Source organism: Zalophus californianus, chromosome 4 (assembly GCF_009762305.2).
Source record: "Zalophus californianus isolate mZalCal1 chromosome 4, mZalCal1.pri.v2, whole genome shotgun sequence".
Lineage (NCBI taxonomy): Eukaryota > Metazoa > Chordata > Mammalia > Carnivora > Otariidae > Zalophus > Zalophus californianus.
In genome coordinates this window covers 161540831-161685009 of record NC_045598.1, presented here as the reverse complement: position 1 = coordinate 161685009, position 144179 = coordinate 161540831, and the positions used below count along the sequence as shown (strand labels likewise).

Here is a 144179-nt window from a genome sequence, read left to right as displayed (position 1 = left end):
CAGGGGTTAGAAAGGCAACATTTTTTTTTTTTTTTGGTGGCATGGAGGAGGGCACAATTCAATGGACAACAGCTACCCTAGTAGAAAGATTATCTCAAGAAGGAGGAGGGTGCCATCTATAAGGTACCCATCATCCCTGAGGTATGTGCTGAAGCATTTTCAAGGAATCCTAAAATTCTATAGAGAGAAGTTTAAAAAGAGAGAAGCATTAGAGTAATTACCACTATATCAATATCAAGAATACTCCAGGCAGGGCGCCTGGGTGGTTCAGTTGGTTAAGCGACTGCCTTCGGCTCAGGTCATGATCCTGGAGTCCCGGGATCGAGTCCCACATCGGGCTTCCTGCTCAGCAGGGAGTCTGCTTCTCCCTCTGACCCTCTTCCCTCTCGTGCTTTCTATCTCTCATTCTCTCTCTCTCTCAAATAAATAAATAAAATCTTAAAAAAAAAAGAATACTCCAGGCAACCTCCAGGGTAGCTGCGGCTATAAAGAATAATATTATGACTAGAAAATGATCATAAACTCAAAAGTTAATGAGAGAATTTACTAGTTTTAGAATGAGATGTAAGAACTTCTATTTCTAATAAGCTCCTAGGTGATGCTAATACTACCAGATCTTACTTAGGTCAGACTTCTAGTAACAATATTTAGGGGAAGATTACTATCAAGTATGATGAAAATTGATTGATGAGAAAGAGGCTGGCACATACCCTGATATTATCTAAGCTACAAAGCTTGTTGGAGTCATGGAAATACACACACACACACACACACACACTTGATCACCCAATTTCTGAACTGAAAAGGTTAATGTGTGGAGTTGCTGGACTGCTCTCCCATCACTTCACCTTCCTTTACTAGAAGGGTGGGAAAATGTTAAAAGTTTATTTTTGGTTATTGGTGGGTTTTTGGTGTTTTTATTTTTGTTTTGTTCGATATTTTACATGAAAGGTGCTTGGGAGGGGCATCTGGGTGGCTCAGTCGTTGGGCGTCTGCATCCAGCTCAGGTCATGATCCCAGGGTTCTGGGATTGAGCCCTGCATTGGGCTTCCTGCTCCACAGAGAGTCTGCTTCTCCCTCACCCACTCCCCTTGCTTGTGTTCCCACTCTCGCTGTGTCTCTCTCTGTCAAATAAATAAATAAAATCTTTAAAAAAAGAAAAAGAAAAAAGGTGCTTGGGAAAGAAGGATAGGAAAAAAACAGTGCTAACACTGGGGAAAAAATCCAGTGAATTGGATAAAAATATCAATGTTAATTAGCAAATCTTTTGCCTAAGGAACCCAGAATTCAGAAATGGCCCAGACCTAGAGGCTACATGACCACACGCAGGGGAATTTGACACCTTGCTGCATTCCCTACAGTGCCAACTTAGTCAACCTGAAGGAGGCCCTCAGAGCAATGAAGGAGAAAGTCAGATAAGACATGGTGAAAAGGAAGTCATGCTCCCCAGATACCAGGATAAAATGGCTGCCCAGGGAAAGAGAGGAGGAGGCAGCAGCTTCACTGAATTCTAAGAATGCCTTGCCCCAGGACAAATTGAAACTGAGCCCAAATGCCTCAGATGTTACACTAGTAGTCCTTGATGACCCTGACAGTAAATCAGGCCTCAAATAGGCTTTCTCTTGTTTACATGCAAGCACAAATGAGTCACACGAAGTAGCAACTTCTAGTATTATTTGATCCCTAGAAAACTATAATCTGAAGCAGTTAAATTCCTGGGAATCCCTTGAGCAGTTCATTAAGAATGAATTACTGGCTCAGGATCCATTCAGTCCAAGTAAAAAGTCTCAGAATCTGGTCATCTGTATGATGTATTTCCCATATTTGGTGATTTTATTTGTAGCTCTCATCAAATTACCCAGAAAAAAAGTGATTATGTTTTGTCTATGTGGTAATTATTCACAACACAAAATGACGGTGAAGACATGGAATTTTTTTAAGCCATGCAATAATTTGGATATATGCCCCAAGTTTTTCAAGAATTACATAACATTAAATTTTCTGTGTCTCATTTTTATAGGAATAAAAAAATCTGAAGCTAGGCCAAAAATGACAGAAGTTACTTATTTGTGAACTACCTAAACATAATGTTTACAAATACAAAATTATATGAGATACAAGTTATATATAAGTATAAAGGTATATAAATATAAAATAATATAAAAGTATCACTAAAATGTGTTATGACTTAAATACACTGATTTTCTTGTTTTTATGTATTCTTTTTCCTGTGAACCCCAGATACTGTTGTGAATATATGGACCTATAAAAATTTTTCCACTTAAATATTTTGGATGAAGTTTTTATAGTCTCTGGCATTTATTATTTTTACTCTCATTAAATTACCTGATACATTTATTTGACTTTTAAATCATAGACAAGTATCTGTATTTATCTGACTATTTAGAGAATGAATGTTCAACAATGAGTTTCCTACATTATAGATAAGAGACTGGTGCCAATAAATTAAAGAGATAATAGAAATTTTTGGCAAAAGCATGTGTATTTTTGTCTTTAAACTACTACTTAATTATTTAAAAAATAATTCATTAAAAAAAGACTTCTTAAAAATATATAATTCCATGTTTAGAGCAGAAAATATCACAATAAGCCTGGAACACTTTGTTGTCAAAATCCACAATGCATTCAGATATCTGGTTGTAACGTACAAAATGATTAAAAGTTCAACCTGCAGAGAGAACTATGAGTAAACAAACAGTGACAAGTTGAACATTAACAAAAGTTCCATCACTACAATCAGACCACTCATTCATGCATGCATTCTTTCATTCAACAAATACTGAGTATGTACCGTGTGCCAAGCACTGTCTTAAGCTGGAGACAAAAACACAAACAAAACAGACAAAATCTATGGTGGGTAGAGCTTATTTCTAGTTGCAGGAGACAGAAAATAAACGAAGAAACAAATGAATATATAACACATTAGGTTCTGATAAGTACTATGAAAAAGAATAGAAAAGATAAAAGGACAATGAGTAACAGTGAGGGATGCTATTTTATGCAGAGGTGTCAGGGAAGGCCTCTCTGATGAGGTGGCACTGGAGCCACTTAAAGCATAAAGGAGTGAGCCATAAGTGGCTGGGAAGAAAGTGTCCCATGCAGAGGAGCCTGAAGGCAAATCCCCAAGGTTGGAGCACCTTGGGCAAGTTTGAGGAACATCAGCCTCTGTGGCTGAGAGACAGGAGATGAACTTAAGGAGATAGAGGGCGTCAGAACATACAATGCCTGATATGCCATGGAAAGGATTTTAGAATTTGATGGGAAAAAGTTAGAGGGTTTGGCGGAAGGATTGTCAAGTTCTGGCTTATGTTTTAGAAGGATAACTCTGACAACTGTGTTGAGAATAGACCATAAAAGGGCAAGGGTGAAAGCAGGGAAACCAGTCAGGAGACTATCATGACAGTTTGAGGCTAAGGTGGAAGTGGTAAGATTGATGAGGAGTGATTGGATTTAGGGTATATTTTGCAGGTAGAGTTGACAAGATTTGCTGATAGACTGCTATGAGAGAAAAGAGTAGTTCCTTAGATGTTCACATGGAAAAAATATACATATATATTATAGATAATTTTCTAGGTTGAATCATTGGATCATATAAAATTACCATGTTTGTATATCAAATAAAGTGGTCAAGTGTCAGAAATTTCATATGATTCAGCCAAATAACAATAATTTAGGAGAAATTACCATATGGATGCTATTTATAGAACAATCACATTATGTAGGAAGTAGAGTAAATAGAGAAGAATTACAAGAAATGGGCCCTGGGACTCTCTAACACTTACAGATCAGAAAACTGAGGAGGAAATAGCAAAAGGAGATTTAGAGGAGTAGCTGGGAACATAGGAGGAAAGTGAGGAGAAAATGGTCTTGGAAGACAGTGTTCCAAGAAGGAAGGATTATTCAACTTTGTCAAATGCTTCTGGTAGGTTGAGAGACATGAAGACCCAGAAATTACCATACCAGTGAAACCCATTATGGCTGTCTACAAAAGGTTATTCGCCCATAATGTTACAAAAAAGACAAATATCTAAAATGTGCTTTAAAAAATAAAGTCATTACTAATATTATTAATGTCATTAAATTAATTGGTCTATAATTTCTTATAATTTAATTTCATTTTTTTCAAAGCCAATATAGTACATTTCCCCACTACCTTAACAGGTTTAAACAAATATTCTTATAGGTTAGGTCAACTGCATCCACACTGAAAAATACAAAAATTTTAAGTCAGTAGGTTGACTAAACTTCAAGCAGCCTATAAAGTATTTTCTAGTGGAAAATATCCACACCCAGAAAAATTAATCTTAAATTTGCCCAGTCTCACAATAAATGCTCAAAATAATATACTGGAGTTTTTGTACTACTCACCAGCACTTGTTATGAAGAGATATGTTGCCAGAATTATGCACAAGTGGGAGGGTCATATAGCATATTTTAAGAAAACAAAATAAAATGCTGAAGTTGTTATGCCTAGTAAAATTATGATTCCATGAACTGATATTATGATGTATGGTTTCCTACTTTGTGTAAAGAGATCTGTTAAGTTTCTATATCTTTTGCCAAAACAAAAATGTCTCTTAACTTCACACATGTGCAAAGAAGAATATTATGTACTGGGAAAAAAAATAGACTTCAAGATATAATGACCACAAATACATATGCACCTAGCAATATAGCTTCAAAATACATAATAATAATAACAATAACAATAATAATAAAGGAACTATGTAGAAATTTGTAGTTGGGGACTTTAATCCAGTCCTTCCAGAAACTATAGTTTTAAGCAACCAAGAATAAACAAAGATATAAAACATTTAAAGAACATAGTTACATTGAACATTAAATATATAAGGACATTCACACCCAAGAAAAAGAGAAGATACATTTTTAGTAAACATGGGGCATTTACAAAAAAATAACTAGTAGTAGAGCAACTATGGCATAGAATAATCCTCAACAAATACTAAGTAATCATTAGCAGACTATCTTCTATAGCCCTAATACAATAAAATTTAAAATCAATTACAATAAAAGAGCCTTAAAATCATATATATAATACAGATATGATGAAAACATTCAACTAAATAATCTTGGGATATAAAGGAAATAATGTGGAAATTACAGTATACTTCAAAATGAATGACAATGAAAGTACTAAATGTCAAAATTTCAGAGGTTCAGTTGCATGCAGAAGAATGTTTAGAGCTTTAAAGAAATCTATTTAAAAATAGGAAAGACATAAAATAACTAATGTATGTATCCAACCATAAATTATAAAAATGGCAATATAATAAATCAAATAGGGTAAAATGAAGGGAAAAAAGATAACATCAGAAATCAATTTTACATAAAGCTTATTTATAATAAAGATGGCTATCAAAACTAAATAATTCTTTGAACAGATTGATAAAACAAAAAACTCTGGAAATACTGCTTTATAAAATTTAGAAAAAAATAACTAGCAATAAGCTATTGGTGTAACAAAGATTTTTTAAAACAATAGAATACTCTTAGCAATGATATGCCAGACATTTGCAAACCTAGCTTAAATGGATACATTTCTGGAAAAATATAAGATGCCAAGATAAACCCAAGAAGAAATATAATACTTGAATAGATGAATCACCGTTAATGAACTGGAAATGGGAATCAAGAACTTCCCCTCCAAAAATGGCCAAACCTTGGTTCCATATGGTTTTGTAGTTGAATGCTACCAAACTTTGAAGAACAGATAATCCTTTTCTCATACAACTTGTTCCAGACAAATAGAAGAAAGGGAAACTCTGCCCAACTAATTTTATGAAGCTAGTGTAACTGTGAATTCAAAACTGGATGAACAATGAGGGGAAAAGGATAGTTAGCTTATAAACATTTTAAACACACAGAAATCCCTAAGTAATTAGACAACCAAATCTATCAATTTATTTAAAAATTAATATATCCTAATCCAATGTAGTAGATTCAACCAATCCAAAATAGTTTAATGTCAGACTTAATAATGCAATTCACACCATTAATAAACTAAAAGAAAAAAATCACATGATCATCGTAATAAGTGAAGAAAAACTACATTTGATAAAGGTCAAGAGAGTTTTAAGACTAAACTCTCAGAAAGCTAGAGTGAAAGGAATTTCCTTGACTTGATAAAGGTTATCTAGTAAAACCCCAAAGTTAAGAATATTCCCTTTAAGAATGGAACAATATAAAAAGTTCCATTTTCTCTATTATTGTTCAGTTCAGTAATACAAAACATCCTAACTAATGCAGTAAGAAAAGATAAAAATGATAAGGGTTGTGATAAATGCAAGGGAAGGTGTAAGACATTATTTCCTGATGGTTTGATCATTTTAATAAAAGAAAAACAAAACAAAACAAAAACTATTGGAACTAATAAGAGAATTCACCAAGTTTATAAATATGCTATCACATTATAGAAATTTAAAAATCTATAAAGTGAGAGTAATCTCATGAAGAATGAACAAGGCATTTGTGAAGAAAATGTATCAAGTACTTTTAACTTCATAAAAGAAGACCTGAATAAAAATACTATGTTTAAATTCAATATAACATCAATAAAAGGTCTGCAGAATGTTTTAGGGGAACACGCCAAACATTTAGATGTTTATATGAAAGAATAAAATCTCCAAATAACCATGATTCATTCCACCAGGTACTGAAACATATTAGAAAGTCATAGCAATAAAAGGAATGGAACTGCTCTAAAACAGACAAAATGAAAAACTATAAAGAACTTATCAAACTCAACACCCAAAGAACAAATAATCCAATCAAGAAAGGGGCAGAAGACATGAACAGATATTTCTGCAAAGAAGATATCCAAATGGCCAACAGACACATGAAAAAGTGCTCAACATCGCTCGGCATCAGGGAAATCCAAATCAAAACCTCAATGAAATACCACCTCATACAAGTCAGAACAGCTAAAATGAACAAGTCAGGAAACCACAGATGTTGGCGGGGATATGGAGAAAAGGGAACCCTCCTACACTGTTGGTGGGAATGCAAGCTGGTGCAGCCACTCTTGAAAACAGTATGGAGGTTCCTCAAAAAGTTAAAAATAGAGCTACCCTACAACCCAGCAATTACCCCAAAGATACAAATGTAGTGACCCAAAGGGGCACCTGCACCCCAATGTTTACAGCAGCAATGTCCACAATAGCCAAACTATGGAAAGAGCCCAGATGTCCATCAACAGATGAATGGATAAAGAAGATGTGGTGTGTGTATATATATATATAATGGAATGTTACGCAGCCATAAAAAATGAAATCTTGTCATTTGCGATGACATGGATGGAACTAGAGGGTATTAGGCTAAGTGAAATAAGTCAATCAGAGAAAGACAATTATATGATCTCACTGATATGTAGAATTTAAGAAACAAGGCAGAGGATTATAAGGGAAGAGAGGAAAAAAATGAAACAAGATGAAACAAGAGAGGGAGATAAACCATAAGATTCTTTTAAAAAAAAAGATTTTATTTATTTATCTGACAGAGAGACAGCGAGAGAGGGAACACAAGCAGGGGGAGTGGGAGAGGGAGAAGCAGGCTTCCTGCGGAGCAGGGAGCCCGATGTAGGGCTCGATCCTAGGACCCTGGGATCATGACCTGAGCTGAAGGCAGACACTCAACGATTGAGCCACCCAGGTGCCCCATAAGTCTCTTAATCATAGGAAACAAACTGAGGGTTGTTGGAGGGAAGGGGGTGGGGTAACTGGGTGACAGACATTGGGGAGGGTATGTGTTGTAATGAGCACTGCGTATTATATAAGACTGATGAATCACAGACCTGTACCCCTGAAACAAATAATACATTATATGTTAATTTTAAAAAATGTTTTTTATATCTTAAAAAAAAAAAGAAACTAATAGGGCGGAATAAATGGTCCATAAAAATCCCTACAGAGCATCTTTAGATGGAAACTACAAATACCAATTTTTCCATCTTTAGATGGAAACTACAAATACCAATTTTTGCTCACGATATAGAGTGCTAGATTTCTCCAAAATGTCTATCAAAAAAATTTGGCCTTTTTCTACAGATCTTTATTGTTGTACAGTTATTGGAACGCCCAGGAGGGATTTATTGGAATAATAAAAAAATTTCATGTTTATATCCAATTCAATACACTGGTTACACTTGTTACAGTGAAGACGAGACATGCCTTATATCTAGTAGTTTGAAGAGTAAACATAGCAGTGAAGCCAACAACTCTCAAAGCTACAAACCAAGATGCCTCAGGAAAAGAGCAGTATAGTATTTGCCAGAGAATTCAAATAGGGGAATGAGTAAAAAAGAAAGTGATTGATTTGATGCTCTCAATATTTGTGAAGAGATCTTCCAAAACATTTTCTCTTAAAATTTTGTTGAGGCAGAATAGTTAAATCAATGTTAATCGGAAGCACTGAATTTCATTCTGGAGGCTTGCTTTTAAAATTAAGGAGTATGGGACTTTTGATGAGAAGTTTTCCATGTCTTATTATAAGAGAGTCGCTAAAAAGCCTTTAGAGGGACTTCTGCTACAAGGAGGATAGAGTAGACATAATTTTTCCTGTTTTTTTTTTTTTTTTTCTGCTAAGTACAAATAAAGACCTTAGACATTAAATATAAAGCAAACATAAGAAGACTCTGAAAGATGGAGAGAAGATAGAAGATCAGCAAGAGACTCAAAAGTCAATATGGTATGGAATACCTGGGTTTTCTTTTTGCCACATATATCCCAGACTTTGAGTCAAATAAGCTGGTAACCTGGAAACGCTAATGTGCACACACACCACACCACACCACACCACACCACACCACACCACACCACACAAAACAAAAAACAAAACAAAACAAAACAAAAAAAGCCTGCTCTCTTTAACCAAAGGATAAGAACAGGGCAGTTTAGCAAGACAGAAACTCTTAGAAAATAACTGTTCTGGGGTGCCTGGGTGGCTCAGTCGGTTAAGCAATGGACTCCTGGTTTTGTCTCAGGCCATATCTCATGTGTTGTAAGACTGAGGGCCCCCCCCACCTCGTTGGGCTCTGAGCTCAGCAGGGAGTCTGCTTAAAGATTCTTTCCTTTGCCCCTCCCCCCACTCTCTCTCTCTCAAATAAATAAATCTTAAAAAAGAAAAGAAAAGAATTGTTCTGTTCCAGCCAAACACAACAGAAAAAATACTGTGACTCCCACACCACTCACAATAACAATGACTGAGTGGGGAGTCTGGACTTCTACCCTTGACAGAATGTAATAAAGTGCCTCAACCAGCGACCAGGATGGTGTCAGAGAAGGCTAAGTAGAGGGCTGAGATTTTCATCCCCCTTGGTGGTAATAAGGCTCACAATGTTAGTGGAGACCACACAGGGAACCTGGATTTCTACCTCCACCCTGGGATAACAATGTACACCTCTCTCCCCAGTGGAATGACATCACAGGAGGCCTGGCAGTGAGTCAAGATTTTCACCACTGCCCAGTAATAATGAGGTAAACCCCTACCATGGTGTCAGTGGTGAGTTAAACCTTGTGGTCAGTTAAAACTCACTCAGCAATAACAAGGAGCATTCCCCTCAGGTGACAACAGAGGCTCCCTCCAGACAGCACTCCTCCTTCCTCTGTCACAGGAAGATAGCCAAATGAAAAGGTGTAAATAAGATCCAGATTCTCAAGATAGCCCAAATGTCCACATTTTGATAAAAAAAAAAAAATCACTTGCATACCAAAAACCAGGAAAATTTCAAGTTGAATGAAGAAAACTATCAGTTAGTGCCAACACTGATATGAAAGAGATGGCAGACTTATCTGACAAAGACTATAATCATCACAAAAAATTATTTAACAAGCAATTACAAATATACTTGAAACAATTTTTATAGAAATAGTCTAAGCAAAGAAATAGAGGTTTAATGGACGATCAAATATAAATTTTATCTTACTTTTTTCCAAATGTAAATTTTAGAACTGAAAAATATAATAACTGAAATTTTAAAAACTCGGTAGTTGGTTTAATAGCAGCATAGAAGTGGCAGAGGTAAGAATCAGTGAACTGGATAATAGAACAATAAAAATTACTCAACATGAACAAAAAGAAAATAGATTTTAAAAAGCCTTAGAGACCTGTGGGAGTATAACAAAAATATCTAACATTCATGTCATTGAAGTCCCAGAAGGAGAGGAAAAAGAAGACAGGGATGAAAAAGTACTCAAGGAAATAATGGCTGAAAACTTCCCAAATTTGGCAGAAGACATAAACCTATAGATTCATGAAGCTGAATAAATCCCAAACAAGATAAATCTAAAGAAATCTACACCAAACAGTCACAGCCAAACTTCTGTAAACTAAAGACAAAGGAAATACCTTACCTACAGGCAAAAAGCAATTCAAAGAATAGATTTCTTATCAGAAACCACAGAGGTCAGAAGGAAGTGGAACAGTGCTTTTCCAGTGCTGAAAGAACTGTCAATCCAGAATCCTATACCTAGTGAAAATATCCTTCAGGAATGAAGAGGAAATTAGACATTCTCAGATGAAAGAAATCTAAGAAAATTTGTCTCCAGAAGGCTTACCTTAAAAGAATGGCTAAAAGTAGTACCCTGAGCAGAAAGGTAGTGATTAAAAAAATAAATTAAAAAAATAAAGGAATCATGGAATCTCAAGAGGGAAGAAAGACTAGTGTGAGCAAAAATATGGGTAAATATAATAGGCTTTCCTTCCCCTCTTGAGTTTTCTAAATTATGTTTGAGAGTTGAAGTAAAAATTATAAAACTGTCTGGGGTGCCTGGGTGGCTCAGTTGGTTAAGCAACTGACTCCTGGTTTCAGCTAGGGTAATCTCAGGATCTTAGGATTAAGTCAGGCTCCATGCTCAGCGCAGGGCCTGCTTGGGATTTTCTCCCTTTCTCTCTCCCTCCCCCTGTGCCCTCCTTCCAGCATGCTCTCTCTCTCTCTCTAAAATAAATAAATAAAATCTTTAAAAAAATATAAAACTGTCTGATGTAGTTGCAAATGTATGTAAATATTTAAGACAATTATATTATAAACAGAGGAGAGTAAATGGACACAATGGGAAGGAAGGTTTTTATACTTTACTCTCATTGGTTAAATGATGATACCAGTAGGCCATGTTAAGTTAGGTAAATATAATGTAATACCTAGAGCAACCATTAAAAAGGTTATACAAAGACATTTTCAAAAACACTAAAGATATGGATATCTTTAAAAAAATACTAAAGATATGGATATCCTAAAAAAAAAAAAAAAGCACAACCCACAAAAGACAGGAAAAGAGAAAGACAGAAATAAAACCAGAAAGAACAAAGAGAAAACAAAATAACATTTTTTTTTTTTTTTCTACACCCCTGAGAGTAATAGATGGGAGCATACAACCCCTTCCACAGATTCTGGATTTCATTTCTGAGATCAGTTTCAGGTCATGTGACATTGCACTCCCAGTGGCTGTGCATTCTTATTATCTGGCTGCTACACAAACACACTGAACACAACTCTCAAGGCCAATTTCATTCATTCCAAGCTGCCTTCCCCACAGTTGATGCAGGAAAGATACAGTTGTGCTGGACCAGGCTTCCTCTGCCCTTGTACAATTCAATGGCCCCTGGACACACCCTGGGAGGTGCTCTGTCCTGGACTAACTCCATAGTCTAAGAAGTGCCTGGGAAGTATCTTTTCTTTTTAATTGAATAGAGGTAAAGGAGTGGACATACATCACTTACTATGTAACTAAGTAAATCCAGAACAGTGTTTTTAGAATCCAAATTCTCAAAATGGTTAATTACAGTGTTCTTCTTTAAGAAGAAGAAGAAAAAGCTTAAATGACAAATGCTGTTAACATTGATATTGTCATTTGGTTGACAGAAAACATTAGTGAAATAACCCCTAGTGATTTTCCTGTGGTTCCCTGGCATTTGCAGCAATGACAGGCATAAACGCTTGGCTTTGTTGAGGAAGTTGGTACATGGGATCTGGCAGATTTACATATTTACATTTAAGTAAGAAAGCACTTACTAAATATGTAGTAACAAGATAATAGTAGAGGGCCCCTCTAAATAATAAGACCATACTCAGAATCACAATCTCAGCTTGGGTGGTCTAGTATGATTAATCACACCACTATTCCTTCACTCTTCAAAACTGATGGCTACTTAGTCTCTTGGTCACCTATTATTTGTAGTATCTTGATAACTGGTTATTTATACCACTTTTAAGCTATTAACATCACTATGATAGAAGTCAAATTCTGTTCTTCAAAGATGTGACACTAACTTTAAGCAGATACTTGCAAGGGCAGATTGAAATTCACATTCTTCCCCTTCACAGTTCCAAGATGCTGATAGGAGATTTTAAATTGGGTAATTAAAGAGCATTTGAAATGAACTTCTTATAATCAGGCATATCAATTGCACTTTGATTTTTTTAAAAGTCATAGTCTTTTCCATTTTCTCCTACAGTTCTATTGAAACCCATTAAAACTAAGCAATACGGAAATCCTTCACAACACACACAAAATAAGGTGAGTAGAGTTTGGAAACAAACATTTCCTTCCATCTATTTGAATGCCCAGCCTTTTACTTCCCAGTATGATTTTCAGGTACAACATAGAGATAGAAGGTAGAACTAAGACCTCAAAATTGGCTGTGGCATAGGGCTAAATATCACTAGTGTTTATAGGAAGCCAACTTAAAAGAAATTTAAAAAAGTATCCTGTTTCCAAATGGTAAGACAAAAATATTTGGGTTTCTTTTAAGGAATTTTAGGTGTGTTTCCAGGCCCTTACTTTTACTCTCTCTTCTTTGCCAATTTTTATCTAGGAAGGAGGGTGGCAGAAACATTAACTCTTTGGTAGGCTGAGGAGAAAAAGCATTGACATATATACGCCCATATAACTAACATATATAGATCCACAGTTCCCACCTCCTGCACACCTGCTTTGTACACTTAGTTCCTTCTTTCTCTACTCCTTCAATACCATCCAAGGAAAAAAGGTCTCTAAATAGATTGTTAAGAACAGCAGTTATCATGGAAGAAATGTTCCATTCATCACAAGACTCAATGTGGGAGAGAAGACATAATGTGTTAGGAGCAAATGTGAATGACTTCACATTACTCAATACAGAATGACACAGATAGCAGCTGTTTGTGACAGATGAGGGCAAAGCTCTCAGGAATTTGGAAATAACAGATACTAAAGAAGATAAGAGATTTTAATATAATCATTGCAGTTTATATTCTTGGACTCCCACAAATTTTTGTGAGAGATACAAGGAAATATTGAATTTCCTGTCCGTGCCCTGCTTATTTAAACCCCAACTTTGCCCTTGGGGTGGAGGGAAAGGTTACATAGATGACACTGAATGAAAGTCAATGAAGGTAAATGTTAAAGACATGAAGAAATGACAAAGATCCAGAGTTTAGTTGTATCAGAGAGACATTTTTAATAGAAAGTTAATATAATGCAAACAAAAGTAAATTTTTAGATCTTTTTATTCACTTTATCCATTTCTATGCTGGCATTTGAATCTACAAGTATCCATTTTATTCCAACTGATTACAAGGTAAAGATGAACTTACGGATTTCTAGATCTACATCCTTATTTCCAGACTCTATATCATTAAGAGAGTACTTTGTTGCTTTTTCCAGAACTCATATTCAGGAAGCATCCTAATATTTAGTTAATATACCCCAAGACTTCTACAGATGTATGGGTCAAGATTCTGTATCAAAAATTCCCTTTGTCAGCAGTCCTTTTTATCTGTCCCCAGTAGTATACAGTGTTTCTACATGGCAAGTTCTATTCCGATGTAGAGCATGTACAGTCTATCACTTCTTTCTTTATATTCTTCCTGTAATGTAATAGCTATAATTCTTTATAAAGCAAATTTGTTTCTTCTGTCAGGTACTAAACACAGGAAATGGGAAAACAAATAACAAGTGAACATCCTGATGTAAATAAGATAGTCTAAGAAATGCAGAGGTTTTAGATTCATATTAGGAGAGTTAGTCACCACACCCCTGATACCAGTGACCAGAAACAATAGATTATGTTATAAATTTTTTAAAAAGGAAATAATTCATTTGGAGATCATTTTTAAGGGTGTATGGTTTAAAGTAGGACCTAATTTTATTTTTCTGCTTAGAATGAGCCAATGTAGGTCTGAGATAGCTGTCTAGAATAGTGGCTAAGAGCATGGACACTGAATCTAAACTGCCTAGGTTGAAATCCCTGCTTGGGAATTGCAAATTTACCTAATCTCTTTGTGCCTGTGCCTCAGTTTTGTTGTTTGTAAAATGATGTTAAAGTTTTACTTATTTCATTTGGTTGGTATGAGCTTGAATCCATACGCATTTCAACATTTGGAGCAGTGCTGGAACATAGTAAGTGTCCAATAAATATTGTTGGTTGTTTTTGCTATTATTATATGTCAACATTATTTTAAAATAATCCATTATTTCATAACTGATTTAAGTAGCTAATCTGTTGCTATCAATTTCCCATTTGTACATAGGCATGGTTTTAGAATATCTATTCCATTATGATAGTCTATTTGTTCCTATGCTAGTGCTAGAATAATTTAACAATTATATATTTGTAATAAACCTTTATATCTTAAGGGTATTATCTCATCTTTGCTTTTCTCTTCCAGATGGTTTTAAATATTCACTATCTAAATCTTACACCTTGGAATTTTATTTGACTTGTGTAAATTGATAGGTTGGATTGGGAAGAAACATTACCTTTGCAATGCTGTCTTCCCATTCAGAAACAAGGTACATTTCTCCATTCATTCAGATATTCTTTTGTGTTCCCTAGAAGCACGTTTAACTATTTCTCTGTAGAAGTCTTACTCATTTTTGTTAGGCTTATTACCATTATGTATGATTTTTTATTTTCTGTTTAATAATTACTGGTAAAAAGGAAAGCTATTGATTTTTTAGGGTGTAATGTGCCACTATTTCAAATGAATTTGTGGGGTTTTATTATAAACATTCTTATTATTGGTTGTTGAATTTATCAAATACTTTCTCTACATCTATTAAGATGATCATATGATTGGTCTCCTTTATTCTGTTAACACGTGAATTAGATTAATTTTCTAATGTTAAATCCATTTTTAGAATTAGCTGATTTTGTATCCATCCATCTTGCTAAATTTTTATTAGTTCTAATAATTTTCTGCTGATTCTTATATTTTACATAAATAATTACATCAATTCCTTTTCTAACCTTCATACTTATTCATTTTGATTTTTCTATTGCAATGTAAGAACTCCAGTATTATACTGAATATTAAAGAAAACTTAAAAATACCATTAAAAATGTAAAAGAATACCACAAAGATACAGTATCAGGGAAGGATCTTAAGGAAGATATAAAAGCAAAAACCATGAAGGAGAAGTTTGATAGATTTGATTATATCTGGTGACAGATCCAGAGAAAATATTTGCATTCAGCAAAAAATGTATAGACTATATAAGGATCTCCAGCAAATCAGCAAGAAAAAAATGAAAAACCCAATAGTAAAATTGGTGGCGAATATAAATACGCAATCTATACATAGAAAACCTAAGTGCTGATATACAAATAAAGAAGTAGTCATCCTTGACAGAGAAATATTAAACTGAAACAACAATGAAATAGTACTTTTTACCCACAGTTTTGACAAAAATAAAATGCTGGGCAGTATCAAAGTAAGAAGTAAGATGTAGGGAAACCAAAATCTTCATGCAGACATATGTACTGGTATAGCCATATTGAAGAGAAAATTGGGAATAATTGCAAAAATGACTGTGTGTTTACTCTGAACCTAGTGATTATAATCTTATAACAAATGTCCCCCAACCCCAATAAAAACTTCTACTGATAAAGACATATATGAAAGATGTTCATTGCAGCATTGTGCTAGTTAGAAACAAAGTAAATAAATATCCATTAATAGGGCAAAGAGATAAAACACACAGAATCAAAAAGAATGAACTTGTTTCACATACGTTGGCATAGATTTCAAAAACATAATGTTGAGTGAAAAAAGTAACAATGTATCAAATAAGACCATTTGTGTAAATTAAAAGCATATACCTAAAACAATACTACATATTGTTTATGGCTATACATATTTGCAAATAAATACACAAAAAAGGTAGTTTGTAATGATTCACATTAAAACACAAGAATAGGTGTCTATGGTAGGGAAAACAGATTTGGAAATGGGCAATACAGAGAACAATTAAATTATATGAAGAAATTATATATAAAAGGGAAGTTGGGCATGGATCAATGATGACACTTGGCTATACACTAAGAATCGTCATCAGTCCAATTCTATAAATGTAGATCAAAAAACCTGAGAGGCAACAAGGAAGGAGGGAAGGGAAAAAGTAAATGAAAAAGGAAAATTAATAGCTATATTGAAGGCTCAGAATAATGCCAGAAAGGAAGGAAGGAAGCAAGGAAGGAGGGAAGGAAGGAAGCAAGGAAGGAAGGAAGGAAGGAAGGAAGGAAGGAAGGAAGGGAGGGAGGGAGGGAGGGAGGAAGGAGAGGAGAGGAGAGGAGAGGAGAGGGAAGGGAATGGAAGGGAAGGGAAGAAGAAAGAAAATACTAGCTTTAGCTCTCAACCAGGGAGTGGGTTCTATAAGTAAACTTAAAGAATCTAATGGAACTATCACAGAAATTTAAAGAAGAACTGGTAGGAAAGTCAAGCACACACCCTTACAGTGAGAAATATCTGATACTCTCTACCCCCAACTATACCTATTTTGCCAATTCTGAAAATATGGAGGTCTTTTCTGCCTAAGTAAACCTTTTGAGACTCTTTTAACTGGCTTTTTAAATGGATAAGTATACAAGTAGTGCTATATTTTAGGCAATGGTTTAAGCTTGTGAATCATGGGGATTTTCTAATTTCAGTCATCAGTAGCATTGTTTAGTGTAATCTGCACTAGTGTGACATGTTTTCCCAGGAGGATGTTGTCCCACCCTATGGAAGCTCCCCTGGATCCTTTCTACTCCCAAGTAGAAAATCTGGTTGACTAAATTTTATTTCCCTACACAACTGTGTAGAGGAAAAAGAATTTAAAAAGAGAAGTAGATGAAAGTAGCCTTGACTAGAGGGATAGGAAGAAGTTGAACTGTCTTTGTTAGGAGTCATGAAGAAACTACATGCAGAGAGTCACAATGGCTTAACAATTTCATGCAGTCCTGAGAAATTAGAAGTTTTCAAGCCAGTAAGAGTTGTAATTTCCCAAATAAGGAGCATTCATGTGATCATTTTTGGCCTTTGTGAGAGCTGTAATGATTATCTCTAAATGACTTAGACTGAAGGAAAGCCAGAAAACATTCTTGTCCATCCTAACCTGTATCATGCCCATACTGTGGGCACCCATGAGGATGATGAAACTCTATAGTCTCTTTGGAAGTGGCACTAGGCAAAGTGAATCTTTCCTTCACTGTTATTTACTTCAAGGTCCAGTTCCAAAGCCAGGGCCTTGATTTAGAGACTCTGAACTCTCCTCCCCTAAACTCCACATGCATATTTATGTGCACACAAACACCTAAATGGAAAAAAATCAAGGTTATATTAGGCCCACCCAGGTCCAGGGTGTGCTCTGAATCTCAAATGCCAGGTGCTTTAAAAGAAAGAGGTAAGGACTGAGAAAGAAAGGACCTAAAATCTGAGAAAGCCTTCCAACTTTGCCATTTCCTCAGCTCTGCATTGCCTCAGTTAATCCTCACCAACCACAACAACCCTGAATAGTATGTGTTATCATTATTATCCTTTCATTACAGATGAGGAACCAAAGCTCAGATGAAATGTCATGCTCATAATCAGAAAGCAAGTTACTGTCCACCCTCTTTTGGACTTCACATGCTGTGCTCTTTCTCTTCTGTGAAATGCTCAGAATATTCAATGGAGCAGAACCCAAAATTAAAATCACTTCTCCAGCAGTGATTACAGACTTCAAGTCAACCATCTCTGGCTCCCTTTTTGATGAACAACTAGATAGTAATCTTTAACTGATATTTTATTCACCAATAAAAAAAGAGAAAGTTGGGGCACCTGGGTGGCTCCGTCATTAAGCGTCTGCCTTTGGCTCAGGTCATGATCCCAGGGTCCTGGGATCAAGCCCCGCATCGGGCTCTTTGCTCCGCAGGAAGCCTGCTTCTCCCACTCCCCCCAGCTTGTCTTCCCTCTCTCGCTGTGTCTCTCTCTATCAAATAAATAAAATCTTTAAAAAAAAAAGAGAGAAAGTTGCCCAGAAAATGTTTAAAGTTTTTCTAGGTCTAACCTATTTTGTGGTGTTTCCTTCCCAATTCTCAATGAAGACTTCTCATGCATTGTGGCTGCTCAGTAATAGCCTTGATAGGGTGGCTTATTCAACAACACAGATTTTGCTTTGTTATAGGACAAAATAAAACAGCTGCCCACTGCCTCTGATCCCCAGGAAATCTTCCCCAAATTTCCTGGTTTAATTTACTTCATGATTTCTGAAATGTCTCCAACTATTGATATTTTAGAGAGGTAGGAAGTATACTTGGAATATTTGAGAAGAATATCCCACAAAATTCAGACCTTGATCCCTGTCAAGGCAAACCCAACTACAATTTCACTTTCATATTCAAAGCAAGCTGAGCAGTTTGCCTTCCACTTGCAGAGACCAAGAAACAATGAGGATTTTTATAGAAGAGAAGGTCCAGAACAGCTGTTCACATGTCTGTAACAGGAGCTCAGGAAATATTCCCACTCTGGGTCCTCTTTAGAATCCAAACCTTCATGAGTTTGCTAAAGTGTAAAAGCTCTGTCATTAGTCCTCCTTTGCTTGTGTCTTCCTCCTATTTTTTTCGGTCATCCACACAGGAGCAGTGTTTATTTGCAGCATCTGGAAATGAGGGAATTAGTAGGGAGGAGATAATTTGTGGGATGTGTAACAGGAACAACCCACTGTTCATGCTTCTATGATACATTTGTGTTTGGGCACTATAGTTTGTGCAGGCCAAATCCTTTTCCAGGAAATCTGGGCTTCATGCATAAGAAAAAAAACCTCAGGACACCCTATCTTCATTGCTTAAATATCTCCTTTGGGGTAAACTTTCCTTTCTTCACCAGGGTGGTCTTCTTGGCCTCATTTGCCTCTTTCTTACCCCTTCCTGAAGAAGCAGTTCTCATCATCCACTTATTACATTCACTAAATTGTTGCTTGCTATGAAATGAAAACTCTTCCAACGTGCACTGAGTTCCAGTGAGTTAAACAATAGTTTATAATTCTCATAAGAAAACACAGAGGGGGGAGGTAGATAATTGGGAAATTATGGAAAACAGAGCCCAGAGAACCTCTCATGGCCCTCCAGTTGACATCGAAAACCTTTTTAGTAAACATAAATTAAGCCCTCTATGTTTCAGAGTTAATGAAGTAAAGTAACATTTCTGCTACTCATTCTAAGATGAAAATAACACTCTAGTAACAGCTGGAGATACACAAACCCAGACTTCAGGGGAGTCTTGAGCCATACTTATGGAAGCATGGCAAAACTTGATGGAAAAAAAATACTGCATCCTTTATAGTCAAAGCATCTCACCTCTAAGTTCACAGGAAATGCCAGCTCTGGTTCAAAAAAATGATTAACAAAGCAGCTGCAGAATCACAGGCTTCAAGTCACACACTTGAATCACTCAAGTACATTGAAAAAACAAATAAATACTAACTGAGATTCTACAATATATTCAGCACTGTACAGACAGGGAGAAAAAGAATCAGTGATATGCTGTATGCCCTCACCTACATGGAGTAAAAAAAACTATGAAACTACTACAAAGGATATTTACCACACTTGGTGTAGAAGATCAACACCATGGCAAATTTTCCAAGAATGAGATAAGAACTGAGCTGAACCTTGAAGGATAAACAGAGGGGTGTGCATTCTTGGTGATGTGGAAAAATGGGTGGGTACAGGCAAAACTAAACTGAATTCAATTACTCAGAAAGTATGTATTGAGCATCATTATCATCAAGCAGTATAGTAGTCATAAAGCTTCAACCTACTTTTCTTTGCCCTGGAAGTTTGTCAGAAGAAACCAATGCTCAGTCTTTTCATGATGACTTTCAGTGAGTCATGGAACTCTTATTTAAACTTCTCTTTTTGCCCCACTATTTTAGTGTACATAAAAATATAGCTGAAACACTGACTTCCATATTCAATGGCACAAATAAAGTTAATTCAAAAGATTCAAATTCAATTAAAAAATATTTTATTTTAACTCCTCCACCTGAAGGTACAATAGTTTCAGTAGAGTGAGGCAAATATTCTGATTCTGGAGTAGGCAGAATGGATTGGTATTAAATTTTGTATAGGAATCTATATACTAAAGGGAAAAAGATTCAACATAACTCAAGTTTACAAACTGAGTGCTTTTCTTTCTTTTTTTTTTCCGAACTGAGTTCTTAAGAAACTTGAGAATTCACAGGCATATATTAATTTCTGTAAATGTTTAAATGGAACATATTTTTATAAATATAATTTGAACAATTTTTTAAATTATAGTAAAAATCCATTTATTATACACCAGATTTTGAAACATGTAAGACCTGCAATCCTAAACTTGCTGGACTGAATTATATATATCCAAGGTAGAATTCTTTCATAGGACATTTTTTGTGGAAAGAGCTTTCACTGAATTACTTTAGTTGTCCAATAGATTCTCTATGTCACTGCAATAGTTAACATTTATGGGGGTCTTTACCAAATGCTTTTGCTAATACTTATTCTAAGCATTTTATATGAGATGATTCAATGCTCACAAGAATCCGATGAAATATACACTATTAATCCCATTTTGTGATGGGATAAATGAAGCTTAGGAGATAACAAACAGCCTAAAGCCACAAAGTTAGTAAACAGTGAAGCCAGGAATAGCATCTAGAGAGTCTGACAGCAGAGCCCAAACTCTTGGTCACTAACCCAGTATTGCCCCTAGAGATATTTATATGGCAAAATCTGGCAAATTTGGCACCAACTAAATGAATATCATAAATTCTTACAGTCAATGGTAATAGAATGATGTCTTCCCCCTCCTCCTCACTTATCTATCTATAAATAATATATATAGAGATTGGCTACAAGCAGTTTTGGTATTTTTCACATAACAAATTGCTTTTCATACTCAGAGATGCTCAGAGCATTTTGACTCTCATGTATACCTCTTATCATATTCAAGAATTATGAAGAAAGAAGAGGAATTCTTTTAAGCGGTACCTTATTTATAATTCTTCATTCTTTAGCTAAACATTATTTATTTTCATGTTATTGATAATCAAGTTTTTTTTCCTCATTGTTGAAAAGATGAGCCATTTTGAGGATGTACTCAACTGTAAAATCTCCAATAAGGAAAATTCTTGATAAAATAACAATGTGGAAATTACAGCTTTAAAGCAAAATAAAAGAGCCTCATGTCAATTGCTTTTAGGTCACTTCGACTAATGAAAATGCCTTGATTTTAGTCCAGCCAGGATATATCACTGGCAGCTTCAAAATTAATTGACCTTTTTCCACAAAGCTTTAACTTATCACCTTCCAAAATCTACTGTCTGGAGAATCAAGAATGCAAACTGTATTCCATATCCCTTACACCTCAAGTTTATCTCTTCCGTTTAGATGATGTGACATTCTGCCAAAATTGCAGGACTTACTAAATGCATTTTCAGCAGCCCAGGTTCAAGTAGCTAACTTTCTCTAAGAGGTTTTCTGTTTTTCCTGACATCAGACATCAGCAAGACATTCTTATATAAACATAAACTGTTAAGGAGAGTTTTCAGATTTCAATGACATCATTTTTATGTATTACTTGGAAGGTTTTGTTTATTATTGAAAATCATTTTATTTTTATTCTGATAACCAGACACATGGTTAAGTATCCAATTCATAGTAAAAAATGGATGATACTTATTATGTTTTACTTTCACAAAACTAGATGTTTAAAGGATTGATCTGTCCCTAAATGGAATTCCTTTGTGTTCTCACCTTGGAAAGGTGTTAAGGGTATGGCCATAAGTCCTGGCTTTAATTTACATTGAGTTCCACAGACCTCCCAGGAATATCAAAATGTGATCTTTAAATTATTAACCCACTGTGGGCAGAAATGTGGTTTTGAACAGACATAAGGCCTATAAAGGGAAGCCATTGTAGGACTTAGAATTTATAAACTCAAAAGATCCAATAGAACTCAAAAATATATGAACTTATTTTTGCTCAGGGCTAGTGGTATATTTCCACTTCAACATGAGGTCAGTGTGGCAGGGGCAGTACCTGTTAGATTCACTAGCCATTTATCTCTTGTACCCTCCTTTTTGCACCTCTTATTTTGTGATCTCTCATCTTACAGTTAATTTCAGATTTCTTATCCTACAAGGAATTCTCTCAGTACATGATGGCTACCCAGAACAACTGGACCTACCATTTACTTCCTGTGCTTGGTAACAGATAAGAGTATAGGCTTTGATTCAAATGAGAAAAGTGCAAGCTTTTAGCAAAATGACTTCCCCTTTCAAACTCATTCCAAAAAAAATTTTTTTAGTTTGTCATGATAGGGAATGTATTTTAGGGCTCAGGGGGTAAGGAAAGTCAAAACCAGAGTGGGGCAAAATCCCATTGCTCTTTTCTCTATCTCTCTGCCCACCAATGGACCTCAGAAGCAGATGCAGTAATGAAAAGTGGGCGGCAAAGCTAAATAAAGTTCCAGCTTTCTAGCCAGAAAACCAGCAATGGAAACATCAGGAAACTAAAAAGTTCTGGGGTCAGGAAGGAGCCTGAGAAAGTAACGTCACAAAACTATTTATGAACCCCTGGACTCACCCCCAAATTGCACATGAATGGAGCAGATCTTAAACAGCATAACAGAGGCTATGAGAACTGAATTAAGAGATAAATCCTGGACTACCCATTGAATGAATGGTGTGTACATGGGACATAGAGTAGTATGGCAAAGGCTTTGAAAATAAAACTGATGTTGAAACCACAATCCACAGAAGATTGGCCAGAACTTGTGACCTACACTACTTGGATCATTTGCCTGTGAAAACAAAAATATCAACATTCTCCATAGGATTTAAACAAGACCAAGAGTCTCATAATGTTACATCCAAAATATCCAGAATGCAACCTAAAATTATTTGGCATATAAAGAACTAGTAATACTTCAACTTGCATGGCAAAGGACAATCAACAGATGTCAACATTGAAACAACACAGGTATTGGAATTATTGGACAAAGGCCTTATATCAGCTATTATAAAAATGTTCCTAGAAAAAAAGAAAAAAAAATGAAAAATGAGAAATCTCAGCAAGAACAGTAGAAGTTATACAAAAGAACTATATAGAAATTTTAGAACTGTAAAAACCAATAACCAAAATTTAAAATTTACTGTGAAGGCTCAACAGCAGATTGGAGATGATAAAGAAAAGAGTAAGTAAACTTGGAAGAGAGATCTATAGATATTTTCCTAACTGAAAAAGAAAAAAAATAGGAAGAAAAAGTAACAGACCCTCAAGGATTTATACTAATTATCAAAAGATCTAATATTTAATTATTGGAGTCCCAGAAGAACAAGAAAAATAATCCAATGCTTAAAAAACTTTGAAGATATAATGACTCAAAACTTCCAAAATATGGTGAAATACATAAACCTACAGATTCAAGAATCCCAGTGAATCCCAAACAGGAGAAACTCAAAGAAATCCAAGAAGCAACATAAACTGCTGAAAATTATTATTATACACATTATTCATGGCGAATAATTCAAATTCATCAGAAAACATGGAGGCCAGGAGCATGCCTGGATGGCTCAGTCAGTTGAGTGTCCAACTCTTGGCTTTAGCTCAGGTCATGATTTCAGGGTCATCGGATCAAGCCCCACAATGGGCTCTGTCCTCGGCATGGAGTCTGCTTGTCCTTCTCTCTCTGCTCCTCCCCTGCTCCCTGTGTCTGTCTCTCTCTCTCTCTAAAATAAATAAATAAAATTATGTAGTTCATATATACAATGGAATAGTACTCAGCCATCAGAAAGGATGAATACCCAACATTTTATCAACATGGATGGAACTGGAGGGGATTATGCCAAGCAAAATCAGTCAAGCAGAGAAAGACAATTATCATATGGTTTCACTCATATGTGGAACATAAGGAATAGTGCGGAAGACCACAGGGGAAGGGAGGGAAAACTGAATGGGAAGAAATCAGAGAGGGAGACAAACCATGAGAGACTCTGGACTCCGGGAACAAAACTGAGGGTTAAGCGGGGGCGGGGGGGGTTGGGGGATGGGGTAACCGGGTGACGGGTATTAAGGAGGGCACATGTGGTGATGAGCACTGGGTTTTATATGCAACTAATGAATCGTTGAACACTACATCAAAAAACTAAAGATGTACTATATCTTGGCTAATTGAACATAATAGAAAAAAAGGAAAAAGAAAAAAGAAAAAAGAAAACATGGAGGCCAGAAGCAAGTTAAACAACATTTTCAAAGAGCTGAAAGAACTGTCAGCCCAGCACAGTGTATACAATGAAAATATCCTTTAGGAATGAAGGTGAAATAAAGACTTTATTAGAAAAAGGAAAACTAAGAGAATACATTTTCAGGAGATCTGCACTGAAATAAAAAAGGATTTTTTTTTTGGACAAAAAGAAAATGATAGCAGAAGGAAACTGGAATGTTAGAAATAAAGGAAAAACAGTAGAAATGGTAAATATCTGTGTAAATATAATATTCTTCCCTGTAAATTCTTCTTGTGGTCTTTAAATTATTGTTTTAGGCAGCCTTTTTAAATGACTCCAAGGGTTATCCCTCCTCTATGATATTCATGCCTTTCTGTAATTCCCTCTCCTTGAATGTGGGCTAGACTTAGTAACTTGATTCTAACAAATACGGAAGTGATGGAATGTCACTTCTGTGATTAGAGTATCAAAGACTGTGACCCACAGCTTTTTTCCCTCAGCTGTATCATTTTTGCATTCCCACCAGCAATGCATTAGAGTTCCAGTTTCTCCACATCCTCACCAGTACTTGAAATTGTCAGCATTTAAAATTTTAGCCATTCTAATAGGTGTCTATTTCATTTTAGTTTTAAAACCAAGATACAAAATGGTATAGTTGCCTGGTAAACAGTTTGGCAGTGTCTTATAAAGTTAAATACGATATGGCCCAGTAATCCTATTCCTGGTTATCAGTATAAAGAAAGGAAACTTATAAGAAACCTATACATGAATGTTTATAACAGCTCTAGTCATAACTGCCAAAATTGGAATTGTCTATGAACAGATAAATGGATAAATGCATTGTGGTACATTTATATAATGGAATATTACTCAGAAATAAAAAGCAATGAATGAATTATTGATATATGCAACAATATGGATGAATTTCAAAGGCACCCACTCTCAGGTAAAAGAAGCCAGCCTCAAAAAGTTAGGCACTCTGGGACTCCATTTATATGGCTTTCTCAAAAAGATAAAATTGTAGGGACAGAGAATAGATTAGTGGTTGCCAAAGGTTAGGTGAGGAAAGGGTGCAAATAGCATGAAGATTCCTAGGGTGATGAAATGGTTCTGTATCCCAATTAGAGTGGTAGTTACAGAATCTATACATGTGTTTAAATTCGTAGAACTGCATGGCAAAACGAAGTCAGTATTGTTATATATTCATTTAAATAATTTTTTAATTAAAAAAATTGTAGTGGAGACAGGAAGATAGCAGGGGAGTAGGAGGATCCTAGGTGCACTTTGTATCATGAATACAACTAGATAACTATAAAATAATCTTAAATACCCCAGAAATCAACCTGAAGACCAACAGAACAAACTCCACAACTAAAGGGAGAGAGGAGGCCACATCAAAGAAGATAGGAAGTACAGAGACGTGATTCAGGGGAGAAATGGATCCTGGCTGCTCTGCTGTGGAAGGCAGGGAGCCATGCACAAACAAGGGAGAGATAGACAGAGACAGAGAAGAGACAGAGACAGAGATAGAGATAGAGATAGAGATAGAGATAGAGATAGAGATAGAGATAGAGGAGCACACAGAAGACCACACAAGGAGAATGTCTCCCCTTAGCCACTGGCTTGGAAAACGAGAGAGGCTGAATTTCATGAGTTCTTGCAACCAGCAGGGCTTACTGCCAGGAGTTTTAAAGGTCAGCAGGCTTGGCTGGGATAGAGTCCCCAGGTTATCGTGCTCCTCTTGGAGAGAAAGCAGGGAAACAACCCAGGGGCATACAGCATGGGAACAGTGATCTGAAGAGTACCTGGGACACACAGTGGGGAAATTATTTGCTCTCCTTGGAGCTTGTCCCTGAGAGGCAGCTTTCACAGAGACACCTCTCTTAGAACAAAGTAGGGGGCCAATGTCATTTCCATCCCCACCCCCTGCATAAACACGGAGCCAGCTGTGGGAAGCAGCCTAATTGGCTTACACTAAGCCCCAGCCCAGTTCCAATGGAACTGCCTTTCTCAGCTCCACTTGCCTCAGTCCCAGTGCAGTGGGCTACTCCCCAAGAAGACCAGCACAAACCCCTGCCCACACTACATCTCGTGACCAGAGAGTTTTGCAGGACCTCAGTTCCCGTGGAGGTGGTGACAGGTCTCATTTCACAAGCAGACAAAATCACACCTAGTTAAAACAGTACATTCAGGCCAGGGACCAAACACTGCCCGTGGCAGGTAAGGAGAGCCTCTGCAGATGACTGGCCTGGAAGACAGAATAGCCAGAATACAACAACAGAGCACGCTCAACTCACACTGGAGGTACTCCCTGAAGCATCAGGCCCTTGGCATTACAGGACCCCTTCTTTCAGGAGCAGGAGACATAACTGGCTTCTCTAACACAGAGAAGAATACAGAGACTTAGACAAAATGTAAAGACTTGGCTTTAATTTAGTTCTCTTTTTTCTTTTCTTCTTTTTTTCTCTTTGGTTCAGGGGCAAGAAAAAATTTGCCCTAAGAAATGGTAATGTTTTACTTTTCCTAAATAGGAAGGAAGAAGAAAAAAGAAAGCCCAACTGGTTTAAAACCTCACCAAACCCTTTTTTTTTTTTTTTAAGATTTTAGTTATTTGAGAGAGAGAGCATGCATGTCTGTGCAAATGTCAGTAGGAAGAGGGGCAGAGGGGGAGGGAGGGAGAGAATTTCAAGTAGACTCCATGCTGAGCATAGAGCCCAGTGTGGGGCTCAATCTTATTACCCTGATCATGAACTGAGCCAAAACCAAAAGTTGGACACTTAACCCACTGAGCCATCCAGCCGCCCCTAACCAAACTCTTCAAGAGGTTTTATTTTTCCTCCACACTATTCTGATTTCTCACCTACTGCTCACTCCTCAACCTCAACAATTCAGTTTCTACCTTCATCACTTTACCAAAAGAGATCTTATTAAGGTCATTAATTTATTCCACGTCACAAATTTATGGGCATTTTTCAGTCCTCATCTATAACATATGTGTTAATCACCTCTTCTTTTGAAATACTTTCTTACCACAGCTATTTGGTTTTACTCTCCTATCTCTAGTCACTCCTGTATTTACTTTGCAAGCTCATCCCCGTTCACCCAGTTACCAAACATTAAACTTCCAAAAGCCTGGGTAGTAGACAAAGTTTCTGTCTTACCCATTATGCTTTTCTGAGAAAATCACATCCAGGTCCACAGCTTTAATCACCATATACACTATGATCACCCTCCATATTCATATCTCTAGTCCAGGACTATTCTCTGAGTTTTAGATCTTTATTTTCAACCTCCCATCCTAAATCTTCATTTGGAAGTCTAAAACTCAACATATCTAAATTTGGTACATTCAAATTCAACATATATAAAAACCAAGGTATTGATTTTTCCCCTAAAATTTTATTCTACTTCTGTTTCCCCTATCTCAATGAACCTGACAGAACTAAGAGTTCTATCTAAACTTTCCTCACCTCACCACTTATATCCAGTACATCACAAAGTCCTACTGATTTCACTTCCAACTCAAATCCACTGACTTTTCACCCTCTTGATTATTACTAGTTTACTCTAAGATCACCGTCTTTTACCTAAACTACTGCAATAGCCTCCTAACTGATCTCCCGGCATTCATCTAGCCTTCTCTAATCTAATCTATGCACTGCAGCCAGCGTGATCTTTTCAAAATGCAAACGTAGTTATTTCCCAGCCACTATTCCCAGCCACCCACCTCCCATCTAACTGAGCCCAAGATTGTCAGCAGACACAAACTGGTCCAGGAACTGTGACTGCATGTATTTGTGGGTGGGAGTAAAAGAGAAATATCTACATAAGCAAGTCTGAAAATATGTCTGATTGTGTATGCCTAATCACATTTAAAAGCCTCCCAAAAAGTCTGTAGGCTTGTTCATCATTTGAAATCATTTATGCCTTCCCATAGTAAATGTCAAGTTTTTGGCATGGTAAAAGTCTTTATCAATTTCCATTTCTATTTTTCTCTCTTCATGACATATCAAAATCATATAATGCGAATTTCAGAGGGCTTTGCCATTTGAAAGGCAGAATGGTAGAGCAGAAAAAGCTTGGATTAGAGAGTCAAACAGATATGAATTTAAATCACAGCTCTGAAACTTATTATTAGAGCTCAATTCCTTATTTTGAAATGAGACTCATAGGTTTGTTTGCTTGTTTTGTTTTTTGTCTTTTTTTAGAATTTGATGAGCTCATCTATGCAAAAATTCAAACACATCATCTGACATGCAGTAGGTGGCCACTGAACATTTGTTCCTTCCACCAGAATAAGTGGTGCCAAAATATTTTAGTCAAAAGAAAATCCCCAGATCATTTGTAAATTTTCCCATAGTCTGTTTGCTTCATAGACAGTTGGAAGAGAGTGTTGAGTTGAAATTTTATTTTTTTATTCATTTTAACTAACATGTATTGAGCACTTCCTACATGCTTGGCTTCAACCTATGCAATTTACATTCATTTTAATCACCATAAATGCCCTGTGATATAACATACTCTTCCATTTTATAACTAAAAAGTGCCAGAGCTCAAATTTGAACTCAGTTCAAATTGTGATTTTTTATCTATAGGATTCTGATCCCTCTCATTGAAAGACCCACTACAGAAAATTTAAAGAAGAATGGCTGCCTTCGATCATCTACTTTCATTAGGAACCTACAGAACACTTCATTTTGTCAAAATCCAGAGCCAGAGACCCAACCATATGAACCTCTTTACATGAAGCAATTTGACTTCATTATATTACATGGCAATTCTAAGAGTAGAGACCTAAAATGCACTTTATTTTTCCATGTTTGATATTATCCAAATAATCTTTCTGTAATTATAGCATTTAATACCTTTTTCTGGCAGTATTAAATACCAATACCCTAAAGGATTATTTATGTGGTGTTAAAGATAGGAATTTGGCAGGAAGAGAGAAATTTAATTATGATCTTTATAGAATCAAGAATAGTTTAGAGACCTGACTTTGACAGCATTGTGTATGAAAGTATGTAAGCCTCTATCTTTAACAGTGATAGGTTTTCAAACAAAGTATCTCTGAAAGGAAAATTTGAACCCCAGAGAATAATGTATCGGGACTTTGCACCCGGAATAGCTATGCAACATGATATGCACTAAGTTCATATATAAGGAAACATTTATTTTTCCCCAAGGCTGACTAAGGATTGAAATCTATCCCATAAGGGAGTTCTATGGCAGTACCCAAAGAAAAACACATGTCTGTCTAACAGTCCCAAAAGAAATCCATAGGAAAATATGAGAGATGTGTCTGAAACACTAGTTCACAAATCTGACTGTATTTCATAGTACTGGTGGAAGTTTGAATTTAAGAACCAGTATGAAAACAAGAGTACCTATAGTCAAATAGAGTCATTGCTTTGCTTTGTTGGTTCTTGATAACCTGAACTGCAGTTCTATGATATCTAATATGACAGAATCTACGAATGTTTTGTGTAAGTATATCCTAGATAATCTGACAGCAATGACTTTTCCTAGCTGACGAATCTCAGCTTGCCTTTGATCACATCATTTTATCATTTGAAATAGTGAAGATGTACTAAAGTATACTTAATAATCTTGTACAATGCTGAGTATATGGTAGGTGCTCAATGGAATATTGATCTATTGACCAGTATCTCTTAGAGTGCTAATGATGTTTTTAAGAGGCCAAAGTTTAGCTAATAAACTTCTCTTTCTTTTTCTTATACTTTCAAATGACCCACTAGCTTTCATCTTCAGAGCAACCTGTAGCCTAAGTATCAACAAATCCAATTTAAGGAGACACTTAAGAACACAGAAAATGTAAAGAGTGATGAACTTCAAAAAAAAGAGCCATCATTTTTAAAAAAGTATCAGTCATACTGAAACTTTTTAATAAAATATCTCTGCAGATAATTTTGAAATAATTAGAAATGGTAAAAGAGAGTTAGAGCTACTTAATTCAATTTCTACATAATAGAAAGGCCCAACCTCACAAAATAAAATAGCATAACCTTGTGTTGATGCGGCAGATACATCTTAAGATGACCCCAATTAGTCAATGCCTTGTCTAATCCTTCCCCTTCAGTGTGGGAGGAATCTGTGACTTGCTTCTAACAGAAAATGTTAAAGGTATTAGGATGTCACTACTTTGATTTGATTGTTGTATAGTTAAGGTAATGGGATACTGTTATTCCCATGATTACATTATGTTATTGTATTAGTTTTCTACTACTGCCACAACAAAGTCCCACAAATTTGGTGGCTTAGAACAACAGGAATTTATTCTCTCATAGTTGGAGACACTAGAAGTCTACAATCAAGTGGTCTGTAGGTCCAAACCCTCTCTAAAACCTCTAGAAGGGGAATCTTTCCTTGACTCTTCCAGCTTCTAGTAGTTGCCAGCAATCCTTAGTGTTTCTTGTCCTGTAGCACCCTAAATCCAATCTCTGGCTTTGTTGTCAAATGACTCTCTTCCCTCTGTGTGTCTCTGTGCCTCTATTTTCTTATAAGGACACCAGTCATTAGATTAGGGCCAACTTTACTCCAGTATGACCTCATCTTAATTTGACTAATTACATCTGCAAAGACCCTATTTCTAATATGGTCACAATGTGAGGTTCTAGGTCGATATGACTTTGGAGGGGGAGGGACATCATTTAACCCAGTACAGTTATCTAACACTTCATCTTAGCAGACAGCAGGGAGAGACTATTCCTTGTTGGCTTGAAGAAGTGAGTTTCCAGGTTTTGAGAAGGCTTATGAGGGAGCCACAGACCAAGAAATTGCAGGCAACTTCTAGGAGCTGAGAGCTTCTTGCTCTTAGCTGAGAGCCAACAAGAAAATAGGGCCCTCATTCTATAATCACGAGGAAATGGACTCTGCCAACAACATGAGCTTGGAAGAAGACCAAGCCCCAGAAATGAATGTACCCCACTGACACCTCGACTGCAGCCTTGTGATGAGACCCTGAGCAGAACACCCAGCTAAACCATGCTAAGAACTCCTACACCAAGGAAATCATGAGATAATAAATGTGTCTTATTCTAAGCCATATAATTTGTGGTAATTTGTTACACAGCAATAGAAAACTAATAGAAAAACTACAATTGGTATAGTGCTTTAAAGGTTTCATTCACTGTACCTCATTTATATTTGCCCAAGCCAAATCCAAAGGTATTTCTTTCAGTTCTGAATTATATACACCACCAGCATTTAACTGTATTCACATGCATCATCAGGATTGACATATAAAACATAAGTGTGCTTACAAAATCATAGAATTTTGGTACTCAGAAGAACCTTGGGGAGCACACATTTCAATCATTTCATTATACAAATGAAGAAACTGAGCCCTGGACATAGAAATTGACTCTTGATCACCAAGGTACCAAGTAGAAAAGGCAAACATGAATTCAGGTCTCCTGGGATCCAGTCCAATATTTTTTCAATATTACAGATCATCAGCAACTCGCTCAGATCCTGTGAGATCCCTAATGGCAAATAAAAGAAAAGCTAAAAGTCGGAAAGAAATTGAGGAAGACACAAAGAGATGGGAAAACATTCCATGCTCATGGGTTGCAAGAATAAACATTGTTAAAATGTCTATGCTGCCCAGAGCACTCTACACATTTAATGCAATCGCTATCAAAATACCATCGACATTTTTCACAGAGCTGGAACAAACAATCCTAAAATTTGTATGGAACCAGAAAAGACCCCGAATAGCCAGAGGAATGTTGAAAAAGAAAACCAAAGCTGGGGGCATCACAATGCCTGACTTCAAGCTATATTACAAAGCTGTGATCATCAAGACAGGATGGTATTGGCACAAAAACAGACACATAGATCAATGGAACAGAACAGAGAGCCCAGAAATGGACCCTCAACTCTATGGTCAACTAATCTTCAACAGAGCAGGAAAGAATATCCAATGGAAAAAAGACAGTCTCTTCAATAAATGGTGCTGGGAAAACTGGACAGCCACATGCAGAAGAATGAGACTGCACCATTCTCTTACACCATACACAAGGATAAACTCAAAATGGATGAAAGACCTAAATGTGAGACAGGAGTCCATCAAAATCCTAGAGGAGAACACAGGCAGTAACCTCTTTGATTTTGGCCTCAGCAAATTCTTGCAAGACACATCTCTAAAGGCAAGGGGAAAAAAAGCAAAAATGAACTATTGGTACTTCATTAAGATAAAATGCTTCTGCATGGCAAGGGAAACAGTCAACAAAACTAAAAGGCAACCTACAGAATGGGAGAAGATATTCACAAATGACATATCAGATAAAGGGCTAGTATCCAAAATCTATAGCTTATCAAACTCAACACCCAAAAAACAAATAATCCAGTCAATCCAGTTTTTCTTTTTTCCCGGTGATGTATCTATATTTATAGCACCGTTGAAACCCCACATGTTTTACACAGAGAACAACCCTCTCCAAACCCCTCCCTTTCCCACCCGGACAAAAGGTTTTCAGAATCCTTAAAGTTCCTGGGGCAGGCGGAAACAGGCTCACAGATTGTGTGTTGGCTGCAGCAATGATTCCAACAAGCAGCTATGATGGTGTATGGGGCTGCAAGAATGTCAGCTGACTTGTTAGCATGTCAAAGCAACATGGTCTGGAGCAGGAGCAGTGGGCTGGGGTCAGGAGACCAAGGACCTGGAATCTGTGTGATGCCACTATCTGTAGCCTTGGTCAGGTCACTTCTCTTTCAGCCTCTGGATCAACTGTTATGATCAATCCAGCTGGCTGTCCATGTCTCTGCTTCACCAGACCAAGGGCCATCACAGTCACCATGTTCCCAGATACTTAGGAGGGGATCTCCAACCGTCCCGACTTTGTTAGATCAAAGGTAACTCTTCTTTAGGCACTCATTCACAAGGACATAGGTCTGGAGACATGGCATCCCTTATGAAACTGACAGAAATATACTGCAAGAAAACTGACAGAAAATACACTGTCCCTTATGAACTGACAGAAAATATACTGCAAGAAAATATTCCTTCAAAACACATTCCAATGGAGAAAGGGAACAATGACACCTGTGTTGGGCACTTCATATACATTTGATTAACCTACAAACCCATCCTGAGACAGATGGTGTTAACTTCATTTAGAGTTGGGGGAAACTAAAGAACTTGTCTGAGGTCAGAAAAGCCCAAACTTAAACCTGGATCTGTCTGTTCCTTCTGCTACACCACACTAAGTTGCCTCCTTTCACTGGAATACACTCCTTGCTCTTCTTTGATTCTCCCTTGCTTTTCGGCAATGCAATACCCTGTTCCCACCCTCATGGTTTCCCAAACTTTCTTCACACATAGGAAAATACCTACCACATTTCTCCTGGACAGAAAGACCCACAGCTTGTTAGGAGATTTTTGTTATAAAACATTTAATGTTAACCTACAATAAAATGTAAACTTCTATGAAAAGAATTAAGTACACTAGACTTCTTCAGTAAATTCTCACATATCTATTCCAGTGCAGTACAAGTTGGGGCACTGCATCATTTGTGGATGGATTTCCTGTTGCTGCGTTCCTCACAAGTCCTAAAAAAAAAAACCCAAAAAACAGTTGTAAACTGGAGCTCCTTGTTCAAGCACCAGATAATACTCCCCTGATTTTGCATTCTGGGGTTATCATTCATTCCCACAGTCATTTTCTGAAACTCTTTCCTTGGCCTTGGCACCATTAGCAATTTTCATGACTGCTCAGTTGAAGATTCTAGGTTCCTTTTTTTTAAGAGATAAATACTCTCCTCTGGTCATTTTTTATCCAAACATCATAATGGAGAAAAGCAAGGACAAAGAAGTATTTGCTGCAGGAAATTCTGCAGAAGTGGAAGAAAGACCAGAAAGGCCCCACTGAGGCTGCAGAAATTCAACTGACTCCAATTGGGTGTCTTTGCTTGGTCATTTCCCATGGTTATTCAGCTTAACCTACAACTTCAGTTTTGGGACTGCAGAATACAACTTGAAACAAGTGTTTTTGTTAGGTTGATGACTTGCCGTTTGATAAACAGCTGAAATAACCCAGAGGTGATCTGGAAATGAGCAAATCCTTGCAGATACTTCTCAGTATTTTCTCCCTTGCAGGTCCCATCAAGTTTCCAGAGGTCCTTGGGAGTAACATACAAATTGTACTGTCTTTAAGTGACAAAACGTGCATCCTTCACAGAGGAGGAAGGGAGATGGCACCTACGCAGCAGCCCTAGGGTCAGCAAGGAGACAGGAATGGGGTCTGAGCAAAGCAGGGCTGTTTCAACATGGACTAGGAAGGAACACGTGCTTCAAATAAAACCTCTTGAAACCTAAAGTAATGGGTAGGCCATGCCAAGAACTGTACCAACATAGACTTTTTCTTTTTTTCTTTTTTTTAAAGATTTTATTTATTTGACAGAGAGAGACACAGCAAGAGAGGGAACACAAGCAGCGGGAGGGGGAGAGGGAAAAGCAGGCTTCCCGCTGAGCAGGGAGCCCGATGCGGGGCTCCATCCCAGGACTCTGGGATCATGACCTGAGCCGAAGGCAGACGCTTAACAACTGAGCCACCCAGGCGCCCCATAGACTTTTTCTTAATAGTCTAGCATCTGACCCCCTTCACTGAAAAGTTTCAAAAGGGCAAGAGACATAAAGTGAACATTGTGAAATAAGATGCAGACTGAATTAAGCAAAAAGTTTTACAAGTTCCCAAAGAAGTGTGGGCAAGACATTGGTACACTCAACCTAGCAAAGGCCCTTAATATCCTCCCCACCTGTGTACTGCCAGGGAAACAGCTGTGAGTTTGACAGGGAGGGAGGTTCTGAGTTAAGTGGAAAAATTCTTCTTCGCAAGGTTGTCAGCAGGAAGCAGAATTCACATAAGGTTGAGTGGAGAATATGCTTTATCCTGTGCAGAAGACATGAACAGATATTTCTCCAAAGAACACATACAAATGCCAACAGACACAGAAAAAAATGCTCCACATCACTTGGCATGGGAAATACAAATCAAAACCACAATGAGTTACCACCTCACACCAGTCAGAATGGCTAAAATCAACAAGACAGGGAACAACAAATGTTGGCGAGGATGTGGAGAAAGGGGAACCCTCTTACACTGTTGGTGGGAATGCAAGCTGATACAGCCACTCTGGAAAACAGTATGGAGGTTCCTCAGGAAGTTAATAATAGAGCTACCCTATGACCCAGCAATTGTACTACTGGGTATTTACCCCCAAAATATAGATGTAGTGAAAAGAAGGTAAACATGCACCCCAATGATCATAGCAGCAATGTCCACAATAGCCAAAGTATAGAAGAAGCTGAGGTATCCTTCAATGGATGAGTGGATAAAGATTTGGTTCATATATACAATGGAATACTACTCAGCCATCAGAAAGGAAGAATACTTACCATTTATATCGACATGGAGGGAACTGGAGGGTACTATGCTAAGTGAAATAAGTCAAACAGAGAAAAGCAATTATCATATGGTTTCACTCATATGTGGAATACAAGAATTAGTGCAGAGGATCATAGGTAAAAGGAGGGAAACTGAATGGGAAGAAATCAGAGAGGGAGACAAACCATGGCAGACTCTTGACTCTGGGAAACAAACTTGCAGAAGGGGAGGTGGGTGGGGGGATGGAGTAACTGGGTGATAGGAATTAAGGAGGGCACGTGATGTGACGAGCACTGGGAGTTATACGCAACTAATGAATCATTTAACACCACACCAAAAATTAGTGATGTACTATATGTTGGCTAATTGAATTTAAATAAAAAAGAAAAAAAAGAAAAGCTAAAAATAAATCATGTACTTTTAGAAAATGCATGTTATATACTTAAAAAAAGTCAGCATTCACAGTTAGCACTCATTAGTTCCTAGAAGAAAGCCAATCACATTGTAGCCCTCAATAAATATTGAGTATTTGATAAATTTAAAAAATTAATATTATGTCTTCATATGCAATCACCATTACAAAAGATGAGACTGTCTCCACATATCTTAATCAGAAGGTAGCACAACCCTACAGGCAAAAGCCATGGCTGAGTTTGAATGGGAGCTCTAAGGTTTATTCACCTGTTAACTTGAAAGATTTCCTCAAACTCTCGGCTGTCAGTTTCCTCATGTGCAAGATGAAGGTAATAAAAATGACTTCCCATTGTTATGTTTAGGTTTAAACAAAATAATAAGCATAAAATGCCTGGAATGTACAGAGTGCTCAATAAATGTCACTCTATAGCCATTCATCAGCCAAATGACGAATTTGTTTTTGAATGAAGAATAGGTTTTCCTCTTTCCTATAGTTCAGATATTTCTCTGAACTATAATTGTGACAGAGGTATTTAATACAAATGTACTTTTAATTTTACATTAAGAGACATTTTCTTTAAGAACAATTTTCTGTTGTAAGGATTTACTCTTCTTTATTTCTAAATACTCATCCTCTATCCCCTGAACAAGCTCAGTAGAAAATAAAGGCCAAAAGTCTAAGGAAGAAAAAATTTTCATCTGAGTAGGCCTGAATTTATTGACACTTAGTAACCACACACAAAAAGAGAGAGAGAGAAAACAAAACAGCAGCTTGAAGATTCTTAAATTAATCATTGATTAGGAGTCTACATAATTTAGAGGTAGTAATCCAAAACCTGTTTCAAATTAGATGAGAGTAGAAAAGTGATGTGGAAGTAGTTACTGTTAAATTGGAATTCTTCTGATTACACTATTTATCAGGTTGTATTTCAGATAATTAAATAGAACTATGAGTAACATGAAAGATTATAGTTATGGTTCATGTTTGCACAGGTCTGTTGAGACTTAGAAATTATGTGCAGGCAGAGTTGGAAAAATTCCAGCATGGACCATATTGAATTAGGCAACAGCTGGTGAAGAAGGTTTAGTTTAGGGACTGTCCTGACAGCTGGAGAAAAAGTGATATGTGGTCCATACTAAATGTCACATTAAAAATTAGCAGTAAAATAATTACAAGTTAATTAGAAATGCACTGTCTTGATTTCAAGCTTAAACAATCTTCCTTGGGGCCATTTTAAGACCATTTTAAAGTTCTTTAATCTCCACTCAAGAGAATTTATTTTCTAGCAGGTGTGCCTTAAAGCTAAAAATGTAGACATAACTTAAAATCATTTCCATGAGTTTCAAGCACTTCCACATGTTTAAAAAATAGTCATTTCAATGTTTCTTGAAACCCAGGAAAGGTCATGGGGAGAGGAAGCTGTGAAAACCGTAATCCTGCAAATCTCACGGCACATGGCATGATGCAATGGAGTTTGGAGCCAGAGGCTGGGGTTCAAGACTCTGCTTTGCTAATTACTACAGAGAAGATTTGGGATAGAATTCATGCCCTTTTCAAATCTTAGTTTTCTCATCCAAATTGGGAATGATAACACCTACCTTCCAAACTTATGAGAAGTGATCCATACATATTACCTATGCAATAAGCCCATGGCTCCCATATTGTGTATGGAGGCATCCTGGGGCACTGCAGCACTTTCATAGAGGTGCTGTGGGACATTTTAAATGTTTAAGGGAAATACAGCAATATTCAAAGTCTCTCAGCCACTGTGTGGACTACTAGCTCAACACAGTTCACAGTTTCAACATTAAATCATACTACATTCTTTTCAGTGATGTCATATCTCTGTGAAACTTAGATCTGATGGTTGCTGGACAAAAAGCAAATAAGCATAAAAATCAATGTAGAACACGAAATGGAAGTGGTGGTATCCAATCTGATTCCAATGTCTGAGAGATACGTAGTGCCCAAGATGCTCACATATCTTTTTAGTAAGTAACTGTGGTTAAGACTAAAATTAGACCACACCAAAATAAAAAGCTTCTTCTGCATAGTGAAGAAAACTATTAGCAAAACAACAAGACAACCTACTGAATGGGAAAAGATACCTGCAAATGACATATCTGATAAGGGGTTAATATCCAAACTATATAAAGAACTTACACAACTCAACACCAAAAAAGACAAACAATCCAATTAAAAAATGGGCAGAGGACCTGAATAAACATTTTTTTCAAAGAAGACATATAGATGGCCAACAGCCACATGAAAAGATGCTCAACATCATTCATCATCGGGAAATGCAAATCAAAAACACAGTTAGATATCACCTTACACCTGTCAGAATAATTACAAGCAAAAACACAAAAAATAACAAATGATGGTGAGGCTGTAGAGAAAAACGAATCCTCATGTACTGCTGGTAGGAATGCAAGCTGGTGCAGCCACTGTAGAAAACAGTATGGAGGTTCCTCAGAAAATTAAAAACAGAATTATCATATCATCCAGTAATTCCATTACTGGGTATTTACTCAAAGAAAATGAAAATACTCATTCAAAAAGATATATACCCCTGTATTAATTGCAACATTATTTATAATAGCCAAGATATGGAAGAAACCCAAGTTGTCCATCCATTGATGAAGGATAAAGAAGATCTGGTAATCTCTCCCTCTCTCTATCTCTCTCTCTCTCTCCCTCTTCCTCTCTCTTTCACACACACATACACACACACACACACACACACACACACACACACAGAGGAATATTATGCAGCTATAAAAAAAGGTATGAGATCTTGCCATTTGCAACAACATGGATTGACCTAGAGGGTATAATGATAAGTGAAATAAGCCAGTCAGAGAAAGACAAATACCATATGATTTCACTCATATGTGGAATTTAAGAAAGGAAACAAATCGGGTACCTGGTTAACTCAATCAGTTAAGCATCTGACTCTTGGTTTCACTGGTTCAGGTCATGCTCTCAGGCTCAGAAGATGGAGCCTGGCGTCAAGCTCCATGCTTAGAGCAGACTCTGCTTGAGATTCTCTCTCTTCCTCTCCCTCTGCCCCTCCCTCCCTCGCTCAGGCTCTTTCTTTCTCCCTCTAAATTAATAAAATCTTAAAAAAAAAAGCAAATGAACAAAGGGAAAAAAGAGATAAATAAAATAAAATATAATTTATTATAAATTATAATTTATAAAATATAAATATAAATAATTATAAATAAAAAATAAATTTATAAATAAAAATAAAAACAAACTCTTAAATATAGAGGACAAATGAGTGGCTGCCAGAGGGGTGGTGGGTTGGGGGGTGGGGTGGGTTAAATACATAAAGGGTAAGAGTACACTTAATCATGATGAGCACTGAGAAATGTATAGAATTATTGAATCACTATACTGTATACCTGAGACTAATGTAACACTGTATGCTAATTATACGTGAATTTTAAAGAAAAACCCTAAAAATAACATTTTTCTTATCCCTAACAAATTTTTGTATTATTTTATCTGAAGGAGCTACTAAGTTGTTAGTATACAAATAAATTTTAAGTTGTTTGGACTTCAATCAACAGCACAATTAGTTGCTTATTTTGGCCTAGAAATCAATGCCATAAATAAAAAAAATTAGGAAACTTCCACAGTAGGTACCCAATATGTATTCATTTCTTCTCAGACCTGATGTTCTTTCACATGATTGAACCCTTTCTCTCAAAATTTAGATAAATTTAGTTCTGTTCTCATTAATACTGCTCATCATGATCTCAGACTTTACAGTTTGGTGGAGCCATGTGATTACCTCTGACAAGTGGAATCTGAAAAGGTTATAAATGCTCTATTCACTCTTCTCCTGTTGAGGCATGCTACTGAGGTGAGGACACAAGTGGAGCCTCAAGATCTCAGTAGCTTCAACTGTCAAGTTACAGTATTGAAGACAAGTTTTCCTGGAGAGTCACCTGGACCAACTAAGTCAAGTCAATGAGATTTGATGGTTTGTTTGCTATGAAGCATAGGCTTTACTATCTTGATTAATATTCAAACTAGTTTCTTTCTATTGCCCTCTCCACCACTCCCCTAAAAATGATTTTCTTACTTTATTTTATATATTATTTTCATAATAATCTTTTATGATTAAAAGATAAAATTAGGTAACAATGGATACTGTAGAAACTAGACTCTGAGGGGAACCTGGGTGGCTCAGTTGGTTAAATGGCTGCCTTCAGCTTGGTCATGGTCTCAGGGTCCTGGGATGGAGCCCCAAGTCTCCTCAGGCTCCCTGCTCAGAGGGGAGTCTGCTTCTCCCTCCCTCCTTCCCACCCACCCCCCATTTGTGCTCACGCATGCTCTCTCTCACCCAAATAAATAAAATCTTTTACTAAAAGAAAATAGATTGTGGCCTGATTAATAGAAGTCTGGATAGTGGAAAACTAAAAAAATAATTGTTAACAACACCAAGTAAAACAGCCTGATCATAGTGTGATGCACCACATCACAAATCAGAGTCAAGAACACATTCATTCATTCATTTAATGTCAAGCTTTGGTTTATAACATCTTAAAGGTTAAATGCAAACATTTTAACAGGATGATTTCCTTTAGGTATAAGGACATATACATTAAGATAAAGCCACTTTTAAATAAAATGTTGGAACCAAGGATGTTCTATAACAAGGTTTTTGCTGTATTCTTGGGGATTTGGCTTTATATCACAAATGGGAAAGCAATTCAAACAGGCACACATTTTCATGGTGGGAAAATTTCTGATTGGGCTACAGAGTATATAGAAGCCATCTTTTCCAGTGGTTATAATATTAGAGTAGGAGGATGATGTTTTGAAAGGAAAATTTAAATAAGTTCCTCAATACTTCAGATATTAGAAAGAACTTTCAAAATGGCATCCATAGGTCACCTAAAATCCCCTCCATTACACATTGCTACTTTGAATCATAAAGGTTTTTTTTTTCCTTTTTAAAGATCCCCCTAATAAAATACAGTAACTCATGAAAATAGTAATATCTTAAGCTCTTCCTCTGAATTGTTAATTGACAAGATTTAAGAAAGAAAATGCTCTTGGCTAATGAGATATCACAGTGGTATTAGTGTTCTAGAAATAGAGTAATAGGGGAAAGGGACTATTAAATGGGAACCTGTGAAGTCCCAAAGAAACAAGGTTCTTATATGATGATTTGTTAGAGTCTGGCTAGGCTGTCCTTTTGTTTGTTGTTGTTATTGTTGTTTTGGGTTTTGTTTTGTCTTGGGTGTGGTTTTGTGTTGACTATTTAAGAACACAGGATAGTTGAGAAAATATAAGTATGCAGTAGAAATGAATTTCTTAAAGCACAATAGAAAAGAGTTACTGAGGTGTGAATAGTTGCTACCCAGAATACCAGTTAAGATTTTAAGTTACTGGGATGCCTGGGTGTATCAGTCAGTTAAGCGTCTGCCTTCAGCTCAGGTCATGATCCCAGGGTTCTGGGATCAAGTTCTGCATTGGGGTCCTTGCTCAACGGGGAGCCTGCTTCTCCCTCTCCCTCTGCCTGCCACTTCCCCTGCTTGTGCTCTCATTCTTGCTCTCTCTGTCTCTGGCAAATAAATAAATAAAATCTTTTTAAAAAGATTTTTTAAGTTACTGCCCTCACCTTGATTACCTCAAACATGCTTCTCTGGTATGAATGGCGTATTTTGCCCCTAATCTTCATAGCAAGGCAGATCCAAAATAAGAATCTTTAATCTATTAATGGCTAGTTTCCAGGTTAATGAATTAATCAAGCATTTACTAAGCATCTACTATGTGCCTAACATTTAGGAAGATAGTATTCAAATTAAGGAAAAGAAGAATGGGAGTTGGGTATTATTTTAACTGAAGAGTAAGTTTGTGGCATGTTAACATGTAACCAAAAGGAATTGTATTTAACACAGATGAGATGGTTCCAAGTTGGTTATAATGTTCATCTCATTAGAAACATAACTGCCACTGTGGGAATAAGAACTCTCTTATAATCAGTCCATTCAAGATCTTCTTCACTAAGCAATTTCTCATGAATTTCAACCAAAGGGATCTATCCTCTGATAGATCCTTGTTGCAAGCAGCTCCAAGCATTAACAAATTACAATTTTACCTTCCAAAAAATTCAAAGGAAAAATAATAATTTTCTTTCACTTCAAAAATACCTACCTATTTTATGTCCTTGATCTTTCTTTTTCTTCTTTCTTCTTCTTTTCTCTTTTTGATAATTATAAAATCCTTGAATTTTTCTATGTAGATAAAACCGCTCTAAAAAAAGTCCATTTTAGAAAGTTTGAATGCTTGAGGACAGAGATTATGTTTTTTTATGTCTAAGATGGATAAACTTTTATTTATTCTATCACATTATGAATAAATTGGAAAATATGATAAATTTAGATCTACCAGTGATTTCAAAAAATGAATTCTTAGTTTAAAGAAGAATTTCACAAGTCTTTCCCATTCCAAATTTTAACTCTAGTGTCTGGAATAAGAGAGGTAACCGATTATTTGTTATAATAAGAGAAGTACACTTATTATTTACAAGGTACTGTACACTATAAGGAAGAATCATAATTAACAAATTTGAGAAGAGGAGCACATACAGTGTGGGGATTTTACATGCAACTCGCACACAGCTCCTTGAGTATCAGCTATACTGCAAAAGAAGCTGAATTGCAGCCATGTACAATTTGGCAACACCCTAAAAAAATTTAAGACTTTTGAATACTCTTTGTCCCAGAAATTCTCCTTTTAGAAAGTTATCCTAATGAAATAGTCATAATGTGAGTGAAGATGTACTTACAAGGATAGTCATAATAGTGTCTATTGCAAAACTGAAAACTCAAATATCACTCAGTAAGGGATGACTCAATAAACTTTATAATATTCTTATATGAGGGAATATTATGTAGCCATTAAAAATTAATATAGAAGAATGATAAGTGGCAAAAAAAAGTTCACCGTAAGTTGTGACGTTTAAAAAAAATCAGAGTTTAAAAGGTATATATATGGTAAAATCCATTTTATTAAAATACATATAGTCATAATTATGGGTGAATAGAACAAAGACTTGAAGGACCATAGTAGTCAAAATGATCACTCACCTGATCTACTGCAATAACGTCCTAACTGGTTTTCATTATTCTTGGCTTCTAATAATCCTACTTCTTCTAGAGTGCAGTCATATAGTTTCCAATGCTATCTGTCATTTCTAGTTAAAAAATATTTAAAAGAGTTCCTTCTACTTTTAGGATAAAGAACATTCTCCTTTTTGCAATTTGCAATGGTTATTCCCTGCCTGGTTCTCTCTCTCTCTCTCTCTCTCTCTCTCCCCTCTTACCACTTTCCTCCAGATCTTTCATAACTCCATTGTCTGCATTTCTAACAACTGCACCCCAAAATTCAGTTTCAGACAAGAGTGAGGCATTCTTATCATCCTAGAACTAAGCATTATTTTCATCTTTCCTGATTTGTACAGTACAAGAGCCTTCAAAAACCCATTCCTAAAGAGGAATTTTTATTTCCTATCACACCAAGAAACAGGCAAAAGGATTTCCAATCAACCCTGAAGCAAGATCTTGGCTAGAGAATAAACAAAAATCCACAAAAGCAGTCAGCCTCTCTCTAAAAGGTTTCTCTGGCAAGCTGTTCAGCCTACCAGAAGAACAAGAGCAGAGTTGCCACCATTTAAGTATAGAAAGTAGAGAATTTACCTTTTTGTCCCTGTCTCTGAATCATAATCATAGAAGAATGTCGATACATTAGCAACACTCATATCTGTCCTCAACACATCTACCACTTATACCAACTGTGTGTCTTTAGTACATTCTTTAACTAAATACATTAGTTTTCTATACCACAAAATGGTCATTGAACTCAGTGACATTCTGTCCTGATAGCTGTAACTTTAAGACTTGCTGGCCTCAGTGTTGACTTTAACCTGGTTTCACCCATATACAAAGTTAGATGTGAAGGACACACATTGCCCTAGGAATGGACTTGACCAATAGATGCCACAAAGACAAGGTCACTGTGAGAAATAGACAGTATATGGCATTGGGGCACTGGCTGACAAGGCAAAAAGCATGTAGCCAAATACATTCAAATCCACAAGCCAAGTCTGGGCAGCCCAAATGTTTCATGAATTTGAGTGGCTGGGTGAACCTCTGAAGTTGTACAGGGTGTGTGTGTGTGCAAGTGTGCGTGTGTGAGTCTGTGTGTATGTGTTTGTAACCTTATTGCAAAGGAAATCCCCCAAAGTGCAAACAACCCCCCTTGTGTACCTCAGGCCTGCACTGCTCATGGCTACACTGAGATAAATGCACAATGGGTTGTGAAATGGGGCACCTCAGGAGGCTGATAGGCTAATAGACCCTAATCCTCACAATACTCCACATTAAAATTCCTTTGAAAAAGGCACTCATAAAAGGGAAATAACACGTCCTGTAGGGAGAAACCAAGGTAGACAGTGAACTCTTTCCCTCATAATTTTTCTTACTAGTCTTTCTGATTTTACAGCATGATATGTTCTGAAACTTTTAGTAAAATGGAGGTTTCTCATTTCAGTCTAACTGTTGTTAATCTGTTCCAAATGTTAAAGTTGCAAGTAAGGTCTGGTAACCATCGCTATAGTGAGTTGATAATAGGAATAGAGCTGATCACCATCTGGTTTGGTTCAGAGTACAACTTGCTGCCTAATATTGCAGAATTTGAGTTGGAAGTCCCCCACATTTCATGAATGCCACAAAAAAGAATTTAAACAAACAGCACTCCCCAATAGTCATATGTCCTTATTTATTGCTCTATAGGTTTGCTAAATATGGAATATCACATTACTAATTTTGGCAAATTCCAGGGTACATAAACAGGCCAAAACCTCTTAACATAAATTATGCCAGAGCTGCCTAAGGATAATTTGAAAAATTCATGGTGCTGGTTTTCCAAAGTTATGACAGAAAACCATTTCAGAAATAAGAAACAAAATTTGAAATTGGTTTCTTGTTGCATGCCTCCCTTACCAATGTGCTGTTGCAGATCTCTAAAAGTATACTTGATTCTACCACATTATGAATAAATTGGAAAATCTGATTTTTCTAGAACTACCAGTGATTTTTAAAATGGATTTTTGACTGAAAAGGAGACATTTCCCAAATCCTTTCCAATTTCAAAATTTTCTCTTGTAAGTATTACAATAATTCTGGGAATAATCTAGCTTTATACAAAGGAAACTTTCTTCTAATTATATTAAATTATTACTGGGTGTGACATCCTTTTAAGAACTTGAGAGTCCAGACAATGAATATTTAATGACAAGGACCGTGTTGATCTCTTATCATTGTATTTCCAATGTTTTGAATTACTACTGGCACATAGGTGTTTACTTAATGAGTGGAACCCAAGAAATCTATATGGGAAGTAGCAAGTCTTTGAATAAAAACTTCCTATTTGCTTGAAATTTCTACTCTTAAAAGATAATCAGAGGGGCACCTGGGTGGGTGATGCAGTTGGTTGAGTGTCTGACTCTTGATTTCAGCTCAGGTCATGATCTCAGGGTTGTGAGATCTAGCCCCAAGTCTTGCTTAAGATTCTTTCTCCCCCTCTCCCTCTGCCACTATCCCCTGTTTCTCCCTCTCTACAAAAAAAAAAAAAAAAAAAAAAAGAGAGAGAATGTAAAGACCCCATAAATGATGCAATAGTATGCAAATATGAAATGTTCCTTTCAGGTATAACATCTATACTGTCAGGAGACCCCAGTCTCCTGAAGATTTGTTGCTCATTTGCTTAGGGATGCATGCCCCAAAATACAAAAGCAAGACAGAGACACAGTAAGGGACATAGCCCACTTTGACAGACCTTTTTTTAATATAGTTGTATAAGTACAGAATATCTCAAGGCACTCCCTCTACTACAGAGAAATAAAATTTACTTAGCCATGACTCTCTCCATTAACAAAGACTTCAGGAATTCTTTCTGAAATTGTTGTCCTAGGCCTCTAATCTTTTAATTATATTAATAATTGTATCATTTCATTTTAACAAGATAGACTTTCAAATATGTCCCCATTAAATACTTCTAAATCTCTAAAGGCTAATTCCCTTTGGTTAAAACAACGTGAATATAACCACAGATCAGCAAGGCTGGAGTAGAAATCATCTAATCCAGCTCTCCGCATCCATTGTAGGCAGAACCAGGTGAAAAAGTGTCAAAGAAGATACAACTGTATCACTCCTGTCTTTACAAACCTCCCAAGTAGATTTTAAGAACATCCACTGAATGTCCTTCCAAGAATCCTCTAAGAATCAGGCATTTCCTTAAACTTCATTTTCCTTCTACACGTTCTAAAAGAACAGTGTTTGCCTCCTAGCCAAAAGCTAATATCTGTGAAGTATGGATTTTTTTTAAACAGTATCATTTCCATAGTAAGACAAAGTTTGAGGTAAAAGAGCAAACTTGTCTCCCTGTTCTTCTTTTTCTCCTTCCTTTTCAACCATCAAACTCCTTTCTTTTCAGGATCCACACATCATATCTCAGAAGCCTATTGGGTATTTGCTTTGTCACCCATCAGACATAATTCTGCAGAAGGAAAAAGTACCTCTGTGGTACATTATAACATGTACCAATAAATCCCCACAGTATCAAGAAAATTCCTTTGTGCCGTGATGAAGGTGCCTTCTAACAGCCAAGAAAAGAAACACCAGTCCACATGTGCACCTTAAAAGAAACTTCATGTACTTTGTTTTTCCTTTCCATCTGACAGCCCTGCAATCTGGGAAGCTAAGCAGAATTGGGTCGGCTTAGGACTTGAAAAGAAGACAGTTTGAGAATACCCAGTACTATAGGCTCTCTCTCCTCCCACACCCATTACCCATACTCCATGCAGTGTGGTGGTAGAGAAAGCATGTTGACTTCCAAATAAGAAATTCCAGCTCTGACTGTCTAAAATAGACTTTCTTGGTAAAAATCTATTTATCTACATAGTTGGAAATGGGGTAAGATGATGGGTTACCAAACTTGAAGAACTAGAATAAAGTGAAATGTATGCAACACGGAAAATACAGGGGAGACCTGTAGAACTTAGATTCTACAGGTCTCCCCTGCAATATTTGCTCTGACTATTCCTTCATGACTGAACTGTATTTTCCCTCTACTCTATGTAAGTTCTATTTCATCCTCGAGATCTAGTTCAAAGCTAACATTCTGCTTGAAGCCTAATTATTTATCCTCTGTATATTATACCCATAGTCTTGACCACATGGTTCTGGGTTTAATTATTCCCTAATTTTTTCATGTCTTAGTCTTATTCTCCCACCCATACTGTCAACTCCTTGAGGAAAGTTAAACTACTATGAGCTTTGGTACTACTCCTTCTTTTACCACTTTCTAGATGTGTGACCTTGAGCAGATTCTTGAAACTAACTGTGCCTCAGTTTCCTCATCTCTAAAGCAGAGTTAACAATACTAAGCTTACTTGGTTATTAGTTGATAGTAGATAGTCAATAAATACTTGTTGATGGACCAATATTTCCTTAATTATTTGGGAAGTATTTTTTTAAGTATTTAAGGATCATCATTATAAAGATCAATTTCCAGTGGACAGCATTTTGGACCTAAGGATAGGATGTCAGGTGACCTTGCCTTGGGTCCTATCTTAAAAAAAATTTCTCTTAACAGTTATGCTTCTCTGTCTCTGCCTCTCTCAAATAAAAGAGGGCCAAGAAGAAATATGCTTGAGCTTTGGTAATTGTTTCTATTCAAGATAAAGTGGAATTTACCACATCTTCATTTTACTGATTCAATACATCTGCTTAAAATCTGTAAGAGGCAAAGGGGGCATGTTGAGAAAATTTGTTACAGGCAAGGGTTTAGATACCCAAAGCTTTTGATATACCATTTGAAGGAGGGGTGAGCAGGACTGTAAATACTGCCAAATGAACATGATTAGAGCAAGCCAAGATATCACTCATCTTAGCTGTCCTTCCCTCTAGTGTAGTGCAGAATGAATAGTCCCTTGGGGGTAATGGGCTTAGCTCACTAGAAAATTTTTCCCATTTTCTTTTTTGAGAATAACAAAACAAAAGCAAATGGCAAGAAAGTTCCATAACAACCTGCTTACCTTTAATTGCTAAGATGTAAAGAAAAAACTTCCAAGCTGGAGGAGTATTTTCTATTTGTGTATATGAATTACATTATTTTGTAGGCTAATGAACATTAGAGCACTCAGTGTAGTTCCTAAAAGTAACTAAAAGTAACCAGGCACTTTGTTGTTACTATCCTACATATAATATGCTGACGGAACAACAGGAAACAAAACCAGGGACACTTAGATTGGCTCTTCTTGAAGTACACACCAAAAGATTCAAGGGCCCAAGGCATGGAACTAAGTGTTGCTGTGAGTCAGCAAGCACATGATAAAAAAAAAAAAAAAAAAAAAAAAAAAAAAAGCTGTGCAATATGAGGAAATGACTACAGAGAACAGATCTGTCAGCAATACAACTGGAAAAGTAATTCTCTAAAAAGGCTTAGTTTGGATGTGAATTTTAGCTTGGATCTAAAAGGAGAAATTGCCCAGAATTTTCTGAATGATACTAGCACTGCTGGAAAGGCATGTAGCTCCACCAAGCAGGGCTAGCCTTCCAACCCACTCATAACAGCTCAGGATGAGGAAGAGGATTCTGGAAAGGTTGTTCCTGCTCCTTTGATTTCATAATGAACCCTGGAGTTTAGGATTATATGAACTCATCTAAACTGAAGAAAAGCCAGATTACATTACTCTTGATTATCCAACTTTAGAGAAGGGGATTAAAGACACAGACAATCCTAAACTACAACAGGACAAAAGTCGTTCATCCTCTCTACTATTGCCAATGTGATCTTTCTTTAAACTATGCCCCTGTTGAACAACTTTCAATGGTTCCCTACTGCTAATAGGATACAATCTAAATTTGGTGATGTGATATACAAGTTTCCTCATGATTTGGCTAATACCTATTTTACCAACTTCTACTCTCACCACTTACTCTCATATAGCCTGCAGTCTAGTCATACCAAAATACTTGTACTTACCTGAATCACCTACTCTTTTATACTTTTACCTATTTGCCTGGAATATTCTAGCCTTACACCACTACTCTTCCTGAATTAAGCAAAGAATAGGCTAATTTACTATAAGAAAATCTCCCCTAATGAATAAAATAGCATTATTATATTATACATATATACAAAATGTCTGTTGTATTTTAAGTTATATAAATTTATACCTAACAATCCAGAGGTAGGGTTGGCAAGGCAGCTCTGTTATAACACATAGCTCTCATAACTCTATATCCAGAGGCAGTTGTTTAAATTCTCATCAGGTCACAGCCAGTGGCAAAGAGGAAAAAGGATATGAAGGCCATCAGCTTCCTTTTTATAAGGAAGTGACCCAGAGTTGCATAATTTAGTTCTTATATACCAGTGGCCAAAATTTAGTTACATGGATATACCTCATTGTGAGGGAGGCTAGAAAAAGTAGTCATTAGCTGGGCAGCTTTATCATCTTCTAAAGTCCTGGGGTTCTCTGAACAAAACAAAGGACATATGGATTTGAGGTAATTAGCTGACTATACCACATGCCCTTAAAGAATGAGCACCGATGTATGACATCAAGTCTCTGACCATCTAGGAAATTAAGACTGTATATATATATATATATAGCCATGACACCTGGTAAGTTGAATATGGAAGATTCATAGTACGACATCAAAAGAATCTCTCATTGTCTTTTGGCTCAGGTGGAGGTAATGCTGCACTTACCTGGATAAAAATTTGGGCAGTCCCTTCTTTTTTATTTCTTCTGAACTCTTTTTGGAATAGAATGTCATATGCTTACTTGGGTCACAAAAATGCAGTCTTGATTTAGAAATTAAGGGGTCCAATCTGATATATTTACCAACCCTTGTCTTCAATAAAGGGTAAGTATTTCAGCCTACCTCCCCCATGTAGGACTGGCTGAAAATAAGAATGTAGAAAAGGGAATGTGGCTTTCTTCTCCTTCCATTCTTGTACCTCATAAATGCTCTTTCCATGTTTCATCCCATCTATATCCTCTCTGAATCATAAAACAGATTTTCAGATATTTCATTTGAAATCTTTATCTTGGTTTAGAAATTCATTTGGAATTTTAAATCTACTATAGCTATTTTTAAAATATGTGTCAGTCTCCACCAGACCAAGAGCCCCCTGAACTTCAGAATTCTACCTTTATGACTAGCACACAATTTTTTGTTTTTAAAGATTTATTTATTTATTTGAGAGAGAGAGAATGAGACAGAGAGAGTACATGAGAGGGGGGATGGTCAGAGGGAGAAGCAGGCTCCTTTGCTGAGCAGGGAGCCTGATGTGGGTGGGACTCGATCCCGGGATTCCGGGATCATGACCTGAGCCGAAGGCAGTCGCTTAACCAACTGAGCCACCCAGGCGCCCTAGCACACAACTTTTTGAATGAATTCTCTGAGCCCTCCAATATGAGTTTAGTTGCTCTTTCTGTATATTCTTTAATATAATAATATACAGACCTGGATGCAGATTTCATCTTTATCACTTCCTGTGTGATTTGCTCAAACACGTTATACCCATTGTAGTCCTTATTTCTGTGTATTCTAATAGCCTGTTTGAATGTGTGTCTCTCTCAGTCAACTGTAAGCTTTCTGAGGGCTGGCATTATGTTTTTGTACTTAGAGTGCTCAATAAATAAGTGCTCAATAAATATTTAACGAATGAACATTGTTTCCTCATAAGAAGAAAGAGCAAAGCACTATAAGGCTAGCTACCTCTCCTTAAGGAGTATATAGTTTTATTGAAAAAAATACCTCCTCTTCTTCCCTTAATCTTCTACCCTAGCATTCATTTTTCAGTTTCACCACTGGCCTGTTTAAGGGCTATAGTTATAATCCTAGACAGTATATGACTGAAGTGAATTATCATTAAAGCATTAATTTCACTTTGGAGAATGTATATCAAGGAATTAATCTAATATATACAAAAGGATACTGTCATGAAATTGTCTGCTATAGCAGTGTTTATAATAGCAAGACAGGAGAGGAAGGATAGCAGAAATAATAATTAAATATTCACTTGAAGAATTAAGTAGTTTTTTAATGGTTATAAATGTCCTGTAGTAGCATATAAAGTACCTAAAACAATGCTTTTAAAAAAGCCAAGCAGAACAAAAAATTGAATGTGCATTAGAATTACAACTATGCAAATATATGTTCACAGAAAAACAATCAGAAGGGAAAATACCAAAAGAATAATACAAATCACATGAAAAGAGCATGATTGTGGGTGACTTTTTACTTCAGCTTCCAAACTTCCTGTAGCAGTTGTAAAATAGTAATGTGTTTTCAATTTACTATTTTTAAAATTACCTTTGAGAAAGACATTCAGATGTCTATCTTTAGGGGTGGGTGACTAACTCAAGTGATATAGAACTTAAAACTAGGATACAAGTTGAAATGTTTGCATTTTCTAGCATTCAACACTGTGAGGCACTGTGGATATAAGGGTAAATTAGATATGGTCTCAACCTTTGAAGATTTTCAAATGGATAAGGGAAAAGGGCTTTCAAAAGAATACCTATGATACAATGTTATGAATCCAATTATAAGTATGCATATGCAATGTGACTCTCAGAAGAGTGATTAATTCAGTTCAGCCAAGGAAATCTTCACAGAAAAAGTGGCATTCAAATAGGGCTTTGGAGAACAAGTAGGGGTTCATCAAATAGGGAAGGGAAAACATAAGCAGGTAGATGGAATCTGAAAGCTCAGCACAGTAAGCAATAGGCATGGTGGCTAAAATAACAAGAAATACAAATGAAAACTAACATACTGAATGCTGATCACACACTGAGCATTTTAAATAGATTATAGTGAACTTAATCCTCACAAAAATTCTAGGAGTTGTAAACTATTATTGTTCTTATTATTACCAATTTATTGACATGGAAACGATTCTTAGTAAAGTTAAGAAACCTGTTTGAGCAAATCACAGAGGAAGTGATAAAGATGAAATCTTCATCTAGGTCTGTGGGACCCTAAAGCCCGAGCTTTACGTGTTAGCAACAATACTGAGGCAGCAAAGGACCTTAATGGCCCTATCAAGAAAGTTAGATTTTGACCCTGAAAAATGCAAAACAATCAAAAGTTCCTAAGGTACCTTGGGTGGCTAGAGAGATTGGAAAACCAGTTAGGAGCATAACGCAGTAGCTTAGTAAAACTCTGAATCCAGGAAATGAAAAGGGAATAGAGAAGAATGAGTCAAGAGGCCTTTCAGAGGTAAAACCACAGAACTTAATGACCAGAACTTAGTGAAGAGGAGGAAGGAGGTCAAAGTTTATACATTGGTGACTAAAAAGACAGAAAAAAAAAAAATAACCAAGAAAAGGAGCACAGTATTATAAGGAAAAAAATAATGAATCTGACTGGAGCAACTTGAATGCAAGGTGTCAGCAGTACATCCCAATCTTCTTTGTGCAGTTATAAGCACAGTCTATGGGCAGAATTATCTTCTAGAGTTTTTTCTGATGTTTTCACTAATCAGTTGCAATTCTACATTTTAGCTGAATTCCTTTTTCTCTTGATAGTTGGTACAATTAATAGTTAAAAATAAATCATTTTGTAATAATGAAAATCCATTATTGACATGTTATTTTCTTAATTAGCAAAATTTTAAAAAATCCACATTTAAACCAGCTATTTCAAATCTAAAAATATACACAAATCTTTGATAACTTAAAAATAATATCTTATTTTCTCAGCTATATGTGAAGTTTAAACAAAAAGTTAGCTCAACTAAGAAAGGGAGAGATTGAGTTTGGCTCTATGTGCAATGATGGTCATTTTTTCCTTGAGGTTTCTAAAACGACTAATGTAATAGAGACATCTTTAATAGACAACTTCAAATGCCTTCTGTGTTTCTCAGGGAAATAAAAATGCCAAATGAACTATCAGAAATTCCTATATTTCAGGCACAATAAGCAGTGAGAACAGCCTCATTAGGAACTGTTGACTTGGGACCACTCTGCTATTAGAGATTTTTCTTCTCTGTTCTTTTGTAGCACCCCTGAGTCAATCTGCTTTAATGCATTATTTCCAAAATGAACATAAAGCAGGATTTCCAAAAAAGACATCATGGGGAAAACATCTTGAGGAGGGATGAAGGAATAAGTCGAAAGTAGCACAAATGACTATGGAACATTTTAGAATCAAGTCTATATGCTCCCCAAAATTTTAGGTAGCAGTGGGAGATTAAGTTTCTTCCTTCTCTTCTTTATTCACTTGAAACTTAGATGACTTAACATAATAATATCATTTAAGCATTTATAATTCATTGTGCTGAATTAAACCATAATGCTCAATGCTATAAAAATATTCAGAGGAAAAAGTACAAAATATGAAAAGCAATGATTTCCAGTAGCATTTTAAAAGCCCATAAAATCAGAAGGCTGGGAAGATGGCAAAGTAAGTGGACCCTAAGCTCACCTTATCACATGGATACAAGATAACATTCACATCAGGATAAATAACCCAGAAAATGACCAGAAGACTGGCAGAACAAACTCCACAAAGGTAGAAAAGAGTCCACATCAAAGAGGATAGGAAGAGCAGAAACTCAGTGGGCAGCTAAATAGACACTGGCCACCCACTGGGGGAAGAGAGTATAGGGCACAGAGAAGAGAGAGAAACAGGAGTGTCATATCACATAGGAGTCTGCATGGGAAGATGAATCCCCATAACATTTGGCTTTGAAAGCCAAAGGGGCTGAATTTCGTGGGTTCTTACAACCTAGGGACTTAAAGTCTGGAATTTTAAAAATCAGCAGGCTCCATTCTTGGAGAGCCTAGGGGGCCACATGAAGCCAAGTCCCCACCCTTAAAGAGACAGCACAACAAACAGCCCAAAGAGATAACAGCATAGAAGCAAAAATTTGAAAAATGTCTGGGACACACAGGAGCTAGAGTTATTTACCCATCTTAGAGCATGTCCCAGAGGAGAAGCGTCCACAGGGGAACTCCTCCAGGAACAAAGGAGATGGCAGATGCCACTCCCCTCCCCCATCCCCAGCATAAACACATGGCCACCTGCAGGACCAACTGCCTAACTTACTTACACCAAGCCCAATCCTATTTATAATTCACACCAAAAATAATAAAATGGGAATAAACTTAACCAAAAACGCAAAAAACCTATACTCTGAAAACTATAAAACACTGATGAGAGAAATTAGAGATGACCCAAAAGAAATGGAAAGGCATTCCATGCTCAAGGGTTAGAAGAACAAATACTGGTAAAATGTCCATACTACCCAAAGCAATCTACACATTTAATGCAATCCCTATCAAAACACCAACAGCATTTTTCACAGAATTAGAACAAACAATCCTAAAATTTGTATGGACCCACAAAAGACCCCAAATAGCTAAAGCAGTCTTGAAAAAGAAAAAGAAAACTGGAGTATCACAACTCCTGACTTTAAGTTATATTACAAAACTGTAGTAATCAAAACAGTATGTTACTGGCACAAAAACAGACACATATATCAGTGGAACAAAACAGAAAGCCCAAAAATAAACCCATAATAATATGGTCAACTAATCTTTGACAAAGGAGGCAAGGATATGCAATGGGAAAAAGACATTCTCTTCAACAAATGGTGTTGGGAAAACTAGACAGCTACACACAAAAGGATGAAACTGGATCACTTTCTTACACCACACACAAAAATAAACTCAAAATGGATTAAGAATCTAAATGTGAGACCTGAAACCATAAAAATCCTAGAGGAAAGCACAGACAGTAATGTCTCTGACATCAGTCATAGCAACATCTTTCTAGATATGTATCCTGAGGCAAGAGAAACAAAAACATAAGCTAACCACATTAAAATAAAGAGCTTCTGCACAACAAAGGAAACAACCAACAAAACTAAAAGACAAACTACTGAACGGGAGAAGATATCTCATGTGTGGAATTTAAGAAACAAAACAAATGAACAAAGGAAAAGAGAGAGAGAGAGAGAAACCAAAAAACAGCCTCAACTACAGAAAACAAACAGAGGGGAGGTAGATGGAGGGATGGGTGAAGTAGATGCAGGAGATTAAGAGTACTTATCTTGATGAGCACTGAGTATAATAAGGAACATTTGAATCACGATACTGTATAGCTGAAACTAATTTAACATTATATGTTAAACTGCACTGGAATTAAAATAAAATAATAAAATAATGAATAAATAAAAGCCCATAAATTCAATGAAGAGATGAGAATAATAAATATGAAGTAGTTATAACCAACTTTGCTGTAAATTAAGTCTTATAGTTACATGCTTTGACACAGTATTATCCAAACCACTGAGAAAGGACATATTATCCCTCAGGCAGAGTATTTAGAGAAGAGGAATGACATCCCAGACTCTTCAAATAATAGATCCTCCCCCCAGCCCGAAAAAAGTCAAGGGAATTCTCTCGAAAATTTTTGAAATAGACAGTGAAAATCTTTCTCCAACTCTTTCTTTTGACGTGAAGTCATTGAAAATCCCTAAGGAAATTCATAATATGGATCCAAGTGGTCACAGCATTACTAACAGTAGTAATAGTAGTAGTGGTACACAACCATTTCTTTAAATCAGTACCTATCACCATTCAGTGTTTCATATGTGCCAAGTACTGCTTACAGTCATTATATGATTAGTCCTTACGCCAATCTTAGAAGTAGAAATTCTTACTCCCATTTTGCAGATGAGAAAATTGAAGTTTCTCCAAATTGTGCAAAATTTGAAATAACCCACCTAACTTTAATTTTTCTCAGAAGAAATAAGCTGTAGAAATATATTTATGCAGCTCAGTGGGTAACATTCCAGTCATCGATAAACATTTATTGATTACTGACCATATATATGAATGGTACTATGCTAGGAATTTAGATCTCAAGAACAACTTCTTCAGGATGATGGAATTGATAGAATTCGTGATGTATCTAAATAGCTTGAGTTAAGGACTGGGCAACTGGGAACAGTGTGGGTTTAAATTAGTAATAATTGTTAGAAAATAAAAGAACAGATAGAGAACATAAAAAGTTATCCAGAAAAGTTAAAATAATTTAATATTTGGACCAGCTATGATAGCATTTGCATAGTCAAAATGATATGAAATACTAAAAATGTGATCAAAATTGTAGTATTAACTGTGTCAGGAAGATGGGAAATAGAAAGGGTGTTTTATGTGGTAGGAATAGAGGGAGAGAGCTAAATCTTCATCTAAGCTAAGGAGGTCATCTTTCACCATAAGTACAGTCAGATTCTATTTCTATCTCAGGTTCAGAGGATTTTAGTACTATTGAATTCCTTTCCTACTAATATCTTCTGTTCATTGGGAATTTAGATTATTAAAAAGATAGTGCTTTTTTGGCATAGAATGCTTCGTTGTAGAATGCAAAACAACATATTTTATTTTTGCCATATTGAGAAGTAAGGTTGCCATGATTTGAGTTTTGTACATTGTTTACTCTGCAGTTCTAACTTACAAAAGCTTTCTGCTATGCTACTTTTGAAAGGAAAGTATGAAGCTTTTTGGTCTATAACTCAGGTCCTAAAAGTTATATGTTCCAATTTCCCTTTGGTGTAATTTGTTCCTTTATATTGGTCTACCTAAACTTTTAATGCAAAAAAAAAACACCAAAAAACAAAAAACAGACCTAGATTGAAGTATCAAGAGAAAACATACCCATACTTAAAATGGAAAGGGCACAATACTCCCACTTAATAAAAATCCAGATCCTGTTTTGATATTCGTTCTTTAGAAATGAAGGTCTAATAATTATAAGATAACATTTAAATGGAATATATTTACTTCTTTTATTCATTTTCAAAGCACGGCTCTGATGGAACGTTTGTGTTTCTTATTTTTTTTCCCTTCCTGGACTTTAACCAGCTTGCTATTTTCCAAATGATATTTCATTTCTGGGCTTTGTTACAATGCTAATAATTTTACTCATTTCCTTGTTACCCAAATTCAATAACTTACTTTGAACCAAAGCAGTGTTTTAAGTGTTGCATCAAGACCTAACATTAGGGCGCCTGGGTGGCTCAGCTGGTTAAGCGACTGCCTTCCGCTCAGGTCATGATCCTGCAGTCCTGGGATCGAGTCCCGTATCGGGCTCCCTGCTCAGCAGGGAGTCTGCTTCTCCCTCTGACCCTCCCCCCTCTCATGTACTCTCTCTCTCTCTCATTCTCACTCTCTCAAAATAAATAATAAATAAATTTTTTTAAAAAAAGATCTAACATTAAATGAAACTATTTATTAACCCTGTCATATAATGTTATCATTTAGATCTGTACCACAAATTGGTGTTTTTTTCTTTTAATTTGGTCTCCTCTATTTGAAAATATTTGAAAATATTCTAAATTAAGTCAAATATGAAAGTGGACACATAAAAAAGTGTACAAATAGAATTTCTATGAATTACCTTTCTATCAAATTTGGGTGAGTGGCAAAGCAGAAGACACTGATCATTTTTTCAGTATATATTTTCATGTTATTAAATGGATTGTTCAAAATATTTTAGATACCATTCTGAAAGAGCATTTCCATATGCCATAAGAACTGAATGTTAGAATGTTTTACATAGAAAAACATCTAGTATCTCAAATGAGCTTCTTTATTTCCTATGGTTAACTGAACATCTACAGAGAAAATGATACCATGTTACAATAAAGACTCTCTAAATCAAAAATTGTTACCTGATACAAAGAGGAAATGTTAAATGACACCTGTATCCCTTTTGAAATTCTCTTAAGTGAAATTAATAAAAGTATTCTTTTTTTATTTTAAACATCAACCAGAACTAAATCTAATGGCCAAAACCTTAACAACATCCAGTGCACATCACACCCATCACCCATTTAACCAATCCTCCTGCCCACCTCCCCTCCAGCAACCCTCAGTTTGCTCTCTGTAGTTAAGAGTGTTTTCTGGGGGAACCTGGGTGGCACAGTCGGTTAGGTGGCCAACTCTTGGTTTTGGCTCATGTCATGATCTCAGAGTTGTAGGACTGAGCTCCATGTTGGGCTCTGTGCTTGGATTTCTCTCTCCCTCTACCATGCTCTCTTTCTCTCTCTCTCTAAAATAAGTAAATCTTTAAAAAAAATAATCTGTTTTCTTGTTTGCCTTTCTCTTTTTTTGTCCCCTATGTTCACCTGTTTTGTTAAATTCCACATATAAGTGAAATCATATGGTATTTGTCTTTCTCTTATTTCACTTAGCATAATACTTTCTAGCTCCATCTACATCCATTTCATCAAGTCTTAGCTTCTTTTAAGTTTTAATACTTCTTAAATCTGCCTATTTTCTCTCATCTCTTTTTTCTTCACCATAGTCACATTTTTTTCTCACCTACCTAGTCTGCCTATCTCCTTCCTCCACCAGCTCAAGTCTATTTTGAGTACATCAACTACAGTGCCAATAAGACAATGTTACTTCAATGTGGATAGTACTTCAGTAGACTCCCACCATCGACAAGACAAAGTCCACTTCTCAGAGTATGACACACAGGCTACTTGCTGTTTCTCCTTTTAGATTCCTACCATAGCCTGCTTTTTATTAAATAAATATTTAGTGAACCTTATTTTGCCAAATATCTCCTTCTGTGAATTACCTGCTCATATAGTTTGCCCATTTTTCATTGATTTTTTTTAAAATTCTTAAATGTGTGCAACTATACTAAATTTTTTTATCTACTGAAAAATTACTTATCAGCATTAATATATTTTATATAAGTTTTTCAAAAATTACAGTTATCATCAATTTAAGATAGACCTGAATTTCTGTGACCCTACTTTGTCTAAAATTGTGGATTTTGGTGGCATTACTGACTTACAGCAGCTACAACAGGAAAAGCCAGAGTTAGGGAGAAATCAGAGGCACAATCTTCTCGGACTCCAAAAGCAGAACTCAGTGATTCATATACCACCCATCTTTGCTTTTCATCATTTAACGCCGATGTTATTTTCATTTACCACCATCTTCAAATCATCAGTCCTTCTGTGGATCACTCCTCAGAGTTCCATCACCCTTTGGATCTTCAATATCCACCAAGGCCTTAGACTGATTCTATCAAGACCCTTTTGACCTGCAATCAACACTAGTCAGGTACTTACAAAATCTTAGTCTGGTACCTACTGCAGGCAAAACTCTGTGCTAAGCCTTAGGGATACCAGTATAAAATGAGTAAGACATAATACTAACAGCATAAAGTACAAGTCTTGTGTGAAAGAGAACCATGTCTCCTTAACTCCACAGAATATGGCTTTGCCTCTTCAAGCTGCTAGACGGCCCTACAAGGCCCCTCCAATTCCAGTGATCTTTCCTGAGATCTCATTTTGCTTGATCTCCCTGCCACATCTAACGTAGAGCACTTCCTTGTTAAAGCTCTTCTTTAACTTTTATTATGTCGCCCTCTTAAAAGCATGAACTTTATTATAGATCTTGCTATGAATCATCATTCCTCCACCATTTACTGGGTCACTCTGGGCAAAGTATTTATATTTCTGAGTTGCAACTTTCTCATTCGGATACAGTATGAAATCAAATATAGTATATAATGTCATTCATTCAATGGCAATTGCTCTGGAATTGTTATATTTCCTTAGTTCTTCATCCTTTACTGTTTTTTTTCTTCAACCACTCCCCAAATTTTGTTTAATTTTAATTTTTAAAAATTTTTATTATTGAAGTACAGTTGACATACAATGTTATTTAGTTTCAGGTGTACAAAACAGTGATTCAACAATTCTGTACATTAGTCATTGCTTACCATAATAAGCGTAGTCACCATCTATCACCATATGTTATTATAATAGTATTGACTATATTCCTTATGTTGTACTTTTCAACTCTCTGACTTATTTATTTTATAATTGGAAGTTTGTACCTCTTACTCTCCTTCACTTATTTTGTCTTCTCTAAGACTGATGCATATACTGTTGCCCCTACCTTGAATCTAAACTTTCAGTTTATCATCCAAATTTCCATATCAAAACTAAGTCTTTCCCGCTCCCCAAGGTCTACAGAACTTTTGACCTGCAGGGACATCTTCATCTAAAGCTGTACAACACTAACATATTATATCACTAGGCAATAAGAATTACTCTTATACTGTCCTACTGGACAGTTATTTGATGTTTACACTAATAGAACTTTCATTCTTATATACTGTCTTTCAAACCAAATTGTAAGCTCTTTAAGGGCAAGATCTCAGTATTAGATTTTTGTCTTCATGTGCCTTCTGTTTTATACATAATGGCAACACCCAGTGCATCCACTTCATATGATTCCACAGACCAGGGAATATAATTGTGCAACATAGTGGAAGTATACACAAATTTTTAAGTTAACTTAGTAGATATTTATCTAAACTTCGCCTCAGAGACTGCCAGCATTCAAAAAATAAAATGAAATACGTAACTACAATGAACATAATCTATAAATCTACAAATTACAGTGAATATAATTTAATATGTCAACATTAAGGAGTTAATTCTTATGTTTTACATTAAGAATCAATATTAGGGAGGTGCTTCTGTGTTTTTAATATTAACAAGGTACTTCTTGGGATACCTGAAAATCTTTATAAACATTGAATATCACAGGTTTATGTGGTAGATGTAGATGGTTTAGAACACTGGCTTGTAAGCTAAATGTGTGCTGACTCTAAAATATACACTGGAAGTTGTTTTTAAAAAAGAAGTTTCAGAAATTAATGAGTTTAAATTTATTTTCTATTTTGTTTATCTTATAAAAACTGAGGGAAGAACTTCTTTAATCAGTTCATTGAGATTTTCACTTGTTCTAAGTAGATAAGAGCTTATACAATAATATTAATAATGCTGATGATTTTTCTTTGACCAAAATAAACAAAACAAGCATCATTCTACATAGGCTAATTTACCACATTAAAATTCCACCTTAATAGTACTATGTCAACTAGTAAGACATAATATTTAGTTTTTAACTTTTGGATTTTCATATTATTATGCTAGTTTATAACAATGCAAACATAGTTATAGGAAGAGTAACTATGGCACACAACGGAAGTTACATTTGGTGTTCTTGGAATATATGGGTCCAAATAACAGGAAGCTACTGCTTCACTGCCAAGAAGTCAAGTTTAATTTGCTTTCTTTTTCTCTCCCTTTTCAACTGGCCAAAATACAAGTTCCACTGCAAATGCAACAACCAGCAAACACAGATGCCATCACAAATACATAATGCTGCCAAGTAGGAAACCCCACATTGACAGATAACAGAACTCCCTGTAGCAATTGGAAGGTATTCTGGGCAGCATAAGGTCTTGAAGATATGCTGTAAATAAAATGCATGCATCCCTTATAACTGAAATATAAATGTGTTCAGTTTTTAGCACTGACATTAACTATCTACTATTACTTGATGGGTAATTTTTCTGTCTGGTTCATATTCTTAGTGGGTTAAGAAATTTTTATAAATTTTTCATTCTGAGTTTCTGCAATACATAACTGCTATCAAGGAGAGTCAGGTGTACCTTAAGTAAAATTTGCCATATGTTAAAAACAAAAACAAAACAAAAAAAACCAAACCCCGCTAACTAAATCACGGTCTTATAACTTAATTTGAGGGCTAAACTTTAGCAACTGAATGACACTCTTCACCAATTTCAGTTGGTTTGGAGACAAAATATGAAATCAACAAATATTTATAAGCATCCACTATGCAACAATGTATATCAGACACTACAGGTAAAAGAAATTGAAGACAAGACCTCAACTATGCAGGAATTTTTCCTATAGTTTGTAGAAATCACTTACGTAGGACAGTAATAAGTCAAAGCAGTATTTCACCAGAAAATCTGATCCCTTGTAGGATGTTATAAGAAACATCATTTGCCCACAATCGCTCTAAAGTCTTAAGTCCCAAAGCAAAAATTTCAAGCATTACATATCAACAGATACAAAAACCAGAAAAGGATCTTTCAGGCTGAGATAAGAGAGAGGTTCATGATCTCTCAAAACAGCTTTGGTTTTAAATCTAAAATATTTTGCATTGATTTTTATAAAAATCTTTCCCCATCATCCCATTCGTTGTGAAATGCTGAGAAGTGACATCACCAAGATGGCAGAGTAGGAGACCCCAGCTTCCATCTCCCCACAAAGATCAACAATTAGGCAGCTGTTTATGAAAAAAATCAGCTTTGGGAGTCCACTTAAGAAATTTAGCAACCAGAGTGGAATAAAAAACTTGAGAATAGCCACACAAAAAGGAAAGAAAAAACAGCTTCATTTTGCCTGCATCATTGCCTCAGGCTGGCACTGCTCCTTGCCAAAAGGGAACTCACCAGCCAGAAAAGGCTCCCCTCACTGGAAAAGGGAGAACAGGGTGAGTAATCAGCTTCCCCAACCTTTCAGGGCACTGCATGAAGAATCCACTTCAGTTTCACCCCACCCAGACTCCAGCAAAGCTGAAATGTGTAGGTAGCTATGACTAGAAACAAGGAAGAAGGACAGGGGCTACCAGTACTGGCCAGACAGCGGGAGTGACCATGGTTCCCAGTGACCTCCTCTGCAAAGGACCCCAGGACTTTTTGCCACTGAGGAAACCAGCACAGTCACATAGACCTACCCGCAGATTTCACTGGTTTTCACCCGCTAGGTTGAGTTCCTCTCCCCACTTTCACATTCCCTCCCTATTAGAGCCTGGGATCCACAGCGGCACCCTGCTGTGACCTCTACTGCTGGATGCTTGCAAGATGCCAGCCTAGACCCCGTGGCTGACCCCCATCACCATGCAGGTGCCCAGGGCTAGCTCCTCCAGCTGTGTTCCTTCACACCTCCAGCTGACTCCCATCACCAACCACCACTGCAATATGTACACCAGAGGCAAGATTCTGCAGCCATGGGAGTTCCCACTGACTCAGGGCCCCCACAGCTGCCAGTACATCCACAGTTGGCCTTGGCCCTTGCTGCTTCCCCTGGCCTCTGACACTATGTGTACATCTGCAACCAGCCCCTGTCACTACACTGGAACCTGCAGTTGGATCCCAGAGAAAGGTATGTATACCACTAGCTCTAACAACTACCATTACCTGCTCTGGTCCCTAGCCACTGGACCTGGAACTGCTGCTGAGGAACCAGAAGCCTTTGCAGCCAATGCAGATTCCGCACAATGCTCATCAAGGGCCACATAGCTGTAGATGTTACGGACTCCACCAGCTGAGCCACTGAGAAATCATGCCCCAAAAGGCTCAGAGCCACCACACATACCTGCACTTGGTACCCTAAACCAACAGTTCCCATATCATATTCCAGCATGCCCCCCAACACAGATAAAGGTGTTTCCTTACCAAAGTCAGTCCATAAAGTCTGGAAGCGATAGACTCCTTCTTCAATTTTACAGACACTTATGCAAGGCTACTGGGATCATGAAGAATCAGGGAAACATGACACCATCAAAGGAACACAGTAAATTTCCAGTACATGATGCCAAAGAAATGGAGATCCAGGAATTGCCTGATAAAAAAATCAAAATAATTGTTATAAAGATGTTCACGAAGCTACAAAAAATATAGACAATTAATAAAACCAAGAAAGTAATATAAAAACAAAATGAGAAATTTCAACAAAGAGATAGAAAACATAAAAAAGAATCAAAGACCAATTTTGGAACTGTAGAATACAATGGCTGCACTGAGGAAATCGATAAAAGCTTCAACAGGAGATTGTACCAACCTAGCAAAAGAAATAGAGTAAACTCAAAGACAGATCATTTGAAATTATCCTGTCAGATAAGGAAAAGTAAAAAAATGAAAAAGAATGAAGAAAGCCTAGAACATTATGAAACATCATTAAGGGAAACAATTTATATATCAATGAAGTCCCAAAGAGAAAAGAGGGGGAGAAGGAGGAGAACGTTTGTGTAAAGAAATAATGTCTGAGAACTTCCCAAAGCTGGGGGAGGATTTAGCCATCAAAATTCATGAAGATAATAGGCTCCCCAAATTTCAATCCAAAACAATCTTCTCAAGATACATCATAATAAAACTGTCTAAAATCAAAGACAAAGAGAATTTTAAAAGCATAGGAGGAAAATAATTTCCCTTATACAAGGGAATCCCTATTAGGCTATCAGTGGTTTTCTCAGCTGAGAACTTGCAGGCCTGGAGAGAGTGAAATGATATATTCAAAGTGCTGAAAGGTAAGAACTGCCAACCAAGAATACTTTACCTGGCAAAATCATCCTTTAGAAATGAATGTTAGATAAACACCTTCCCAACAAACCAAAGCTGTGTGGATTCATCACTACCAGAACTGCCTTCTAAGAAAAGCTGAAAGGAGTTCTTCAAGCTGAAACAAAAGGACACTAATTAGTAATATGAAAACACATGAAAATATACAATAAACTGGTAAAGGTAAGTCTATAGTCAGATTTGAAATATTCTAATACTGTAATATGATGGTGTGGTAATTACTTAATTCTATGATAAAGGTTAAAGAAAAAAAGTATTAAATATATCTGTAGGTACAAAAATTTGTTCACAGATATACAATATAAAAAGATATGAATGGTGACATCAAAAATATATGTGAGAGGAAGGAGAAAAAGGGTAGAATTTTTATATACAATCTAAGTTAAGTTGCTATCAGCTTAAAATAGACTGTTATATCTACAAGATGTTTCATGTAAGCCTCAGGATAAGCATAAGACAAAAACCTATAGTAGATACATACAACATAAAAAGAAGGGAATCAAAGGACACCACTATGGAAGATCATCAATTCACAAAGGAAGACAAGAGAAAAGAAACAAATGAACTACAAAAGAGCCAGAAAACAATAAAAAAGATGTAAGTCCTTCTCTCTCTATAATTTCTTTAAATGTAAATAAATTAAATTCTCCAATCAAAAGGCATAGGGTGGCTCAATGGTTAAAAAAAAAACAAGACCCAACTATATGATTCCTAAAGAGACACAACTCAACTTCAAGAACACATGGAGGCTCAAAGTGAAAGGAGAGAAAAAGATTCCATTCAAAGGAAATCCAAAAAAGAGCAGGTGTACCTACATTTAATCAGACAAAACAGATTCCAAGTCAAAAAATGTAACAGGAAACCAAGAAGGTTATTATATAATGATAAAGGGGTTAATTCATAAAAAATATATAACAATTACAAATACATATATGTACCCCACATCAGAGCATCTAAATATAAGCAAATACTAACAGATCTGAAGGGAATAATAAACAAGAACACAATAATAATAGGAAACTTCAATATCCCACTCTCAACAATGGGTAGACCATGCAGACAAAATATTAATAAGGAAACACTTAACTTAAATCGCACTTCATACAAAAAGACATAACAGAAATATACATTCCATTCAAAAACAGCAGAACACATATTGTTTTCAGGTGCACATGAAACATTCTCTAGACTAGATCTATACGTTAGGTCATAAAACAAATCTTACCAAATTTAGAAGATTGAAATCATACCAAGAATCCTTTCCAAACACAGTAATATGACACTAGAAATAAGGAACAGGAGAAAAGCTGGAAAATTCACAAATACATGAAAATTAAACACACTCCTGAAATATCAACGAGTCAAAGATGAAATCAAAGGGAAACTAGAAAATATCTTGAAACAAATGATATTGGAAACACAACCTACCAAAATGTATGGAATGCAGAAAAGTAATGCTAAAAGGAAATTTTATAACCGTAAGTGCTTACATTGAAAAGAGAAAGATCTCAAATAAATAGCCTAACTTCACACCTTAAGGAACTAGATAAAGGGGGCAGGAGCCTGGGTGGCTCAAGTAAGCTTCTGCCTTCAGCTCAGGTCATGATCCCAGGGTCCTAGAATCCAGCTCCTCATCAGGCTCTCTGCCCCTCCCCCTCACTCAGGCATGCTCTCTCTCCCCCCACCCCCATCTCTGAAATAAATAAAATATTAAAAAAAAAATAAAATGAACTAGAAAAAGTAGAATAAGCTAAGCCCAAAGTTAGCAGAAGTAAGAAGATAACAAAGAGGTACAGAAATGGAAGATCAATAGAGAAATAGAATAGAGAATAGAAAATAGAAATAGAGAAATGAAATAGAGAATAGAAAAACATGGGCACCTGAGTGGATCAATCAGTTAAGCATCTGACTCTTGATTTCAGCTCAGATCATGATCTCAGGGTGGTGAGATCAAGCCCTGAGTCTCTCCTTTTCTCTCTGCCCCTCCCCCCCAACTCATGTGCACACATGTGCTCTCTCTTAAAAAAAAAAAAGAATAGAAAAACAATCAAAAAGATCAACAAAATGAAGACTTGATTTTGTGAAAAGACAAACAAAATTCACAAACCTGTAGGTAGACTTACTGAGAAGAAAAGAGGGAGGACTCAAGTAAATAAAACCATAAATGAAAGAGGAGAGATTACAACTGATACCAGAGAAATACAAAGAATCATAAGAGACTACCAACGACAATCAGACACCAACAAATGGGACAACCTAGAAGAAATGGATAAATTCATAGAAACACACAGCCTATTAAAACTAAATCATAATCATGGAACACTACATAAAAAACTAATGATGTATTCTATGGTGACTAACATAATAAAATTAAATTAAATTTTAAAAAAACCTAAATCATGACTAGAAAATTGTAACAGATCACTATTACCAGCAAGAAGATTGACTCAATAATCAAAAACCTCTCAACAAAAAAAAGTCCAGGACCAGATGGCTTCACTAGTAATTTCTATCAAACATTTAAATAATTAATCCTGATACTCTCTAACTCTTCCAAAAATCTGAAGAAGAGAGAACATTCCCAAATCCATTTTTACAAGGCCAGCACTATTTTGATACCAAAGCCAGAATAGGATACCACAAGGAAAGAAAACTATAGGCCAGTATCTGTGATGAATACACATGCAAAAATTCTAGCAACTAAATACTAGCAAAATACTAGCAACTGAATTCAAAAGCATGTTAAAAGGACCATACACCATAATCAAGTGGAATTTTTTTTGAAAAAAATTCAAAATTCTTTCACGATAAAAACGCTCAACAAGTAGGGTATAGAAGGAATATACCTCACATTATAAAGGCCATACCTGACAAACACAGAGATAACATCATACTCAGCAGTGAAAAATTGAAAACCTTCCCACTAAAATCAGGAACAAGACAAGGGTGCCCACTCTCACCACTGCTATTCAACAAAGTACTGAAATTCCCTTGGTGTCAGCATTGGCAATGATTTTTTTGGATATGACATCAAAGGGACAGGCAACAAAAACAAAAACTCAACAAGTGAGACTACATCAAATTAAAAAGCTCTGCACAGCAAAACAATCAACAAAATAAAAAGGCAACCTAAAAAATGGGAGAAAATATTTGTAAACCATACATCTGATAAGAGGTTAACATCCAAATTATATAAGGAACTCCTACAACTCAACAGCAAAAAAAAAAAAACAACTTTTTTAAATGGGCAAAGAATCTGAATTTTTCTAAAGAAGGCATACAAAGTACATATCAATATCAATATCACTAATCAGGGAAATGCAAAGCAAAACCACAGTCACCTGTTAGAATGGCTGTCATCAGAATACCAGAAATAATAAATGCTGGAGATGATGTGGCAGAACAGGGACCCTAGTGTACTATCAGTAGGAATGTAAATTGGTACAGTCATTATGGAAGTGGAGGTTCCTTTAAAAATTAAAAATAGAACTACCATATGATCCATCAATTCTACTTCTGAGTATATATCCAAAACTATATCCAAATGTAATGAAGAGATATCTGCACCCCCATATTCACTGCAGCATTATTCATAATAGCCAAGACATGGAAAGAACCTAAGTGTTCACAGATGGATGAATGGACAAAGAAAATGTGGTGTGTGTATATAATTCAGCTATAAAAAAAAAGGAGAAGATCCTGCCTTTTGTGACAACATAGATGGACACTGAGGGCATTATGCTAAGTGAAATAAGTCAGAGAAAGACAAATACAGTATGATTTCATTTACATGTGGAATCTAAAAATGTCAAACTCATGAAACAGAGAGTAGATTGATAATTACCAGGGCTAGAGGCCAGGGGAAATAGGAAGATATTGGTCAAAGGGCACAGAATTTGAATTATAAGATGAGTTCTAGGGATCTAACGAACAGCATGTACATAATATGTACTGTATACCTGAAAGTTGCTAGGATAATAAATCAAATCATTACATTGTACACCTTAAACTTATACAATGTTATATGTCACTTCCATTTCAATAAAGCTGGGGAAAAAAGAAAAAAATAATGCTTTTTAACACTGTCTAGTTGAAGAAACCTATAAGCCTCAACATCTTACAGTGTTTTGTCAATAAATAAATTTTAAAACTTGTTCTTTTAGGGGTGTCTGGGTGGCTCAGTTGTTGGGTGGCTGTCTTTGGCTTGGGTCATGATCCCAGGGTCCTGGGATCAAGCCCTGCATCAGGCTCCCTGCTCAGTGGGGAGCCTGCTTCTCCCTCTCCCACTGCCTGCCGCTCCCCCTGCTTGTGCTCTCTCTCTGTCAAATAAATAAATAAAATCTTAAAAAAAATTAAAAATAAAGAAATAAAACTTGCTTTTATATGCTTCCTGTCCCACCTGAAAAACCATAAGAAACCCTGGGGCGCCTGGGTGGCTCAGTCATTAAGCGTCTGCCCTCAGCTCAGGTCATGATCCCAGGGTCCTGGGATTGAGCTCCCTCCTTGTGTTCCCTCTCTAGCTGTATCTCTCTGTCAAACAAACAAAATCTTTTAAAAAAAAAAGGAAAGAAAAAAACCAATAAAATGTTCTTTCCATTCACTCTTAATTTTATTTTATTGTTATGTTAATCACCATACATCATTAGTTTTTGATGTAGTGTTCCATGATTCATTGTTTGCGTATAACACCCAGTGCTCCACGCAGAACGTGCCCTCTTTAATACCCATCATCAGGCTAACCCATCCCCCCACCCCCCTCCCCTCTAGAACCCTCAGTTTGTTTTTCAGAGTCCATCGTCTCTCATGGTTCCTCTGCCCCTCCAACTCCCCCCCTCCATTCACTTTTTTTTTAAGATTTCATTTATTTATCTGAGAGAGAGAGATAATGAGAGAGAGAGAGCATGAGAGGGGGGAGGGTTAGAGGGAGAAGCAGACTCCCTGCCGACCAGGGAGCCTGATGTGGGACTCCATCCCGGGACTCCAGGATCATGACCTGAGCCGAAGGCAGTTGCTTAACCAACTGAGCCACCCAGGCGCCCCCTCCATTCACTTTTTATTAGCATTTGAAAAACTCTACCTACTTGTATGTTCAGACCTCTAGCAGGAAAGCTTACTCAACAGCTATGTCTTCTAAAATTATACTTAAAAAATTCATTGAATGCACCAAGATAAATTTTTACTCTTTCTGTGTATATAAGTGATTATTTATAATATCTCTCAAATATTTCCATAATTATTTTAGTTGGTAATAACATATTAAAATCAGCCCTAATGTCATTGAATCAGGTTTTAAAAAGTGTAATTCTTGAACTTGATTTGTTATCCATCTCAAGAGGACTTATTAAGTAAACTGCCTTTCTGAAACTATTAACAAAAATATTGTCTTATATACAGCAATATTAAGTCACATGTAGAGGCATCTGAGTGGCTCTGTTAGTTAAGTGTCCAACTCTTGATTTCAACTCAGGTCTTGATGTCAGGATCATGAGTTTGAGCCCCAGGTTGGGCTCCACACTGGGCGTAGAGCCTACTTAAACAAAAAAAAAGTCACATGTGAAAACAACATATATAAAAAAATCCACAATTATATTATTTAGTTTTATTTTGATTAAGATATGCCTACTTTCTGGGGTTTAAAAATAACATTAAATCAGCCCAACAGTTTTATACTTTAAAACTCATAAAATTTACTCTAGGTGGCGTACTTCTATAAGCTTGTTGGAGGAAAAAAATATAATTGAAAATCAAGCTTTTTCATTTCTGATCAATGACTATTAAAAATATGAATTCCAGTATTAGTTCACGAACATTTGAGATCTGTTAATAGAAAATTAAGTGCAAATTTAAAGTTACTAACTAAATTAGGATATAATTATTAACTCAAAATACTCCATTATGATTCTCTTTAGACTAATAAATACTTCCTTGTGGAAAAATCTTTATAGAGAAGTCTCATGCAGAAAAATGAAATACCCTCCAAAATGAAGTAAAAAAACCAATATTGTATTCAATTATTTTTACATCTTTAATTCATATTTTAAAACTCCCTCTCATTCTAATATTTATAAGACTGCATTTAGGCAAGCACCAGAGTTCTGATTCTTGGGTGCCACTTAAGATACAACCACATCTTTGGTAGCACGTCTATTTCCTCACTGCTGTTAGTTCCCTTAAATCATCACATACATATCATGCTATTTGAAGTTCTTTGGTGGCAAGACAATTTTTATAGTTTTTCTTTGGTCATTTTTATCTGGAAACTCCCAACTTTGATTCCCCTCACAAGAATTATGATCATTTATCCCAGTACTTTTTTTGGTCAGATTGGGGGTGGGGGTTACATTGAGGAATTATCAACCAATGGACTGCGTTTTCTCTGGTTCTCTCTGTCATACTAAGTATGACACATAAAACAGTGAAATTGGATCTAAAATCAGTGGTCATTTGAGTGCAATTCTTTTTTTTTTTTTTAAGATTTTATTTATTTGACAGAGAGCCAGAGAGCACAAGCAGAAGAAATGGCAGAGGGAGAGGGAGAAGCAGGCTCTGCACCGAGCAGGGAGCCCGATGCGGGACTCAATCTCAGGACCCTGGGATCATGACCTGATCCGAAGGCAGACGCTTAACCATCTGAGCCACCCAGGCGCCCCCATTTGAGTCCAATTCTTAAAACTACTGGCTATAGTTAACATTCTGGAGAACTTCAAACTGATTTTAAATTGATATATTATGGTAGATATTGTTACCTAGATTTTAAAGAATATGCTATTTGATAAATCTTAACTTTTTGGTCATTCACCTGATAAAATCACATATTCAAATAATTCTTACCCATGTTTTCATGTAATATTTAAGTTCCCTATAAAAGATTTGAATTCACAAAGGATCTCTTAGTAGTGTATCTCTCAAGTTACTTAGGTATAAACTCAGATTTCTTCAAAGTTAGTGTCCATTCTCTACTTGGAAAAGTTCAGTTTTACTTGGACACCTGCAAGTAGACATTTCTCTATCAGTGACTTATTTGCCAAATTACTGTCTCCAAGTTGTTTTGGTGGCAGCGGTTTTTTGAGGTAGAGGAAATCCTCCAGGACCTAAAGACCTGAAAATGAGTTGTATGTTGTATGTTCTTATAATGCTTGTTTTCTTATATTAAACAGTAGACATGCAATTGACCCCACTGGAATTCATTCATTTGCAGCTGAAATAGTTTGCTGTGATATGGTTCTAATTTAACTTTAAAAAAAGATTTTATTTATTTATTTGAGAGAGAGAGCATGAGCAGGGAGACGGGCAAAGGGAGAGGGAGAAACAGGTTCCCCACTGAGCAGGGAGCCTAACACGGGACTCGATTCCAGGACCCTGGGATCATGACCTAAGCCAAAAGCAGATGCTTAACCGACTGAGCCACCCAGATGCCCCCTAATTTAACTTTCTAAGCATCAAAATCTTTCTATTAATCAGATTTTTATATTAAGAAACAATAAATGTAGAACGGAGGACTTAATATTATTCTTATTTTCTACTATGCCCATTATAATACAAAGCTCACACCATCTACACCCCCATTGTGGTTATTACAATTGAGTGCAAAAAGAAATACAAATATACATATATACATAGAAAGAGAGAGAGAGGCATATATATGAACATCTGTGTGTGTAGATATACAGAATTTCTCTTTTTAAAGACCACTGACCCACTTCCATCTCCTTTCTCTTAAAAAAAAAGTTTTTAAGAAAAGCTATTGAGGGCAACTACTATAAATCAAATAAATTCAGTCTGACTTCCGAGAAAGGTAGTATGTATGTATGTATATATAGTATATTTCTACATATATACTAATTTTAAAATTACCAAGGGAAAAACATTCCATTCAATATACAAAACATACTTGTATACCTCAGTTCTTTATTTTGGCATCAAGGGAAAACAGAGTTGCAAAAAAAAAAAAAAATGAAATGGGGAAAAAGGTGAGGAACAGAAGAGAGGGTAACACAGAGAACACTATACACACATATAATGCAAGAAACAAAGGAAATAATACAAATCTCCATAGAATCACTTGCTTCTTCCAATCAGTCTTCCAATAACGAAGTCAACTGTAGAAAAATGGTTTTCAAATTTTAGTGGGCTTTAGGAATACCTGATGGGTTTGTTAAAACACAAATTGCTAGACAGAGTCCTGAGTCTCTCATTTAGTAGACTGGGTGAGGCTCAATAATTTGCATTTCTAACAAGTTCAAAAATACTTCGAGAACCATTAACAAAAAATTTTCAATGGCCCATTAATCACTTTTGATCATTTGCAATATCCTTACAGTTGGGGAATTCCTACAGCTTACTGAGAATGGCTCCAGTTTATATTGTTAATCATTATATTTTCTATTCTTTATATGGTATATATAATCTCATTGGCAGTCTTATAATATTGTTCATATGATATGCAGATTCGATTTTTGGCTACCTTTCTGATTACTTAATTTTGCCACAAAACAAAGTGAAGCTAAACTACTTCCGGAAGTAAGATTTGTTAAATAAATTTTATCAAGATGTGCATAGTTTTTTTTTGTATTAAAAGAAATACGTACTATGTGCAGGTATCATGCTAGAACCTGGGATGAAAAAAGTGGACAAATATAGGCATGGTTTCTGAACCCCTGTAATTAGAGAATCTACTGAGGGACACAATTATCTGAAAATATAAATAAGGTGATAAATACTCCCAATGAGAGGTGTATGATAATATAAAAGTATACAACAAACTTTTCCAGAGTAGCTAAACATTTGACATTTCCTGGTTGCTCCACATAATCATCAGCACACAAAATTATGGGTATGTTTTTAGCTAGGTGTGGGTGGTATGCCATTATAGCTTCCAATTTGCACTTCCTTATTAATAGCAAATGATGTTGAACATTTTTCATGTGCATATTTGCCATCCCTACAGCCTCTTTAAGTGTCCAAGTCTTTTGCCCATTTTTTTCTATTGAATTTTGAAAGTTCTTTATATATTCTGAAAAGTTCTTTATATTTAATAAACAATTGCAAGTATTTTCTATCTATGGCTTGTTTTTTCATCTCTTTTAACAGGTCATTCTCAGAACAAGTTTTTATTTTTGACAAAGTCCAATTTATTCATCTTTTTTAAAAAAAAGATTGCACCTTTGCTGTCACTTGAATTCTGCCCTAACCCTAGGTCAAAGAAATTCTTCCTGTTTTTTTTTCCCAAAAACTTTGTAGTTTTACATTTTACATCCAGATTCATGAGCCATTTTGAGATAACTTTTTCTAAGTTGGGAGGTCTAGGTTGAGGGCCTTTCTGCTATGAATGTCTAATTTTTTCAACATCATTTGCTGAATATTCAATTGTCCCAGACCAATTCCTTCATTGAATTGCTTATGCATCTGTCTCAAAAATTAGTTTGCCATACTGGTGTGGGTCTGTTCCAGACTCTTCTGTTCCACTGCTCTGTGTGTCTATCATTCTGACAAAACCACAGTCAGTAACAATACCACTGTTTTGATTACTATAGCTACATATGTCAGTATCTGGTAGTCTGATTCTTCCAACTTTATTTTCATTTGCAAAGTTGTTTAGACTATTCTAGTTCCTTTGCTTTTCATATAAATTTTATAAAGTTCTAGCTACAAAGAATCTGTGATTTTGATATTAATTGCACTATAGCTATAGCCCATTTGGGGGCAATTAACATCCTTACTATATTGTCTTTCAATCCATGAATGTGGTTATGTCTCTCCATTTATTTAAGTCTTCTTTGATTTCTTTCTTAATATTTTATTTTTAAGCAATTGTAAATGGTATTGTTTATTCCTAACATATAGAAATATGATTCATTTTTTGTTGACCTTTAGTCTATGATCTTGTAAAACTCACTTATTAGTTCAGGGTGTTTTTGGAGATCTCCTGGGATTTTCTATGTAGACCATTGGGTTATCTGTAAATATAGACAGCTTTACTTCTTCCTTTCCAATCTGTATGCCTTTTATTCCTTTTTTTATCTTACCGCACTAGCAAAGATATCAAGTATTATGTCGAATAGAAGTGGTAAGAGTACACATCCTTGTTTCATTCCCAATCTTAGGAAAAAAGCATTTATTCTTTCATCAAGATGATGCTAGATGTTTTATTTTTTTTAAGATTTTGTCAGAGAGAGAGGGAGAGACAAAGAGAGCACAAGCAGGGGGAGCGGCAGGCAGAGGAAGAAGCAGGCTCCCTGCCGAGCAAGGAGCCGCATGCAGGACTTGATCCCGGGGCCTTGGGATTTATGACCTGAGCTGAAGGCAGACGCTTAACTGACTGAGCCACCCAGGCATCCCTAGATGGAAGTTTTATAGATTTTTTTTTTATCAGACCAAGGAAGCTTCCTTCTATTGCTAAATTAGTTTTCATCATAAACGGGGTTGAATTTCGTCAAATACTTTTTTTACATTAATTGATATGATCATGTGTTTTTTTCTTATTTTCTTAATACGATGGATTGCATTCACTAAATTTCAATTATTAAAGCAGCCTTGCATATCTGGAATAAACCCCACTTGGCTGTGGAAACAATTCAGGTCTTTCCATGGAGAACTGATTACCAGACTGAGGTACATCCATACAATGGAATATTATTTAGCAAGAAAAAGGAACGAACTATTGACACAGCAACACTTATGGATCTAAAGGGCAATACACTGAGTGAAAATTCAGTCTCAAAGGGTTATAAGTTGTATGATTCTACTGATGCAACACTCTTAAAAGTTATAGTGACGGAGGAAAAAAAATCAGTGGATGCCAGTCATTAGGGTTAGATGAAGGTATAACTATTAAGTAGCAAGAATGAGTTTGTGATGTTAGGTTCTAGATTTTGTTTATGGTGATTACATGGATCCATATATATGTCATTTTATAAACAGAAAAAAAAGAGCATGTAAATATTGTGAAATCAAAATAAGGCCAGTAACTTAGTTAATAGTATTATTGCAATGTCAATTTCCTGATTTGACAATATACTGTGGTTAAGATAATAGGAAGGGGCCCCTGGGTGGCTCAGTTAAGCAGCTGCCTTTGGCTCAGGTCATGATCCCAGGGTCCTGGGATTCAGCCCCACATCAGGCTCCCTTCTCAGCGAGGAGTCTGCCTCTCCCTCTATCCCTCCCCCCACTCGTGCCCTCTCTCTAATAAATAAAATCTTTTAAAAAAAAAGATAATAGTAAGAAGTTGGTGCAAGAGAAATTTCATACTGTTTTTGCAACTTCTTGTGAGTCAAAGTATTATAAAATAAAACATTATTTAAAAAATACAGGTAGAAAAAAAATAGAGGGGCCTGACCTCAGAAAGATAATGAGCCAAGGAAGGCTTTGTTCTATACGGAAGGAATGTGTACCAAGTTTGTAGGAAAAGAAAGCATTAACATGGAATTTAAATGTGGCTAAACTCAAATAGACGGGAGAGGAGAGGAAGACAGTTTACAACAGGGAATCTGAATCATCCTTCCTGGTTCTGATACCAAATAGAACCTCACAGGCCAGGTACAGAGCAACAAAGGGAAACAACTGAAGAGTTTTAATGAGCGGGAGGGTATAAAGGCATTAATAGTGAAGTTTAGTCACATTCTAACTGCAATGGGAACAGACTGAGAAGTGAAGATATAGGAAATCTAGCTTTCTGACTACTGTTGTAATTCAGGAGTCAGGTGATGATGGCAATGAAAATGGAATAGAATGGACAGATCTGAAACGTATAATGCAGCATAAAATAAACAGAACACAGTTTCTATAAACAGAAAACATCCATCACATTGGTGAAACAGAACTAAACCATTTCAAAGGAATATGGTGGGAGTAAGGGGGTGCCAGACTGGAGCAATTTAAAGAATGGGGAAGAACAGATACAAGTTTAGAAAACTGAAGGAATGAGGCTGTAAACACAAACACAACCCCCCCCCCCGCAAAAAAAGAGAGATGGGGTAGTAGCTGGAGGTGGATTGTGAAAATGAGGGAAGATATTTTAAAAAGGTAATGAAATGAGCACATTTGAGTGTTAATAGGAATAATTTAGTTGAAATGAAAGAAAGAAATAAGAAAAATAGTTTAAGGACAAGTGTGAAGAAAAGAGATGATATGACATTTTGGGGAAGGCAGGATGCTCTATGGTAGAAGGCAGTATGGCACATTCATAAAACTAAGGCTTAAGTATAAAAAAATGAGGGGGACAATGGTGGGAAATCATTCAGAAAAGGGCAGGGCTACTTGCTTCTAGTGTAAGAGAAAAAGAGGTGAAATCAGGCACAAAAATGTCTGATACTGGGTATGTTTTTCTCTGTGAAACAGTAAGAGGGCTCAATTAGTTTGCTAGGGCTGCCTTAACAAAGTACACAGAGAACTGGGTGTTTTAAAAAACAGAAATTTATTTCATCACAGTTCTAAAGGCCAGAAGTCCCAGATCAAGGTGTCAGGAGGGTTGGTTTCTTCTGTGGAATCACTCCTTGGATGGCAGATGGGAATCTTCTCTTTGTCTTCCCATGGTTTTTCCTCTGTTGTCTGTGTCCTAATCTCTTCTTATAAAGATACCAATCATATTGGATTACGGCCCACCTATATGACCTAATTTTACCTTAATTATTACTTTAAAGACTCTATCTCCAAATAAAATCACATTCAGAGGTAGTAGAGGTTAGGATTTTGACATACGAATACTGGGGGGACACAATTCAGTCTATAACAAGAGGTTACTTGTCAAGAGTGAGAAGGGAGATAGGATACATCAGAGGTTCAAAGTGAAAGAGGTTCAAAGTAGTTCTAAATAGTCTAAAAGAGTTCTCACAATGATTACATGAAGTAATAGCTCAAATGGTCCATTTAGTTTATGTTCAGTTTAATTCAAAATGAAATTATGACTTTAAAAAAAATTATGACTTTATTATTCCACTAAAAAATTGTTTTACAAGTCAGAAAAATCTGAATTCTAATCCCTGCTCTAACAAGTAATGCCCCTTGGATATATCTCTTATTTTTCTCATTTTAAAATAGGAAGAACATATCACAGAATAGACATATGCCTCAGAGTATATTAGAAAGAACACTGACTTGGGAACCCCTGACATCCTGGTCCTGCTCTGTCTCAGAAGAGCTTAATTTCTCAGAAGCTTGATTCCTCATCCTAAAATGGAATATAACTAATTCATCTTTAAAGTCCCTTCTAAAATCCTACAGTTCTATGAAATAAAGTAAAATAAAGTTATTTTGAGAATAGATGGATTGTGGCATCAGAAAAAAAAGATTCTTTGAAATATTTACCAATAAAAATTATATGCTCCCAGCATACTGAAGCACTGGTTTTCCATTTCTATCTTTTCTACATCCTCCTCTGCTCCCAAGTCAGTATTATCCTATGGTTAAGGTTGGCTTAAATAGTGTATGCTGAGTTGCAACAAGATCTTACTTTTTTTATTGTATGTACTTGTCTACTTAACTTTAAATCATTACATTTTGAAACTCCATTCCCAGCATGTCCAAAATTTTAAAGAGTTTTACATACTAAAAAAAAAAAAAAAGCTGATGGATATATTAGTCAGAAATATACATGGCAAAAGTAACAGAAAATCCAAACAATGTCTTAATCAAGAGTTTATTTTTCTCATGTAATAAGTGCAGAGATTGGCAAGTGCTCATGTTGGTTCAGGTGTTCAACATGCCATCAGGAACACCGGCTCTCTCTAATCTTTCTATAAAGCCATCTCTGAAAAGTAGCTTTTATTCTCCTATTTATTGTTTCATAGTTGTAAGATGGGTGTTGTATCTCTAAGTATGTTGTTGACACTCATGGCCTGAAGGAGGAGAAAGAGGCAAAAAGCCTCACTTCACAAAGCTCTGACTTTTTAATTTGAAAGGAAGACCCTTCCCAATAGGCTTCTGTTCATTTTATTAGCCTTAAATAAGTCGTATGCCCATACTTTAGATATTTGGACACTACCCACTATTGGTGGCCCTGAATCACGTGCAGCTATTAAAATTAAAATTAAATTAAATTAAAAATTCAATTTCTCAGTTCTACTGGCCATATTTCAAGTGCTCAAAAGCTACAGTTAGTGGCTACCATATTGGACAGCACAAATACAGAATATTTCCTAAACTGAAAAAAGTTCTGCTTTGGCATCTCACAGACCATAAGAAATGAAACCACCTCTGTTTTAGATCAATCATGATACATATCCTAGGGCTGAGGTAAGGTAAGGTCCTTATCTCCTTGAAGAGCAGGGATTTCTGCTCCTACCTGAACAATATAAGATACCCCTAACAAGCAAAAAGTGGCGGTAAAAACAGTTGGCAAATGTCTGCCACAATAGGATGATCAGTACACTTAAATTGAAGTTTATAAATTACACACTAACAATGTACTTCATAAAAAATTCTTAGCAAGCAGGTATTAAAATTAGAAAAATAAAGTGAAACTTAGGCTGACAGTTATACAAGGCACTACCTTACACAAATATAATTGCTAAAGTAAACACTACCCTAGTGACGGATAGGAGACTAAGATAAGAAAGTAGTGGAATAATATATGAGCCTTTATAGAAAACAAATCTGAGATGGCTGATTATGTTGAAAATGCAGTTACTAAATTCACTGGCAAAAAAGAGTGCATCCTGTGATAACAGAGACTTGTTGGTAAGAATTAGCTTTCTATGGGGAGAGTTATTTCACATCTACTCATTTCTCATGGCAGAATAAAATGAAAAAGACTGCAAAATAAAAGAATGAGACCAGATATGGAGAATAATATACTAACAGAATTATTCAAAAGATTAAAAAACTGATACTGACAATAGTTTTCTTCCTAAAGACTTCCAGGTTGTCAAGTCCTCCATGAACCGTATTTGCCTAAATCCAGCAATGACAAGTATGCAGGAGTTTCTGTATACTATTGTAAACTATTTCTATTAAGTAATTATACCTGTATGTGATACATAGAATGTGTAATTTGTATATGTAAATTACAAACTACTACTAACAATACATGCCCTGAATGACTGATTTGTGTCTGAATAAAGTTCTCAAAGTGTCTCAAAGTTCTTTCTATTCCAATGAAACATGCAAAATACTGTTGAAGGTAGTATAACAGTTGTTTATCATGAAAAGAGAAAAAGGAAAAAGAAGCTCTTATTATTACCAAGGAGGTAATTAAATATGAGAATTGTAAAAATTTTGCTCTTAAACATAGTTTAGATTTTATTTTCCCTAAGAAAAATAACGTAGCTACTGAAACCTCTTTCATCACTACTGTCTGTTTTCTTAACATTATTTTATGCAAAATACTTAAAAGTTCAATAAATTTAACTTTCATAAAGGTTATAGCATTATAGCATTACAGCATACATGAACCTTAAAGCTTTTTATTGGTAAAAATCTCAATTATGTCCTATGGCAAAACAAAAATTTTACAGAGATACTACTGAACATTATTAAGCAAGATTTATGAGAATAACATTATAGCACATAAAACAATAGCCTACAGGAATGCACAGCAAAATCCAACTTGACACTATAAAGAGAATCAAAATAATTTGCCAACATTTTGCTTGTCAGCAATGCATGCTATGCATTTCTTATCACAAAAAAAAGGGTTAACTAGAAACTGAATTCCGAAATAACATATTCACTATTTGAGTGTAACAAAAAGAATCTAGAATCTTCAGATGCAAGTTTAATAAATCACATGATTTATTTATGGGATTTCTACATCAGGTTGTGGTTTAAAAGAAGTTATATATGTGTGATATGAAGAGAATGATGTACCATCAATATGAATCTTGTTAAATCTCTCTTCCGTGGACTTTCTCCATCTTCCTGCTTAGCAATAAAAGGCATTTTTAGGTCTATATAAACATTCTTTACAATTGCCCTCTTAACAAAAAATTAGAATATAAATAGCACTAGGCATTTAGTAGTCACAGGCCAGTAAGTTCAATTGTGCAGTTGTGAAATGTAATGTGAAAGAGTTTGAAACCTTAAGACTGGGTGATCTGCAGTGTTTCCAACATGTCTTCGACTGCCTTAAGAGAGTATTTGGTTTCCTTCTTACTTCGACCTGCAAACTAATTTAAAACAAAAAAAAATGCAATTAGGTTCAATTTCATGGCAGGTTCAAAATCACAATCTTACCTTCACATTGCTAATGAGAGCTAACATTATCTATTTTATCACTAGCAAGAAATCAAATATCTTTTCTTCAATAAAACAGAATTTGGGTTTTATTCTTTGCTTTTATTTCCCTTACCTCTGGAGACCTATACAGAAAAATGCTATGCCCAATGTCAGAGAAATTAGTGCCCGTGTTCTCTTCTAGGATTTTTATGGTTTCAGGTCTCACATTTAGGTTTTATTGCCTTTTGAGATTATTTTTCTCTATGGTAGAAGAAAATGGTCCAATTTCATTCTTTTGCCTGTGGCTGTCCAGTTTTCCCAACACCATTTTGTTGAAGAGATTTGTCTTTTTCCCATTACATATTCTTGCCTCTTTTGGTAAAGATTAATTAACCATATAACTGTGGGTTTGTTTCTGGGCTTTCTATCCTGTTCCACTGATCTGTGTCTATTTTTGTGCCAGTACCATATTGTTTTGATTACCAAAGCTTTGTAGTATAACTTGAAGTCCAGAATTGTGATACCTCCAGCTTTGTTTTTCTTTTTCAAGATTGCTTTGGCTATTCGGGGTCTTTTGTGGTTCCATGCAAATTTAGGATTATTTGTTCTAGTTCTGTGAAAAATGCTATTGGTATTTTGATAGGGATTGCATTAAATCTGCAGACTGCTTTGGGCAGTATGCACCGTTTAACAATATTTTTCTCCCAACCCATGAGTATGGAATATCCTTCTATTTTGCTTGTGTTGTCTTTAATTTCTTTCATCAATGCTCTAAATTTGGACTTTATATTTTCATTAAGGCTTCATTTTTAGTTGAAGTGTACTAAGATTTCACTGCAAAATTGGCCAATTTAAATGTTTAAGTAGTGTGATAACCTAGCAAAACATAAACTTGATTTTAAAACCCTCCTCTTTTGGAATATTGAAAAAGAAAAGCAAAGCTGGTGGCATCACAATTCTGGACTTCGAGCTCTATTACAAAGCTGTAATCATCAAGACGGTATGGTACTGGCACAAAAACAGACACACAGATCAATGGAACAGAATAGAGAGCCCAGAAATGGACCCTCAGCTCTATGGTGAACTAATCTTCGACAAAGCAGGGAAGAATATCCAATGGAAACAGGACAGTCTCTTCAATAAACGGTGCTGAGAAAATTGGACGGCCACATGTAGAAGAATGAAACCAGAACCATTTCCTTACACCATTCACAGAGATAAACTCAAAATGGATGAAAGACCTAAATGTGAGACAGGAATCCATCAAAATCCTTGAGGAAAACACAGGCAGCAACCTCTTTGACCTCACTCGCAGCAACTTCTTCCTAGACACATCGCCAAAGGCAAGGGAAGCAAAGGCAAAACGAACTATTGGGACTTCATCAAGATAAAAAGCTTTTGCACAGCAAAGGGAACAGTCAACAAAACCAAAAGACAACCGACAGAATGGGAGAAGATATTCGCAAATGACATATCAGATAAAGGGCTAGTATCCAAAATCTATAAAGAACTTATCAAACTCAACACCCAAAGAACAAATAATCCAATCAAGAAAGGGGCAGAAGACATGAACAGATTTTCTCCAAAGAAGACATCCAAATGGCCAACAGACACATGAAAAAGTGCTCAACATTGCTCGGCATCAGGGAAATCCAAATCAAAACCTCAGTGAGATACCACCTCACACCTGTCAGAATAGCTAAAATTAACAAGTCTGGAAACAACCGATGTTGGCGAGGATGCAGAGAAAGCGGAACCCTCCTACAGTGTTGGTGGGAATGCAAGCTGGTGCAGCCACTCTGGAAAACAGTATGGAAGTTCCTCAAGAAGTTAAAAATAGAGCTACCCTATGACCCAGCAAGTACCCCAAAGATACAAATGTAGTGATCCAAAGCGGCACCTGCACCCCAGTGTTTATAGCAGCAATGTCCCCAATAGCCAAACTATGGAAAGAGCCTAGATGTCCAACAACAGATGAATGGATAAAGAAGATGTGGTGTATGTATGCAATGGAATACTATGCAGCCATCAAAAAAAATGAAATCTTGCCATTTGCAACGACATGGATGGAACTAGAGGGTATTATGCTAAGCGAAATAAGTCAATCAGAGAAAGACAATTATCATGTGATCTCAGTGATATGAGGAATTTGAGAAAAAAGACAGAAGATCATAGGGGAAGGGAGGGAAAAATGAAACAAGACGAAACCAGAGAGGGAGAGAAACCATAAGAGACTCAATCTCAGGAAACAAACTGAGGGTTGCTGGAGTGGTGGGGGGTGGGAGGGATAGAGTGGCTGGGTGATGGACACTGGGGAGGGCATGTGCTATGGTGAGCACTGTGAATTGTGTAAGACTGATGAATCACAGACCTGTACCCCTGAAAAAAATAATACATTATGTTAATAAAAAAAAATTAAAAATAATTAAAAAAGTAAAATTATCCTCTTTTGACCAGAAAATTTTTATGAACTAAGAAGCATAATTTATAAGTGAAATTTATATTTCTATAGAAATGTGAACCATTTCTACTTCTCAGGCCTCTAAACAAATATTTATAATTTCAACAAAAGTAAAATATAAATGTAATTTCTAGTAAATATTTTAAAGTTGCAAGACATCTCTAAAATTATTTAAAGTAAGTCACAATCTTTAAAATTTTTCTGTAATTATTAGTTGACGAGACACGTTTCTGCAGTAAAGAGTTGTCAAATAAAACTCTACTACATATTAAAATGATGTAAACATGTTTTAAAATATGCATTTCTAGTTTGTGAAGTTGTCATTTATTTTATAAAACCAAATTGGGACTGGATTTTATAATGAAAACAAAATACAATGGATTAAAAATGGTATCACTGCATATTTAAAAGCAAATTCATGGCATATTAAATTCAATATAGTGCACATAATCAGTATGGGAAACACTGTTGAATATCCCATGATGATTTTAAAATGGGTTTTCTAACTAGACTGACAATTCTCATCATTTATCTGTCACTGAATACTACAGATTTACTAAGTAAATGTTCCTTGTGGGGGTAAGAGAAGGTTTATTATATAGATATCTATATTCCCTGTGCCCCTGGTTAAAGTATTAACATTTGCTACTAGCAAAATATAGTATTTTCAAATTAACATCTAAGCACTCAATAACATTTTCAAGTGACTGATCTTCCCTGCAAATACCAATGCTGTCTTAAGCACTTAGCACTTGATTTATGATGTGTTCCTTCTCTTTTGTAATTAACTTAATTTGGCAAACTTCTCATGACCTGTTGAGAAAGATTAAGTGATCAAGCACAGGTAAAATCACAGAAGCAACAGACTTCAGGAATTGGTAACCTGCCTCTGACCTTTCTGGCTGCAGGTTAACATTATGATTCTCCTACTTCCTAAACCATTAGCTTCTATGGTTGAATCTTGATTTGATAGAGTAAATAAAGGGGATTTCTATAAGAAATGCCAGGGGAAGAGAAAAGCTTCTCATAAGAATCAAGATCACTTTACCTTTCACAAAACATTACTAATTCAAGGAATTCAAATGTTAAGTATACAATTCATAATTACAAAATATGGTAAATAACAACACAACATTTACAACTCTGCCTTTTCATAATTTCCTAAGGTGACCAAAGGATGTGGGGTGTGTTATTACACCTATTATCCAGTTGATAAATTCACTTTCACAAGGACTTACCAAGAACAGAAAGCCTTTTCTTTTACTACTGCCTATCCAAAGTAAACAGGAATGGTCCTAATCAGATACTTAAAGGCCTAATTCTAAGAAAAAGCTTTGATGGGTCTGAGCAAAACAGGATACCACATAGTAACATTCACTCTGATTTTTTAATTAGCAAAACAGAATAATGAAAAATTTCTGTAGAGCTGAAGTCATAATTAGAATTTTAAAATACAGTACTTTTCTTGATTTGTTCTTAAACATAATAGTAGTAAATATAAATCTGTGATTTTCTTAATTAGCTAATTTAAAAAAAATCACCTAAGATTGTGTATAAACACTACTGACAACCAGTGCAATTTAGAATAAATCAAACTTATTTGTGTCAGAACAAATAAAAAGAAAGTTGGAAATACAAATCTATCACTTCAAATTTTGCCTGACATGCAATTATTTTGTCTATTCCAGAATTATATGGCAATTTAACTGATTAAGCCGGAATCCTATTTTTCCCTCAAATCATGATTTAATTTTCCATTTCCCAAAAGGATAGTAACAGAATCACCTCTGCAATCATAAATAACATATGGATTGCTAGCACAGACAAATTTAACAGTGTACTAAAGAAGCATTTATCTGGAAAATTATTGTGAGTAGGTTCACATTAAAGTTTTTCATGAGCATTAATCAAACTTGCCTGCCTATACTGAACATGCTAAACTAATTACCTACTTGAGGAGCAAGTAGTAGCCATATTCTGTTTCATTATTAAGTAGAAAGAAAGAAGGAAAACCAGTTCTTAAAATCTCATTTTCTCTAATTTACAAATGCCTAGAAAAACATTACAATAAGGAGCATTTATTATATACTTTATACTTGTTTATATGCTTAGACATGAGTCATAAAATTCTCAATTAGATCCCAGAGATTTATCTAATTACTAAAATGTCAATCTCTGAAAGTTATACTTTCCACATTAATCACAAATCCTGTACTTTTGTTTTCATACAGTTAGATTTTGCTTAAAAAAACTCTTCTTTCATAATTCCCTATGGATCTTAAGGAAAACTCACCAGAAAGCATACTCAAATAATAAAAACTTGTTTATCAAATTCAAAGATCAATAATTTATCCATTGTGATAACTGGGATAAATTGGGCTAAAATTTACCTTTGCATAATTTGTGGAAAATAATATGGGTGGACAAAATACTAGGATAAATAAATTGAATCACTGGATGGATCAATCTCAGAAACATTATACTGAGTGGAAGAAGCCAGGCACAAAAGAGTACATAACCTATGATCTCATTTATATAAAGTTCTAGTACAGGCAAACTAATTTATAGTGATAAAAATCATATCAGTGCTTGTCTGCAGTGTCAGGAGGGGCTGACTGCAGAGCAGCAGAAGGGACTTTCTGGGGTGACAGAAATGCTGTATATCTTGAATGGGGTGATGGTGAGAAAGGAGTATATATACATCTGTCAAAACTCAACTGTGCATTTAAAATGTGTGCACGTTATTGTCTATAAATCATACCTCAATAAAGCAGATAAAAAGAAAAAGGCAAAATAAATGAAAATAGAAGGTGGGGAATACGGAGCTTTACAATAGTGTAAGAAATTGCCAAATGACCACATATTTCTCTTGCCATTAAGAGGTGAAGTATTACATCCCCTGAATCTGGGTTGGCCATGTGACTTGCTTTGCTCAATGGAAAATTAGCCATATGTGACACAAACAGAGACTCAAAAAGCCCTTGAACGGTGGAGTTTGCCTGTTTGCTACTCTTGGAACCCTGAGACCACCACATGAATAAGTCCAAGTTAGCCTGCCAAATGAGAAACATGAGGCCCAGCAACTTCCAGCTGACAGACAGCCAAAGTCAGATATTTAAGTGAGGCCATCAACCACTAGCATGGTGCAGAAACATAAATAAGCCCAGTCAAGACGAGCAGAATTACTCAACTGAGCCCAAGCCAAACAGCCTACTTACAGAATCATAAGCAAAGAAGTTGTTATTTTAATTCACTAAGTTAGCAAAAGGTAATGGATACAAATATTTATGGAATCTGATTCACAGAAAGAACCCAGAACCTCTACAGAAAAATACAAGCTTTTAAAAGCACAAAGAAATTTTATTTAAAACCTGTTACTGGTGTCTAGGGGCAAGTAAATTTTGCATGATGGGTTTAGTTGAGGAGTACTGGAATTTGCTATACAGAAACCTGACAAGACCAACTGAGAGATGTGTTATCTTCCTGCAGTGGTATCTAAAATGACAGAAACTGGAAAAGTTCTTTTTTCTATCCTTTCCTATAGAGTCAAGACAAGACAAATCATATCTTCGGTAAAGATGGGTAAAACATCACTGTGGACTAAGGAGTTTACAATGCAAAACTCAAATACTGAAGAGTACCAGTGACACTCTTAGAGCTCCTTCCAAAGAACACTGAGATTTTATAAGTCTGTAAATAGAATAGATCTAGTAAGGCAAAATTAAAAAAAAAAAAAAAAGAATGGCAGGGAGGGTAAATATTACTAAAGAACAGGGTTTAGATCTATGAACGATGGCTTAAAATACTGAAATGGTACGTTCATGTCCAGTGATAAGATGCATCTCATAAAGCAGGGAAGGGCATATTTGTCTGGCCTTATATTACTGAAGAGACAGGGAGAAAGGAAAACAAACAAAACTAAACTCTGAATTTAGTTACTACTCAGAGCTTTAAGTCTGAAATGAAAAGAGAAAACAAGTGAGGGTAGGCTATCAATTGTTCACATGAGAAAATAACTGAGAGTGAAAAACTGCATTTATAGCTTCAGATACATTTATACCTGACATTTCTTTTTACAGGCAGTATATTGTGGCTTTCAGAGCATCAACTCTGGAGTCAGACTCCCTAGGTTTAAAAACAGCTGTCATTAACCAGCTATGGCACCTTGGGAAAGTTATTTAATCTTTCCATGCTTTAAGTTCTTCATTTGTAAAACAGGAAAAGTACCTACCTCATAAGAAATTTTCTATAAATATATGCTCTTATAACTATTTTTGTGGTGGTGGTTATAGTTGCAATGAACAAAGAAGGCATCATAAAGTAAACTTGGAGCATGTGATTAGTAAAAACAATGTAACAAATATTACTGTGATTTAGTGAAAATCACATATTAACTCCTTTAATCCTCAGAAAATTTCTATTGTGTCCATCTTGCAGATGAAAGGCTAGGCCCAGAAATGGTATATAACTTATCCAAAATCGCATAAATAATAAATGTCAGAGCCAAACTTTGTAGACAATATGGATCCAGCATTTGTGTTCTTCTCTTAACTCCTACATGGTGATACTAGCTTCCAGGAATGGGACTCATGATAGAATACAGAGATAGACAGAAACTCTCTAGATAGCTACTTGGGGGAAAACTGACCTTTATTTCACATCATACATAGAAATCAATTCCAAATGGACTGTGGATCTAAATACAAAAGGTAGAAGGAAAAAAACCTCTAAAGACACACAAAATTATCTGTATGACTATGAGTAGCAACTGATTTCTTAAGCAACACAAAAAGCACAAACCATTGGAGAATATAAATGAACATATTTCACTTCAGAACTTTTATTCATCAAAATCATTTGAGAGAGACTGCAAGTAGGAAAGTGAAGAAATTTGCTGCACATATAACAAAAAGCTCATAATCAGAGAAAACTAAAAAACAAAATAAAAAGTCATAAACCAATTAAAAATATAGACTTCATGAAAGAGACATCCAAATAGCCAATAAACATACAAAAAAGTGTCCAATCTCACTGGTCATCAGGGAGATGCAAAGTGAAACGATGAGATACCACTATACATAAACCAGAATGGCTATAATTATAAAAACTGACAGGACCAAGTATTGATAAAGATGTAGAACTATGAGGACTACCAAACATGGCTGGTGAGACTATAAACAACTGTTGTGGAAAACAAATTACAACCCATTATTTCCACTCAAAGGTATACACCCATCAGAAGTACATGTATACCAAAAGACTACAGCAATATTCAGTGTAGTATTATTCAAAATAGCCCCAAACAGGAAATAACCCAAAAGCCTATCAACAACTGACTAGATAAATTGTAGTATGTTCATACAATAGACTACAGTACAATGAAAATGAATGAACTACAGACATGAAGAGGGATAAATGTCATAAACATAACAGTGAAATAGGCTAGACAAAAATGAATGCATACTATGATACCATAAAGTTCAAAAACAAGTAAAGACTATGGGATTATTAATCAACACTCCTGAGGTTAACAGGAGTAGAATTAAGAGGATGTACTATGAGGGCTCTGGGGTGCTATAATGTTTCTATTTCTTGACTTGGATACATTTACCTTGTATAATTAATTGAAATGTACATTTATGACTTGGGTTCTTTTTTCTATGTATGTTGTAATAAAAACTGATTTTAAAAATATACTCATGCTATGTCAAAAAAAGCACTCTCTGAGCAGCTAGTTGTTTCTCAAAAATACCTTAAAAACAAGGATGTAGTCTACAAACCATTACATTAGTTTTATATTATCAAAGTCTTATCTTCAAATTACACACACACATACATACACTCTAGACCTACTATGTGTGGAACCCTATTATAATCTGTGCTATCTCAAACTAACCGCATTTGAAGAAGCACAGCCTAGCTGATATTTATAAATATTCTGACTTACAATATGCCAACAGAAGTAATATCCTCTATTATACATAATAAAAATACACTAAAGCGACTTTAAATAATATGATCGTGGGGGCACTGAATTTTTTTAATCTCCCCAACCTTCTCCAACCAGGAGTACAAAAACAAAGAAAAAGCACGAAAAACAAAATAACAGAAAACAAGCCCAAAGAGAACATCTTCAAAAAAACTACATTACAGGTAATCCTCCAAAACCCTGTAATGTGGTTTTTATCACCAACAGTGGCAGGACCTCCAAAAGATCACTGGCTGTATGATAGGAGTATGTACGGTAGGATGGACAACCTACTAATCTACAAGCCACAGAAATGAAAACAGTGTGAATTGATGAATCTGCAAATGGCCTGCAAAACCAGGACAGTCTCAAAAGCTCCAAATCAAATGTGACGTTAAACAAGTCTAACAGTCTACAACCTCAAAATCTCTAAAATGTCCAGCAAACACTCTCTTCCAGGAGGAAAAAAAACCTCACACTGAAGGATAATCACCCCCAATTGAAACCAAAACAGGGCAGAAACACTAGGGGTAAAAGGGAGAGATGGTTCAGATAAGGGAAAGGAGTGGATGAGAGGAAGGTAGTGATGTCCACAGGCAGCAAATCCCAGAATAAAATAAAAGAACAAAATGCAACATTTCAAGCTGAAAGCAACACCTCAAAATTCAAGATCTATAGAGCTCTAAGAGTAGAACAGAAGGCTGAAGACAGAAAATCTTTCTGAACCAGACTAGTTCTGAGAAAGACTGTGTATACAGAAAGGTCATATTTAAATTCTCTATAACAAAAAGGAAGCCATAAAAAGACAAGTTGGGTAAGTTATCCTATCTCTGATACCCTCACTCCACAGAAACCCTCTCCTAATAAAAACTATCCGATTTAAACAAGGAGAACAGCAAAAACAAAAAGAGAATATGATTAACTCCATAAAAAAATTAATACAGAAAATAACAGAAAAAGATTTGAAAGAAAATGAATGACAGAGGAAAGAGGTGAGAAAAGAAATCTAATAAACTTATAATTAGAGACCTGAAAAAAAATCTTGGGCTATCAAACAGAAAAAATATTTAACACAAAGCAACTCTTCTCAGATTAAAAGAAGATTAAATTTACATATTAAGTGGGTCTATTGTGCATTTGGGAAAACTGACCCAATAACAATCAACAAAACGTACTGTAGTAAAACTACTGGATTTTAATGATAAAGAAAAAAATTCCTTTGGACATCCGGACAAAAAGTCTAAGTCACTTAGGCAAAGAAGATCAGGATGGAATAAGACTTAACAGCAATATTTTATCCTAAAACACAATGGAACAATATGTTTAAAATACTTAAGTAAATATAAGCCAAAGGTTATATTAAAAGCCAAACTATCCCTCAAATATAAAGACTACAGAGAAATAAGTTTATAAATGTGCAAGATGTAAGAAGATTTTATTTTGCCATGAGCTCTTCCTGGAGAATCTCCTACGGACAAGCTTCAGAAAACGAAGAAAAGAAATGCGTGAAGAAGTTTCAGCTAAGATCTGACATGTAAGCAGAGTACAAAAACTTTTTTATATAGTCTGGGTAGTTTACATTTAGGCTTTTCTTCCTCCCTTTTAATTACCTGAGATACTCTAATTAATAATATGTTACACACCCAATCTGCTTCTGAAATACACTGCACAATTTATTTACCTTTTCTGGATTTTTAGAATTACTTTTTATTTGCCAAATGCTGACTACTGAAATTTCCAGATAATAAGGCTACTTACAGGATCATAACAGGGTAATGAACTTCTTTTGAAAAAAGAAAAAAAATAAGTGATCCTACAAGTTAATTCTACACAATTAAAACACATTTGATTAAGACCAAAAGACATAAAAGTCCAATGATAGACATTTGGCTTTGTAGTTTAAGAAATATATTAACTGACCTATACGATAATATAAAATTATCAATACTGACCTGATAAGCTCTGTTTATTTGACTAGCTGCCCAACTAGCATATTTCATGTTGTCCTTTTTTGTTTTTGCACTTGCTTTTGGATTAGAAGCAATATGACTTGCCGACTAAAAACAAAAAAGAAACATCAAAAATAAAATTCCTTTTTTCTAGCCAAGATAATAATAATAAAAAAAATGTAAGGGTCATATTTGCAATGGGATAACAAAGAGTACCAAAACAATTTCAAAAATAAAGTGGAATGAAATTAGTGTTTAAAAATGAAAATATAGTTTAAAATATAGAATAAAGTGACAAAAAGAGAAAGAGCATCTTAAATAGCTAAATTTATTTTATTAGTTATCTACCACAACTCTTAATGGTAAAATTAAATACCTAAATACTGCAGAATATCATTTAAATACTGTAGAATATTGAAGGTCATTATTATTGTTATTAAATTACTATTTCTAGTTCTTTATTACTATATTACTTCAGCTTTCCTATGTCAGAATTATAGAATTATTGAATATTGATGTAAGAAGGAATATCAAAAATAATTTAGTCCGATTTCCTACATTAATGGATAAAAAAAAATTTAAGTCCAAAAGGAGTGATGTGACTTGACCAAAGCAAGTTACTGAAAGCCTTAAAAATAGAAAGAGATCCTCATTTCCAATCTAGTCCTCTTTTCACTTTACCAAGAGTTTCCAAACTATGTTGCACAGTACCAGTTAGAATGACTGCAATTTGATCAATCCATCCTCTCCTTTTAAAAAATGTACTTAAACAAGGGATTGTTAATCTAGAATCCATGAAAGAATCTGTAAACAACCAAAATTAAATACTAATTTTTAAGCATATACTGTATTTCTGGGAAGAGGAAGATCTTTTATCTTATGTTTAAATATATCTTATTCTTAAGAGGATTCATCCATGTGATTAAAAAAAAAAAATTAAGCCTTTCTTTTATACCTAGCCTGTGTGACAGGCTCTTTCCCACTCTCTCCTCCTCTGTCAGTGAGGAATTTAGGAATTTATTGGCCAAAATCTTATTTTTACACCTGTATGTCTTTAATGTCACCTCTTTCATATGAATTTTAGCAAATGCAGTGATTAAGAAAATGACTCTGGAATCAACTCACGGAGCTGATATCCCAGCTCAATCACTTAGTAAGTCTGTGATCATCTTTCAACAAATTAACTAGACCTCTCTGTGTCTTAGGTTCACTTTCTATGAAATGGTAGTAATAACAGTATCTTCTCAAATAGTTGATATGAGGATTTAATGATTTAAAATTAAAAAAGAGCTTAAAACAATGCCTAGCACATAAAGTGTTATGTATAAACTATCATTAATAATCTACTGTAATACATTTTTTAAATTAATTTTTCATTTATTTGGTAAAAAGAGACAACACCGCTACTATACTGTACCTCTAACCTACTACAATTGGCACTGGTAGATCCAGGAAAAATTTCTTGAAATTCCTTTGAACTATTTTCTAATCATATTTTGCCATTCCTTTCCTAAAAATTATTTCATTTATATTTCTTCCTGCCTCTATTTCTGCAATCGATTCTTTTTCACTGAGCCCCGACAAGACATTCATCCAAAAGTCCTTGAAAAGACCAGGATAAATTAAAATTTCAAAGAACTGGCCTATTAAAAAGAGGTTTTCTGGTTGTAGGGAGGGGCTTATTTTATGTATATTTTAAAGCTCAGCAAATTCTTCCTCTATATCCCATAGCTCTTGTTAATTGACTTTTCTAAGCTCGTCATTTGGCATACATAAACCATAGAAATATTTAATTACATGCTTCCCACAACTTCCAAGCTCTTTTTTGTACCATAAAAAAATTTTAATTTGATAGTAGAGATTTTTTTTGCTAATGTCTTTTATTGCATAGTTTAAAACTATGTCATACAATTATAACTTAAGGTAAGAAATACAAAATAATGTTGGGCATAAACCCAAGAATATCAAAACAATTAAGATACAAATTATGGTTTTGTATCTGTTCCTATTTAATAAAAAGACAGATTTAAATTCTGATACAATAGAAGATATTTTATAATAAAACATCAAATAGTTAGGATGTATTAACATTTAAAAATAAAATTGCCTTACAACCTACTGCTCATATTTAACGAAAGGAAAAAAATATACTTATCAACAAAATACAAACAAGGGGAAGTGACCGGATGGGATAGTTAATGGACTTTAAACGACAGACTTCATAAAATAACATTAAACATGCACCTCTACTCACCATGTAAAGCCCAAACAAAGCTCTCATATTTCTGTTGTTCAGTTTCAGTGCCTGAGCAAAATACTTTCTTGAAAGTTCGAGGTTTTCAAGTCCACCCTGGGTATATTTAACCTGTTAAAAATTGCAGAGTGCTGAAACCTGTTTATTTTACTACTTTGAAATATAGCATGTTTCATCATACCATAGGCAATAGTAATTGAAACAGATATTCTGTAAACAAATGCAAGATGTTAAAAGAATTCATCTTAAAGTTGTTAAAGCTAAATTTTAAAGCATAACCTCCCTGAAAAACCTATTCTATGAACATTAAGATCACAGAGTATTTTTTAAAACAAAATGTTGTCAATAAAAAAGCCAATATAATTTCTTTTTTAGCTGCCTTGCTAATGCCTCACAACTTTATATTTTCTATTAGTAGCATTCTAAATCTATACTTACATACTGAGTCGCCCTTTTCTAGTCACCTTGACATTCATTATTAATGAAATGCTTCTAACCTTATAGCATTCAATTGTATTATTATTCTTAATAGTAAGATAAATACTTCCTACTTCCAAAAATATTGATCTTAATATGAATTTCCTAGAATATGGGTTTAAAAATCAAAATCATTGTAAATGCCTCAGAAGCCAATAAATGGTGACAACTGTGGCATCATTAATTCATAATTAGGAAAGAAAATATACAATAAAAAATACAAAGAATTTCACTGTTTTAAGTAAGCGCTTTTATTTTTAAAGCCATATTCCCATTATAATATTAAAAATGTAAAGCTTTTACACCTACAGTCATGTTTCATCAGATGTCTTAAATATTTATATATGTGCCTCACATTAAGGACATATTCTTAGTTCCAAAATAATACCTAACACCAACAAAAATAAAATCATATACAACTGTTGTTTTTGAAAGCACTTACTTCAGCATACTGCTGACAGTATAAGTGGTTGTGTGGATTAGTCATCATTAGCTCCTCTAAACAAAAGGCTGCTTTAGCATAGCTGAAAAATATGAAGAGGAGAAATCAATTTTAAAAGTCACATATGCCATCTTAGCTAAAATAAAAATAATTAAAAATAATTTAAAGCAATGCTGGAAAATAATTTTAAAACAATTTTAGTGATGTTAGACATTTTATTCCCCAAATTTAAAAGCTTCAGTAATAATATACTTGCTATGCTGAATTCTTAAATACAAATAACAAAGGCTTAAATTCTGAGGCAGCCTATGAACAATCAGTAGATACTACATTCTTAAAACTGGGTCACTATTATGACATCCAAACATTATTCACAACACAGACTTCACAACCTTGGATCAGGTTACATATAAAATAATTTCAAGTCCATTGACCACTGAATAAAATATTCAAATAGCTAAAGGGTAAAGAGGAAATAAACATTTTATTAAATACTATCTATTTACAAAAATCCTTTATTGACACCTATTTACCAACATATTCTATTATAAAGACTTTTCATTACTTGTTTGCCTATGAAATTCTAATGAAGTTATAAATTTTTAAACATATGAAAAATAGATCAAGTTAGTGGTTTTGATATGCACTCTACTACTATTTCATCATGTGGTAAAGAAACAAACATCTTGCTAAAAACCTGAGGAGAGGACTGCTACAAAGGGCTCTGGAAAAATGGTTTTACACCACATGACTGTAATTCCTCTCAATGTATTTTATAAGTTTAAAGCAATGCAAATATCGCCACTATTTATAGGAAATCCTAAAGAACAAAGGTGCTGTAAAATTTATTTCCAGTAAAAGCTGACAACAGTACCCAACACAAAAAGGCTACCTACAGTTATTTTTGGCATTTGTCACCAACATACAAAGCTACCTGTCTTTACACTAAGTCTGATATACTTACTTTTCAAAATATACATGCTGCAGTTTCACATAATGTGTACTAATAACAGCTAACTTGTATTATTAGTGCTCATTATGTATCATGCACTTCTCTGGGTGTGTTATATATATTAATTCATTTAATCCTACCAAAACCCTGGGAAGCAGGAAATTATCACCATTTTATAGTTGAAAAGGCACAAGATGCAAACTGAAACCTAAGCTGTGCCACTCCAGACAGCCTACTCTTAACCACTATGCATACTGCCTCTATGTACTCCACACAGTGAAAAATCGTGGTAATGATAGGAGTGATGAAGAGGTCAATGGTAACATAAAAATGGGTACAACAGTCAAACCCAAAGGGCCTGAGAAACCAAAAACACCCTATAGATTACCAAAAATCATAGCATTTTAGATGTGTGTGTGTGTGTATATATATATATATATATATATATATATATATATATATATATATATATATACTGTTATCAAGGATCAGTTATATAGCCTTTTTCATTTTTATACCCAAAACCTCGCACTGGTTCCTGACATGTGATAGGTATATAATAAATGCCTGAACAAATGACTGAATAGATGTCTAGAACAAAAGTATTATAACTACTTATCTGATATATATTTATCATTCTATAGAAGAAGAAAGTGGTCTCTACCTTAAACACTCAACTTTATCAAAAAGACAGTTCCTTCTAAATATGTTCCTTTTACTGAGGTGATGCCAAAATTCATATCAATGCTAAGAATAAATGTTCTTACAGATTTAAATGGGTTGAGCACAACTGTGACTCTGGTTTTTATACAAAATAAAGATAAAATAGGCAGGTATGAGTTTCTGCTGAAAAATGAATGCCAAGATATTTTTCTTAGAAATTATTCAGTATCACATACAGAAGAGGATCCCTTGCTTCCAATTTTACAAAGTATAAAAGCAAACTAATTTTGTGGATAAAGAATCAAACTTAGAGCTAAAAGGAGAAGATGGTCCAATACAGTTTTCTCAACAGAGGTTCACTCAAGAGTATTTAAACCATATGGAAAGTGACTTGAGTGACCATTTTCTCAATTGTCCCAAAAATGATACATAGCTAATTCCATTTCAAATGCATAAAAAAGTTAATTCATTACATACAATGCCTCAATGATTAGAGAATTAAGATTACTTGAATCTATGTAAAATAACTACTAGTATTAGTATGTTAGAGTCAATAACTAAATAAAGTTTCAAAGTTCTGTTCCTCACAAAAGCATCTGTATAGGTTACATATCTATCCCTACATTGTTTTATCAACATTATGATTTTTCCTTATAGGATTTTGATAATTCCATTTGTTATAGAATTTTATAGTAAGGCTGGACCTACAAAAAGGAACCACAGTCACAATCATAATTAATTTATATTATTAATTGCTCTTTGCTGATACAACATCTAGTTTTAACTACAAATCAAATAAAAAAAGTGTGTCTTTGTTCAAAATACATATTTTTGTTTATAATATTGGTAGTACTAATGTACACATCTTAACTAATTTTTTATATTTAGAACAAGTAAAATGTCTCAATATGGTCAAGTAGTGTGATATATATCACTGCAATCACTAAATAGAAACTAGAATTTATAAATCAGAAGCAAATTTAAATAAAAGAAACTTAAAGATATTTTAAAAAAAGCACATGGCAGAATTCTATATCCTCTTTAATCCCTGTAACAACAATGAATAGACTTACATGAACATTCTACTTTGGAAATTTATTTGAAGTAAAAATTCTAGATCTATAGTAGCAATGCTGCCTGTGACCTATTATATTTAAAAGAGCTTATTCCTACTTATTCCTATGCAAAGAGAATGCCAAAATGATAAATATATCTCATAACTCCTAAATCGCTGCATTTTGCCACTATGCCCACAAAACTGACATCCCACAGTTAACTTACCTCTTTACCAAAAACAAACAGCAAAATGAAAAAACCTTACCTACTACAATGACTTGCGCAAATAGGTTAAATGAATTAAATGAACAGATTCTTATTTTCATATAGTTTCAAAAAATCTGGAGATATTTATTTCCACTCACCCTAAACCTGAATATTCCCTCTGCGTTCAATTAGAAAAAATAAATGGGAGGTCATTTTGTAAATAACTAGCTTCAAGACCAAAAAAAGTTTTGTGATACAAGGTAAAAGAAGAGGCTGAACACAATTATCATTTCCCCTTAAAGGAAATTACTTTTCAGGTGCTTTTTTGTCTTTTTATTTCTTGATTTCTTGGGATTTTTCCGTTCATTTCTCTTAAGTATACATTCAACTCTATCTCAGTGAACTCTTTAGAAACTCAAAGCAAAACTAAATGTGGCCATTACAAGGTGAAGCAAATAATAATAATAAATTTAATTATAGGTTAAAAATAAAGCATGGCCTATTTTAGAACTAAATATAAAACTATTAGAAACACATGCAAAAAATAAAACTGAGAAAGAAGAAAGAAAACAGAGGTGATATATTTATGCAGTTCTTAGAGGACATAAAGCAATAAAAACTGATATATCTGACTATATAAAAATATGACATTTCTATAAGTTAAAAAATCAATATTAAAAAGACATATAACAAGGATATATTTGACAAGACAAAGGTTCATATCATTTATATAAAGAGCTATTAAAATTTTTTAAAAGTTGTAACCAATTTTCACCTATCAAAATTTACAGACTAAAAAGAATGATAGCACCCAGTGTTAAGGGGATGTTAATAATTGCTGATGTAAGAGTAAACTGATGTTACCTTTCCAGTGAAGAACTAGAAATGATTTATCAAAACCACTAAAAATGTGCATATCATATAATCAAGTAATTCTACTTCTAAGAATTTAGTTCAAGGAAACAAAATAATTAATACAGAATTATAGTAAAAATGAAAAAAAAGAAAAGAAATAAAAAACAAGATTTCTATTCCCCTAGGGAACTGATTAAGAACACTAGAGTACATTAATAAGATGGAATAATAAAAGCGATTAAAATCACACTGTGAAATATTTATTGTGATAAGGAATGTCTATCAAAACATAACTAAGTGAAAAGCATAAGCTATAAAAGATAATTCTATCTCAGGTTTCTATTTCAAGAGGTACTGAAGAAAAAAATATAAATTGTAGATAAGATGATGCAACTACACTCAATTTGGTCTTTACTCTTTATTGTGTTTTCCAAATTTTCTTCATTAGGTATTTCTTTAATTAAAAAAATTCTTTGATTAATCTGAAATGTTTTTTAAAGCTTTTAATCACACCATCTTCAAAAGGCACAAAACCATTTAAAATAACTGTCATCTGTTTTAGGGACAAAATAAAACTAATGTTAATTGTTTTACTGCACTCCAAAAACTCAGTTTCATGTTAAATTATATACTATATACTTTACAAATGTTGACTTTAAAGCTGTAAAAATGGAATACCTGAACTAATATAACACTGTATGTTAACTACACCAGAATAAAAATAAAAATAAGTTTTGAAAAAAAGCTATGAAAACTGGAAACATTACCATTTAAGCCAAATGCCCTACCACTCTCACATACATGAGAGAATACTGAGTACGTTTACATATGTGATCATATAAGCATATATACATCTTTATGACCATGATTCAGGAAATAATTTCCTAATGGAAAAAAAAAAAAAAAGATTCTGACAGCCAGAGCACAGAAGAGAACTGAAGAATGGTTCCCAGAATACAGTACACATTCATTAAATCACAGCTATTACTTTTATTTTAGCTTCTAGTTTTACTAGAAATATGCAGATAACTACCTTAATTCTCCATTTCACATTACACATATAGCCCTGGGCAAAGCTAAGACATAGTGTCTTCATTCTATCTTATTTCCTGTGTCAGCTATTTGTAGTATGGAATGAGGTTAACTATTCATACACAGTAAGAATATGCGCATGAGAATCTGATTCTATTCCCTCAGAAAGAAGAAATGAAACAATGTGATATACCTCAGATTTAGAAGAACTAAGGGGAAAAAAAAAAATCCTGCCTGTAGATGGGAGTTTAGCATTAACGCTGCAATATTAGAAAACTTGCACTAAGACGAGGCTAATCCTCTCACACTGGGATTTCCTCCTGTCACTGCATCAATTAAAAAGCCAACAAAAACATTAAATATCCAATAAGCAAGTTCCTACAGCATTCAACATTCTTGATTATTCTTGGTCTTTTACCCAGGCAACAGAATGCTTCTACTTTGGAAGAGTTGATTCTCTTAATACGAAGGCTAATAAATGCATACAATTGACAGAATTTTTAAACAGCAGGGAGTATAATACTCTTTGTATATTAGAACAATTTAGACTCTAAAAATTCACAATTTTGAATCACTAAAAATAGCCTTAGCTCAGCAAATGCAGACCTTTCTAATTCCAAGGAATCCATCTGTATTTGAAAAAAAAAAAAAAACTTGTCTCTCAAACAAAAATAATTTAGCAAAACACAAATAACCTAATTAAAGCAACTCACATATTATACCCAGACAACAAACTGATGATTTCTCATTTATTTATTTTGTTCATTTAAAATGACATGATTCATATCCTCTCACTGAACTTTCAGAAACCAAGTCTTCTGAACCTATATAATAGTGATAAAAACTGCACTCCTAATAAAATTTACAACTTACTCATGTTCATTGATATAAAGTTCTGCAAGTTCATGCCAAGCTTCTTGGTCCCCAACAAATCTGGTGAGAGGAAAAGAGGGGAAAAAGGTGTGTAGATATTCTGTAAATGAACAGCATGGAGGCAAAAAGGAAAATCAAATGCAAATTCCATTTTAATTAAAAAAGATTTATCAGAATAACAAAACACAATCCTCTTGTAAGACACTCACTGTTCCAGATACTCATTCAGTTCCCGAATGGCCTCCACATTTTTCCCCTGGGCTTTTCGAATGGCAATCTTACGCTTTCTTGCAGCCTATGGGTTGACATTAATAAAGGATTAGGCCCTCATGATTCCCTGGGTTTTTGTAAAGAAGGTAATTTGACTGTGCAAATTATTATCTCAATGCCAGTGAAATTCCATTGTAGAACTACTGCTTAGTGGGAGTTTATAAACATACCCCATGACATCCCACTGGGGAATTCAAACATTCCTCTAACAATCACATATGCTTTACTTTTGATGTACACAATGTATGCATCATTTCATTCAAATAAATAACCATCCAGATTCTGATAATTACAAGCCAGCAGGGAATCCTAATCTTTACCCAGCCTAAAGTCCTTTACTCTGTCTCATTCATAAGATTTGTATGTTAAGAGATAGAGGGATAGTGGAGATTAGGAAAAAAAAAAAAAATCTGACCATGGCCACATGAATTATAAAATATAGCTCCTGATAACTTTTTTCCACAGTTTTAAGAGAAATAACTACCTGTAAGTCTTTCAAGAGTAACACAGGACCAGAAAAAAATATTTTATAAATAGACAAAACATCTAAACTTGCATTTTAAAGTTTTTAAAATGAATATAAATAACAATGTCATTGATTTATGCATTCATCAAATATGTACTGAACATCTACTCTTTGACAGGTACTGTGCAAAACAATGAAAAATATGAGGATAGAAAAAGAACAGATAATTCCTCATTATCTCATGAGAAGCTCATGAGAAAGACACAGCAAATAAAAAGAGAATGATAGAGATATCTAGGGTGTCATGCAACATGGAGGAGAGCCTAACGCAGGCTGCGGCAGAATGGAGGAGGTGTAAGGGCCAGAAGCAAAGAGGGCCCCAGATGTGATACCTGTACTGAAATAGAAAGAGCAAAGATACATTAAAAAAGCAAAAGAGGGAAGTGTTTGAAGGACAGGGCATAGATGGAGGAACACAGAACAAAAGTAAAGAAGACAGCAACAGTGTGTGTAATCAATATTACCCGTTTGAGGCTGGAGTTAACAGGGACTGGAGAGTACTATGTAAATTATTAAATTTGTATCTCTTCCATCTCTGTTTAACTCAATGCAGATAGCTAAGCAATAAAACAAACAAAAGCTATAGCTAAGTTAAGTTTATTAATTATGAACATGATTGTTACTGTTTTATATAATACATACTCCACAAGATGTAGACAAGGAAAGTAAAATGAATGGAGCCTCTTTGACAAATGAAGCTACCCCCTGTCATGGGTGAAAAAGGTGGGGGTTTTGCTCTGAAAAAGTGAGAGTCAAAAAATCAGAGAGAATCAAGAGACTCCCAATAAATAAGACCATGAGTGATATTTATAATAACAATGATAACATTTTGGTAATAAAAAATGTAATGTGTTAAAAACTGTATTATCCCTGATTATTCAGTTCATGCCAAAGGCCTAACACAATGCCTGCTAAATGGTAGGTACTCAAATATTTTTGGAATAATTTCACTATGTACAACAATGAAAGTGCCATAATAAATGTACCATTTAAAAAGCCTCAAGAATTCAGAAAGAAAGTAAAAGAAAAGCTCTAAAAGTAACTCAATCCTAAAGACTTTACAAAGAATATTAGATTTCAAATGAAAGTCTTCTCCCAAGTTCTTCTGAAAGTATGTGATGGATAAATTAAAATGTAATTAAGAAACTAATTTATTTTGGATATATCATATCTAATTTCACCAATCTAACATCATTTGAAACATTTAACTCTATTCCTTTCATTTATCATAATACTACTTCTTCTATAGACAATATGGTAGAACAGAGTCCACATTTTAAAATAAAAAAGACAAGAAACAAACCCCAACTATTGGCACTTACCACTTTCTAACCAAAGGCAAAAATACTACCACATGCTGACATAAGAACCAATTTTTATTTATCATGATAATTTTAAATAAGCATTAAGGAGGGATTTCATTTCTGGCCAAGATGGGATTAGATTTACCCTCTTGCCTGAACCAACCAAAGAACTAGATTAAATACGCAAAATAATTTTTAAGGCACAGGACAACAGGCAACAAAAAACAGTGATCCCTGAGAGGCTGGAAACAAATGAGGTGAGCCCTATTTTTATTGCCCTGGCTCACTGCTTTGAGAGAGTTTCAGGGGTCCTGTGCAAGAAGAGAAAATCAGGTTGAGTTCGGTGGACTCATGAATTGAGAAGGAGCAGAGAGCTCAGGAAGATTAAAGGCTAGAGTTTGTAGACATAGCACTGGAGAAGAAAGAATACAGAATAAAAACTCTAGATTCCCCTTGAATCTCAAGGGCTTCCCTCGAGTACTCAGCCTTGTACTGATCAGTGCATGAGTGTGAAAAAACTACCCAAAGCCAAGGAAAGAACCACCAGAAAGGTTTAGGGGGAAGTGTCTGGAGCTCACATAGGGCTGGGAATAGTGCCTCTTCCTACCAGCCAGACTGGAAAATGCCATGATTCCTGTGGCACTGGCTAGAATACCCAGAAGGATGTAATGGGGAATAACTAGCTAGCCCTATAAGCACTTTCTGGACCTCTCTAACAGGGACCCAAAAGGATCAAATTGTTTTCAAGTAACTTAATTATATCCCACAAGAAAGCTCAAGAACATATTTTGGGAATATAAAGATGGAAAAGAACAAAGAGAACTTTTGAGGATGATAGTTTTGTTCACTATCTTGACTGTGGTGATGGCTTCACAGGTGTATACAAACATTAAAACTTACCAAATTGCACACCCTACTTAAATATATGCAGTCTATTCTACATCAGTTATATGTCAAAACAGTTTTAAAATAGTATTAATTGGACTAAATGTTAAGTAGAGTCTTGAATATTTATCAATTTCCATTTATTTCTTTCTTATAGTTTTTTTTTCCTGTAAAATATGTCAATGTTCCGAATTTTTCTAAATGTCTCATTTGGATCAATCTTTGCAAATGTCAGTTTAAGTCTTAAAAATGAAAACTGTTCTACATTTTATAAGTGATTTTAATAACAGAGTTAGAATTCCTATTATAAAATATAAAATATTAATGACCACGAACAAATCTTCATCAAACTTGCTACATGCCTTCTATAACATGTACAAGGGGGCTAGCCAGCAATTCTTCCTGAAACTCTTGTCATATCTTAAAAAATAAGCTACGGGGGGTGGGGGGGAGGGATACTACTTAGGAAAGGATTAAAGGATTAAGGTCTACCAGCAAAATACAATCTACATCTCTCCCTACTGCAGATTCTGGGACCCAGAAAGAAACAGACCATTGGCCAACAGAAGGAAAGCAGTGTTCTGGGTTCTTCCAGGGCTTATGCCCATGACCGTGGGAAATGTGACATTCTAAAAGTATCTTCACCTTTGGCACAGAGGCAATTACATCTAATTCTAAAACAAAACTTCAAATATTTGATAAATCACAATAGGCAGTTCACAATTCAAGGTAAAATCTGATCGTTCTGAAATACGAAATTCAACTAAAAAGACAATAATTAACATACTTCCTTCTGAAAAGTATTCATTCAACAAGTGTTCACTGAAGGCCTACCATATGCTAGGCATTAGTTCATGCAATGGACATAATTTTTTCCCCTCAAGGAGCTTTCAAAGGAAGAAAAGCCTACTTTTATTTTAAAAGCAAGCAAACAAAAACCTGACTGGTGCTTAGGCAACATAAGTGAACCTAATCCAATATTTGACTTTCACAGGTTAATGACTAAAACTTTCACATTTGAGAGATACCCTTCTAAAAACCATTCACGGCTAAGTAATTTTAATTGTTTGTGTACTTTCACAGCAAAATATTCTTTCATCCATTCCCTATCCCTTCCAATTCCACTTGTCCTAGGTTTAGACCCCCATAGTCTCTGGCTTAGGATAGAACAGCCTCCAAATTACAAATTATTTCATCTCTGCACCTCCTTCAAACTATCTCCCATATTATTAACAAAGTTCTTTCTAAAAATATCTGGTGGTATTTCCCTAATCAAAATTTGACTTTATTGTCCATTTTCTTTTTTTCTTTTTAGAGAGCAAGCGAGTGTGTGAGAAAGGGGGGTGGGGCAGAGAGAGAATCTTAAGCAGGCTCCATGCTCAGCGCCTGACACGGGGCTCGACCTCACAACCCACAGATCATGACCTGAGCCAAAATTAAGAGTCAGATGCCCAACCAACTGAGCCACCCAGGCACCCCATTCATTGTCCATTTTCTAAGAATAAAAATTAAATTCTGAAGTGTCACATACCAGATTATTCACAAATATACACCATCTTGTTGCACCTCCAGTCACTTTGTACAATGAACCAATTCAGAGGTATAAAATATTGTTCCTCAGAACCCCAATTTTTCTCAGAGGTCAATGAGTAGGGAAGAATGGAGAGGTTAACTATGTAGAGCACCAGAACCATGCCATTTCTTCAAGAACAGAAATAAAATTTCATTTGAAAAACCTATTGAAGGAGGCAGTTCAGAAGAGAAATACAAATGGCTTTTTAAGCATATTAAAAGATATTCAACGTCACTCATAATGCAAATTATAACAAGATAATGTTTTTTACCAATTAGACTGGCAAAGGTTAAAAACAAAAAAGCTGATAGTATACGATGTGGGAGGATACAGGAGAAGAAGCACTCTCATTCCACAGAAATGAATATGGATGGCTAAAAAGCCTTTGTGGAAGGAAATTTGGTAACATCTATCAAAATTTAAAATGCATGAATCTCCAGACTTAGATTCCAGAGGAGGAATCCATCGTACAAATTACATTCACTGCAACACTGTACCTGGGAGGAAGATATCAAAATCAACCTAAGGGTTTATCAAGGGGGACTTACTTCAAGAAACTGTTTTTCAAGAAACTGTTTTTCATACATCATGCAACACAATGCTACGCAGCTTTTCAGAGAATGATGTAAGGATGTGCTGACATACAGCATGATCTTTACAATGACTGCAAGGTAGAATATGCCACCATTTGCATTTCCAACAACTCTCTGTCAAAAGGGATACACTGATACACAAGTGCATATTTGTGTGTGCACAAGGGAAAAATCTCTAGAAGAACACATAAGAAATTGTTAATAATGTTTGCCTAAGTGAAGGAGGATGTGAGATCAGGGGTGAGAAGAAAGACTTATTTTTCACCATATATTCTTTTGTATTGTTTGTAATTTTTAACATGGGTATGTATTACATTTTCAAAAAAATATTTCACAACCTTTTAAAAAGAGATGGGGGGAAAAGTCCATTTCGGCATCCTCCCTGAAGAAAATTTGAAAACTTCCTTTCTAATCACTTTATTCTTTCTTCCCTAGGTAGACTTTGTACTTAAATAGTGCCAAGGTTTCATTCATGAGATATGAGGACATTCCCCGGTCCATCATCTTTGCTTCATTTCAACCACACTCATCCTTCAAGGCCCACAAGGCTCAAAAATCACACGAAAAGTGACTAAAAATTTAACAGCTATTTTCAAAGTCCATAATCTGCTCACTACACCATTCTGCAACCCTAAGTACAAAGTCAAATGGGAGTCTAATTTGTTCTTCTATTCCCAGCACACTGTAAGCACGCAACAAATGTTTTTTTGAAAGATTAATGAATGCATAGGAGAGGGAAGCAGAGCTCCTTAAAACCTGAATGAACAACCTCATTTTTATACTGGACATCTAGAAACATAGAGGCACAAGACCAATAATAGAGTCATATGATCACTTTTATACAATGCAAAGAAGAACTACAGTGTAAAAGCTTGATGAGGGTGCAACTAGACTTTCCCACCTTTGAAGTAATACTTTACAGTTGCTTTGAAAAAAGAAACTGTGATGTCTTCTACACTGCCACTTAACTGTTTAATGTAAGTGAATTCTTCCCCTACTAGACTTAATGAGCTCTAGGTCTTATATGGTTTTGTTATCTCCCTCAAAGTCTACCACAGTGCTTTCTATGGATACACCGACAGAAACTGTCTTTATTCTTAGTAACACCAACATTCTGGTGGCTCATGACAGACACTCAATAAACATTTACACAAGGACAGAAGGGACTAAGGGGACATTAGATAAAGACAATATTTAATGAAAGAATAATACATTTAGCAAAGCTGAATTTAGTCACCTTGTTTTAAAATGTTTACCTAGCAACTAAGGGACTTAGTTACTACCACCTCTTACATGGTCTATGAATGAAACCATTCGGGTTTTTCTTTTAGTCAATCTTAGAGCCATAGAATATGAAAAGTACTACAAACACAGAGAAATAATTACATATTATCTTAGAGCCTGAAAAAGTGAAATAACTTATTAAAAATATCTCCAACTTAAACTAACACAGAAGTAAAATGTTTGACTCCTAATTCCAAGAAAATAAATCAAAAGCTATTGACTTTTAACCTAGTATTAAAAAAAAAAAACATGAAACAAACTTTTTTCAGAAACTTGATTTCACATTTTCAATATTTGGATACCTGAAAAATGAATACCCTTGAAATTGTAGTGAAGTCTTATAACTGAAATAAGTACATGAGAAAAGCTTCAGGAAAAGAAAAATGGTGCCATTTTATTGAAACAGGTGGCAAGTGATTAGGCTAGTTAAGATTAAAAAAATTATTCAGAACTTTCCAATTTTAACTCTTTTATTGGAAATATGTAGATAAACTAACAGAAGCTCTATTTTTGATTTTTTGTTTTGATTTTGTTTTTTTATAACGCATAGGTTTGCAGCTCTGTCAAAACTTTTCCTTGAACTTTGTATATGCTGAGAAGACTCACAAAATAATAAATACTTGCTATTCAACTATCTACCTCTACCTTCCCCCCACAAAAAAAAGACCTAGGAAGTTTCCAGAGAAAATTTCCCTGGGATGGAATATTAAAAGCAAAAATCTAAACCATTTCACTATATATATATATATATATATATATATATATATATATATATATATATATAACCACACTGTATAACTTACATAACGTTACTTGTCAATTATATTTCAATAAAGCTGAAAAAAGACTACCATTTAAGCAACAGATATAAGTATTATCACAGAGTATCAGAAGGGACAAGCAGAGATCAGGGATTTATGACCAATGAATGCCTGTGATAAATGCTAACTGAATATTGCACACTTCAATATTAAATAATTGCCCAATATAGCATAAATAATTTACTTAAATTGAGTAAAGTAACTAAAGTTCAATTATCAAGTATATTTGCATCTTATAATCCATAATTATACATTAAGTAGCTTTTTAAAAATGTGTATTTTTAATGAAACACTTGCCAAATAAGAGAAAACTTTCATGTATTTCATAACACAAATACATGTGTTAATATAACAATACCTCCTTCTATAAAAGGACAAAAAAACCCAAACTGGTTTTTGTTCAAAATTTTTTAAAAATATGATTTTCTTTTCGCAGGCATGTGCACATGGACATAATAAAAAAAAATTAAAATGCCTGATATGTTATCTAAAATCTAACTTTTCATTGAGTAGAAGGTAAGTCTGAGGAAAGCCATTATGCAAAAATAGTAAACTAAAATGTTCTCAAAATTAAAAAAAATCTTCGGGGTATTTTTTTTTTTAATTTTTTTTAAAAGATTTTATTTATTTATTTATTTGAGAGAGAGAGAAAAACAGCGTGAGAGGGGAGAGGGTCAGAGGGAGAAGCAGGCTCTCTGCTGAGATGGGAGTCCGATATGGGACTCGATCCCAGGACTCTGGGATCATGACGTGAGCCGAAGGCAGTCGCTTAACCAACTGAGCCACCCAGGCACCCATCTTCAGGGCATTTTTAAAACAAAAATACCACATAACTATATTTGGAACAAATAATCTGCCCAATATATTGATATATCTGTTCAAAACAGGATAAAGTAAAGATGTAATCTTATGGGAAACACAATATATATATTTCTTCTTTATACATATATACATATATGAACATACGTATACATGTATATTATATATACCTATATGCATTCCTATTCAAGTATAAGGCAGAAAAAAGCAAAACCAAATCAAAACACCTTTATTAATTCCATATACCAATTACTATGACTTCTTTCATTTTTCACTGAGACAACTAAAATATAACTACCCAAACAAGTTATTTTATCATAAACTTCAAAATACTACAAATCCACTGAGCTCTGCTGGGCTTTTTTGCAAACACATAAAATTCTTCCTTTCTAAATTTCCACTAGTTTCTAATAAGATATCCTATGAGTCAAATTTCACTGAAGAGTTTTAAGTCTCTTTTAAAAATGTGGCCCAACATAAGGTATTTAAAAGGATAAAACCTGGTTTCATATGTATTTTTCCATTATTTCAAAAACTGAATTAATTTCATCTTTTAAAACAAAATTTAGACAATCTTCAGGGCAATTCAGCTAACTTACAGTGTTAGTTGGATCTTCTTGTAAAATTCTATCATATAGTTGTATAGCATCATCATATCTACATAAAAAGAAAAAAACATCAAGAATCATTATTTTAAATTTTAGTGACAAACAGTAAATACAGAAAAAGATTAAACTGGCAGGACTTTAAATGCATTTAAAATTGCAATCCAAGACTCTTCTCATCTTCATGTAACAACAGATATTTGCTACAGTATCATTTTTTACAGAAAAAAATTCATGTATAAAGTATTTATAGAAAAACTTACTTAATATACTGATTCGTGAAGAAAAACAAAAAAAGAGATGAACAAAAAATGCACTGATCAAATCTGGCCTAAATACAAAGGTAAAAACTAGCAACACAAAGAGATACCTTTGTGGTCCTAGGTATACCTAGAAATACAGCCAATAAAGCATAAGAACAAGTTTAATTTTAATTAACAAATTCATAAGGAAATGATCTGTGATTTAATTCTCCTCTTTAATGAATACTTATGATAGCTTTTCTTAGTTGAGCTGGTTCAGTTCAATTCATTAAGCACCTGTTTAATATACACCTGCAATACACTCTCCTGGGTTACAATCTTATAAAGGAAATAGTTAACAAATTTATCAATGAAAAAAATAATCATATATTTCAGCATATGACTAACAAGCCAAAATAAACATTATGTGATAGGGAATCAAGGGGAAGGATACATCAGAAATCACATGAAGAACATCATATACTCTTATATTTGGGAATCTTGTTTAGGGTGTAAGGGAATAACTGATTCTGAAATTCCTTCCTAACAGTATTCATAACCCCAACTCTACTCCAATCAATTTCTCCATTTCTAGGTACAGATCTTTAAAGAAAACAAAGAACAATGTTTAAAAACTTTCACAGCAATGTTTCTAAAACTAGGAACAACAGCTATATCCTTGAGATCTATTCATAAGTTTCCTAAGAGAATTTTTTAATTTTATATTTTTCTCTGAATGATATTCAATATATGAATATTCTGTATCATTACAATGACACATCTTTTAACTAAATGCTGCCCCACAATTTTAGTGCCCATGCTTCTTTGTGATTATGATCATGGTAGTAGGTAAGAATATTTTAACTGTAGCAGAGAACTGAGAAAAATAAAAGCAGACTTAATTTGTAAATGTGTTCATACCATACAAAGGCCAAATAGCATCACTGCACACTAAGTCAATCAGACTTGAGTAGTTCAAATTAAATTAGTTTGGACCTCAAATACATGGTAATATAGGAAGTATGTTAGCCTCAAAAGAGCCTGCAACTAAATGGGGAAACCTAAAATAAAATCATTCAATAGTAATAAAACAAAACAAGTATATAAATAAGGACAAAATAAATGTTATACAGCAAGGGTTCTCACAAGACAGAGTACATGAGAATCCCCTGGGAATCTTTTTCCAACTACATAACCTCTGACAAACACACTGGAAATAACAGAAGACAAGAGGAAACTGTTCATTTCATTAATATAACAATAACCTGAATTTTAGTAGTTTTCTAGTTTTTTGGGTTTTTTATTAGAAAACCTACATTGTTTTTATAGTTGTACAAAAACTATACACATAGTGGCACCTGGGTGGCTCAGTCAGTTAAGCATATGCCTTTGGCTCAGGTCATGATCTCAGGGTCAGGTCAGACTCCCTGCTCAGCAGAGTTTGCTTCTCCTTCTCCCTCTGCCCCTCCCCCCAGCTTATGCGCTCTCTCTCTCTCTCAAATGAATAAAATCTTTAAAAAAAATAAACAACTACACACATAAAATATTAATACCTAGTTTTATATTTAGATATATTTAAGTTTTACTATAATTAAAAAATAGTAAGTTCTGTAAAAACTATGATGGTTAATTTTTCTAACTGAGTGTGATGAATATCAACTTGACTGGCCATATGGTGCCCAGATTAAATATTCCTGGGTATGTCAAAGGATACTGCCAGGTGAGATTAGCATTTGAATCTGTGGGCTCAGTAAAATAGATAGTCTTCCCCAATGTGGATGGACATTACTCAATCCCTTGAGAGCTTGAATAAAACAACTGCAGAGGAAAGAGGTGTTCACCCCTTTTTACTGCCTCACTACTTGAGCTGGGACATCTCATCTCAGCTTCTCCTGCCCTCAGTCTGGAATTTACACCATCGGCTCCCTGGTGCTCAGGCCTTTGGACTTGGACTGAGACTGAACTACATCACCAACTTTCCTGGGTCTCCAAGTTGCAGACAGCAGATTCTAGGACTGCTCAGCCTCCATAATTGCTTCATAATAAATCTCACCCTCTCCCTATGCATCCTTCCTCCCTCCTCTCACCCCTATATATGTACAGCAATATCTTCTTGGCTCTGTTTCTTTAGAGAATCCTAATATACTGAAGGTCCACAAGAATTTACCTTTAGTCAGCAATGTTCTCAAACCTACTTGTCTATTCTCCTGCAGGGCTTCTTTTAAAAGAAAGATCTGGATTACACCCCTAACAAAGTGATCTCAGTGAAGTGGGGAGTAGGCAACTACATATTTTTTTAAAAATGCCACAGATCACTCTAATTCAAAGACACATAGTAGTCACTCTTTAAAAAAAAAAACAAAACAGCAAAACCTTACTGAGTAAAACAATTACATGAGTTTTAATTAAAGAGTAAGGCTTAAAGAATTAGAGTTTAGTAGGTGTCTTAGAAAACTTGACTTAAAAATAAATTATTGTTACCATATCAATTTTTTTGTTTGGTTAGAAGATGGGTAGAGGGATAGTAACTATTAAAATGTGTGCTTTGGAAACTAGTACCTCTCAAATCTTTACAAATTAATTTTAAAAATCATTCATCTTAGCACTGGGTGTTATACGCAACTAATGAACCATTGAACATTACATCAAAAACTAAAGATGTACTATATATTGGCTAATTGAATTTAAATAAACAAAAAACAGAAAAATAAAAAAATCATTCATCTTGGACTCTGGGATGTGTTTGGCTATTTACACGTTTTAAGAATGCTCTAGAAATTTATACTATTTGAAATAAAACAAAAAGTGATATTAGAGTAGAACACTGATTCAGGAACAATCCTTTGTAGATTGCTTCCTTCTGTCCTTTGATTCAAAATTACTTTCTGCTAACCTAAAATAATACTATTTTATTTATTTTTCTTTATCTATGCCCTTCACTTGTTTACAGAGACAATCCAATGAGATTAAACTGTATATATTCACAAACACATAAGCTAAGGAATAAAGGGATTAGAAAAATTATATCAATACATTCTGCTTACTAAAAGCTACTATAACCGACGTACAAGTTAACTCTGTCTTACCTAAAACACCAAATTAAAACACTGATGAAAGAAACAGAAAATCAAAAGATATCCATGCTCATGGATTGGAAAAATACTGGTAAAATTTTCATACTACCTAAAGTAATGTAATGATTCTGTGTAATCTCTATCAAAATTCCAATGGCAGGGGCGCCTGGGTGGCTCAGATGGTTAAGCGTCTGCCTTCAGCTCAGGTCATGATCCCAGGGTCCTGGGATCGAGTCCCCCATCGGGCTCCCTGCTAGGCGGGGAGCCTGCTTCTCCCTCTGCCTCTGCCTCTCTCTCTCTCTGACTCTCATGAATAAATAAATAAAACATTTTTTAAAAAATATTAAAAAAAATTCCAATGGCATTTCCCACAGAACTAGAATAATCCCAAAATTTGCACAGAACCACAAAAAGACCCTGAATATCCAAAGCCATCCTGAGCAATAAGAACAAAGCTGCAGACATCATACTTCCTGATTTCAAACTATATCAAAGGTATAGGAATCAAAACATTACGGTATTGGCATAACAACATAAATTAAAATAACACATAAATTAATGTAACAACGAAATCCAGAAACAAACCCACACATACATGGCCAACTGATTTACAAAACAGAAGCTAAAAATACACAATGGGAGGATAGTTTCTTCAATAAATGGTGTTGGGAAAACTGGACAGCCACATGCAAAAAAATAAAACTGCACCACTACCTTTACACCACACATAAAAATCAACTCAAAATAGATTAAAGACATCAACATTAAGACCTGAAATAGTAAAACTCCTAGAAGAAAACCTAAGCAGTAAGATCTCCAATGTCAGTCTCGGTGATGATTTTTTAGATTTGACACCAAAAGCAAAAGCCAACAAGAGCAAAAGTAAAGAAGTGGGACTACATTAAACTCAAAAGCTTCTGTACAACTAGGAAAACATTCAACAAAATGAAAAGACAACCAAGACAGACATACAGATGGCAAACAGGTACATGAAAAGGTGTTCAACATCACTAATCAACAGGGAAATGAAAATCAAAACCACAATGAGCTACTACCTCACACATATTAGAATGGCTATTATCAAAAAGACAAGACATAACAAGTGTTGGCAAAGATGCAGAGAAAAGGAAACCCTTGTCCACTGTTGATGGGAATGTAAATTGGCATAGACACCATGAAAAATAGTATGGAGGTCCCTTAAAAAATTCAAAATAGAACTACCATTTGATCCAGCAATTCCACTTCTGGGTATTTAACCAAAGGAAACAAAATCACTATCTTGAACAGATATTTCCAACCTCATGTTCACTGCAGCATTATTTGCAATAACCAATACATGGAAACAACCTAAATGCCCACTGACAGATGAGCGGATAAAGAAGTCTGACATAATGGAATATTATTCAGCCATAAAAGAGAAAGAAATTCTTTCATTTATGACAACTTGGATGGACCTTGAGAGCATATGCTAAATGTAACAGTCAAACAGAGAAAGACAAATACTACATGATTTCACTTACATGTGGAATCAAAAAGAACACAAACTCACAGAGAACAGATTAGTGGCTGCCAGAGGTGGGCAGTAGGGGTGGGCAAAATAGGTAACAGTGCTCAAAAGGTACAACTCTCCAGTTATAAAATAAGTCCTGGGAATATAATGTACAGCATAGTCACTACAGTTAACAATAAATACTGTGTTGTGTAAGTGAAAGTTGCTAAGAGAGTAAATCTTAAAAGTTCTCATAAGAAAAAAAATTATGACAATGTATGGTGATGGATATTAACTAAACTTACTGTGGTAATCATTTCACAATATACACAAATATCAGATCATGATGTCATACACCTGAAACTAGTACAATGTCAATTACATCTCATTAAAAAAATAAATAACTTCAATACCTTGAATACCTGAAAGGGTACTACACATATGTCATTACTAATGCCCAAAACAACCCTGATAAATTGGTAGTATTCTCATTTTGCAGAGGAATAAGGCTAAAAGGCTTTAATAAGTTATATAATGTGCCAGATAAACAATGAATAAATCCTAGAAACAGGATATAAAACCAATCCTTACTCCAAAACACAATCCCATTTCACTAGGCCAGAGATGGTAAAGGAATTGCACTCCTGTGTCAAATCCTATTTATTGGGAGTAACTGGCAAGATTTATGCTGAAAAGAACTCTGATACTATTCTGAAGCTCAGTAGCAAAAGATCTTGCACAATTAACAATGTTGTCATGGAGGTAGGAGGACCTATATCTAGACCCCATGTTTGCCATTTTAAAATGGGATCATACTGTTTTTAAGATTCAGTTACCTTTCCATGGCTTCAAATCTCATGCCAGTTAGTCTCTTGACTCTGTGACTGCCAGGGAACTGTCTTCTCAACTCCTGCAGACAAAACTGAAAAAGTAATCAGTAAAAAAGACTTACAGAGTAGTAATTACATTACATACACTAAATGGCTACAAGGAATGGCCTATATAGTCTTCAATGTATCTTCTTAAATCATTTCATTAGTTATTCTAACAACATGAAGTGAAATTAACTGGTAATGAATAATGGGGTAAAAGAAGAACTCTGAAATTACAATGGGAGCAACAATCAGTTCTCAGAACCTGATTATACTCTTAACTGGGAAAATAAGCAGGTCATGGGATACACTAATAACTCTTCAGATACTGCCATATTACTCCTCCTTCACAATTGCTTCCATAAGGTGTTAGGCCCAACTTAAACGTTTATAACAACTTCCTGGCTTTTAGTTTCTATTATCTAGGCATTCTCTTGATAAAAATTAAGCTCTTTGACAGTAATTCCAGGTCCTGCAAATATTATAACACTATTTGCCCTGTTAATACATGCCCTCATGTATTAACCAATCATTTTGTCAGTACACATACCATGACTTGGGGTCATAAAACACAGACACCGAATCTGGAGAGTACCAATCTCCTTTGGGAGATATCCATAATTCACCCATCAACTTCAATAAATAAATAATCAAGTAGTTTGAGCACCAACTATGTTCTCAGTAACATATGAGGATTTTAAGAGTCTTGGAAGCACTAGAAATATTAAGGATTATAAAAATGGTCCATTCTAGTGCCCCAAAGCATAAGTGACCAAAAAAATACCTTTTCACTATAGTAATAAAGTAAGTTATAACATGATCTGGAAGTATAGCTTTCAAATATGTGGCTAAAAATCTGCCACACTAAGAAATATATTCAAGTTAGTCAAAACTGAAGATGACGTTCGCTTATTTCTTTGACACCACACAAAACTCATACTGTTTGGTCAATTAAGCTGTGTAGGAATTCTGAACATTAAAAAAAATACTGTGTTACAAAAAAAGCTACCATTTAATTTGATCTCCTGCTTTGGTTATCAACATTATCTAATTTGATTCTCCTACTTAATCAAATGGCATTTGGCTACTTAAAAAACAACTCAATATTTCCCTTAAGATGTAAGCTGCCACCCCTGTAAATATTTAAAAGACTATTTCAGGGTTCACTTGGTTAAGTGTCCAACTCTTAATTTCAGCTCAGGTCATGATCTCGCGGTCATGGAATCGAGCCCCAAGTTGGGCTCTGCACTGAGCATAGAGCCTGCTTGAGATTCTCTCTCTCCCTCGCCCCCTGACTCTCCCCCCTTAAATAGATAGATAGATGATAGATAGATAGATAGATAGATAGATAGATAGATAGATAGATAGATAGATAAATAGACTCTCTCATAGGTTCCAAAGGTAATCTAAAAGGTTTTACGGAATATTTCTTTTTACTACTAGCAGCTCCACTGAAATTAGATGTATAGCCAACATAACATAATTAATTACCTTGGAAAAAAACAATGCTATTTCAGCTATGCATATATTCTCTGGTATTTCTACTTTCTGTTTGCATGTACTTTCTTTGTGGCTTGAATGAGAAAGCAGCATAAAGTAGTACTTAAGAACTCAGGGCTATAAAACAATAGAACAAAAAAGCCAAAACCTCCATTTCTTGATTTATGAAATAAGTATAATGATAGTGTCAAGCAAAAATCAAATTAAGAAATAACTGTAAAGATTAAATAAAGTATGATATAAAGCATTTAGCACAGTGCCCATCACAAGTGTTCAAAAATATAGCTATTATCATTCTTTTATTTTAAAAGCAGTATTAGTATTTTAAGTCATATTCTATACATGTTAGGATTTTCTAATAATTTAAGAGATACATTTATAACATTGCAAAAGAGTATTTAACATTATGCATAGATCTTCCACTTACAATAGGGTTACATCCCAATAAATCCATGGTAAGTTCAAAATACTGAAAGTCAAAAATGCATTTAATACACCTAATCTACTGAACAGCATAGCTTAGCCTAGCATGCCTTACACATGCTCAGAACACTTACTTTAGCCTATAGTTGGGCAAAATCATCTAACACAAAGCCTATTTTATAATAAAGTATCGACTATTTCATGTAATTTACTAAATACTGTACTGAAAGTGAAAAACAGAATGGTTGTATGGGTATAGAATGGTAATAAGTTTATCAGTTGTTTACCCTTGTGATCACATGGCTGACTGGGAGGTATATCCCACTGCCACTGCCCAGCATCATGAGAAAGTATCATACCACCTACCATTAGCCTGGGAAAAGATCAAAATTCAAAGTATAGTTTCTACCGAATGTGTAATACTTTCACACCATCATAAAGTTGAAAAATCATAAGTCAAATCATTGTAAGTCAGTGACTCTGTTATAAAAGTCATCCAACAACCCAAAAGATAAACTTGTTTTAAACTATATGCTTATTTTAAACTCTATAATAACATAATTTACCTCTTAACTAGATAACCTTCACCAACTAATTTAACCTCTTCAGTAAAACTGGAATACTAAGTACTTCCCAAGATTATTAAAAAGATTTAAGAACATTCCCTGTCCCAAAGCACCTAATTAGTCTCTCCTATTCTTAAGAGAAGCATTGAAAACGACCTATAAAAGCATTCAAATACAAGCCATGTACTAAGTTTTAGCTACTTATAATTCATGTAGCAAATTTAAAATAAAATAAAATATAATTAGTTTAAATACTTACCAATGCCAAGTCATCTCGACCATAGTCTAGGGCTGCAATCATCACTTGCTCATATATGATCCAAACTAGACACAGAGAGAGAAAAAAAATGAATTTAATGTAAAAATCTCCCAAAAGAAATTATTCTTCTTGTTTCTGATATCTTAGAGAACATTACTTGTAACTGAAAATTGATTTATTACATATCTAGAATTAAGAAAGCATCCTTATGTGCTTTCAGTGATGTAAAATATTTTAATATCTTATAAGCTTAAAAAAATCTACTATTATTTAATACCTTTGCTCTTCTAAAAAATTCTTTATGAAATACATTTTGACCAGACCAGGACTATAGCCCTGTGAGCTTTAAAAGAAAAATATCTATTTGATTGCTTCACTACAACCAGAAATTAGAAATCCTTCTCAAAATAATGCATCATTAGACATCCTGAGAAGTTTTTTAAAAAAGGGACAAATCATAGATTGATATAAACAGCAGGAAAAACATAACAAAAAGATGCTTTAAAAAAAAAAAACTAAACTAAAAACCAAAACAGAACACAAGCCAAACATGAATAAAGAACTTACTATCATCTCCAAGCTTAGAAGCATATTCATTAATTAATTCCTCTCCAACTTCCACAATTTGCTCACTGTTTCGTGAGTTTTCTTCTCTCCATTTTCTCATTTTATCTCGCATTTCTGAAAAAATAAAGTTTGTTATTACATATATATTTGATCAGTATCAAAAAATTGATAAGGAAGTTGAAATCAACTTCTCAGGTAGAGAAAATCAAGTCACACTAATATAAGTCTATGGTATGTCAAAACTCATAAAGCAGAAAATCAATTTAACAAGAGCAACAGATCCTTTGAAAGATTAAAGACCTTACAACTGATGTTATGACTATAAAAGTAATGAATGGCATTGGTCCTCTATAAAGATCCTCTAACTCTTTAAGCAAGTATGGATCTTCACTTTTTTGAAGTTATAGACAACTCTCAGAAATTGATAAAAACTAGAGATAATTTTCCCAGAAAAAAAAAAACACATAAAATTATACATATAAATCTCAAAAATCCAAAGTACTCCTGAAGCTCCTACTCACTCAAGAATGTAAAATTTCATAATCAGGGGATCATATTAGGCAATCAGCACTGAAAGGACAGTCATCACAAAACTTCCTTAATAACATTACAAAAGTAGATATAATGTATAAAGATACACAACCATGCAAGAAAATAAACAGCAACAGATTCAGAACAAAGGAAATCTTTCGATTATATATACAATAATAAGAAAAATGTAAAGTAAGGTAAAAAGCACTAGCAAACAAGTCACAAGAACCACTTTGCATATTATAAAACAAGAGGAAACAGGAATTTTAATGAACAGCATATTGACAACAGCAGGAATAACGAGGAAAAAGAAAGTACCTAATCCAGTAAACAAAAGATCTTTTTCATATAGTTACGGTAGAATGAAATGTCCAATTCGCCAATCACATACATGCTTTCTTACTCCTACCTCTGAAAATCTAACATACTTATTCATCTGAAGTACCAACTTCTTCCTTCTACAGACACAGATATAGAATAGATTTAAACAGTTAAATTGTTGAACACATGAGTTAAATAAACAATATGCTAGGCCCCTAGAGAAAAAGTATAAAAGAAGCACAATGGATTTTCACACAGATTTTCACACTTTCATATGCATTATCTGAATCCCTATAGCTCAAAGTCTAAAACAAACAAACAAACAAACAAAACAAAAATCCAAGACAAAAACAGATCCTAAATGGTCTGAGAAAATGAAATTAACACAGTTAATTCCTTCTACTGACAACTAGAAATCAGCTTGACTCTCACTCCACAGAGGAAATAACCTGAACTGAATCTTACAAGGTTGAAGAAGAAATGGACAAAAAAAAAAAAAAAAGTCATTTATACCCCACAGGTTAAGGGCTCAGTCCCACAAAACTGCCCCCACTTTAGACAGCAATCACAAGTCAGGGCCACCAGTATTTCGGACCAACTGTCTATAAAGTCTGGGGTTCGGGGCGCCTGGGTGGCTCAGTTGGTTAAGCATCTGCCTTTGGCTCAGGTCATGATCTCAGGGTCCTGGGATCAAGCTCTGCATCAGGCTCTCTGCTCAGCAGTGAGTCGGCTTCTCCCTCTCCCTCTGCCTCTGTGATCTTTCTCTCTCAAATAAATAAATAAAATCTTAAAAAAAAAAAAAAGTCTGGGGTTCTCACAACCACCTCCTTAGGTTTGCAAGAATGCCTCAAGGAACTCAGATAAGTGCTTCACTTATTATTATGGGTTTATTATAAAAAATACAACTCAGGAACAGCCAAATGGAAGAGCTACATAGGGCAAAGGTGGGGGGGGCGGGAGGGAAGGGAAGCAGAGGAACTTCCAAGTTCTCTCTAAGCGAGTCACCATCCCAGTACCTTGATGTGCTTACCAACCCGGAAGCTCTCCAAACACCATAGCTTAAGGGGGTTTATGGGGATTTCACTCCACCTGCATGATTGATCTCCAGATGATCTCCCCTCCCAGGAAGTCAAGGAATGAGACTAAAATTCCAACCTTTTAATCTTGCCCAGGTCTTTTGGATGACCAGCCCCCAACCGGAAGCAACCAGCCTCCAATCATCTCATTAGCAGACAAAAAGATACTCTTACAGTTCTAGAAACTCCAAAGATCTTAAGATGCTCTTGTGTCAGAAACCCAGAAAAAAAGACTAAATATAACAAAAACTGTTCCTATCGATCCTATCATTCAGAAAATTTCAAGGGTTTAGGAGCTCCGTGACAGAAACTAGGGACAAAAAAACAAATACACACCCCTAATCACATCACAACATATGTTATCTTCAGATCCACAGCATGGGTTCTCAAAACTCATTCAAACTCTATCTCCCCTATACCATGGTTCACTTACAGTCTTAAATCCATGTTCAATTTCAACCTGCAGATTATTTTATTTTATCTGAAAGATTTATTTACGGGCACCTGGGTGGCTCAGTTGGTTAAGTGACTGCCTTCAGCTCAGGTCATGATCCTGGAGTCCCAGCCAGGATCGAGTCCGGCATCAGGCTCCCTGCTCAGTGGGAAGCCTGCTTCTCCCTCTGTTCCTACCCCCTCTTGTGCACTCTCTCTCTCTCTCTCTCTCTCTCTCTCAAATAAATAAAATCTTTTAAAAAAAAGATTTATTTATTTATTTGAGAGAGGGAGACAGCATTTAGAGGAGAGGAGCAGAGGGAGATGGAGAGAGAAACCCAAGCGGACTCTGCACTGAGCACAGAGGCTGACCCGAGGCTTGATCTCACGACCCTGAGATCATAACCTGAGCCAAAACCAAGAGTCAGATGCTTAACCAACTGGGCCACCCAGGTGTCCCAACTTCACAGATTATTTTAAAAGACGAGTAAATGCCTTGGGAATATAAATTATTTAGTGTTTTACAGATCTTATCCATAACACTGCACCCTTTGCTCATATGCTGAACCCAAATTAGGCTAGCATTCAAGGCGCCAACCTAGCTCTTACCTTGAAAAAATTACCTTCACAAAACATATACATATCCATAAGTATGTATCTTTAGCTTAGAAGTGAAATCTCAGGGTATGTTCCATGAGATCTGGGATCCTGCCTGTCTTGTTTAGCACTGTATCCTCAGGAACTGGTACAGTGCCTAGTGCAAAGTACTCCAGATATGTATTTAATTAACATGTTATTTAGTATATAGGCTAATAGTTAAAGCTAGGTGTGAATGAGATCACCCACAGAAGGCATTTAACCTTTTAATTTTAGACTCTTTGAATCTGATGAGACCTTTGAACCCTCTTTTCCCAGAAAGATGTACATGTTTACATACATTCAATTTTACATACAATTTCAGGGAATTCAAAGACCACATAAAACTTACCCCTCCATCAGTCAGGATTCTATTGATCTCAGGTTTAATAACCACCAATAATAGATTAAGTAGAGTGCTAAGAAAAGGACCATTAGGGGACACTAAAAATCAAGGAGCGAATGGATATAGAAAACTCACAAAGGAAAGGTCTGAAAAGTAAGAGGAGACCCATAATGTTATTATGAAACCAAGTAAAGAATGTTTCATGGAGTGATCCACAACAACAAACATAATATGGGGTAAAAAAAAACACATTCATTAGAACTGGCATTAGGTTTCCCTAGAAACCTTACTGGAATGAGAGGGCATGGAAACCAAATTATGTTGTTTGAAGGACTGAATAAAGAGAAAGTAGAGACAGTAAGTATTTTTATAATTATTTTTCCAACAAATATTCATTTAGTGCCTATTTCAAGCCAGGCATTGTGCTAGACATCCTACCCATATCCTGGCCAAATATCCTATTTTTGAGAAACTTGGCTATACCCTTCTTACAACTCTCTTTCCCACCTCCAAACTCCTAAGTAGTAACTCCTCTAACAAACATTAATTTTCAACTGGTTGAATAAGTAAACCATATATTCTATTTTTTCCATAGAGCCCAAAAGATTAGAAGTGTTAGATTTACTATATGGGTCTTTTATAAACGTGATAAATTTTCCTATCACAAGAATTATAGTACTTTTTTGAATAAGCCATTTCCACAACCTTAATTCATGATGCTGTTCAATGGAATTCTTAAGGACACAGGTCCAACTGACATGCCCTCCCCCAAAAAAATCTAAACAAAAAACTATCTCTAAGAGTCCTCTATCACCTTCTAAAATCCTAAAAATTTGTTACTATAAGTCTTTGAAAGAAAAATCTAGATCACTCTTTAAAAGTCCCCTAAAATAGGACTCTGATTCTGGAAAGGTCTGAAACCTTCATTTTACAAATAAGGAAACTATATCCTATCAGTAAAGTGAGCTGCCTAAGTCTACCTAAGATACTACAGAAATTTTTCCAATACTAGAAAAATGGCTTATAGCCTTTTGTGACAATTTGTTAATGTTTATTATTAATGCCATTAACAATTCACTTAGTCAACAAATAATGACTGAGCAACTTCAAAATGTCTAGCACAAGACCAAGATACGACTGGTCCCTCCCTCCATTCTAGGAGACAGAAGTTTAAAACTTAACAAATTGGGTAAGTACTTCAATAGTATGAGGACACAGAGTTAAGGGCCAGGAGTACATTTCATTGCTTTTGTTGTTGTCTTTTTCTTTTTAAAAAAATTTTAGTGGAGGGCTAGGGCAAGGTGGTCAAGGAAGGCTCTCTGAAGTTTGTGACCTTTGAGGGAAATTCTGATAAACAGAATATATAAAGGTAGCAAGAATAGGGCAAGAAAGGAAAAACACTCCTAGTGGAAGAAATAGCATCTGTCCAGCCCTAAGACAAAGAGGAGTAGAACACACTTAGGGAATTAACAAAAGCCAGCATAGCCAGCTCATAAGAGTAAGGGAGAAATAGTTAAGATAAAGCTGGAGACATGGGCAGGATCATCTTTTTTATAAAGCACTTAATAGTTTAAAAGCACTTTAACATGCTCCCTTTTGTTCAATCATACTTGTGAAATAGCTAATATTTATTATTCTAAATCCACTCCTCCTTAGAATACCCACAGGATAAGGTCCAAGTTACCTAGTTAAGTCACCTTGTCTGCTGGTAGGTATGATAGTTACACATCTACTTGTTCCTACCATCTAAGAAACCTATATTGAACACAACTTCAAAGTAACACTTTCTAAAAAGCATGAAATATTTTAAACATTTTTTAAAAAGCATTAAAAGTAACAGCCACATATCTACCATCTGGCTTAAAAATATATCCTGACACAAGCCTTTTAAAACTATGTATTTCAAAGGTCTGTCCTCTCCATTAGACTGTGAACTCCCTAAAAGTAAGGACTGTGTTACTTAATTTAATATGCCCAGGATCTAGCACAAAGCATTTAATACTTTCAATATAATGAATTCCCCAAATGCAGGTAGAAATACTGTTCACAGTGAGCTAGAGGCCACAAAACCAATGATAAATTATTGAATTCAGTTCAAGTATAAAGGAATTTTACCTTTTCCCATACATGTTTGCAATTTTGTAATACTGGATAGATACACTCACCATTAAATGGTCAATATAACTTTCAGTCCACATGTTATTAGGTCATCATTTAAATATCTGAAGAAGGAATTCACTAAACAAATAAGCTGTTAAAGTCTACTGTTAAATGATGAGAACAGAAATTTCAATTACACAACTTTCATGCCTTAGAGAAACTCGAGGCTCTTCTCTTAACCATGCTTCCCACTAGTCTTTAAGAGAACAGTCTCTTACAGAACTGGTTCAAAGTTTGGCCGCTTCCAGATTTAAACAACACACTCCACCTTAGATTAACGTAGGATGGGAAAAGAAGTCCATCACACTTATGCATATGCCCAAGATAACCAGTTATTTTCCCTTTCAGAAAAGGAATTACTGGCAGGAAGTGAGAAGAAAGTTGTGTTGTCTAAGTGTGTTTTGAGGGGGAGTGGGGCAGCGAGTATTGAAGAGAATTCAGAGACCCAGTTTTGCAGACAGAACGAAATGTAAAGTGGCACGTAGAAAAATCAGATTTGTTCATGGGTCTTTCACAGACCTTTACTGCAAAGAGTTGTAACCTTTACACAGCACTTAATAAAAGGCCTTATAGACCCTGTGTTTCTTGGCTGCAGGGAAGCTTCAGCAGGCAACTATCCCGCCTCCTCCGCGCCGCCCAGCAGCCACATGAAATGTTTGACAGCCCTCCCGCCTTATAATGGAAGCTACCCTGGGCCACTGTACCGGCTCAGAGGTACGTGGGTCAGTCTGTCGATAAGCACAAGCGGTGGGGAACACCGCAGACTCCAGTCGGAGGCCGGGCCAAGGAAGGGGTCAGCCTCAACCACCACCTTAGCCACCACCTTATTTCGGTCCGTCCAGAGAGAGCTCCAGTGCAGAAGACAGACCGGAGAATTCACGCCTCCACGGGCAGCAGTTACTGCCGAACCGCTTCCCAGGGCTTTTGGTCTTTACGCACCCGCCCCGCCCGCAGTTACCTTCCCAAGTGACATCGTAAAGCTCTGAGACCTTCGCCATCTTCTCAGAACCTGGAGGCAGGGAATGAGAGGGCGGGGAGACACTGTCACGTGACCTGAGACTGGGCGGTGGCGAATTACGACACAATTTTTCATTGATCGAAAGAGCGGAGGGGGCGGGAATCGCTGCGCACGTGCACACGGCCCTGCGGAGGGGCTGTTGGGGAAAGGGGCGGGGCCAGCTGGGCCGCGAGAGGCGTTCGGGCACCTTGAGGACGCCGTGGCTAAGCGCTGGAAGGTGCAGTCGGCTTGCTTTGAGGTGACTTTTTACCAGGAATTTTTTTTTTTTTTTAGCAAATGCAGTTTTGTTTTGTTTTGTTTTTTTAATATGCACCACTCTCGGTTTCTCTTTTATTCTATATAGGTGTATTTATTCTCTTCCCACTCCCTAATAGTACCTTGTTCTCGTTATGCACTGCTGCAACGTAACGTTCTGCTCCAATCCTTTATTTGCCCTTAACTTTCCTCCTTCCTTAATAGGGTTTGCTTTCCATTTTCTTTTGAATGTTCGAGTAAACTGATACACTCCAAAAACTTTGTAAAATCTGTTTGAGGGACTAAGCGGGATTCTGCCTTTGCACATTATGTTAGTGTGGCCGAGGACTTCTTAATGTTCACCTGAATGTCTTCTTGCCAACCTGGATCAGTCTGCCACTCTAGATTTGAAAACTCGTAAGACCAGCCCATATGTAAGTCCTTATAAATAAATGAAATAATAAATGTACGAATGAGACCATCCCAGACCCTGCACTTCGCTCCTCCTCTGTAACCTCACGGGGGAACCTCCTTCCTCAACCTTTCCCACCAAGCTAATTGCTTTCAGGAACCGTTAGACCCAATCTACTAGACCTAGGGAGAAATGTCTGGAGTAGAAGAAATTTAAGTTCATACGCATATATTTAGTATTTAAAACAATGGAAACGTAAAATTGTAAAGGAAGAATATGTAAAGTGAGGAAAGAAAGCTAAAAATCCCTACATTACAGCCATAGCTAAAGGACAGTGAAGAAGAGGCAATCAAGGTAGGAGAAGGGAGAAAAGAGAGTCACATCCCACAAAGCAAGGGAGTAGAACTAAAAGAAAAAAAAAGGAACTATCAATAGCATCTGCCACAGAGAAGTTCTGTAAGGACAGAAAAGACTATTGAACTTAAAAACTTGGTGTAGATTCTGAATGAGGTTCATTCTCTCCAAACTTAACACACCTTGTAGAGACCCTTCATTCAAAAAAATTAAAAACCTTCCACTCAGAAATTCACAAATCCTAATGCTTCAGTAAAACAATGGAATGAATAAGAACTCTGTCAGACAGATTTGAATCCAGGCTCCACTATTTAGTAGATGGTTGACTTTCAGAATGTGTATCTCTGAGTGTCAGAGTTGCTCTTTTAGAAAAAAAGAAGCTAGTTATATCTATATAAAAAGAAAAATATCTACTTTGAGTTGTTATCAATATTAAAAGAGATACTGCATGATGTTCCCATGGAGGTACCAGTCCTTTGGCTATCAATACTGCTTATATGCCGATGACTCCCAAAATCTCCCCTAAGACCCAATTCTGCTTTCTTGACATATTCATTTAGATAACTAATATGCATCTCTAAGTTAACATACCCCAAACAGAACTCTGGATTCCTGCCACCACACCCCGCAACTTGGCCTTCCCCATTGCAGTTGATTAAACTATCCACCTAGTTGCACAAACTAAAATCCTAGGAAGTATTGTTGATTCCCCACCCCCTATGTGCAGTCTGTCAGCAAATTCTGTATTGTACTTCCAAAACTTTCCCCAAATCTATTTGCATCTCCACTGCTACTACTTCGGTCTAAGCCACAACCGTCTCTCACCTGACTGTAATAGCCTCTTAACTGTGTTAGTTTCATTCTTGCTATGTAAAATCTATTTTCTATACAGCAGCCCTACCGTCTTAAAAAATAAATAAATAAAAATCAGACTACAAAAGTCCTTTGCCCATGGCTCTCAAATGACTCCCCCAGGCAATAAAAATATACTCTAAACACTTCACCACAGTTTACAGGGCTCTACTCAGTGTGGCTCTCTCCTACATCCCTTACCTCATCTACCATTCTTTCTTCACTAGACCCCAGCCATTCTGGCCTACTTCCTATTCCTCAAACATTCCAAACTCCTATCTGCCTTGGGTGGCGTTTGCCTCTTATCCCTTCTCCTGGAATGTTCCTTTCCATATCTTTAAGTGGCTGTCTTCTTTTTGTCTTTTATATCTGTTTTATTTAAAACTACTGTCTACTTATAGGGAGGCCTTTCTTGAATATCCAATAACAAGCGGCTCCTAGTTAATGCCTATTACATCATTATGACACTTACCAGTTTAATTTTTTTTGTTTACTTATTTTCTGTATTTTTTCATTGTTATATACATTCCTTGAGAGTGTGGACTTTGTCATTCTAACCTTGGAACATCCAACCTAGGAAAACACCTGGCATATAATAAATATTTATTGAATGAGTGAATTAGATACTCAAAAAATAACACCTTGTATTGGTGATTATTAGGATAATATTTCATAGTAGTGCACACCTGAACTCTACTCCTTGATTATGGGTAGGATGTTCTCTTTTTATATCTAAGATTTTCCTAAAAATTATAAACCTAGTGAGTTTGGGACCATACCAATTCATTTTACATCTCCCAGCCCCTTACCACAGTTTGTGGCATATGTATTTGTGACGTACATCTACAAATTAATATTTGTACTAAATTGTTTATGCCTAATATTTTGTTGGATTTTTTGAGAGGGTGAAAGCCCAACGAGTTGCGTCTTTTTTTTTTTTAAAGATTTTATTTATTTATTTGAGAGAGAGAATGAGATAGAGAGAGAGCATAAGAGGGGAGAGGGTCAGAGGGAGAAGCAAACTCCCCGCCGAGCAGGGAGCCCGATGTGGGACTCGATCCCGGGACTCCAGGATCATGACCTGAGCCGAAGGCAGTCGCCCAATCAACTGAGCCACCCAGGCGCCCCGAGTTGCGTCTTAAATACTTAAATGGATATTATCAGTTACAGCTAATTAAGGGAGTAAATATTCTCTAGTCGTTTCAACTAAATGCCCTTGTAACTAGCTGCTAGTGTCTCTCAGGCAGTAAACCATATGATAGTATGTTAAAGGAGGTCATTTTCAGAATTTCTGAGCTGGAAACTAGAATGATTTCATTTTTGACTTAGAAGGTATTTCTGAATCATTAAAACTATATTTTTCAAACTTTTTTTTGCCTGCAACCCATATGAAGGAATACATTTTACATCACACAATATGCATACATATATATAAAAGTGAAACCAAAAAACTAGCCTTGCAATGTGGTTTATCCTCTTTATTTTCTATTCAAATTGATTCAATTTCATTTTTTTTATAAAAACCCTGGTTGCAACACATTAATGGGGTAATGTGCATACTTTGAAAAACTAATGGACTTTGTATATGTTTCCTAATCTGAGGCCTTGTAGTAAAATGGTTTGCTCAAGTTCTTGCCACTAGTCGGTAACAAAGATGGGAAATACATATGAAAGAGACAAGCTGTTTCAATCATAGGTAAAAGATGAAATATTTACAGGGAAAATATATTCAAGGGAAATTTTTTTACCAATAGTAATCTCTGAAGTGGGGAATGTCACTGTGTGTTTACATATTGTAACACTGCAGATGTCCAATGAAACTTGCCCTCCTCAGGCGAGGAAAGAACTGGTATGTCAGTGACAAAATTCTTTATTCTTTAACATTTTATAATATAATTATAAGTGTAAATAAAAAATAGATGTCTTCTATAGATAAAACCATAACCCCGAGAACATAAACATCAATCATACTTTCTATAAATCTACTTTTATGAAATATTTTCAAAATTTTATCTCTCACCCTCTCACTACTTTGAAAAAGAAATTTTCATTCATGTTTGTTAAAAATATTTAATCCAGTTTCTCTGATTGAACACTGCCTGGTATTGGTGACAAATATCAAGGAAATATCCAAGCAGCCAAATATTAGATTATGCCATGTTAGACACTATTTCATTTAATGATCTCAGTAAAGCAATGAAAAAAGCATATGAATGTGGTCTATAACATGCTTTTTTTATGTGACGCTATCTTATGATTTTCATTTTTTTTACAAGCTTATGTTTGAATAGTTAAAATGATAATACATCAGAATGAACTAGAGTCAGAAAGGAATAACTTTGAATAAGCCTACATTATCTTTGAGGTGGGATAAGCTTTATTTATCAAGCCATATTGGCCTACAAAGCCCTTTGGAGTGCTTCTTTTGTATGGTCAAAGTTTACTTCAATTAATATCTTCAGACATTATGAAAGACTAAAGCAACTTTTTAGATGTAATAAAACTTATGGCATTTATAAAATGGACATCGTTTAACAAGACAGCATAATACCATTTGAATTGATTTTTCAATATCCAATATCGTCATCATTATTTAGAATCTACTGTTTGCTATGTTCTATCTTAATCATACTGAGTTAAAATATTCCACATTATATAGCACAGTTTATAACCTCTATTTACTGTGACAATTATCCGTGAAAGTAAATTGGTCTCACTACAAGTCTCATATAAAATTTACTATAGTCTTTAAATCATGTTGTTGTTTCTAATTAGTGAATCATAGCCATAAATCCCTTTGCATTTAAGGGAAAATATTACTTATTTCATCTTCATTCCATGTCAATAGATTTTCACTGTGACACATTCACATTTGGAAGGAAGTTTTCCTTAGAGTTTTATTTACCAAAAGCCAGATTAACATGGAGTTGTTTTAGGAACCTTCCTGAACATTTTTTATTACATTTTTAAAAGATTATGTAATTTAGTATGCCCCACCCTCCAAACACAAGAGCCTATAACCCCTTTGCTGGCACAACTGTAGTGTTTAGGCACTTCTTTTTCCAACTTTACCATCATTTGCAATATATGTTTTAAAATGTGCCAGCAGTTCATTTCACATCCAATTATATTATTTTAGAAAGCAAAAGAGAGTCTCTGGGAAACATTTCCAGTGACATCACTTTGGTCCTTTCACAGTAGAATTCACAAACTGATAATTACCCCTCTGTGCCATAGTTGTAACAGTGAAAAGGAAAGTACATCCAGAAAGAGTACACCCAAAATTTCTCCCACATGAGCAATAGATTATAGCTGTTTCTTTTTAAGATTTATAACCATACTTAAAAGTCCACTTTTTCAAATGATATTTATTTAATTTCCCCCAAGTGCATATTCTGTTCTCATACACAAATACGTCTGTGTATATGTAGCAGTCTTTGTGCAAAAATGTGGTTTTGTAAATATCTTTTTTGTGTACCAAACATTCAGGAGTCTCTATGAACTCTTATAGTGACCTAATGATTTCTGGAGCCAATCTAGACCCCATTTTCTACAGTAGAACTATAACTGAATTCTTTATTTGAAAAATGTTCAAAAGGTATTTATTCACAATAAATAAATTGCATTATGGGTAAGCTCACACACAAATATACTGAATATTGGGGCACCTTGGTGGCTCAGTCAGTTAAGCATCTACCTTCAGCTCAGGCTGTGATCTCAGGGTCCTGGGATGGAGCCCCACATCTAGCCCTGTGTAGGGCTCCCTGCTCCATAAAATTTCCTGGCAGGAAGTCTCTTTCTCCCTGTCCCTCTGCCTTCTCCCCAACCCTGCTCATGCACTTTATCTCTCTCACAAATAAATAAAATCTTTAAAAAAACATATACTGAATATTAACTTAGACATTTTTTCTAAGTACATGTTATTCTGTTACAAATATAATTTTCATTTTTCTGCAGTCTCTCTTCTGTGATTTGTTAGCATCACTCTAGCCGCAAGTGGCTTATTAAGTTGTTCATTCAGACCTGTAGTTCTGATGTATCTTTTTTGTTTGTTTGTTTCCTTTGCCATCAGGCTGCAAGTTCATTTCCTTTACTGGTTATCTTTTTCTTTCTATGGTCATGCTAACCACTCTTTGCTAGAATTCATTTAAATGCCAATAGCAACACTGGACACAAAGTGTCCATCTTACCTTTCAGGTCATAAATCATATCCTTTTTTTGCACATAGGAAGGCGTACTTAGTCAACCCCATGGATTTGCTTGGGAAAAAGACCAGTTTCCCAGCAGAATTCCACTAAGAAAACTGCCTACCCCCTAAATCCATTCTACCAACCTCATCCATCTCTACCTCAGACCTGCAGAAACACCACAATCTCAAATTTTTTTTAAAGGTATGTAACATATTTTTTTTTTAAGATTTTATTTATTTATTTGACAGAGAGACACAGCGAGAGAGGGAACACAAGCAGGGGGAGCAGAAGAGGGAGAAGCAGGCTTCCTGCGCAGCAGGGAGCCTGACATGGGGCTTGATCCCAGGACCCTAGGATCACAACCTGAGCCGAAGGCAGACGCTTAACGACTGAGCCACCCAGGTGCCCCTGTAACCTAATTTTTTAAATTTTAGTTAAAATTCTTTTTTTTAAGATGTTATTTATTTGAAAGAGGGCATGAGCGGGATAAGGGGCAAAGGGAGAAGCAGACTCCCCACTGAGCAGGGAGCCCAACGCGGGGCTCAATCCCAGGACCCTGAGATCATGACCTGAGCCAAAGACAGATACTTAACCAGCTGAACCACCCAGGCACCTCTAAAATTATTTTTTTAATTGAAGTATAATTAGCATATATTAGTTTCAGATGTACAATACAGTGATTCAACAATTCTATACATTACTCAGTGCTCATCATAAGCAGTGTATTCTTAATCCCCTTTATCTCTTTCACCCATCGCCCTACCCACCTCCTCTCTGGTAGTTATCCATTTGTTTATTCTCTGTATTTAAGAATCTTTTTGTTTGTTTCCTTTTTTCTTTGTTTCTTAGATTCCACATATGGGTGAACTCACATGGCATTTGTTTTTTCTATGTCTTATTTCACTTAGCATTATATCCTCTAGGCCCATCTATGTTGTTGTGAATGGCAAGATCTCATTCTTTTTTATGGCTTAGTAATATTCATTGTGCATATATACCACATCTTCTTTATCCATTCGGCTATGGATGGACACTTGGGTTGCTTCCATACTTTGGCTATTGTAAATAATGCTGCAGTAAACATAGGGGTGCATATATCCTTTTGAATTAGTGTTTTTGCTGTCTTTGGGTTAAAAAGACATATGGTTAATTATATAATATTTTTGAGGAACCTCTATACTGTTTTCTACAGTGGCTGCACCAATTTACATTTCCACCAACAGTGTACAAGGGTTCCTTTTTCTTCACATTCTCTCCAATACGTGTTATTTCTTGTCTTTTTGAGTTTAACCATTCTGACAGGTGTAAGGTCTCATCGTGGTTCTTTATCTTAAAACTGTGAGTTAAGGAACAATATAAGTGTGCTTCAAAAGCTGCCACTCAGTTCATATTACTGCCACCTCACTAGAAATTTTTTGAGCAATAAAATATTTTAACTTCCTTCTGCCATTATGTTTCCATTACAGATTCTTTTGCATCTTTTAATAATGGGCTTGGGCATTTCTGTGGGTGGGGTGGGAACCACAATAGTCAGAGGGGAATGATTTCAGTTGATGTAGTTTTTCTAGCAATAGCAAGATTATGGAATATTAAAAATAACCTCAATCTAATCTTGAGAAAACATCACAGACAAACCCAGATTGAGAGCCATCCTATGAGAACTGACCAGTTCTGACCAGTACTCATCAGAGAGTGGCAGTGACATTGTATATTGCTCTTCTAAGCCTTTAGACAAATGCTTAGTCTTAGATGCCCATTGAAAGATTCTGGTGTCATATATGTAGTGGAATTAAGTGTACAGATTTAACAGTTATAAAAGAGTCCCCAAAGTAGTTTGTATTAATTACAAACTGTACAGACCATGTCATAGAGGGCATGGAGTTTCATTACATTCCGAGGTAACAGCAATGGATTATTTGCCAACATACATGTACATTGCTCCCTTCTGCGGAACTTGCTGGGTTTTAACCTAAAGTTGCTCATTCTAGCAATGTAATTAAGCAATCTGAGCAAGTTATTTTAACTTCATTGAATCATAGTTTCCTTCTATGTCAAATAAGCATATTAATACTTGCTGATTATAACAAGGATTATAGGTAATAAACACAGAAGTTCTCACACAGAGTCTGGCATGTGGTATAATAATACTCAGTATTATATACCAGTTATTGAGTATTTACTGTATACTTGGCACTTCACAAATTGCTCTTTGTAGATTATTTCAAACAACAACCCCACTTTACAGATCAAGGAACAGTTCAGAGAGGTTGAATAACTTTCCCAAACACAATGATATACTCCTTCACAGAGCAGGATCTTAGTAAAAAATAGCTTTGCCATGTTGGTACTCTGGGAAGGGAAAGCTTTCAGACCATGATGTGTATTTTATGCCTGTGGAAGAAAAGAGCCTCCGAAGCTGGATTGGACAGAAAGAGCTTCATGCCGTGATTTAGATCGGACAAGGTATTAGCCAGTTCAATGAGAAAAGCCCCTGAGCAAAGATTGCCGCTTAGAGGAGTCCTACATTGGGTAGAAATGGCCAGGCCCTAGAACCCCCACATGTTCAATCATTGTGTGGGGGCTGCCTGGAAGAGCATGGCCCCAGCTCAGAAGGTGAGATGAGTTTTGAAGCCTTTAAGAGCTGGAAGCTGTCAGCTGATTTGCACTCCTTGCAGTTGAATAGCAAGTTGTTTTTTTTTTTTAAGATTTTATTTATTTATTTGACAGAAAGACACAGCGAGAAAAGGAACACAAGCAGGGGGAGTGGGAGAGGGAGAAGCAGGCTTCCTGCTGAGCAGGGAGCCCCATGCGGGGCTTGATTCCAGGACCCTGGGATCATGACCTGAGCCGAAGGCAGACACTTAACACCTGAGCCACCCTGGTGCCCCGCAAGTTCTTTCTTGAAGGGAGAGTCTAATAGAGCACCTCGCGAGCTGCCACAGTAGCATTGTTTTTATTATTCCATTCTGAGTGTAATCTTCCATTTTTGTTGAGAAGTAGGTCTCCTGAAATACTAACTAGACTGCAAAGCTATTTAACATAGCTATTAGACATATGGAAATTTTATTTCAACTCCACAAAATGTCTTCTAGCATATGATTAATAGTTCAACAGTGCTTACTTTGCATTGAAGAAAAGACATGGTAGATTATAGATAGCCCACGGAGACTTGAAAATTTGCTTATTTTTTTATGAGACACTAATCAGGAATTATTCATTCTTTTCTTGTGAAGGGAATTAATGCTACTACCATTGATAAATTACCTAGGATTTCATATTTCTTTCTTTTTTCAGTCAGATTCCAAATACATACAAGTAATTTAGAATTTTTAAACATCTTTCTAAGAATAACAGCGTGTAACTCTGAAAAACAGCAGCATTTCTAAAATCCTATAACTCAAGATCTCCATGAAGTACTAGAAAATGCCAAAGATCCTGCACTCACAATGCCCCTTGATAATTCACTGGACAGCTGCCATACTATCATTGATGATTGCTTGTTAATAAACTTAAGCAAGGCCAAATTTTGTTAATACTTTCCCCCTAAAACAGAAAATTGATTACAGGTCTGAAATATGAATGGTGCATAAATCCAAAGACCCTCACTGTCAAACTGTACTTCTCCCTACTGAATGCCAAGGCAGTCCTAGTTAGCATTTTTTGTGCTGCACAGATGCCCTTCTAGAAAGATATTACAGGTGCTCCATATGCTGGGCTGCCAGAATGAAATAATGAAAGTAGTACCTAATGGGAGAAGGCAGAGTGCTTCCCAGACTCAAACAAATAGCAAAGTTATTGAAGGATTGCACCTTTTAAAGAAACTTGCAACAAAAGAGTATTGGTGAACAAACAAAACTTTGGCAGTTATTTTCAGGGAACAGTTATACGGGACACAGAAGCCATGAATCTCAATGCACAAATTCAGGTGCGCAAGAACAAAATTTGCATTTTTATAAAACTCAATTTCTATTTGAGGTACCTTCTTGGAGGAAGACAAAAATTTAATCTCAGGTTGGAATTTGCCCCCACCTTGCTGCCTTCTCCTTTTTCAAAACTACCCTGACTTGTGTGAAAGTGATGTTTAGAATATTGAACAAACCATAGGGCAAGGTCCCTGACTGTGTTAGTAGCCTTTATGATTCTCACGTTCTAGTTAACACACCCTGTATGGTCTCTCCCATATTGAATAGGGGTGACCTGTGTTATCAATAAGATATTTCAGAAATGATGAAGTGCAACTTTTGAGGCTGTCATAAAAGATACTGTGTCTTCTGCCTTGCTCTCTCTTAGATCACTCATTCTGGGGAAAAAAGCTCCCATGTCATGAAGACAATCATGCAGCTTTACAGAGAGATCCAGGTAGTGAGGAACTGAGGTGTCCTGCAACTTGCAAGCCATGTGAATGATACATCTTAGATTGTTCCTCCATCCCCAGACGAGACTTCAGACCCAGCTGACATTTTGACTGCAAACTCATGAGATATGTTTAGCCAGAACAGCTCAGCTAAGCTGTTCCCAAATTCCTGACCCTCAGAAACTGTGTGAGATAACAAATGTTTGTTATTGCTTTAAGCTGCCAGTTTTATACAACAATAGATAACTAATATACCAAAAAAATCAGAAAGGAGGCAGACACTGGCAAGTACCTAGATACCTTGAAAAGGTACTTTCCTCACAAAGCCAATATACTTGTATCTCTTTTCTAGAGAGATCTTTGCCTGACTTCCCCCAGTCAGGGTTAGGTGCCCTGCTCATATGCTCCAGTATTCACTCTGCCTAAAAGCACTTATCCCACTGTATTATAATCATTATATATCATCATTTGTGTCTATCACTAGACTCTAAGCTCCATTCAGCATCTGTGTTGATGTTGATTTGTCCCCAGAGACTCAATAATTATTTGTGGAAAGGCAGAAGCTCCATTACATCAATGTTCATTGATTTGGGGCTTTATAAACCAGTAAAATTTCTAGGAAAAAGGTAAAGGAGTCAATATAAGTTACCAACTTTTTATTTTGCTAGGTGAGGACATTAAAAGCAATCACTACAATTTAGCTTCACATGATTTCATCTTAAAATTGCTACTTTAACACCAAAGGAGTTATAGGATTCAATAAGAACAGTCCCTGAAAAGGAGTAAATTTAACTTCTTTACCAGAGACCAGTGATAGCTCCTACCTGAATTGACACCACATGGCAGACACATTTGAGAACTGCTGAAAACTTCTTAAATCCCTTCCTACTCTCAGATAATTTGAAATGGTAACTCTATACCTATTTCCAAAGCGGGAAATTCTAGATTTTTTTTTTAAAGAAACATTCCCAAATAGTTATCCCTTGGTTTCTTATTCTTATTTTCTGTGCCCTTAAAGGAAAAAAAAGTCACTGAACATCTTGGCGCATGATTCACAGCTGGGACTTAACTATCCTCTTCAAAATTTTTTACTCTTTCCCAGTAAATCCCTGAAGGAGTGAACATATTAGAAAGTAAGAACTACTGTAATTTTGTTTGTCTTTAAAACATGTATGGGGAAGGGTTGCTCCAGTCTGATCTAAGAAGAAAAATAAAATTATAGTTGAAGTATCGCATGACGCAAAACATTTCTGGCAAATTTATGTTGAATATAGCTCTTGTCTCATAAATTCAACTAAATTCATTTTGATTAAGTTTTACACTAAAGCAACACAAATGTATTATTAGTGTTTCATTTTACAAATCACAAAATTTCTTGACAAAACAGTGGATATGTAAAGAGCATTTTCATTAGGACTGGAACAGAAGGTACTTATCTCTGCAAATAGGGGTGGTATCGACAAATGGCAAAGACAATAGCGAAAACACAGAAGCCCTGTTTCTATTTTAAATGTCACTTATTTTGAGAACCCATGGGATAAATTACAGCAGCCTTTGGGAAAGCACAGACATTAAAATTAGGAGATGGAAAAGATGAAATCAGTGATGATGTAATCTAGACCCGTGATGACACAGGAGACTCCCTTAAAGATTCCGCCTTCATGCTGTGTCTGTTGTAATGCTTCAGGCAAGGAGAGATTTCTGAATCTGAGTTGTGCTTTCACAAATCTGTTTTCTTCTTATTGTTATTTTGCTTTGTATTGTAACTTCCTTGCTGACCTGAGGAAGAAAAAGAAAAGAGGCCTTAATATTCTGATTTTAGTACATTTTTTTCTTATAGTAGGACACCAAATAGAATACTGAAAGTAAAAGCATGTTATTTTTTATTATAAAACAATTTCACAAGTAAATTTCACAGCTAAAGTCTGGACTCTCAATAAAATAGAGCAAACAATTTCCATATGCAGGAATAAAAATTAGAAATCTCATGAATTATAGATCTCTATACATTGTTAACTCTCAAGATGAATTATGCTTTTTTTACATTGTCTTTTTTGCTACATCAGAATTCTTTGAAAATAAGAGTAATACATTTAACTCTGGTTTGAAATACACAACATGTGTAATCTGACTTATGAAAAGTAATCTATTTTAATGTATGGTTGTCCCAAATATGATACCACTTAATATATTAATTTAAGGAACAACTGAGTAGCCAGAAATGGTATTTATGATTATTATTAATCTAGCCCAATTCAGCATGAGTATAGGGCATAAGAGGTCACACTTAAACTATATATTTTTTAAAATGTAAGCTGGTCTTGCACGTTTTCATTTAATTCGTGAATAGCTAACAACACCTTTAACCATTAATCTTGAACAAAAGTTTTCCCATTCTAAAAATGCTAGGAAATGAAAAACAAAATGATGTTGATATCATTTTTTAAGACATGTTAATGATAAAAGTTAAGTATTTTTAAACTACCAGGAGCTAAATTTGGTTTATTACTTAAAAAACGGTTATAATTGGCAGCATAATATCGCTAAGTAGATACTTTAGTGTCAACACAAATGAGATTATCAACCTGAGCTGCATGCTAAGCACAATTAAGTGAAAAACCAAAGTTCAACTAGAGTACACTGGTCTGATTCTGAGAGTTCTTCTCTACAGTTTCAGATTACAATCACTTTAGAGCAATTACATGAGTTAACTTAGACAATTTTTTTTTAGTTAGAAAAGATAAATACTTTTTTTTAATTTGAGGGGATGATAGGTACATATTACTCAAAGTATAAAAACTCTTTCTATTGAAAAACTCAGATAGCGGAGCTTCTGAAATATGTCTTTGAATTACCAGTGGACAAACCTATGAGGAGACTGTTGTTTCTGAAGCAATTGTCACTAAGGGATAGACACTCAAATGAAATTGTAGGCGCATAAATAGTGATCTAAATAAATACATGACACAAATATACAGACATGCCATTCTCACAGTTACTGCTAAAAACAAACTCAATTAAATTGTTTTTTTTTCAATTGCAGTTAATATTCTTTGGAATCCTAAAATTTTGACTTGATTTTTGACTTTACCAATTGTTTATAATATGACCTAGCATACGTCCTTGACTATCTCATTTGACAGAAGATAATAATACCTACCTCAGAGGGTTATTAAGAAGATGAAATGTGAAAATGGCTGTGAAAGCATAGCACAATACCTGACACATGAATAAAATTAAACTTTAAGGGGTTAAAAGTAATCACTGTAATGAAGTCATCATTTCATGGACTAGTTCTGTTTTCTTTTCCATTCATCATTCAGCTCTAGTACAGGATGATCTAGCAAACTGTGTAATATTTCCTTGGTGATAGTTAAATAGAAGCCTGATGTAGATTTGAAAATAATATCTTGGAAGAAGCAAAGATAATTTCTATTTGTTACATTTTTATCCACATTTACAAATCCATCTACTTTAGATTTGTAAAATCAGCAGGCAGTTGTCTTGAATTTTCAGCCAGATATCCAGGAAGCCCAAATGGTTTCTTAAGTTTATAAAATAAGCAACTGCCTACTCTAAACTAACCTGTCTATGAAGATGTGGAATGTGATGAGATTATAATCATACCTGTTCTCACATCTCTTCCCATACATAACCTAAAACTAAACCTCTTTAACCCATAAAAAAACACTAATGATAAACCCTGCTAACAAAAAGTTTTTTTCTTCTGTTTCTTCTCTGAAATTTCTCCTAATGTCCTTAGGAAAAAAGCCAAGATATAAGTGTCATTTAACATAATTTTATTTTTTTCAGCTTTAAGAGGAAATGAAAGTTATGAAGAAAGGAACATATGTGATATTTTAATGGGGGCTAACATAATGCTAGTTCAGATACCTTGTGTGTTAGAATCTGATGTATTTCTTCCAGCCCATCACTCATCCCAACCCCATTACTTAATACTTCTCTACATAGATATAAAATAGATGAGGATGCAAGAATTGGCTTCATATGGTTGAAAATATAAATGTAATTTTTAATCCTGTAATAAAAAGGAAAGCAACAGTAGCATAAACAAAAACTTCTGGAAAACTTTTCCTGTGACACAGGGTCTACTCTCATACCATTAACAGCCATAATGAAAATCTTCAAGTAACAACTCACATCACCAGGGAATCATATTGGCCTTAAAATATTGGTCAATTGTGGGAATGGCTCTGGGATGAAAAATAAAACTAAGAAGTTTCCCATAACTTCCCTGATTTAGAATTTTAATGCATGCATGTGAAAAAAATTCACGAACAGGAGGAAAGACATACATTCTTCTTTATACTTTCCACATTTCACCACTTCATATGGGATACCTGTCAGTCACTCCAGTATGTTGGAAGTTTCTATTTTGTTTGGAGGAACTGGGTTAGGAATGGAAAGAGACCTTGTGAGTCCTCATCACATTAGCTGAAAAGGTAAAGCAAGTGTGTTAGTCAATTGGCTTGTTTGTCAGTCTCCTCTCTCCTCCCACAATCCCTGCCAGTGAGTATCAGGTCACATGACAGCTCCCCCAAACACAGCCCCCAGCTGATTGGATCAATTGTGGGTACTTGACTCAAGCTGAGCTAATCAGATTCATCTTCCAAGCATTTGGAATTGGAATTTAGAAATTCTACTTGACAACTTTGGACCATTTGGGAGAGGACATAAAGCTGACTCTGGAGTGACCATGTTTGGACTTGCATAAATGAAACCCAGAAATCTCCATAGAGAAAGAAAATATTGATTCAGGCACATAAAAAGATGAAGAAATGAGAGTCCCTTTGGCCCTGGAGGGAGAGAATAGAGAGAATGAAATTAACTGCCTTGGATCTTGATGGCATTTTGTTTCCTTGTTCCAGTCTCTCAAAAAACCTGTCCTGAGTTTTTTAAATAGTGCTTTATCCTTTAAATGAATTTCCCATCATTAGCTAGTTTGAGTGAGTCTCTATTCCTTACAACCAATGACTAAGGTAGGAAGTAAGCCTAGTCTTACTTGAAAACAAAGTTTTGCAGATATATTCTTAAAGAGTTACTATTAATTAACTTAGTAGAGTGTGTATGACAGTTTGGAACTTTCTGTTTTTAAAAAGTTAGTACATATGTAAGTGTAAAGATGCCAAACAAAGGCATAAATTTCATAAATCAAGGCATTAACATAATGTGAAAATAAGATAAATATTATTTGATCATACTAAAAAAACTATTATAAATGGAGTCCAGCTTTACATTTAAAAGTTCTTTTGTAATATTTAAAGTTTACATATAAATAAAATATATGTCTTGACTGTTTCCAGTCTCATTTACCCTTTGTTATACTCTTAGGTGTTCCTTCTTATATTAATTAGATTTTTATTTTCATCAAATATATGTACACAGTTTTTATTAAGGCAAATTTCACTGAAAGAATTATGATAATGCCAATCTTCCTCTCCCAAACCAAACACTGAATTCTTCTAAATATACATTTCCCCTGCTATTTCTACATTTCTAAATAATATAGTTTACTGCTGTCTCAGTATATCAGTGTTATATCTGCCAATGCTTTTTTTCTGCTTTGCCCATCCTTTTTGTATAGGGTTTACTTTATCAAACACCCAAATACATTTGCCATCATAGATGCCGTCAAGTAGGATAGAGCAATTCTTCCTTCCTTCTCTACAACGTTTCATTTTTTCCTGGAATTAGTAACTACTTAAAGTTTTCATGTGCCAGTTTTTATTATTCATTTGTCTAAATTTACTGTAGTTTTTTCAATACTGTTTTATGAGGGCTCAATTATCAATTTCTTCTTCCTCTGCTTTTATTTCTCTTCTATGCCCTGTTCCAATCTGGACTGTTCTCTACACATTTCAGTTCTGGGGAATTTTCTTGTGTAATTCTTCAGATGATTTCATTTCCTCATTTTCTTGATTGAAAGTTGGATCTTTTGTTGGATTCTCTAAGTTCTTTGCTTTTCATCTCTTGTTTCCCATCTCCTTGATCTTTCTGTTCTATCTGGGAAATGTCTTCAGTATTATCTTCCAGACCTTCTATTAAATTGGTGTTTTTGTCTATCTTATTTTTCATTTCCAAGTCTTCCTTGTTCTCTGTTCTTTTTTTTAATAGCATGTTGTTCTTGTTTTGGCTAGCAATAATCATCTGTTATCTCTCTGAGAATATTCCTTAAAGTATGTTCTCCTTTCAGTGTCTCTTATTTTCTCTGGGTATTTTATTTTCTCTTTATCTTTCTAATGTCTAACTTTCATGTAGAAGACTTTACTCAAATGTCTTGTGATACTTAGCTGTCTGTTTTACACTTAATTATAAGACACTAGAATGCTGTATGGAAGCACTATGTGTTTGTGATGAATAGGGTGCTTTTTTTTTTTTTTTAAATTAGGACCTCTCAGTGTCATTTTCATTAGGTCTTTTCTTTGGGGTCATTTGGTTCTCCAGAGAAGTATTCTCTTATTCTCCCACCTGCGTGGGTATATGTCTCAACACCTGTATTCCAGGACCAGGGTAGAGAAGGGGGCCAGAGTCCCACCAATCAGTACAAAAATTTGGACTTAATCCTTTTGACTTCAGCCCCATTTCCCATCCCATCCCTCACACTGATTAGTGTCCCTGGTCCAAAGCCTTTTGGATATAGTAATTTATCAAGAAGCTAAAACATTTCTATCCTCCAAGGTAGAAGTAGTGAGAAAATAGGGAGGGAATTACTTAGCTTAGGAGTGTGGGGGAGTAGACAGAATTTGAGGAGCTGGCTACTTTCAACCATTTCCCTTGTTTTTAGCACTGAGTTCATTACCAACTTCCCTAGTACATTGTGCTTCAATGTCCTAAACCTTTCCAGGTTTCTGTAGGGCAAATTAGACTAAAAAGAAAAAAGGAAGAAAAGAAAGGCAAAAAGCATGTTTTTTTACAGATATAACTTCCTAATATAGACATCCATGTTGGTAGCTTCCTTTACTGAACACCACTCTCCAACTGCTTTCCATCTCCCAGAGAATTCCATTGAAATTGCTCATCATCTTTATCTCCCTTCATTTTTTGCTATTCTTTTTTGTTCTCTTTTTATTCCTTTACTTACTTTATTGGGACTTCAGGAGAATGGGGAAATAGGGGTATATTTAATCAGAAGTTTTCTCCTCACTTCATGTATATAAATTTAGATTCCCTTCTAAAAGATGTTTCTGCTCATTGCTCTTGCCAGATCCTGAGTTTATCCCCAGGGTAAAATACTTTAGGGATTTCAACATGAAAAAAAAAAAAAAAAAACCTAGCATGAAGAATTTTCCTGAATTTACATAGGGAAATTTCAATGATAATGTTCTATACTTTTCCTTAACAAAAAAGCATGATGTTATCCAATAGGAAAAAGCACACCATAATAGTGGTAGCCACAGTTGGCAGAGTTGTGAGTTTTTAGGCAGTGAACACACTGGCTCAATGAGTGGAATAATGATCCAGTTAATATGATCAAGCTGAGTGATGGAGCTGTAGGGATATCCCCAGAGGAAGAATACCATGTGTTTGCCACTGATCCTATCAGTGTGCTCTGCTCTTTAAACTGCAACTTTAAAAATACAGTACAGATTTTTAGTTCACCATAGTTACTCTTCACCACCAGAAGTCATCTGAACTTTTAAACATGGGCCAAAGCTTCCAAATTACTTTATCAGAGTCTGAGGAAAGTCTGGTTATAAACTATATGCTAAGTAATATCAGATTAGTTAGGAAAAAGCTTAGTCCAGTTTACCAAATAAGCATGTCCTTTCTTAATTTCACCCTGCTTCTGCTGCCATATCATAGATGTAACCATTCTGTGGTCCTTGAGAAAGCATTCTGCAACTGTGGGCTTAGGCCTAAGTCATTCTTCTAGACAAACCCTTACAACTAATGGTGACTTTTTGAGTCTCCCAAATCCTCATACACATAAATTTTCACCTGCTATTTTCTTTTCTAGATGTCACATAATATAGTTAAATAACCACTGAATGAAGAATAAGGGAAGTTTTAGACCCAGCCATATTTTCTGAATTTCCCAGAGTTGTGTGACTCAAACAATATATGAAATGTATATATGAAAATGCCTTATAAATTATAAAGAAATCTGTATAATCCATTCTACCATTTTCAGTTTTTCAGGGAACACTGAGTGATAATTCTGTTTAAGGAATGAACATTTTAATCTTTGTAATAAAAAAAATTTCAGTGGATTAATTTGATGGACCTAACTTTTTAATTAAGATATTATGATTTCAGAAAAGAAAAATACCATAAGACCTTCTCCAAGTTATACATTTTTCTTGTAACTAACTATAGTGTTCATTATAGGCTGAATTCTGCCCCCTCCCAAATTTATATTTTGAAGCTCAACCTCCAGTATCTCAGAATGTGACTTTATTTGGAGATAGGACCTTTAAAGAGGTAATTAAATTAAAATGGATTTGTCAGGGTGGACTCTAAGCCAGTATGACTGGTGTCCTTACAAGAATGGGAGGTTAGGGGGCGCCTGGGTGGCTCAGTCAGTTAGGCGACTGCCTGCAGCTCAGGTCATGGTCCCAGGGTCCTGGGATCGAGCCCTGCATCGGGCTCCCCAGTCGGTGGGAAGCCTGCTTCTACCTCTCCCACTCCCCCTGCTTGTGTTCCCTCTCTCGCTGTCTCTCTCTCTGTCAATTAAATAAATAAAATCTTAAAAAAAAAAAGAATGGGAGGTTAGGACACAGAAGACCATATGCAAACAAGATCACAACGTAAAAGGCAAGGAGAGAGAGCTGAGTAGAAACAACCCTGCAGACACCTTGCTCTTGGACTTATAGCCTCTAGAATTGTGAGAAAATAAATTTCTGTTGTTTAAGCCACCTCGTCTGTGGCATTTTGTTATGTGGGCCCTAGAAAACAAATCCACTGCTTTAGTGTAAAAAAAAATGTCAGTCAGTGGCACATTTTGTCCCAGGATAACATGCATTCTTTCCTAGAAATTTCACTAATATCCAAAAGATTATTTCTTAGAAACAGAAAAATGTTGGTAATTTTATTATTTTAATGTTGTAGTTCACATTATTCCTGATGGTGTTTATTTTAGTTTAAATTTTACTAACAGGTATTGTTTTATACCTTTTGAATAAAACTGCTGTATAGTCAGTCATGCATTCAGTAGCATCATCAGAGGACATGTGTGATTAGCTTTGTTTTTCTGTTTTACCAAATGAAATTTACTAGGGCTAAAAGTCCAAACACAGCTAGTGTGCAAGCTATTCTCCTGGCAAATGTATATGTATAGACTTTATATATATTTACATATAAATGTGTATAAACACACATATATACACATATGTATGTAAGTTACTTGTGTATATATGTACATAAATTTATGTATATACACATATACATATATAGTCAGTAAATTAGAAAGGTCTAGGTGGGAGATACAAACTTAGAAGTCATTATCTGAAAAATAATGTAGTTTCTCATTTATATTTAAGACAACTTGAATTTCTGAAAGTTGTAGCTCTGATATATTAGGTTATTAATATTTGGGTTATTATTTATTGATAAATCAATAAAAATATTTTAAA

General features: G+C 35.3%; 1 protein-coding gene across 2 annotated transcripts; it reads right to left on the bottom strand.

Moving 5' to 3' along the window:
* Positions 1 to 78130: 78130 nt before the first annotated feature.
* EMC2 (ER membrane protein complex subunit 2) lies at positions 78131 to 124189 on the bottom strand. Of its 2 annotated transcripts, XM_027575639.2 has the most exons (12): positions 124131 to 124170; positions 117671 to 117784; positions 117104 to 117168; positions 114320 to 114405; positions 108673 to 108730; positions 100208 to 100293; positions 99999 to 100058; positions 94361 to 94442; positions 93442 to 93552; positions 91191 to 91295; positions 80673 to 80760; positions 78131 to 80512 (listed from the first exon to the last, which is right to left on the bottom strand). In XM_027575639.2, the coding sequence occupies exons 1-11, from the start codon at positions 124168 to 124170 to the stop codon at positions 80674 to 80676; spliced, it is 894 nt and encodes a 297-aa protein (XP_027431440.1). In that variant the 3' UTR covers positions 78131 to 80512; position 80673. The 2 variants fall into 2 exon arrangements, with proteins under 2 accessions (XP_027431440.1, XP_027431431.1); XM_027575630.2 differs by having other exon boundaries at positions 78131 to 80760; positions 124131 to 124189.
* Positions 124190 to 144179: the final 19990 nt, after the last annotated feature.

Coding starts and splice junctions, on each gene's coding strand:
- EMC2 (XM_027575630.2), bottom strand. CDS start 124,170: ATGGCGAAGGTCTCAGAGCTTTACGATGTCACTTGGGAAG. Junction 117,785..124,130: donor TTACGATGTCACTTGGGAAG/GTAACTGCGGGC, acceptor TTATTTTTTCAG/AAATGCGAGATAAAATGAGA. Junction 114,406..117,103: donor GTCGAGATGACTTGGCATTG/GTAAGTATTTAA, acceptor TTACTTTTTCAG/TTTTGTCTGCAGGAGTTGAG.